Source organism: Bufo gargarizans, chromosome 6 (assembly GCF_014858855.1).
Source record: "Bufo gargarizans isolate SCDJY-AF-19 chromosome 6, ASM1485885v1, whole genome shotgun sequence".
Classification (NCBI taxonomy): Eukaryota; Metazoa; Chordata; class Amphibia; order Anura; family Bufonidae; genus Bufo; species Bufo gargarizans.
The window spans coordinates 62,959,843-63,071,772 of record NC_058085.1 but is presented as its reverse complement, the minus strand read 5'-3'; the positions used below and the strand labels follow the sequence as shown (position 1 = coordinate 63,071,772).

Sequence of the window (111,930 nt, the reverse complement as noted above, 5' to 3'; positions counted from 1 at the left end):
AATTAGGCAAAAAAATGAAATTCTCAAATTTCATCCCCATTTGCCAATAACTCTTGTGCAACACCTAAAGGGTTAACGACGTATGTAAATCAGTTTTGAATACCTTGAGGGGTGTAGTTTATAGAATGGGGTCATTTTTGGGCGGTTTCTATTATGTAAGCCTCGCAAAGTGACTTCAGACCTGTAGTGGTCCCTAAAAATTGGGTTTTTGTAAATTTCTGAAAAATTTCAAGATTTGCTTCTAAACTTCTAAGCCTTGTAACATCCCCCAAAAAATAAAAGATCATTCCCAAAATGCTACAAACATGAAGTAGACATATGGGGAATGTAAAGTCATCACAATTTTTGGGGGTATTACTATGTATTACAGAAGTAGAGAAACTGAAACTTTGAAATTTGCAAATTTTTCAAAATTTTTGGTAAATATGGTATTTTTTTATGCAAAAAAAAATTACTTTTTTGACCCAATTTTAGCAGTGTCATGAAGTACAATATGTGATGAAAAAACAATCTCAGAACGGCCTGGGTAAGTCAAAGCGTTTTAAAGTTATCAGCACACTGGTCAGATTTGCAAAAAATGGCCAAGTCCTTAAGGTGAAATAGGGCTGAGTCCTTAAGGGGTTAAACCCAGCAACACACTGAGGCAACAACTGGTTCACCCCAAAGACCCTACGCCTAAACACAAGATGGACAACATTGTGTATGCAGTCCAGAGGAATGCTCAGAACTGTATATCTGCGAAACAAAACAACAACTACATCAGCGTATGGCTCAGCATAGAAGAGCCAAAACCTCTGGTCAAGATTCAGCCGTGTACTTACATCTAAAAGGAACAGGTCACACCTTTGAAGACAGTCAAGTACGTGTTTTGGATAAGGAGGCAGATTAGTACAAACGAGGCGTGAAGGAGGCCATCTACGTAAAAATGGAGAAGCCAAGCTTGAATAGAGGTGTGAAATGAGGTCTGCCACATACAATGCTGTCTTGACACCTTTTTCTGGGAAGTCTTTATCACCTACTGACTCCAATTAGGATAATGGAATCAACACCTTTGACCCAATGCTGGGTATAATTACCAGATGTTGATTCGGTTACATATTTATTCCCAGAATTTTTGTACAGTCACTCAGAATTGAGAAAGCTTGTTGGAAGAACGAGTGAAACGTTTTCAAGAAATCTACAGTACGTCAAGTTGCCTTGATTTATTCTTTACAAATAAACCATGACCTGGATAAATGATAACCTTCACAGACAGATCAAAAGAATAGTCCAGAAGATCTTTTAAATTTAGTTTCCTTTGTGTGTATAATTTTTTTCCTCTCTAGAGCATTCACAGCATTGTCCAGTATTTTCCTCTTTCTCTTTGGTAATAGAGATTCTTGTATTGCCTTAATTCATGCACGTGTGGTTTCCAACAAAGTGTCTTCCTGTTCCACAATCATTGCCATAAGTGTCAATGAACATTCTGATAAAGCAGTATTTCCAATGATGCATGAATTCTGGCGAGTATGTATATTTTGGATATTTCTTCAATCGTAAGCCTCTAGGAATCATAGATTTTTCCAAATAGGACTTCAACGTTTTTGCATCCCACCAGATTCTCATCTCCTTTGATAAAAAGGATTCAAGATCCTGCATTTGCAGTTTCACATCAGGTGAACCACTAGGAGTCTGAACAGTGTCTTGTAAATCAACAATAGTAGCTGCCGTGTTCAGCCTCACACTGTAGTCCAAACTATCTTTCAGGCACATTTCCCCTGTGGGTTCACCCGACAAATCAGAATCGGCCATGGTCCACAGCAACTATTACAGTGCAAGATTGAGAAAAAACGGGGAGCCCGGAAAAAATATATCCAAGACAATCTATAGTAAAATATTTCCAGCTCACCTGCTCCACTCCATAGGTGCGTTGATTCATTTTTCCTTTTTTAGAAGCTTGTTTTTGCAAGTAGTTTTGTATTTTATGATGTTACCCAGATGCACCCCTGATTCCAATTTGGTGATTATTCACACATGGTAATGGAGGAGTGTCTGAGGAGAGTGAAGGGCTTTTTAAACCAGAAAATTTGGCTACACAGTATGGTCATGAATAAGGCTACATGCACACGAACGTTAGGCCTCTGTGCCCGGCACAGACCGCGGGGCAGCCACATGTGGACCCTTTCACTTGAATGGGGTCCGCAATCCGCATCCGACTGTCCGCACCGCTTAAAAGTAGTGCATGTTCTACTTTTTTTGTGGTGCGGAAGCACGGCCAGAAACACCACAGAAGCACTCCGTAGTGCTTCCGTGGGGTTCCGATCCGTGCCTCCGTTCCGCATCTCTGTGAATGGGTCTGCGATGCGGAATGCACACGGTTGGTGCCCGTGTATTGTGGGCACGCTGTATGCAGGCCGCAATACGGGCACACGTTCGTGTGCATGTATCCGAAGACAGATTGTCGAAACTCGTAGACCATAAAGCTTTCCGATCAGCTCATGGAATTTTTAAGGATCATAAAAGAGATTGGATTTTATCTGTAGTGCATGTGCTGGATTTTTCAAGAAAGTGTTCCCTGATCCGAGGTCCCTTGCATGCTTATGGAGTGGAGCAGGTGAGCTGGAATTATTTTGCTATATGATATATACGCTGGCCCATTGTATGCCAAAAGGACTCTCTTGACAAATGGTACGCTGGGTGCATGGGGACCTGTGGAAATGTTCAATGTGTAGTAAAACTATGAACAGCTTCTGAATAAAGTAACTCGCGTTTCATATAAAATAGTTCACTGATGCCCTTTAATTTGTATGACATCAGAAAGGTTTCTCCGACTGTGAACAACATGGGATTTTTCAGCTGTTGCAGATCAGTCAGAGTTGTCATACCAGACACAGCCCATGGACAAAGGAGGCTCTGTTTTTGGCAAAAGATACTCCTTTTTTCCCTTTTAAGGTGAAAACAGAATTTTAGAAACATAGAATGTGTCGGCAGATAAGAACCATTTGGCCCATCTAGTCTGCCCAATATACTAAATACTATGGATAGCCCCTGACCCTATCTTATATGAAGGATGGCCTTATGCCTATCCCATGCATGCTTAAACTCCTCCACTGTATTTGCAGCTACCACTTCTGCAGGAAGGCTATTCCATGCATCCACTACTCTCAGTAAAGTAATACTTCCTGATGTTACTTTTAAACCTTTGCTCCTCTAATTTAAAACTATGTCCTCTTGTAGCAGTTTTAAATATTCTCTCCTCTTTTACCTTGTTGATTCCCTTAATGTATTTAAAAGTTTCTATCATATCCCCTCTGTCTCGTCTTTCTTCCAAGCTATACATGTTAAGGTCCTTTTAACCCCTTAAGGACTCAGCCCTATTTCACCTTAACCCCTTAAGGACACAGCCCTATTTCACCTTAAGGACCAGGCCATTTTTTGCAAATCTGACCACTGTCACTTTAAGTGCTGATAACTTTAAAACGCTTTGACTTACCCAGGCCGTTCTGAGATTGTTTTTTCGTCGCATATTGTACTTCATGACACTGCTAAAATTGGGTCAAAAAAGTTAATTTTTTTGCATAAAAAAATACCATATTTACCAAAAATTTTGAAAAATTTGCAAATTTCAAAGTTTCAGTTTCTCTACTTCTGTAATACATAGTAATACCCCCAAAAATTGTGATGACTTTACATTCCCCATATGTCTACTTCATGTTTGTAGCATTTTGGGAATGATATTTTATTTTTTGGGGATGTTACAAGGCTTAGAAGTTTAGAAGCAAATTTTGAAATTTTCGGAAATCTTCAAAATCCCACTTTTTATGGACCAGTTCAGGTTTGAAGTCACTTTGTGAGGCTTACATAATAGAAACCACCCAAAAATGACCCCATTCTAGAAACTACACCCCTCAAGGTATTCAAAACTGTTTTTACAAACTTTGTTAACCCTTTAGGTCTTCCACAACACTTCATGGCAAATGGACATACATTTTTAGAATTTAGATTTTTTGGAAGATTTTCCAATATAATCAATTTTTTCCTGGAAAAAAACAAGGGTTAACTGCCAAACAAAACTCAAAATGGGTTGCCCTGATTCTGTAGTTTGCAGAAACACCCCATATGTGGTCGTAAACTACTGTTTGGCCGAACGGGAGGACATAGAAGGAGGGGAACACCATATGGGTTTTGGAAGGCAGATTTGGCAGGACTGGTTTTGTTTATACCATGTCCCATTTGAAGCCCCCTGTTGCACCCCTAGAATAGAAATTTCAAAAAAGTGACTCCATCTAAGAAAGTACACCCCTCAAGGTATTCAAAACTGGGTTTACAAACTTTGTTAACCCTTTAGGTGTTCCACAAGAGTTATTGGCAGATGGAGAAACAATTTAGAAATTTCTATTTTTTGGAAAATTTTCCAATATAATCAATTTTTTCCAGGAGTAAAACAAGGGTTAACTGCCAAACAAAACTCAAAATGGGTTGCCCTGATTCTGTAGTTTGCAAAAACACCCCATATGTGGTCGTAAACTACTGTTTGGCCGAACGGGAGGACATAGAAGGAGGGGAACACCATATGGGTTTTGGAAGGCAGATTTGGCAGGACTGGTTTTGTTTATACCATGTCCCATTTGAAGCCCCCTGTTGCACCCCTAGAATAGAAATTTCAAAAAAGTGACTCCATCTAAGAAAGTACACCCCTCAAGGTATTCAAAACTGGGTTTACAAACTTTGTTAACCCTTTAGGTGTTCCACAAGAGTTATTGGCAGATGGAGAAACAATTTAGAAATTTCTATTTTTTGGAAAATTTTCCAATATAATCAATTTTTTCCAGGAGTAAAACAAGGGTTAACTGCCAAACAAAACTCAAAATGGGTTGCCCTGATTCTGTAGTTTGCAGAAACACCCCATATGTGGTCGTAAACTACTGTTTGGCCGAACGGGAGGACATAGAAGGAGGGGAACACCATATGGGTTTTGGAAGGCAGATTTTGCAGGACTGGTTTTGTTTATACCATGTCCCATTTGAAGCCCCCTGTTGTACCCCTAGAATAAAAATTTCAAAAAAGTGACTCCATCTAAGAAAGTACACCCCTCAAGGTATTCAAAACTGGGTTTACAAACTTTGTTAACCCTTTAGGTGTTCCACAAGAGTTAATGGCAGATGGAGAAACAATTTAGAAATTTCTATTTTTTGGAAAATTTTCCATTTTAACCCATTTTTTCCAGCAATAAAGTAAGGGTTAACAGCCAAACAAAACTCAATATGGGTTGCCCTGATTCTGTAGTTTGCAAAAACACCCCATATGTGGTCGTAAACTACTGTTTGGCCAAACGGGAGCACGTAGAAAGAGGGGAACGCCATATGGGTTTTGGAAGGCAGATTTTGCAGGACTGGTTTTGTTTATACCATGTCCCATTTGAAGCCCCCTGTTGCACCCCTAGAATAGAAATTTCAAAAAAGTGACTCCATCTAAGAAAGTACACCCCTCAAGGTATTCAAAACTGGGTTTACAAACTTTGTTAACCCTTTAGGTGTTCCACAAGAGTTAATGGCAGATGGAGAAACAATTTAGAAATTTCTATTTTTTGGAAAATTTTCCATTTTAACCCTTACTTTATTACTGAAAAAAATGGGTTAACAGCCAAACAAAACTCAAAATGGGTTGCCCTGATTCTGTAGTTTGCAGAAACACCCCAAATGTGGTCGTAAACTACTATTTGGCTAAACGGCAGGACATAGAAGAAGGGGGAACGCCATACGGTTTTTGGAAGGCAGATTTTGCTGGACTGGTTTATTTACACCATGTACCCTTTCAAGCCCCCTGATGCACCCCTAGAGTAGAAACTCCATAAAAGTGACCCCATCTAGGAAACTACGGGATAAGGTGGTTGTTGATTTGGTACTATTTTAGGGGTAAATATGATTTTTGGTTGCTCTATATTACACTTTTTTGAGGCAAGGTAACAAAAAAATTAAATTCTAAAATTTTTCTACATTTGCTATTTAGTTTTGTGGAACACCTAAAGGGTTAACATAGTTTGTAAAGTAATTTTTGAATACCTTGAGGGGTGTAGTTTCTTAGATGGGGTCACTTTCTTGGAGTTTCTAGTCTAGGCTACATCAGGGGGGGCTTCTAATGGGACATGGTGTCAAAAAAAAAAACTGTCCATCAAAATCTGCCTTCCAGAAACCATATGGAGTTCCCTTCGTTCTATGCCCTGCCGTGCGGCTATATAGCCATTTACGACCACATATGGGGTGTTTCTGCAAACTACAGAATCAGGGCCATAAATATTGAGTTTTTTTTGGCTGTTAACCCTTGCTTTATTACTGGAAAAAAAGGATTCAAATGGAAATTTTGCCCAAAAATGGGTGTTTTGGCACCGTTTTTATTTTATATTTTTAACACCGTTCATCCGAGGGGTTTGGTCAAATGTTATTTTTATAGCGACGACTTTTACGCACGCGACGATGCCCAATATGTATGGCTCTCAGACTTTGGAGACACTAAGCAGGCATCCTAAAACTGCGGCCCTCCAGATGTTGTAAAACTACAATTCCCACCATGCCCTGCTGATGGCTGTAGGTTGTCTGGGCATGCTGGGAGTTATAGTTTTACAACATCTGGAGGGCCGCAGTTTGAGGATGCCTGCACTAAAACTAATATTTTTTTGGGGAAAAAAAATTGTTTCTGTGTCTCCAAAGTCTGAGAGCCATAGTGTTTTATGTTCTCTAGGGGACTGTTGGAGATTATAAAAATTTAGTACTCCATGGAAGTGTGATACTCCCTGAAGCAATCGATAATGCAGAGGCCCGGATGATCGGGGCAAGTGTCACACTGAGTAGTGGTGTCCTTCCGTATCCCCCTCTTGTGACACACTCTGCATCTTTTTTGGGTTCGTCCCTTCTTTCCAGTATGGGGGACCACACCTGGAAAGTGTTGGCCAGGGACGATCCGGGCGCCTCCAGTTCCCGAGGTACTCCGGCCTGCTCTTTCCCGGTCCGAAAAGATCAGGTCTTTGAGGACTGCCTCATAGAATTGGAGGAATGTCCCTGTGCTGCCAGCGCTTCGGGATAGTACAAAAGAGTTGTACATGGCAACCTGCACCATGTAGACCGCAACTTTTTTGTACCATGCCCGGGTTTTGCGCATGGCATTATATGGCTTGAGGACTTGATCAGAGAGATCAACTCCTCCCATATACCGATTGTAGGCGACGATACAATCGGGCTTGAGGACCGTTGCCGTGGTACCTCGCACAGAGACTGGGGTGGTGCTGTTACCGTGGATTGTGGACAGCATAAGGACATCCCTCTTGTCCTTATACCTGACCAGCAACAGGTTTCCACTGGTAAGTGCACGGGTCTCACCCCTGGGGATAGGTACCTGGAGGGGGTGGGCAGGGAGGCCGCGTTGATTTTTCCGCACGGTCCCACAAGCGAACGTGGATCTGGCGGCAAGGGACCTGAACAAGGGAATGCTGGTATAAAAGTTGTCCACGTACAAGTGGTAACCCTTATCCAGCAGTGGGTACATAAGGTCCCACACGAGTTTCCCGGTAACACCCAGAGTGGGGGGACATTCTGGGGGTTGAATCCGGGAATCTCGCCCCTCGTACACACAAAATTTGTAAGTGTACCCTGAGGTACTCTCACAAATTTTGTATAGCTTCACGCCATACCTCGCCCGCTTTGTGGGAATGTATTGGCGGAAACTGAGTCTCCCCTTGAACGCAACGAGAGACTCATCAACCGCGACCTCCCTTCCAGGTACGTAGGCCTGCTGAAATGTGGCCCCAAAGTGATCGATGACCGGCCGTATCTTGTACAGCCGGTCATAGGCAGGATCACTTCGGGGGGGACCTGCTGCATTATCGGAATAATGCAGACATTTCCGGATGGCCTCAAACCGGGAGCGTGTCATGGCCGTACTGTACAGTGGGGTCTGGTATAGGACGTCCCCACTCCAGTACAGCCTGACACTGGGTTTTTGCACTAGACCCATATGCAGCACGAGGCCCCAAAATGTCCTCATCTCGGCTGCACTGACCGGCGTCCAGCCACCGGGTCTAGCCAAAAATGAGCCCGGGTTTTGAGCGACGAACTGTTGGGCGTACAGATTCGTCTGCTCCACCATCAGATTCACCAGTGGGTTACTGAAAAAAAAACTAAAAAAGTCTATTTCAGTAAACCCCACTGTGGGAATCTGGATTCCAGGATTGCCAGCGAAATCCGGAATCTCAGGCTCAAAGTCCACTGGGGGACACCAGCTAAGTTCATCGGCAGGGGGCTCCGGTGAACTTATTTGGTGGGCCGGGAAACCAGTACGAACCCCAGGGCGGCTCGTACTAGGGTGGGCCACAGGATCCCTAGCATGTGTGGCCCCTGGCTCCGCCTGGCGGCGTCTCCGCTGCCTTGGTGGCTCATCGTCATCCGATGATGATGAGGAGGATGCGGATGACAAAAGGAACGTGGGGTCATCCTCATCCTCACTGGGGCTCTCAGAGTCGGAGGCAATCTGGGCATATGCCTCCTCGGCCGAGAACACCCGGCGGGCCATGGGTGTGTGTGTGTGCGTGTGTATGTGCGTGCGTGTAAACCTTTATTCTATGTGCGTGTGTGTGGGGGCACGGGTGTTCACGTACTAAAAGTCCAGGCAAAAAAAATGGGCAAGTGTTAGAAAAAAAAAAAAAAAAAAGTTCAAACTTGCTGATCAGCGGTTCAACGCTGATCAGCGGTCGGTGGGGGGGTGGGGCGGGCGATGCGCTAACAGTGGACGGACGCTAAAAAGTGCCGGCCAGTCAGCGCACGCAGAAAAAAAAGTGGTGGTGGGGGGGTCTGGTGGGGGGGGGGGGGGGGGCTGGTGGTGAGGGGGGGGTCTGGTGGGGGGGGGGGGGGGGGCTGGTGGTGAGGGGGGGGGCTGGTGGTGAGGGGGGGGCTGGTGGTGGGGGGGATGCGGGGGGGGGCAAGTGGCAGGGGGGTCTGGGGTCTGGTAGCTGAAAAAAAAAAGTTTGGAATAAATGTGATTTTTTTATTTTATTTTTTCTAACTTTTCCCTTCTATCCCTGCCTAAAGGTGACTCTCCCTCACTGACCCTAACCTACCTGGGTGGCGATGGGTGCAGGAGGGTGATGGATGGCGATTAGGGGGACACAGGAGCTGGTGCTGGACGATGCTGCCGGGTGCTCGTGCAGAACAGGAAGAGGAGGGGAGAGAGGAGCGCAGGAAGTTTGAATCTCGCGCCTCTCTCCCCTGCACCAATCAGCACCCTGGACAGCGGCGTTCAGCACCAGGGCCAGCTCCGCCTCTGCAAATCCTCGGACTGCGATTGGTGGTGTAAAATTACGCCACCGATCGCAGTCTTTTTCCGGTTCATCGGGTCACAGGACACCCGAATGGACCGGAAACGCAGAAAACCGCAGGTCTGAATTGACCTGCGGTTTTCTGCGATCGTCGATGCGGGGGGGTCAAATGACCCCCCCCTGCATTGTTACAGGATGCCGGCTGAATGATTTCAGCCGGCATCCCGTTCCGATTAACCCCCGCGGCGCCGGCATCGCTATTTAAAGCCATGACGTACCGGTACGTCATGTGTCCTTAAGGACTCGGGAAACATGCCGTACCGGTACGTCATGTGTCCTTAAGGGGTTAAGGACCAGGCCATTTTTTTGCAAATCTGACCAGTGTCACTTTATGTGGTGATAACTTTAAAACGCTTTTACTTATCCAGGCCATTCTGAGATAGTTTTTTCGTCACATATTGTACTTCATAACACTGGTAAAATGGAGTAAAAAAAATTCATTTTTAGTTATAAAAAATACCAAATTTACCAAAATTGTGGAAAAATTTGCAAATTTCCAAGTTTCAATTTCTTTACTTCTATAATACATAGCTATTTTTTGAGGTATTAATGTTAGTTTACATTCCCCATATGTCTACTTCATGTTTGGATCATTTTGGGAATGCCATTTTATTTTTTGGGGACGTTACAAGGCTTAGAAGTTTAGATGCAAATCTTGAAAATTTTCAGACATTTTCAAAAACCCACTTTTTAGGGACCAGTCCAGGTTTGAAGTCACTTTGTGAGGCTTACATAATAGAAACCACCCAAAAGTGACCCCATTCTAGAAACTACACCCCTCAAGGTATTTAAAACTGATTTTGCAAGCATTAGTAACCCTTTAGGTGTTCCCCAAGAGTTGATGGCAAATGGAGTTGAAATTTCTGAATTAAACTTTTTTGCCAAATTTTCCATTTTAATCAATTTTTTCCACTAACAAAGCAAGGGTTAACAGCCAAACAAAACTCTATATTTATTGCCCTGACTCTGCGGTTTACAGAAACACCCAATATGTGGTCGTACACCACTCTACGGCCCCACGTCAGGGCGTAGATGGAAAGGAACGCCGTGTGGTTTTTGGAAGGCAGATTTCGTTGGACTGGTTTATTTACACCATGTCCCATTTGAAGCCCCCCTGATGCACCCCTAGAGTAGAAACTCCAAAAACGTGACCCCATTTTGGAAACTACGGGATAAGGTGGCAGTTTTTTTGGTACTATTTTAGGGTACATATGATTTTTGGTTGCTCTAGATTACACTTTTTGTGATGCAAAGTAACAAAAAAAAGAAATTCTGAAACGTCATCTCCATTTGCCATTGACTCTTGTGGAACACTTAAAGGAAACCTGTCACCGGGATTTTGCACATAGAGCTGGGGACATGGGCTGCTAGATGGCCACTAGCACATCTGCAGTACCCAGGTCCCATAGCTCTCTGCGCTTTTATTGAAAAGAGCCCAGCACCGCCCCGCGTCCTCCGAATCTCCTCCTTGCTGGCTGACGTCACAGAGCTGGAGAGCCGAAATCTCGCGATGTGCGAGCTAGCGCAGGTGCAGTGTCGGCATCATGTTCATTCCCTGTGCTGGCATCCGCACAGGGAACGAACTACGCATGCGCTAGCTCGCACATCGCGAGATTTCAGCGCTCCAGCTCTGTGACGTCAGCCAGCAAGGAGGAGATTCGGAGGACGCGGGGCGGTGCTGGGCTCTTTTCCGCTTGACTCATCTCCGGCTACAGGACTCATATCAGGTAATTTGCATATCAATCAAAACGTTTTTTTAACACAATAAAAGCGCAGAGAGCTATGGGACCTGGGTACTGCAGATGTGCTAGTGGCCATCTAGCAGCCCATGTCCCCAGCTCTATGCGCAAAATCCTGGTGACAGGTTTCCTTTAAAGGGTTAACAAAGTTTGTAAAATCAGTTTTGAATACCTTGAGGGGTGTAGTTTCTTAAATGGGGTCACTTTTTGGAGTTTCTACTCTAGGGGTGCATCAGGGGGGCTTCAAAAGGGACATGGTGTCAAAAAACAAGTTCAGCAAAAACTGCCTTCCAAAATCCATATGGCATTCCTTTCCTTCTGCGCCCTGCCGTGTGCCCGTACAGAGGTTTACGACCACATATGAGGTGTTTCTGTAAACTAAAGAATCAGGGCCATAAATATTGAGTTTTGTTTGGCTGTTAACCCTTGCATTGTTACGGGAAAAAATGGATAAAAATTGAAAATTTGCCAAAAAATACCTGTTTTGGCACAGTTTTTTTATTTTTTATTATTTACAACGTTCATCTGACAGATTAGATCATGTACTATTTTTATAGAGCAGGTTGTTACGGACGCAGGGATACCTAATATGTTTACTTTTTTAAATTTATTTAAAGGGAACCTGTCACCAGGATTTTGGGTATAGAGCTGAGGACATGGGTTGCTAGATCACCACTAGCACATCCGCAATACCCAGTCCCCATAGCTCTGTGTGCTTTTATTGTGGAAAAAAAAAACTATTTGATACATATGCAAATTAACCCGAGATGAGTCCTGTCCCTGACTCATCTCACGTACAGGATTCATGTCGGGTTAATTTGCATATGTATCAAATAGTTTTTTTTCCACAATAAAAGCACACAGAGCTATGGGGACTGGGTATTGCGGATGTGCTAGCGGCCATCTAGCAGCCCATGTCCTCAGCTCTATGCACAAAATCCCGGTGACAGGTTCCCTTTAAGTTTTACACAATATCATTTTTGAAACAAAAAAAATCATTTTAGTGTCTTCATAGTCTGAGAGCCATAGTTTTTTTTTATTTTTTGGGCGATCGTCTTAGTTAGGGTCTCATTTTTTGCAGGATGAGATGTTTTAATGGTATGATTTTGGGGTGCATATATCTTTTTGATCGCTTGCGATTACACTTTTTGTGATGTAAGGTGACAAAATTATGGCTTTTTTTACACCATTTTTATTTTTTTGTTGTTTATCTGAGGGGTTAGATCATGTGATATTTTTATAGAGCATGTTTTTACGTACACGGCAATACCTAATATGTGTACCTTTTTCTATTTATTAAGGTTTTACACAATAATATAATTTTTTTAACCCAAAAAACTTGTTTTAGTGTCTCCATAGTCTGAGAGCCACCATAGTTTTTTTATTTTTTTGGGCCATTGTCTCATGTAGGGGCTAATTTTTTGCGGGATGAGACGACGGTTTAAATGGTACTATTTTGGCGTACATACGACTTTTTTGATCACTTTTATTACCTCGTTTTGGAAGTAAGGTGAGCAAAATTTCCATTTCATCATAGTTTTTATTTTTTATGGCATTCACCGTGCGGGGAATGTAACATGACCGTTTTATAGATCGGGTCGTTACGGACGCGGTGATATAAAACATGTGTAGGGAATTTTATATTTTTAATCGGATAAATGTGTTTTTTTTTTACCCAGACCCACTTGGTTCTTGAAGATCCATGTCTGTATAATACAGTACAGTACTCTATATAGTGTACTGCACTGTATTTCGCTCACACTTTGTCTGCACAGATGTCTGCCATTTGAATCGGAGTGTCAGCAATGAGCTTACACTCTGATTTAAACGCTCGGCCATCCTGAAAATAAACGGGGGGCGGTCTGAAGATCGCGCACCCGCCCCTCACACTGCTGCACGCATCCTGCCCCGCTCGCAATCCCCCCCCCCCCGATGCGCCCGCAGGCACAAAAACACAGAGGGCTGCAGGGGGGGAGGTTTAACTTTCAAAAATATGGGCACTTTGAGGTTTCTGATCCCTGTGGTCACAGACCGCAGGGATCAGAAACTTGCATAAGCGCTAAAAACCACAGGTCTGAATTGACCTGCGGTTTGTAGCGATCGGCAATGCCGCACGGCCGATCACTGCAGGCCGTGCGGCAGTGATCAAAACTACACAGGACGTACCGGTACGCCCTGGGTCCTTAAGGGGTTAATCTTTCCTGGTAAGTTTTATCCTGCAATCCATGTACCAGTTTAGTAGCTCTTCTCTGAACTCTCTCCAAAGTATCAATATCCTTCTGGAGATATGGTCTCCAGAACTGAGCACAATACTCCAAATGAGGTCTCACTAGTGCTCTGTAGAGCGGTATGAGCACCTCCCTCTTTCTACTGGTAATTCCTCTCCCTATACACCCAAGCATTCTGCTAGTATTTCCTGCTGCTCTGTGACATTGTCTGCCTACCTTTAAGTCTTCTGAAATAATGACCCCTAAATCCCTTTCCTCAGATACTGAGGTTAGGACTATATCACAGATTTTATATTCTGCTCTTGGGTTTTTATGCCCCAGGTGCATTATCTTGCACTTATCAACATTAAATTTTAGTTGCCAGATTTTTGACCATTCCTCTAGTTTTCCTAAGTCCTTTTCCATTTGGTGTATTCCTCCAGGAACATCAACCCTGTTACAAATCTTTGTGTCATCAGCAAAAAGACACACCTTACCATCGAGGCCTTCTGCAATTTCGCTGATGAAGATATTAAACAATATGGGTCCCAGAACAGATCCCTGACGTACCCCACTGGTAACAAGACCATGGTCTGAATATACTCCATTGACTACAACCTTCTGTTGTCTGTCACTCAGCCACTGCCTAATCCATTTAACAATATGGAAGTCTACGCCCAAAGGCCTCATGCACACGACAGTATTTTTTCACGGTCCGCAAAAACGGGGTCGTTTTGGTGTCCGCCTGGCCGTGCGGAGCCAAACGGATCCGTCCTGAATTACAATGCAAGTCAATGGGGACGGATCCGTTTGACGTTGACACAATATGGTGCCATTTCAAACGTATCCGTCCCCATTGACTTTCGATGTAAAGTCTGGAGTTCTTTTATACCATCGGATTGGAGTTTTCTCCAATCCGATGGTATATTTTAACTTGAAGCGTCCCCATCACCATGGGAACGCCTCTATGTTAGAATATACTGTCGGATATGAGCTACATCGTGAAACTCAGATCCGACAGTATATTCTAACACAGAGGCGTTCCCATGGTGATGGGGACGCTTCAGGTTAGAATATACTGAAAAACTGTGTACATGACTGCCCCCTGCTGCCTGGCAGGTGCTGCAGACCCCCCGCCCCCCCCTGTTTTTAACTCATTGGTGGCCAGTGCGGCCGCCCCCCCCTCCCTCCCCTGTAGTTAACTCATTGGTGGCCAGTGCGGCCGCCCCCCTCCCTCCCCTGTAGTTAACTCATTGGTGTCCAGTGGGCCCCCCCCTCCCTCCCCTGTAGTTAACTCATTGGTGTCCAGTGGGCCCCCCCTCCCTCCCCTGTAGTTAACTCATTGATGTCCAGTGGGCCCCCCTCCCCTGTAGTTAACTCATTGGTGTCCAGTGGACCCCCCCTCCCTCCCCTGTAGTTAACTCATTGGTGTCCAGTGGTGCCCCCCTCCCTCCCCTGTAGTTAACTCATTGGTGTCCAGTGGGGCCCCCCTCCCTCCCCTGTAGTTAACTCATTGGTGTCCAGTGGTGCCCCCCTCCCTCCCCTGTAGTTAACTCATTGGTGTCCAGTGGGCCCCCCCTCCCTCCCCTGTAGTTAACTCATTGATGTCCAGTGGGCCCCCCTCCCCTGTAGTTAACTCATTGGTGTCCAGTGGACCCCCCCCCTCCCTCCCCTGTAGTTAACTCATTGGTGTCCAGTGGGCCCCCCCTCCCTCCCCTGTAGTTAACTCATTGATGTCCAGTGGGCCCCCCTCCCCTGTAGTTAACTCATTGGTGTCCAGTGGACCCCCCTCCCTCCCCTGTAGTTAACTCATTGGTGTCCAGTGGTGCCCCCCTCCCTCCCCTGTAGTTAACTCATTGGTGTCCAGTGGGGCCCCCCTCCCTCCCCTGTAGTTAACTCATTGGTGTCCAGTGGGGCCCCCCTCCCTCCCCTGTAGTTAACTCGTTGGTGGCCAGTGGGCCCTCTCCCCTCCCTCCCCCTCCTAATTAAAATCGCCCCCCCCCCCTATCATTGGTGGCAGTGGAGAGTACCGATCGGAGTCCCAGTGTAATCGCTGGGGCTCCGATCGGTAACCATGGCAACCGGGACGCTACTGCCGGGAGCTCCTCCTACTGGTAAGTGAAAGGTCTGTGCGGCGCATTGCCTATAGCACAGACCTGTCACTTACCAGTAGGAGGAGCTCCCGGCCGGTCACAGACATCGCTGCTCGCAGGTAAGTATGAAGCTTCTACAAATTGCTAAGTAACCATGGCAACCGGGACTGCAGTAGCGTCCCGGTTGCCATGGTTACCGATCGGAGCCCCAGCGATTACACTGGGACTCCGATCGGTACTCTCCACTGCCACCAATGATAGGGGGGGGGCGATTTTAATTAGGAGGGGGAGGGAGGGGAGAGGGCCCACTGGCCACCAACGAGTTAACTACAGGGGAGGGAGGGGGGGCCCACTGGACACCAATGAGTTAACTACAGGGGAGGGAGGGGGGAGCGGCCGCACTGGCCACCAATGAGTTAACTACAGGGGAGGGAGGGGGGAGCGGCCGCACTGGCCACCAATGAGTTAACTACAGGGGAGGGAGGGGGGGGCCGCACTGGCCACCAATGAGTTAACTACAGGGGAGGGAGGGGGGGGGGGCGGCCGCACTGGCCACCAATGAGTTAACTACAGGGGAGGGAGGGAGGGGGGGCGGCCGCACTGGCCACCAATGAGTTAAAAACAGGGGGGGGGGGTCTGCCCCCTGCTGCCTGGCAGCACCTGCCAGGCAGCAGGGGGCAGTCATGTACACAGTTTTTCAGTATATTCTAACCTGAAGCCTCTGTGGGAACCATGGGAACGCCTCTGTGTTAGAATATACTGTCGGATCTGAGTTTTCACGAAGTGAAAACTCACCTCTGAAAAAGCTTTTATGCACACGGATCTTCGGATCCGTCTGTATGAAAGTAACCTACGGCCACGGATGCCAATCTTGTGTGCATCCGTGTTCTTTCACGGACCCATTGACTTGAATGGGTCCGTGAACCGTTGTCCGTCAAAAAAATAGGACAGGTCATATTTTTTTGACGGACAGGAAACACGGATCACGGTCTCGGCTGCAAAACGGTGCATTTTCCGATTTTTTTTTTTCCACGGACCCATTGAAAGTCAATGGGTCCGTGAAAAAAAAAAGGAAAACGGCACAACGGCCACGGATGCACACAACGGTCGTGTGCATGAGGCCAAAGACTGCAATTTATTGATAACCCTTCTATGTGGGACAGATTCAAAAGCCTTGCTAAAGTCTAGATAAGCGATGTCTACTGCACCTCCGCCATCTATTATTTTAGTCACCCAATCAAAAAAATCTATAAAAAGAAACACTAAAATTTCACATGGGCTTAAGGCTACATTCGCACAACCGTATGAATAAGTCTGCATCCGTTCCGCAATTTTGCAGAACGGGTACAGACCCATTCATTTCAATTGGCCCATAAAAGATACGGACAGCGCACAGTGTGCTGTCCGCATCCGTAGTATCGTTCCACGGCCCCGCAAAAAAATAAATAGAACATGTCCTATTCTTGGCTGCAATTGTGGACAAGAATAGACATTTTCTATGATAGCGGTGGCATGTGCGGGCTGCAAATTGTGGAACGCACATGGACCGGTATCCGTGTTTTGCATATCCAAAACACCACGGTCGCGTGAATATAGCCTACGTGTTCTCAGACCCTTTGCTATGACACTTGAAATTTAGCTCTGGGGCCTGATGTGTGGATACTTCTCTGGTTGGCAGAGGTTTTCAGGTATTAGAAACCCACTGTAAGGGCGCACTGGCATTAGGGTATTCCGTTATAACGGGATTCGTAAGACAGAATTCAAAATAAAAACCTTTAGAGCAGGGTTTCTCAACTCTGGACCCACCTACCGGTCAGGATTCTAGAATATCCCACAGAATGAATACCTGTGGTAAGTCCTGATGCATGGACACTAATTAGATCACCTGCTCAATACTAAGGAAATCCTGGGGACATGACCGGCAGGTGGACCCTGAGGACTGGTGTTGAGGAGCCCTGCTAGAGGCATTCCGTTTTGATCCCTCCTCATAGAAGTCTATAGGCAAGCAGAACGGATCCGTCTGGTTTCCGTTATGCAGGACGGAAAAGAAACTCTGTTATAATGGAACCTGTAAAGGAGTACCCTAACACCAGTGCGAACCCACCCGAAGTGTGACCATGAATTGTATTAACCCTTTCAGCCCCTGGTGTGTTTTATTAGTCTCTACCTTCTCAGAGCCATAACTTTATTTTTTCCGTTCATATATCCATATGAGGGCTTGTTTTTTTTGTGGGACAAGACTGTACTTTATATTGGCACCATTTAATATTGCGTTTGTAGTGCAGGGATCAGCAACCTCTGGCACTCCAGCTGTTGTGAAACTACAAATCCCAGCATGCTCCTTTCACTTCTGTGGGAGTTCAGAGAACAGCGAAGCAAGTGTGCATGATGGGAGATGTCGTTTCACAACACCTGGAGTGCTTGAGGTTGCTGATCCCTGATGTAGTGGGAAGCTGGAAGGTATTCCAAATGCAGTGGACCTGGGAAAAAAAAAATAGAACGCCATGTTATATCTGTTGCTGATGAAAACGTACCCCTTTTCAGGGAAAACCAAACCAAATGCCAGTAGTCAGGATCCGTATATGCTGTTCCTTTTCTATGACAGCACAGACATCTTAAATATTTTTTTTTGTGAAAACAGGATTCCCTGCATTTGGGTGAAAATGAGAACATCCGTCAACAGCAGTTTTTTGCCTCTATTAACTGAGCAGAACTTGAGGATGGAAGAACAGAGTCCTCAGTAATATCTCCTGTGGATAATCCAAGTTACTTTCTGAGACCAGAAATTTCTGTGCCTAAGGCCTCATGCACACGACCGTTGTTTATTTTTGGAGGAGCACCAGACATAAAGGAATGTAAAAAAAAAGTCTAAGACAGGTTTGCCATGTAAATGATAGGAATAAAATGGACGGTTATGACAATCTTGTGTGCCTCCGCGTTTTTTAGCGGTCCCATGGACTTGAATGGGTCCGCAAACCGTTTTCCGCGGAAATAATAGGACAGGTTATATTTTTTTGACGGAATGAAACCATGGATGCGGATTGCAAATGGTGCACTATCCGCATTTTTAACGGCTCCATAGAAATGAATGGGTCCGCACCTGAAACGCTAAAATCGGCGGAACTGACGCGGAAGCAAACGGTCGTGTGCATGAGCCATAACAGTGACGTCTCTAAAACTGACGAACAAACAGAGCAAGTGCCCTTTAAGAACATTTGTTTTATGGGTCCCTGAAAACTATACACAAACATCACCAGCCACTCAGATCTGTTACCACCACATGTAGCCCAGTATAGCAAGTCTGATACAACTGGCTAGTCATATTTTAGAAACGCCCTCATGTAGAGGTGCACCACCCAGTCATACAGTATGTTCCATCCTGCTGCTGTCCGCCATCCTACAATATCTTCCACCATCTTGCCAGGTGTTCCACTGTGTAGAGGTCCATCATCCTGGATTCTATTCTATTGGGTAGTGGTCCATCATCTAGCATTTTGTTCCAACATGTAGTGGTCCATCATACTGCAATATATTCCATCATGCAGAAGACCACTAACATTTTTATCATTTCTGTTATTTGTGAACTCATTAATAAAATCTTTTCTGGGGTTTTTCAGTTCTTTGGTTTCTTTTTTACTTATGCAGCTATAATACAAGTTAAGGCCTCATGCACACGACCGTTGTTTCATTCCGTGTCCGTTGTTCAGTTTATCGTGATTTTCTGCGGACCCATTGACTTTCAATGGGTCCGTTGAAAACTCTGCTAATGCACCGTTTGTCATCCGCGTCCGTGATTTTCAGTCCATCCAAAAAATATAACCTGTCCTATTTTTTTCACAGAAAACGGTTCGCGGACCCATTTAAGTCAATGGGTCCGTGAAAAAACACGGAGGCACACATGATTGTCATCCGCGTCCGGGCGTCTGTTTTTTTCCTATCATTTGCATGGCAAACTTTTTTTACTTTCCTTCATGTCTGGTGATCCTCCAAAAATAAAGGAAGACGCACGGAACCAAAAATGGAAACGGAACCCCATTTTGCGGAACGGAACACAACAACGGTCGTGTGCATGAGGCCTAGAGCATATGTGAAAGAGTGGTACAAGGAGACCCCATGCACAAGTACAACCACACCCCAATAACAGCCATAGTGCCTCCATTAAGACACACAGGACCAACACCAAGTGTAATGGTGTGGAGTATACGTTACTGTACCATTTCCTCTGAAGGATATGCAGCAGATCCCCTGGTCAGCTCGATCTCAGAGAGAAAGTCTAGGACTGGATGGGGCAATGAGTCTCTCATGCACAACAGCCAACAACCACCTTGGCTGAACTATGGGTCCAAGGAATGATGACAGGAGGATATCCAGCATTGCATCTGTATGACCATTACCATGTCATAGTGGTAGCTTGTATCACAGCAAGGGGAGATAGGGTCACATTAATACTGGGTGCTACCTCACCATATACCCTGCTAAAGAAACCAAAATAAAAGGGCCACCACCTTGGTTGTGTGATCGTGGACCAAGCACTACCAGCCGTTTATACTTTGTCAGTCTCCGCTCAATCGCAGTAGGCTTTTCAGGTCTTTTTTGATTTCCCTGTAGTATAGAATATCTACAATCAGAAAATATCAGATTAGAGTGGGGAAGAACATTTTAATAATTGTTTTTTTTTTTTTGTAAAATGTACAGGTGACATTACTGCTCTCCAGGGCACAGTCACAGAGCTGCTTATTCCTACGTAGTACAGAGAATGGACTGCAGCTGCTTTCTACATACTGTGAATGTTAAAAGACAGAAACATGCAATGCGACAACTCACTGCAATATAGAGTACAAAATTGCATAATAATAACAAGTGCTACACTATAAGTGCGAGATACTTGGCAAATAGTTTTGTACAAAATTATTTGAGCCCGTCTGCCGAGCGTCAAGGCGATCTCTGTTAGACGGGTTCCTACGCTAAATTCTACCTGTTAGGTGCCATCACGGCTACTATACACTTCAGGGAGTGTAGGTTCCACGTTCCTGCAATGAATTCTACCTGTTAGGTGCCATGACGGCTACCATACACTTCAGGGAGTGCAGGTTACACAGCAGGCCCACTCCACAACACCACCAAACGGCTACCAAGGAGTTCATACTGTGAATGTTGTATTGGGATTTATTTAGCAATAGCTCATATGATTCGTTTTCCATGGTTTCAATCAGTGAGGGGCGCGGTGTCTTTTCTGTTTCAATGTTATACAAGTTACAAAACAAGAGTTAAAATGGCGCACATAGTTGCAGTATTTTAGTAAGGAGTTTTGCCACTTTTGTTAAATTTCGTTTGATAAATGTGCTTCAATATATTAAAGGGGTTGTCGGACATAGCTGAACCCGGACATACCTCCATTTTCACCCATGCAGCCCCCCTGATGTTAGCATTGGAGCATCTCATGCTCTGATGTGCTACCTTGCCCTGCGCTACATTGCACAGGGCAAGGGCTCTTTTGTTTACAATAACACACTGCCGGGCGGAAGCTTCCGCCAGGCTGTGTGTTCGGTGACAGCACCGGCTCTAATGGGCGTGCTTTAGCGCTGCCCTAGCCGTTTTACAGGCTAGGGCAGAGCTAAAGCTCGCCCATCAGTGCCGGTGACGTCACCGGGCTTCCATGCAGCCCCATGGAGAGCCTGGTACGCCACCGGAACTCCGCGATTTAGCACAGGGCAAAGGAGAGCATCGGAGCATGAACTGCTCCGATGCTCAAGTCAGGGGGGACTTTCTGGGTGAAAATGGGGATATGTCCGGGTTCAGCTCTGAACCTGGACAATCCCTTTGATGGAGTATTCCCATCTGCTAAAGTTATGCAGATCCAAAAAGTCACTCACATCCATCGATGTTGACGCATACTGGTATACAGGTGTGACTACTATTGAAGGGGTATTCCCAACCTATAAAGTGATAGCAAGGACAAAGTGGTCCTAGTGTACATCAGTGGCAATCAGTTTGGTCATGATCGGTTAATAATTATTTTTTCATATTATTGAGGTTAATGTATGATAAATTGCAAACATATGTCAATTTGCCATCAGTTGTTCAACTGCAATGAAGCAATCATCCACTAGAGGGAGATGTTAACATGTACAAAGTAAGAACGATAGAGGTTGTCTGCAATGTCTTATCTCTTACAGGAGCCAGAAAAATCTTGACGCCTTGTGGCACCGACTCCATCCAACTTGGCAAATGTAGAAAATCATAAAAACACGCCAATATTGATCATGGACATTTTATTAATAGCAGGATATATAACTATTAGGAAATGGTGTCATTAGCCGCTAAGAGAGTACCAAGACACCTGGTGGTGAAGTCCAAACTTCTGCTGAGAACAGGCGTAGAAACTGATAAATGAGACGCTCCTGATGGCCCATCCTCTTTCCAGTTTTAGACCCTGTGTGAGCGGAGAGAAGTCGTTGCGCTGCCATCTGCACCTGAAATGTGCCTAATTTAGGCGTATTTCAGATTAGTAAATGCACGGGTACACCTAGCCTTTCTGCTGCCTGAGGTGAAAACTGAAACCCCCCCCGCTTACCAATTTTTTAACTTAACCCCTTACCTTCAGCCCATGGCCCTTCTGCTGCCCCACTCTTGCCCCTACCTGGTGTTGGCCGAGGTCTCATTGGTGGTGCACCCCTGAGTAAATGACCCCCTATATGTCCTCTTTAGGTCTAATACAGAGAGAGATCCCGCTGCAGCTCACATCTCCTCCCTGTTCACTTACTTATTCATGTAGCTGTAACTATATTGACAGCTATAGTCAGAGTTTATAGCATGAAGCCTACAACTAAAGGCTGTATTACAATTCACATATGATTGTCAGGACGGAAGCGTTCATTCCTGACAATTAGCTGCTCGTTAGTTGAGGAGACCACTGCATTTATATGCAATGATCTCCTCCGCAGTATAGGAATGAGCGATTACTATGCCATTACTTGTCCCCGTACAGAATCATTATTTGCCGGCAGCAGATTGTGATTAGACAGCACTGTGCATCTGTGGCCGGCAAAACCTGCTATATGATTGCTATTGCCTGATGCTCGTTCATCGGGTGATCAGTGGCACTATCACACAGATCGCTAACGAGCAATGATCTGCCTGACTATTGCTAGGTCTAATGCAGCCCTTAGCTTTGTTGTTGCATTATATCTTCTAGGCGTTACCGACGTCTGGCCGTGTCTACCATGAATTGTTTTCAAGAACATCTTGTGGCCTTGTACTTTTGTGTCTAGACAGTTTATCACTTTATTTACGAGCAGGATCCCTCCCATCCCTGATTGCTGCGCAAGGTCTTATGGTCCAAAGCTACACAGATATATTACTATAATCAATTTTGGACAGGATAGCCTCTTCCTGCTCATTCCAAATAACTACAAAATTCACAAAAATGTAAAATTTTTGTTCTGCTGCAAGTCATAAAACTGTATCGGTGGTTGGGTCTGGTGAGGATCCATGATGTGCCAAACCAGTCGTGGCTGAGTCCTCATGTTGAGAAGGTCCTGATCCGTATTTTTGGTGGAGATGTGGTTTGGATGTTTTATGGCAACATGGTGGTCTGTGCCCCAGCAGAGAGGTGGTTGCACATGTGCAGTGACTGTTGTACCGTGAGGTACAAGTACTTACAGATTTCTGTAATCCTCCTTGATTGCAAGGCAAAGGAACAAAGGGCCACCTCACCGAAAACTACAAAGGTGAGATAAGTCCCCTGTAAACAGTGAAAGGAAATGGTCACAGATGTAAGTTTACATCATCTTCATAAATTCTTCCATTTACAAGGTTTCTTTATCGAGGTGTCCATTCCTTCTCCTATGAACAAGCTTTATAAGGCAGCATCCAGACTGTTCTGACTATGAATAGGTTTAGCAACACAACTGCACCTCCATCTATTCATTTTCCTAACAGCAGGGGCCACATCATGTGAACCGACTTATTACCCAAATGTATTCGATAGCTTATTGTACATTCCTACTGAGGGAAACAAGGTGCTTTTAACCTTGCCTGGTGCCTTTACGTATCTTCAGGCAGATACCCCGTATTCTCGGAATGGTGCTTTCGCACAATAGCAGCCCTTCTGCCCCGCAGGCTGTGCCCCTAAAATCAAATGAATATAATTTTACTGCTGCATCATTCTCAAGTATATTATGTCTCAAGTATAACATATCCAAGAAAGAAAGACCCTCGGAAAATGGACAATACATTATGTATTAACAGAGTATATGAGATATTTTTGGCTTGTTAACTCTGTATCACACATGTACATGACATGTCACAGCTGAACAAGCCATACACCTGTGTGTTCGTCACAAGGACCGGGACAGAGGAAGAAAAATGAAGGTCCCATACAGTGACTAAGCCGAGATCTAGAAAACCACAACAAATTGAAACCCAAAGTATAATCGGTGGTTTATACACTGAAGCAGGAATACCCCTTTAACCACCTGTGGACTGCCAAATGATTTAATCCATTGGGCTGGTCCCCATATAACTCTCCTAAACACCTCTGCATAGTGTGTAGCTTCATGGAAATCATTTAGCTGCGGGAAGTAGGCTGTCCGAGAAATCTGGACTCCCTATAGAGAAGGCAGAGACATTCATTACTGCTCCTGCCTTCCTGAGATCTACACATATGGCGCTCAGTCAGCGTTCAGGATGCGACAATGCCACTTACTACTGCAGTCCCCAAGGTCATGCGATCTCTGGGTACCAGGTAACTGCACGGTCTATAACTGGGACAAATACAGGCAAAATAAGCAATAAAATGGTTTATTTTAAAACTGGTTCCTTAAAGGGGGTTTAGGCCTTTTATATACTCATCGAGGCATGTGTACAAATATACAATATAAAAAAGATATGCAAATCAAATATTAAAAACTACAGTTACAGTCCTGCATCCGAGGACCCACACCTGCAACTGTGACATTCCAAGCATACAGGTCACCCATGCAGCCAATCACTGGCCTCAGCAGTATAAGTAGTCACTGTTGAGGTTAGCGACGGACTGTACCAGTGACGTGGTGTGCATGAAACGTCACTGCTGCAGCCAGGAAAACAAACTGAGGACAGACTGGGAGGGCCGAAGCTCAGCGCAGGAATTGGCAAGGGGAGAAGAGTGGTAAATATTACTTTATTTGTTATTTTATCATATTTACCTTGATGGCGACGTATTGGACAACCCCTTTAAATATGTATATTAAAAAATATATATTTTCCCATCATAGCACCAAATACAGTTGCAAGAAAAAGTATGTTTACATGGTGTGTTCAATAACAACATGGTAACATTTAATTCTTTGTGTGTTATTAGTTTAAGCAGACTGTGATTGTCTATTGTTGTGACTTAGATGAAGATCAGATCACATTTTATGACCAATTTGTGCAGAAATCCATATCATTCCAAAGGGTTCACATACTTTTTCTTGCAACTGTAAATACTAATATAGAAATGGTATAAAATAAAGACACAAAAATAATTTAACCAATCAAAGAAGTATGATTTTCAAACCCTTATGTACTAATGGGAAAACAGCCTGGAACTGAACCTGTTAAATGTATACGTAATAATATATTATAGCGGAAAGCAAATATTTGACTAAAAACCTGTTGATGCTCTGACGCAAGAAGAAGCTTGGAAGGAGATCAGTTTTGCCGTTGATACTAGAAGCCGGACCTCCACACTTAGGTAACTACATTGTCTGACTGGCTGGCAGTGTACACTGGCTGGCACTCACCTAATCATGGACATTCACTTCTCGGTTCTGTATAATTTCCCTATAAGATTCCACGGTTACATGAACGGAATCCAGGAGCCATTGCCTTTCTGTCTCTGTCACCTCCCAGAGCAGGGTCATCTCCTGAAATACTGAGCTATAGGACACCTGATAACAGAGAGCAGAATATATGGAATGACTGCAGCTCATACAGATACACATATGACTGGCCACAGAGAAACACCCACCTCCTGGAAGTGCAATCTATTAAATAACCGCACACTTGTTACGTTCTCCTGTCCGATTTTAGCCTGAAACGTAGAGATCCCCAGAGTCGTAGCACCTAGGACAAAAGTGAGACTTCAGCTCCACTATGTTCAGCTCGTGGCAAAATAGTAATAACCGCAGTACTCACCATAGTACAACATGAGGCGCGCAGACTCTTCACCAAACCCTCTGCCACGGAACGTGGGCTCTAGGATGCCAGAGAAAAGAAATCGGGGATGAGACCAGATCTAGTGCAATCATCACTACGAGTACTGGACTCCCACCAAGTAATATGGAGACCCATCCATTCCTTGTTCTGGACTGCTGCCCTCGTAGTCCCCTTCCCCCAACAGTCCATACATCCAAAAGGAACTAGGACTATCTAATCTGTAATAAAACGAGATGTCTCTAGTAAAAATGCAGGCAGAGCAACCTCATATGATTGTATATCTGTAAAGAATATATCAAGGCAACTGGACGTACTGTAGATTTCTTGAAAACGTTTCACTCGATCTTCCAACGAGCTTTCTCAATTCTGAGTGACTGTACAAAAATTCTGGGAATAAATATGTAACTGAATCCACATCTGGTAATTATACCCAGCATTGGGTCAAAGGTGTTGATTCCATTATCCTAATTGGAGTCAGTAGGTGATAAAGACTTCCCAAACACAAGATGGACAACATTGTGTACGCAGTCCAGTGCAATGAGGAATGCTCAGAACTGTATATCGGCGAAACAAAACAACAACTACATCAGCGTATGGCTCAGCATAGAAGAGCCAAAACCTCTGGTCAAGATTCAGCCGTGTACTTACATCTAAAAGGAACAGGTCACACCTTTGAAGACAGTCAAGTACGTGTTTTGGATAAGGAGGCCGATTGGTACAAACGAGGTGTGAAGGAGGCCATCTACGTAAAAATGGAGAAGCCAAGCTTGAATAGAGGGGGGGGGGGGTTAGACATCTATTGTCTGCCACATACAATGCTGTCTTGACACCTTTTTCTGGGAAGTCTTTATCACCTACTAACTCCAATTAGGATAATGGAATCAACACCTTTGGGTATAATTACCAGATGTGGATTCAGTTACATATTTATTCCCAGAGAATTCTTGTACAGTCACTCAGAATTGAGAAAGCTCGTTGGAAGAACGAGTGAAACGTTTTCAAGAAATCTACAGTACGTCCAGTTGCCTTGATTTATTCTTTACAGATATATACCATGACCTGGATTAATTGAGAACCTTCACAGACTCATATGATTGTGCCACATAATAATGGAGACAGTATTAACAATTATCTTTATAGCACAGCTTTTCTGCAGGGTTTTGGTGCACATTATCCTTAGTGTGTTTTAATAATATTTCCTGCATTGCACGTGCCTGTACCTGCTGGTACTATAGCACGGTGTACCAATGTTGTAGCTAATTGCTACTTCGGTACAGTTTTTATGTATTCTGCTGATCTGACCTTTTTGCACTTGCATTTTATTTAATAGTCCACCAACCACGCACCACCAGCCCTTTTGGTTTTTAATCATGTTTTTATTTATTGTGGTATGTCAATCATTTGTATTATGCCGCTTATGATAAAATTATGTATTTATTCATTATACTTTGTGGTTGTTTATTTTGTTGACATGGTGAGGATCCATGTATTCCTGTAGGAGTTTCTACCAAGCATATAGCCTGGTAGGGTTGATCCAGGTGAGTAAAAACGATACCTTTCTTATGTCAGTTAGTACTATGGTTCCAGAGAAGTATGAACTTTTAGAATTATGCAAATGAGCCATTCGAGCACCAGGAGGCGGGCTTATGCAGTTTGAGCACTGCTCCAGCGATGCCCCTGGTGCTCTGCTATGACGCCCTCCTTTCCATTAGGTTGACAGTGCTACACCTCTCTGGTCTAGCACTGTATCCCACACCTGCGCTCTCCCTTTGTAGAACGATGTGTTCGCACATCATCTTGACGAGCGAAGATGTACGGTGCGCACGCGCCATCACTACTTCAGAGCTGCCCGCGCAGCCACTTTCGGGTGCAGTGATTTGATGACATGTTGTTCTACAAAAGAAGTGTGCAGGCGCAGGATAAAAAGCAGAGGGGCGTCATAGTTGAGCACCAGGGGCCTCGCTGGAGCAGTGCTCGAACCTCATAAGCCCACCTCCTGGTGCTCAAATGGCTAAATTGCATAATTTTAAAAGTTCATATTTCTCATGAACCGTAGTACCGACAGACATGAGAAAGCTATCATTTAACTCAGCTGGATCAACTCTACCAGGCTATATACCTGATAGGGTTGATACAGGTGACAAAGCCTCTTCCCGTTTGCAGCGGTCTTGTGTGCGCTCCGGTTTGTTCAGTTTTGTCCCGCTGTGAACGAATGGGGACAAAACTGAAGCGTTTTCCTCCGGTTTTGAGAGCCTGTGTGACGGATCTCAAAACCTGAAAGGAAAACACATATGTGAAAGTGGCCTAAGATATGAACACTGGTGCGGACTAGGTTGCAGTAGTGCCCTTATGGTAAGGTTAAACAAAGCAAGTATTGTTGTCACGGGGCAGAAAAAGAAAGCTGCAAGATTCTGCCCTGTAACATCCAAATAAGAGAATTGTGGCATTAAAAGTCTTTTTTGACATAACTCATGTACACTCACGGTCCTTTTAGCTGACTTCTGCTAGTTCTGCACATAAAGTGCCTGATCATGTAGGTTACACCACATAAAAGGAACCTGAAATAGATAAATATCAGCAGCCGCTGATGATGATGTGTCCTATTTGGCGTTCTGTTCGCACATTGTCAAACTATTTTTTCTAGAGATGGACGAGGCAGGCAGAAGAGCCTGGCAGTGACATTTATTAAGGCTGCTGCTGCGCACGGTCAGGTGAAGGAAAAGCCAATTAGGAAGGATTGGAGAGGAGACATGACGAGCCTGCGGATTGATGTGGTGTGTGTCTTGTGTGATAAATGACAAGGTTCAAGACGAGTCTACAGCACACAACGAGGAACTCTCTACTGCTACGGTTATCTGGCCTTAGGTGTATTCGGAAGACTATATGGTAAAAGCAAAAGCAGCTACCTGAGAAAATCCAGATTCTTGTCCATGTCCTGCGAGGTGCACGGCAATGAGGCATCTGTTCGATCTACAAGGAAGAAGATCTGTATGGACTGATAAAATCTTGCAGCTAGATTTCTTACAGACTACAGGCAAAACGATGTAGTTCTACTTGCACGTTTCGAACCAAAATTATTAATAATTTTCCACAACTTGACATATGTTGGATAATGCAAGCTTTAAGGGGACTTTAAAGGGTCCTGCTGCTTATATTGATGTCCCATCCTCAGGATAGGTCATCCATATCAGATTGGCGAGGTCTGACACCTGAGACCCCTGCAGATCAGCTGTTTGAAGAGGAGGCGGCGCGCTCAATGCAAGTGCCGCTTCCTAGTCATTGCACTATGAGTCGTCTCCTCTGCAGCATCAACGTAGTGTAATTACAAGGACTTGCTCTACTCAGGTGAAAGGAGCCGGTACTTCGTCTCGGAAGTGCAGTGTAATGAACAGGAAGTGGCTCTCACATGGAGCGCCACCTCCTCTTCAAACAGCTGATCGGCGGGGGTCCAGAGTGTTGGACTTCCGCTGATCTGATAGTGATGACCTCTTCTGATGCGACGATAGGTCATAAATATTAACAGGTAGACAACCCTTTTAACCACTTCATAACTGGGCAATGTTCCGTTTTTGAATTCTCGCTTTTTACTCCCAGCCTTCCTGGAGTTACAACTTTTTTATTCTTCTGTTCAGATAGCTGTACGAGGGCTTGTTTTTTGCGGGACAAGTTGTACTTTTTAATGGCGCCATTTAATATTACATACATTGTGGTGGAAAGCTGGAAAACAAAAAATCTAAATGGGGTGGGATTGGAAAAAAAAAATACAAAAACGCAATTCTTTTTACAGCATTCCCTATGCGGTAAAACTAAACCGTTACCTTCATTCTACGGGTCAGTACAATAATATAAATACCAAATTTTAATGCTTAAAAAAGTAAAAACTTTGGAAAAAATATTATTTTTTATTTTGCATCGTCATATTCTGACCCCCATAACGTTTATATAGTCACGTCTGAGGAGCTGTGTCAGAGCTCATTTTTGTGGGATAAACTGTAGTTTCTATGATACCATTTTCGAATGTGTATGACTTTTTGATCACTTCTTATTCAATTTTTTTGTGAGGTGAAGTATCAAAAAATGCTGAATTGGCTATCTTTATGTTTGCCCCCCTGTTACGCCATTGACGGTACAGGATAAATATTTTTGTATTTTAATAGTATGGGCGTTTTGGTACACGGGATGCCTATGATCGTTATTTTTAAAAGGTGGAAAAGGGGGCGATTTGAAAATGTATTTAATAAAAAAAACATTTTCTTTACTTTTTCTTCCCTTTTTTTTTTTAAGTCTCCCTAGGGGACTTGAACATGTGAACTTCAGATCCCTTCTCCTATAGACTGCAATGAATTACCACTGCAGTCTACGGCAGAATCTCGATGTTCCTATGGAGCCCTGTCACTTCTATCGGGGTCGTGGAAACAGCACAGATGGGATGACATCAGAGATAGGTGCGGGTCCTGTAGAAGGGGTTAATGACAGTATCATGCTACGATTAAGAATTTCAGTTTAAAATGTGGAAGCTGCACAAGACGGTTTTATCTACTGTCCATAAGAAATAAAGTTGCAAGATTTTATCAGTCCAGATAAAGTGAAGTCTCTCTTCCTGTGTCAATGTCAGTGCCATAAAAGTGAAATCAGTGGGCACCTGACAAGATGGATAGCACCCACGGATCGAGAGAAATTCGTGGCACTCTGGCCACCCCTCCACTGTATTTTCTCTAGAATTCCCTTGGTTGTGTCATCTGCCCCCCTCCAGTCTTCCCGAACTCAGTGATGGCTAACCTCCGGCACTCCAGCTGTGGTGAAACTACGACTCCCAGCATGCTCAATTCATTTCTATGGAGGTCTGAGAACCACCAAGCAAGTGTGCATCTAAGGAGTTGTAGTTTTACCACAGCTGGAGTGCCGGAGGTGTTGTGCTTTTTCATAAGTGTAAACAGTTATATCTACTTATTTTAGTTATAATGGGTATTCATTGCCTTTAAGAGCAATGTTGATTTATATTCACTGTTTTGTATGGATTTTCATGTAGGCCGAAGTAAGTCCATGAGAAGATTACTGTGCTGTTCAAAAGCTAGTGTTATTGTAACAATATATTATACATTTAGAAAGTTAGAAGATACACCGCACCTGCAGATTCTGAGGCTTCATTGTTTTTCCTGAACATCTGAACATGAATTCCACAGTGTGAGAATGGTCTAGATGTTCCTTTAAAGTATATATTCATGTATCAAAGTTTGTCCCTCAGCCCTGAGACAAGGCCTTCAGATGTCAGAGGTGTGAAGTGTTGAAAATATCAGGCATGTGTGAGTTAACCCTTAATGGTATGATACTTATTGCTTATACAACAGTGCCACCTATATATAGGCAATTAATACTACATCAGTAGCAAAAGTGCATTTTGGGTAGTATTATGACGTCATGCTCCTTATCAATGCACACACCCATCCAACAATGATTGGAAAGTTCCAAACTCGGAGGGCGTGTTCATCTGATAAGTTTTGGGTTAAGAAACCAGTTACCAGAAAAAAGGGGAGGAAGGAGAAAAGGAAAAAAAAGAGAAACAAACATTTGGATTATAGATCTCTGGAGAATCATTTGGATTATCGGGAAAAACTCTTGAGAGCTGGCTGCCCCAAGACTCTGCACATCACTTGACCCTTGGGTAATGTATATTTTGTTTTTATGTAGTATTGATCTAAATTAATTGGCTTGATACTTGGCCAGATAGCCGCTCATTTGCGGACGTGTAACGTTAGTTGCTACATCAGTATTTTCTCTGATTTCAGTTACGATGCATATAACTGAATAAAGGGGACAATACTGGAGAAACTCTTTGTTGGGAATCTTTGTATTCCCTAGTTTGATATCAAGCCAATAATTTATAAGTTTTGTTGCAATACTACCATTATCTGAAGATTGGTCATCATTTTTGGGTGGAGCAAGGGCTCGTATCTGTCATCTTCTTGATTGAGTTTTCCGCATAATCCATTGATTGTATATCTCTCACAGATTTAAAGCTGTATTGCATAATATTCTTGTGTTGGTTGAGTAGTGTTTTGCTGGTATCATATAGTGGTGAATTCTGGGTACTGCATATCATTGTATATTACTGAAATTTATGTTGATTAATTTTTGATTGTATTTTAAACTATTGTATAATAAACCATTTATATTTTTAATAGAGGCTTGTACCCTGTTTTACTGATTGCACAAAATAATCAGGTTCTCGATTGAACTCTTTGAGATGTTTATGTCCATCTCACGGGTCAATATAGTTTGCATAATTTTTCTTTTGACCCAATATTTTTTTTTTTATATTTATATAAAGCATTTGCTTTATATACCCGACAGAGGTTAGCCATCACAGACCTAGAGCATTGTATTGTCATTACATATTTTGGTCCAGGTATTACTTTTTTTCTTTCCTGGCATAAATTTCAAGCTTTCTTCCTTGCTGTTGGATCATTTAGGGTCGCAGAACAACGCAGAGCACTGACGCAGCTCTCAATGCTACATGGCTGCATCCTCTGGACATCTTTTCCAACCAGAGTGCTTCTTTAAGCTGTCAGTGCTTAGAGTTACAGCCCTTGAGTTCCTCATTGGGACTAAGGAACACAGCTCCAGAACAATATTCCTTTTCCACCCTATATGGCTGGCACTTTGCATTCTGGCAGGAGCCATTTCCCAGGAGCCTGTCCAAACCAGATTAGTCTGTGGCACTGCCCAAGGTTGGAGTGCCACTCATCACCCAAGAGAACATGTCTCCAGCACTTGGCATTGGTGATCTGAGGCTCTTGAGCCGCTGCTCTGCCAGGGAAACACAACCCACGAAGCTCATCACAAACAGTGCTGACATTAGCAATCTAGCCCATCCATCGGGTCATACAATGTACTCTACACAATTACCTGCAATCATGATCTCCATCTCTGCCAATGAGGGGTTTTCAGGATCGACCATGAAGAGGTTGACATCTCCCACCATACACTGATCTTCTGGACTGCCTTGATCCCACCGTTCTCTATCCAGTATGATGAAGGTGCACTCTAAAAAGGGAAACTGGATTAGGTTACAAGAACCCACTTCAGTGAAAAGGTGCACATACACATTAAATTGAGTTGGCAGAACTGACCGACCATCAAATATGTCTGGGGATGTCCCTACCCTTCACAGAAAGCAGATACGGGGAGAAGAAAGGATCAGCAGAGGTGACTGGGAGGTTTATTACCCTCTCCCCAATGAGAACACATGCACCCTCTAAAGAGCACAACATGCATCTATATAGCGGGAAGGAAGTCATAAGTCAGAAGGTATTCTTTGCGGTTCATATGTGGACCCTTTCATTTCAATGGGGGCCACAAAAAATGTGGACCGCATACATATGTCCTTTCCGTCGTCCCGCAAAATATATAGAACATGTCCTATTCTTGTCCGTTTTGCGGACAAGGATAGGGCATTTCTACAGGAGTTTGAAAAAAATAAAATGGTGGCATGCACACGGCCAGGATCCTGCAATTTGCAGACTGTAAAATGGATACGGTCAGGCATATAAGGCCTAACTGTTGGCAGAACTGCTGACAGCTATCTGAGGTGTATGACTGCCTGCTACGTGTGTATTGCTAACAAATCAGGTAACTTGCTAAAAAATACACCATTTTAGGTTCAGATACTCTCTAAAGAGAGACTACACCACTTTAAGAATAGTACAATAAAGAAGTAAGTTAATTAAGGGAATAGGGATAAAAGTGTGTGGGGGGGGGGGGGGGGAGATGGCAGTGCCTCTTATAAAGCGAATGCTGCCATTTTTACTCTGGTGACGTTGATACATCACCAGATGTCACTCACTCCGTCACGCACCTGCTCCTCCCACTTTATGAATGAAGCAGGCGTGTGAGGGAGTGAGTGACATTACGCTGCCGGCCTGCCTGCCTGCTACGGTAGTTTGATAGTGAGTACTACAGAGGATTGCGCTACTGCAGAGGATTGCAATACTTTAACAAAGCTCCCATGACTACACTTTACATATAAAGACTGCTGTGAGCGTGGCCCAATGTAATAGAGTACAGTGACTGCACCGGGCCCCGCCGCGATTCCAACAGCAGTTGCCGGCCTCTACCCCCTGTATTGGGGGTCACTATTTACACAGGGACACTGTTATCGGGGGGATCTGTAGATGACACATGTGTCATCCACAGATCCCCCACATAACAGTGTCATCCACAGATTCCCCCACATAACAGTGTCATCCACAGACCACCATTAGTTCAAAACCCACCAAAAGCACATCTTTTGGTTCAATTTTTTTTTTCTTATTTTCCTCCCCAAAAATCTAGGTGCGCCTTATCATCAGGTGCGTCTTATAAAGCGAAAAATACGGTATGTCCTTTTTAGCAAAATTAGGTAAATACATCAACACCAAATAGAAAACAATGGGTTAGGGTACTTTCACACTAGCGTTATTCTTTTCCGCTACTGAAATCCGGTAAAGGGGCTCAATACCGGTAAAAACGCATCCGTTTTGTCCCAATGCATTCTGAATGGAAAGCAATCCATTCAGTATGAATCAGGATATCCGTCTTCCGTTCCGTCCCTTGTATGGTATTTGACCGGACAAAATACTGCATTTGCCGAATCCTGTATTAATTTTCATAGAGATGTATTAATGTTAGATCTGGTACCATGTGTTCCGGAAATTGCTGCATCGCCGGATCCGGTTTTCCGGTCTGCACATGCACCGGGACATAGGAGGAGCTATTTTTGCTTTTGATCTTTGGAAAAATTTAAATACCGGATTTGTTATTCCGGATGAGACGGATCCGGTATTTCACAGGATCTGTCTAACGGATCCGGAAAAAAAAGCTTTCCGTTTGTATACAGCTTGCCGGATTCTAACAATGCTAGTGTGAAAGTACCCTTAGACAAAAGATGACACAACTACTAATTACATACTTACAACCGCGAGTGCTCCGTACAGTATTAGAATTTATTGGCTCCGATGAGCCGATGTTTTTACTTCACAAAATCTCTCAAGACTTCACGTAATTACTTCATAAATTGATTTATACTGTAAAAAACATTTCCCGAACTACCACTAGGAACTGAACCCAAATTCGGGAAATGTCCCCCCCCCCACCTATGACAGCACCCATGGAGAGACCACCTCCTACTCCTCAGGAGAGGAAACAGGAACCAGAAACCGCTTTAAAAGAGGGACCACCTTCTCCACCTCCAGTTATGTTTCCTGTCCTAAGAGGAGGGAGTTCGGAAACCGACAGGATAGATGGAGCTGTGGGTGCCCCGGCTGTTTAATAGCGTATATGGAGGGCTTACCCGTGCGGTGTAAGAAAACTTTAGAGCCGCTGCTAAGTCTGGGTCTCTTTCTCCCTCCTCCCCGCTCCGCTCCTTTTCAGCGCAGGGGAGCGGTGTGCCCACGGACGCCGCAGCCTGGGCAGTGAAGTACTTCCGGTGCGACAGTGGAGGGAAGCTGTTGCTGTGAGCCGGAAGTGGGGGGAGCCGAGCTGGTGCGCGCACCCGGGTGAGAAAAGCCTAACCAGCTCACTGCCTTGCTGGCTGAAGAGGCGGGCCGTTCATCCATTAGGAAGATCCAGTGTCTGAACATCGAGCAGTCTCAGCACGCAGAAGCCACTGAAACCACCAATAATATGCCGGTACCCCTTTAATGGAGGAGGTAGCTCCGTCCCTGATGGGCAGCATCAAGCAGATGATCTGGGAGGAGGTTAAGGAGTTGGTTAGCGGTCTTGCTAAAAAGCCGTCCTAGTACCTCTGCAGCTGCATCAAATCCCCCCTCTAGCGACAGTGATGTGCTTTCTGGATTGGAGGAAGAGGGAGAATGTCTTTCATCAAATGACTCCTCTGATGACGAAGCCGCTGGAAAGCTGCTTTTTTATTACAGAGAACATTAATTCCTTAGTAAAAGTAGTAAGGGCTACTATGGGCTTAGATGACCAAAAGCCGCCGCAGTCTGTTCAGGACTCTATGTTTGAAGGTCTGGGCCCTAAGAAAAGAAAAGTCTTTGATGTGCATAAAAATATTCATAATACCATCAATGGCCTTTAGCTCAAGGGGTACACTCTTCAAAATAGATAAATTACACAAAGAAAGGAGTGCGACCACATCCAATTTTTTAAGGATTAAAAAATACCATTTTATTTATATCACAATAAAAAGACATGTATTATAGTACATAAATATGTGTACACAGGGGAAATTCACAGATGTAAATCACCCCTTCAGCAGACCCATAGCACTAAATTTGCGCCAAAATACACCTCCTTATATAATACTCTCTGGGAGCTCCCATGCAGATCACATGGAGGGGATATGAAATAGGGCTAATAGTTAAACTGTGCACATGCTATCGGTATGGATAATGTGCCTCACTACTGCGGCCTTAATCTACAGATTTGAACAGAGCCGAGAGGTGCACAGCATGGCTGTTATTACATACCGGGATGCAGGGGCTGCTGAACGGGTGAAAATGGCTCCTCAACGCGCGTTTCGCGTATAGTTGCTTCCTCAGGAGGAGTTCTGGAAAGCTGCTTTTTTATTACAGAGAACATTAATTCCTTAGTAAAAGTAGTAAGGGCTACTATGGGCTTAGATGACCAAAAGCCGCCGCAGTCTGTTCAGGACTCTATGTTTGAAGGTCTGGGCCCTAAGAAAAGAAAAGTCTTTGATGTGCATAAAAATATTCAGGCTGTTATCGCTAAAGAATGGAAAAAGCCTGATAGGAAGTTAGTTATCCCCTCCTCGGTTACGTGTAAATACCCCTTTGAGGAGGAGGTGAACTGCCTCTTGGGATACAGCCCCAAAGCTAGATGCCCCAGTTGCCAAAATAGCTAAAAAAAAAGCTGCGCTTCCGTTTGAGGATATGGGTTCTTTAAAGGACCCAAATGATAGAAGGGCAGACATTTATTTAAAGAAAAATTGGGAAGCCTCGGCGGCGGCCTTTAGACCAGCTATTGCCGCTACTTCAGTAGCTAGATCCCTTAAGGCATGGATGAAGGAGTTGGAGGATCACATTAAAGGGGGTACCCCTAGGGAGCAATTGTTATCCTCTTTTCCTACTTTTTATAATGCCCTAGATCAGTGTTCCCCAACTCCAGTCCTCAGGCCCCACCTACGTGTCATGATTTGAGAATATCCCACAGAATGAATACCTGTGGTAAATGCTGATGCACTGACACTAATTATATCACCTCCTCAATACTAAGGAAATCCTGAAAACATGATCGGCAGGTGGGCCCTGAGGACTGGAGTTGAGGAACCCTGCCCTAGATTTTATGGCTGATGCTTCGGCGGACTCTCTAAGATTATTGGCAAGGGCTTCCGCTTTATCCAATTCTGCCTGTAGAGCTATCTGGTTGAAAAGCTGGAGCGGGGATGCTAGCTCTAAAGCTAAACTTTGTTGCATTTCACGTCAGGGGGAATTCTTATTTGGCTCGTTCTTCGACGATCTTCTAGAGAAGGACTCTGATAAGAAAAAGGGCTTTCCTTCCACCAGTCAGTCCCCTAAAAAATCTTTCCGCCCCATGTTTAACAGGGAAGTTTTCAGGGAAAGAGAAAGGTCTAGATAATATGCAGGAGCAGCAAAAAAGTCAAAGGGGTTTCTTTTTTCCAGGGCAGAGGCCTCAAAGAAACAGCCCTATTGACACCAGGCCTCCAGTGGGCGGTAGACTGTCTCACTTGTCAAGTCAGTGGCAAAAAATCTCCAACAGCCCATGGATAAATGAAATTATAAAAGAGGGCTTGCTTGGAAGTACAGATTACCTGGTTGAGAGAGGTTCTGGACAAACTACAATGGAAAAGTCCAGTTTGCAACTGAGTCAAAGGTGCAGTTTTTTTGGGATGATCCCAGAGGTGTCTTTTGCCCTTACACAAAGCTCTGTTGATCTCATCAAAGATTCAGAACCTTATTACTCGGCAGGTAGTTTCCCTAAGGGAAGCCATGTCGGTGCTGGGGCTCGTGACTGCAGCGATTCCGGGAGTGGAATGGGCCCAGTACCACTCAAGGCCCCTGCAGCTTCAGATCCTGGAAGTGTGGGACAAGCATACTCTCTCTCTGGATCTGGAGTTTCAGCTATCATCCCAGACGTTGCTTTCTCTGGAATGGTGGATACATTTTCAAAATCTTCAGAGGGCTGTTCCCTGGCACAGAGATGCAGTCCTCTCTTTGACCACGGATGCCAGCCCCTTCAATTGAGGAGCCCATTTAGAGTCTCTGCTACTGCATGGGACATGGTCCTTCGGGTCTCGTGCCCAGTTTCAAAATTTCAGAAAGCTGAAAGCTATCAGATTAGCCTTGACTCAGAGTCTTCCGATGATCAGTGTCAGGAATGTCAGGATCTATTCAGATAATATGACAAGCAGGGCGGTACCAGAGCTCCAAGTCTGATGGCCCTAAGCCACCAGATTTTCAGACTAGCAGAGGATTTTCTCTTATCTCTTTCTGCAGTACATCTAAAAGAGGTAGACAATGTCTCAGCAGTCATCATGTATGCCAGAGCGAATGGTCCCTAGATCAGGGGGTTTTCAACAGAATTTCGGCCTTATGGGGCGTCCCGGAGATAGACCTATTTGCCACCAGATAAAACAGAAATGTTGGGGGGTTCTTTCTCTGTCACCGAAGGATCAGTCGAAGTCTGTAGACGCGTTAGCTCAGTCCTGGGGAAGGGGTCTTCTTTTTTGCCTTCCCTCCTCTGAAGCTGTTGCCAAGAGTCCTCAAAAAGATCAAGGAAGATTGTATTACGGTTATAGTGATAGCCCCCTTTTGGCCAAGGAGGGGGTGGTTTTCAGAGCTCTGAAAAATGTTGATCGCCACCCTCTGGGTTCTTCCAGTTTTCCGGGGTCTTTTAGCTCAGGGACCAATCCTTCACCCAGAAGTGGAGAGTCTTCATCTGACTGCCTCACTTCTGAGATTTATTTGAGTTTGGAGGGCTTTCTGCAGATTTGCCAATAGAGCAGTGGATGTTCTGGAGGCTCCATATATTCCTCTTGATTTAGATTTCCTGCAGGAAGGTTGGAGGAAAAAACGCAGGCCTAGCACTTTAAAGGTGCAGATCTCAGCCTTAAGCGCCTTATTTGAATTTAAATAAGCATGTCATCCCTGGGTGAAGAGATTCATCACTGCAGTTTCTAAGTTATCCACAGTTTGCAAAAATAGGATCCCTCCTTGGGATTTAAACTTAGTTCTTTCAGCCCTGACGTCAGATCCTTTTGAGGCGATAGACAGCATTTCCCCTAAGATGCTCTCCCAAATCTCCCTTTCTCCTAGCTATTACCTCTGCTAGAAAGGTTAGTGAGATGGCTGCTCTTTCCATTGACCAGCCCTACTTAAAGATCTTGGAGAATCGTGTGGTTATTTCTCCTGATCCTTCTTTTTTGCCGAAGGTGTCTTCCTCTTTTCACCATTCCCAAGAGATAGTTCTTCCCTCCTCCTGTGCTTCTCCAAAAAATGAAAAAGAATTGGAGTTGCATTGTTTGGACGTGAGGAGATGTTTAATTCACTATCTGCAGGACACGCAGCCCTGGGGGTCCTCCTCCTGACTGTTGCTTTGCTTTCAGGGTAGAAAGAAGGGCTCCACTGCATCTTCCCACACTATCGCTAGATGGATTAGGCAGGCTATTAACTTAGCATACACGTCCAAGGGAGCTGTTCCACCATCGGGGTTCGGGGCTCACTCTACTAGATCAGTCTCTACCTCTTGGGCAGAGAGGGCCTCCGCTTCTATAGAGCAGATTAAAAAACAGAATTAAATAAAAAATTAAAAACAGAAAAAAAAATCCAATATGGCGAATGGCGTAACGGAAAAAAGGGTAAAAATGGCCGATTTGCCATTTTTTCATCGCTTCTCTTACCCAAAAAAATTCAATAAAATGTGATCAAAAAGTCACGCACGCTCCAAAATGGTATCAATAAAAACTACACATTGTTCCGCAAAAAAGGAGCCCCTGGACAGCTCAGTAGAGATAAGTATATAAAAGTTATGGGGGTCAGAAGATGGTGATGTAAAAATATATATTTTTAATCAAAGTTAACATTTATTTTTGCACTATTTAGACATAAATAACCTAAATATATGGGCTATCGTTGTAATTGTACTTACCCAGAGAGTGAAGGGCATGGGTCAGTTTTGCCGTAGACGAAAAGCCGTGGGAACAAAACCCGTACAACAGTGGAGGAATTGCATTTTTACCACTTCCTACATTTTATGCCATAATTAATGGTGGCATTAGAAAGTACAACCTCTCCCGCAAAAAATAAGTCCTCATACAGCTATGTGACCAGAAAAATATAAAAAAGTTATGGCTCAAGGTAAATAGGGAAGAAAAATGAAAACGGAAAAACGAAAAAAAACACCGGTATCCTAAGGGTTAAGAAACAAGGACACATTGTTAAACAGTTTTCAATTCATTCAGCGGGAACAAAAATTTTATCAGACCCAATGGATTCCAAATGATCAGAGACATATTCATGTTTGCACTTCAACGTGTGGCCACCAGAGCTGCACCACTTACTGTCATTATCCTCCCTCCAGCTGCGCTGCATGTCATATTCCTGCTCCAGGGTCAGCGGCTCGGAGGCAGTCAGTTTCTGCAGCTCTTCTGACTTCATCCATTCATGATACCTGAGCGCAAAAGATGTCAAATTAAAGTCTTACACAAAAATTTCGGCATGACGATGCAAAAGGAGACAATCTGCAGACGTGGGGATTACAGATTACAGGGAACTGAACCCGAGTTCGGGAAATGTTTTTTTTTACAGTAGAAATCAATTTTTGAAGTTATTACCCAAAGTTTTGCGAGACTTCGCGAAGCAATAACTTCGGCCCATCGGAGCCAATACATTCTAATACTGTATGGAGCGCTCAATCCGTACAGTATTGAGACATAGGTTTATGCGAATGAACTTGGGATGTTTCATCCAAAGTCGAATCGCTCATCCCTAAGGCTTTGTGGAGCATTGCGTTTGGTGAGCTTTACGTGTTATTATTACATTAGAACCGGCTAATTATCCACTTTCACACTGAAACAATCGGATCTTGCTGACAGATTCCGGCTTGTGGCATGAGCAGATCCCCACTTAACAGCGTGATATCACTATGTGGTTTCTAGAGAGAGTGGAGAGCTGCATGTGCCCCCTAGAGGATATGGCAGGAGTTGTCATGTAAAGGATAGATCATATACAGTTGCAAGAAAAAGTATGTGAACCCTTTGTAACTATATGGATTTCTGCACAAATCCTGTGAATGTTTACATGGTGTGAATGTTTACACGGTGTGTTCAATAAAAACATGGTAACATTTAATTCTGTGTGTTATTAGGTTAAGCAGACTGTGATTGTCTATTGTTGTGACTTAGATGAAGATCGGATCACATTTTATGACCAATTTGTGCAGAAATCCATATCATTCCAAATGGTTCACATACTTTTTCTTGCAACTGTATGGCAGGTCCTAAGTATTAGACCTCTATCACAAAAGTGAGTTTTCTGTGCGGATGCGATACGTGTATTAAACGCACAGCATCCGGACTAAATCCTGACCCATTCATTTCTAGGGGTCTGTGTACGCGAGCGTCGCTTATCACTAATCATCTCTGGGTTCAGGAAAAAGTCGCAGCATCTTCTATATTGTCCACACAATGAGGTAGGGCGCGGCACAGTCATACGAGCAATGAGTCAGCGTGAAGCAGTCAGTGCGGATCACAAGGCTGGCGAGGGTGCATACACTCAGCGGTGCACAGCTGGAAACAGTGAGTAGAGTACAACTAATACTGATGCGAAGAAAGTGAACAGCGGCACTCACCCATATGCGATCAAAAGCGGCAGCTTTATTCAAAGTGAAGTAAGGCAGGGGGCGGACAATTCAAGAGCACGCATCAAACAGCGGCGGCCGTTTCGCGCTACATGCGCTTCATCAGGCTGTGCGGCAATGCGTGCTTGCACCAGCATTCCTTTTAAACTCTGGTGCGGGCTGTCATCATGGAAATGGACAAATCAGACCGCACCGGTGCCATTGGAGGTGTGCGCAACATATAAAAACAATGAACAAGCAACTGATTAGGGACAAGTACAAATACAAAAAACACATAAATAAACATGATACTAAGAATCTATTCACAGGAACGGGCTGAGGTCATTTCTGTCATTTAATCCCAGTTCCCCCAGGGCTTGTGTACGTATAATCCACCTAGCTTCCCTCTGCAGGAGGAGGCGATGTCTATCCCCCCCCCTGCAGAGGAGCAGGTACGGTCTCTAAACCGGAGAATGAAATACAGCTAATGTCGCCACCATGAGCCTCTCTGACATGCTGAATAAACCTCGGACACCCCTTCCCTGTTTTGACCGAGTTCAAGTGTTCCCTAAATCTTTCAAAGAGATACCTTATGGTCTTACCAATATAAAATCGTCCGCAGGGGCACAGTAGTAAATACACCACATATGTGCTCCTGCAGTTGATAAAGGTGTTGACCCTGTGCTGGATCCCTGCAAATTCAATGCATTTTTTAAGGCAGTTATGGTGGCAAAATGAGCAACTACCACATCTTAAATTTCCTTTGGGTAGATTACTTTTAAGCCAGTTTTTACTCCTGCTGGGCCGAAACCTACTTCTGACAAGTCTGTCTTTTACGGTGTGGGCCCTCCTGAAGGAGATAAGTGGTTTCTGCTTGGTGAGCTCATTCAGGGTCGCATCTCTCCTCAATACATCCCAATTCTTAAAAATAACGGAGCGAATACGCTCTGCCATGGGACTGTATTTGAATGAGAATGCAAACCTGGTAGATTTAACGTCTGGGTGACCCTGTTTATTCCTACCGCTCCCACTCCTAAGTAAAGTCTCCTGGGAGAAATCCTCTTCTACTCTCCTCATGTCTTCACTCAAAAGGTCCCTCGGGGTACCCCCTCTCCATTAGGCGCTTTTTTTTAGATCTTGGGCCTGGCTTCGATAGCTGCTATTTTTACTATTAATACGCCTCAATCTAATGAATTGTCCATGGGGTACTGCTCTTTTGACACTATGTGGGTGAAAGCTGTCGTGGTGGAGCAAGGAGTTGGTCACCGTGGGCTTGCGGACGCCCTCCGTGACCAACCCGTCGCTATCCACAACGACATCCACATCCAGAAACTCCAATCTAGAGCCTCCAAAGTTAAGGGTGAACGTCATACCCATGTCATTTTGATTAAGGAATTTCACGAACTCGCTACATTCACTCTCAGTACCCTCCCAGACTATAAACACATCGTCCACAAAACGTAAGTACGTTTTCAACTTGGATATGTAAGGGTTCATAGTGGAATAAATGTATTTGTCCTCAAATCTGGCGAGGTACATGTTGGCGAATGTACAGGAGACGGGGGTCCCCATGGCCGTACCCAGTCTTTGCTTGTACCAATCATCCCCAAACTGAAACACATTGTTGGTTAAAATGAACTCCAGTGCTTCACCAATGAAATTACAGTACATCTGACTCTTTCCCATATTGGCCACGATGTCAAGGACCGCCTCCACACCCGCATCGTATGGGATACGGGTGTAGAGGCTTTCCACATCGAGGGATACCAATTGGTAGCCATCCTGCCAATGTAACTCCTTAAGGGCTAACAGAAAATCATTGGTGTCCTTGAGATAGGCTGGAGCACTGGTAAGGATAGGTCTCAGGAGCCAGTCCACATACTTGGACAAGGGCTCTGTCACTGAGCCAATCCCCACGACGATAGGACGTCCCGGGGCATGTCAGAGAGGCTCATGGTGGCGACATCAGTTGTATTTCATTCTCCGGTTTAGAGACCGTACCTGCTCCTCTGCAGGGGGGGGGGGGGGGGGGGGGGGGGTAGACATCGCCTCCTCCTGCAGAGGAAAGCTAGGTGGATTATACGTACAAAAGCCCTGGGGGAACTGGGATTAAATGACAGAAATGACCTCAGTCCGTTCCTGTGAATAGATTCTTAGTATCATGTTTATTTATGTGTGTTTTTTGTATTTGTACTTGTCCCTAATCAGTTGCTTGTTCATTGTTTTTATATGTTGAGCACACCTCCTTTGGCACGGGTGCGGTCTGATTTGTCCATTTCCATGATGACAGCCCGCACCAGAGTTTAAAAGGAATGCTGGTGCAAGCACGCATTGCCGCACAGCCTGATGAAGCGCATGTAGCGCAAAACGGCCGCCGCTGTTTGATGCGTGCTCTTGAATTGTCCGCCCCCTGCCTTACTTCACTTTGAATAAAGCTGCCGCTTTTGATCGCATATGGGTGAGTGCCGCTGTTCACTTTCTTCGCATCAGTATTAGTTATCTTCTATATTGTGGTTTTCACGCAGCTCTGGCTCCACAGAAGTGAATGGGGCTTGTGTAAAAAACGGATGTAATGTGTTCGTCACATTGAGAATGTTAGAGAATGTTGAGTGTTATTCTTCACACGCGTGGAAAACGCATCCAATGCGGACGGAAAAAAAATTAATGTCAGGCACAATTGCAAAAAAAAAAAAAGCTTGTGTGCAAAACCATCGGGTCCTGACACAATCCTTATAGTTTGTGTGTAAGAGGCCTAAAGGGACACTGACAGGCCGAATAAGCATAATTAGCTGTACATATCCATGCACAGGTCTTCTAATGTGTATTAAAAACATATAAGTCTAACCCCTGTCCACCTTATGAAGACTGTAAAATGATGTTTTATAACCTGATAGAATTGCTCGTCTTTCTGCCCAAGGGGCGGCGTTTCAGCTTTACTTCTGCCCAGGCAGCCTCCCCCAACCGCCGTTCTGAAGCGCCGCCCAGCTCATCAATATTTACTTCGCTGGGCGGCTTCGCTGTCCCCGACGTTCCGAGATCCGGCGCATGCTCAATACAAAGCTATGGGCATCAGACTCCATTTGAGCATTAGCGCATGCGCCCGGCACCCTCACTGGCCGGGATCACATCGCGCCTGCGTCCCCTCTGCTTCTTTGAGGCCGCTTCAGCCTCTGCGGTCTGTGCCTGCGCCGGACAATTTTCTGAGCAGCGCAGAAGCCGCCCAGCGAAGTGAATATTGATGAGCTGGGCGGCGCTTCAGAACGGCGGTTGGGGGGAGGCTGCCTGGGCAGAAGTAAAGCTGAAACGCCGCCCCTTGGGCACAGAGACAAGCAATTCTATCAGGTTATAAACATCATTTTACAGTCTTCATAAGGTGGACAGGGGTTAGTGTAGGCAACGTAGTTGCCGTATTTGTGGGAGGGGAGGCTCCCGCACAGACTACTTAAGGCACCTCTGCGCCCTTCCCCCTGTCAGCTACCTTTGCGATTCCCGGCACAGCAGCGTGTGCCGCATCACTTCCGGGTCACGTGGAGGATCAGCGTCCGGCGGCCGCCGTCCTGCGGGCTGCAAGCGCTTCTTCAGCGAGTTCCTACATAGCCGCTCCCGTCCAGCAGGTATCCCGGTTCAGGTAAGAGCGAGCGTGCCCCTGGCTTTCATGCCCCACGTTCAGGTAGCGGAGGGTCTGGCAGCCAGCGGCACACTCCTCCCCCGCTAGGCGACCATGAAAGCCGGACGCACGTGCAGCGTTCTACAAGCAGCGAAATTCATGAACCCCGCACGTCCCGCCTCTGCTTTGGAGCACGCATGTCTTCACTATATTCATGCACCACGTCAGTCACCGCAAGTTTACCCAGTCACATGTCACCTGCAATGTACAGTCTCTGCTGCACCGGAGCTGAATTATTCACTAATCGCGCGGCTTTCTCCCGGTACACAATTCTAAAGGGGCACAGGCGCTGTCTAAGACGCAATCATAGCCAGTTACGCCGCTCGTTTGCCGTTGATTTAGCTCTGTAGCAGCACGGAGTCATCTAGATTTGCGTTCCACATTTCTGACAAGATGTCCAGTGATTAATGTTCCACAGGTCTGTTCACCACCTACTACTGTATCTATTTCTGCGTGTTAGCAGCAAACTTTTTTCGCAGGTAACTCCACCGCACGCACCTGCTTCATTTATCACCATTAATTTCATGTCGTACATGTCCGCCGGTTGCACATGATGTTGCAATGTCTAGGTGTACTGTTCATATGTTCACTACTTTATCCCCTTCTGCTAAACTCTGTGGTGTAAGTGCATTTGGTAGATGGTACCGTCAAGGTCATTGCTGTCTTTCATCCCAAAACAGGCGTCTACCCGGGCTTCAGGGGTTCAGACGGTCATACTATCAAACTCTTACAAATCTTTGCGCAGTCACAGTAACCACGAACAATCATCCGTCAGGATCCGGTAAAAAAAAAAAAAAAGGTTGTTCGCGCCTGGCCAATGGCAGAAGGTGCCAGGCGAGGGCTGGCATTCACGGTAGGATCAGACGTGGGTCCACGGTCCGTGACTTATAGCGCTCCGGGGTCAAGGGGGTTGGGCACTTATGGTCGAATGATGGTGGTTAGGATTGTTACCTTCAAAGCACGTCCGTTGTCTGCATTTACATTTTTGTCCCTTGCGCCTTTCACTGCTGAGCTGCGTTCATGCGTCCGCGGTTGCATTCCATCAATACTCTGCTCACTTCAGATTGCATTCATACGGCTGCTTTATACCATGCTCTTCACGCTCATACTCAGAGTTGTGCCCATACCATGTTTTACTCACATCCAGTGCGGCATTTCACCCACTTGTTCTTACATCATGCGTTTTATTCTGCTTCCACTAAAGCTGCATTTCTTTTCATTTCTAGGCCTATAAGAGTGTGTTCCTACTATGTTCACAAGTTGGTCATTCGTTTGTCACGACAAGGGTCTTCTCTTAGCGAGCTGCAATGCCTCTGGCTCTTGTTTTCTCCCATCAGTTCAATTTCACGGTTCGCGGTTGATTAATGTTTCGGTTGTGCACGTGGTTCAGATCACTACTGTCCCTGCATTTTTTCCATCAGGTCTGGCTCATGTTTAACTACTTATCATCACCGTGAGGTCATCCCGTTCAGTCCCTTGGCTTCGGGGGCCCGCTGACCGTTCTTCGTGTTGTCCATTAGGGGTACTATACGGTTGTAGGCTGGTTAGTGTCTCAAGTTCATTGTCGGAGATGGTCATGGTTATGCGAGTCCTATTGGTGCCACATAAGTGGTAAAATAAATAAATAAATAAATAAATAAAAATAAATATCTGCCATTAGTCGCCCACGCATGGCTTCTCCGTTTTAGTTTTACACACAGAACGCCGCCATTGGTCTCCCACGCGTGGCTTCTCTGTTTCAGTTGTATACATATGACTCCGCTATTTGAGTCTCTTACGCATGGCTCCGCCATTAGAGTCTCTCACGCATGGCTTTCTCCATTTTTAGTGTTTCACATATAACTCCGCCATTAGAGTCCCTCACGCATCACTTCGCTGTTTTAGTTTTACACAATAACTCCGCCATTAGAGTCTCTTACGCTTTACTTCACCGTTTTAGTTTTACACACATAACTCCGCCATTAGCGTTTCTCACGCATTACTTCGCCGTTTTAGTTTTACACATATGACTCCGCCATTAGTCTCACGCATGGCTTCTCCGTTTAGTTTTACACATATGACTTCGCCATTAGTCTCACGCATGGCTTCTCCGTTTAGTTTTACACATATGACTTCGCCATTAGTCTCACGCATGGCTTCTCCGTTTAGTTTTACACATATGACTTCGCCATTAGAGCCTCTCACGCATGGCTTCTCCGTTCTAGTTTTACACATATGACTCCGCCATTAGAGCCTCTCACGCATGGCTCCGCCATTAGAGCCTCTCACGCATGGCTTCTCCGTTTTAGTGTTACACATATAACTCCACCATTAGAGTCTCTCACGCATTACTTTGCCGTTTTAGTTTTACACATATGACTCCGCCTTTAGTCTCACGCATGGCTTCTCCGTTTAGTGTCACACATATGACTTCGCCAGTAGAGTCTCTCACGCACGGCCCTGCCATTAGAGCCTCTCACTCATGGCTTCTCCGTTCTAATTTTACACATATGACTCCGCCATTAGAGCCTCTCACGCATGGCTCCGCCATTAGAGCCTCTCACGCATGGCTTCTCCGGGTTAATTTTACACATATGACTCCGCCATTAGAGCCTCTCACGCATGGCTCCGCCATTAGAGCCTCTCACGCATGGCTCCGCCATTAGAGCCTCTCACGCATGGCTTCTCCGGGTTAATTTTACACATATGACTCCGCCATTAGAGCCTCTCACGCATGGCTCCGCCATTAGAGCCTCTCACGCATGGCTTCTCCGGGTTAATTTTACACATACGGCTCCGCCATTAGAGTCTCTCACGCATGGCTTCTCCGGGTTAATTTTACACATACAGTCATGTGAAAAAATTAGGACACCCTTTGAAAGCATGTGGTTTTTTGTAACATTTTTAATAAAAGGTTATTTCATCTCCGTTTCAACAATACAGAGAGATTAAAGTAATCCAACTAAACAAAGAAAACTGAAGAAAAGTCTTTTCAAGATCTTCTGTAAATGTCATTCTACAAAAATGCCTATTCTAACTGAGGAAAAAGATAGGACACCCTCACATGTATTCCCTCTTAAATTGGCTCAGATCTCACACAGGTATATCACACCAGGTGCACATAATTAGTAGATCGTTACTCTGCATGTTGAATGAGGCTTGCCCTATTTAAACCTCAGACATTTAGTTTGGTGTGCTCCTGACTGTTGAAGTGAGAGTGAGCACCATGGTGAGAGCAAAAGAGCTGTCAGAGGACTTCAGAAAAAAGATTGTAGCAGCCTATGAGTCTGGGAAGGGATTTAAAAAGATCTCAAAAGATTTTGAAATCAGCCATTCCACTGTCCGGAAGATAGTCTACAAGTGGAGGGCTTTCAAAACAACTGCCAACATGCCCAGGACTGGTCGCCCCAGCAAGTTCACCCCAAGAGCAGACCGCAAGATGCTAAAAGAGGTCTCCAAAAACCCTAAAGTGTCATCTCGAGAACTACAGCAGGCTCTGGCTACTGTTGATGTAGAAGTACATGCCTCTACAATCAGAAAGAGACTGTACAAGTTTAACTTGCATGGGAGGTGTGCAAGGAGGAAACCTTTGCTTTCCAAGAGAAACATCGAGGCCAGACTGACATTTGCCAGAGATAAAGTTGACAAAGACCAGGACTTCTGGAATAATGTTCTTTGGACAGATGAGTCCAAAATTGAATTATTTGGACACAACAGCAGAGGACATGTTTGGCGTAAACCAAACACAGCATTCCAAGAAAAGAACCTCATACCAACTGTGAAGCATGGAGGTGGAAGTGTCATGGTTTGGGGCTGCTTTGCTGCAGCAGGACCTGGTCAGCTCACCATCATAGAATCCACGATGAATTCTACTGTGTATCAGAAGGTGCTTGAAGAACGTGTGAGACCATCAGTTAGAAAATTAAAGCTGAAGCGGAACTGGACCATGCAACATGACAATGACCCAAAACATACTAGAAAATCAACCAAAGATTGGCTGAAAAAGAAGAAATGGAGAGTCCTGGAATGGCCAAGTCAAAGTCCAGATTTGAATCCCATTGAGATGCTGTGGGGTGACTTGAAAAGGGCTGTACGTGCAAGAAACCCCTCAAACATCTCACAGCTGAAAAAGTTCTGCATTGAGGAGTGGGGTAAAATTTCCTCAGACCGATGTCGAAGACTGGTAGATGGCTACAAGAACCGTCTCACTGCAGTTATTTCAGCCAAAGGAGGTAACACTCGCTATTAGGGGCAAGGGTGTCCTATCTTTTTCCTCAGTTAGAATAGGCATTTTTGTAGAATGACATTTACAGAAGATCTTGAAAAGACTTTTCTTCAGTTTTCTTTGTTTAGTTGGATTACTTTAATCTCTCTGTATTGTTGAAACGGAGATGAAATAACCTTTTATTAAAAATGTTACAAAAAACCACATGCTTTCAAAGGGTGTCCTAATTTTTTCACATGACTGTATGACTCCGCCATTAGAGCCTCTCACGCATGGCTCCGCCATTAGAGCCTCTCACGCATGGCTTCTCCGGGTTAATTTTACACATACGGCTCCGCCATTAGAGTCTCTCACGCATGGCTTCTCCGGGTTAATTTTACACATATGACTCCGCCATTAGAGCCTCTCACGCATGGCTCCGCCATTAGAGCCTCTCACGCATGGCTTCTCCGGGTTAATTTTACACATACGGCTCCGCCATTAGAGCCTCTCACGCATGGCTCCGCCATTAGAGCCTCTCACGCATGGCTTCTCCGGGTTAATTTTACACATATAACTCCTCCATTAGAGTCTCTCACGCATGGCTTCTCCGTTTTAGTGTTTCACATATAACTCCGCCATTAGAGTCCCTCACGCATCACTTCGCTGTTTTAGTTTTACACAATAACTCCGCCATTAGAGTCTCTTACGCTTTACTTCACCGTTTTAGTTTTACACACATAACTCCGCCATTAGCGTTTCTCACGCATTACTTCGCCGTTTTAGTTTTACACATATGACTCCGCCATTAGTCTCACGCATGGCTTCTCCGTTTAGTTTTACACATATGACTTCGCCATTAGAGCCTCTCACGCATGGCTTCTCCGTTCTAGTTTTACACATATGACTCCGCCATTAGAGCCTCTCACGCATGGCTCCGCCATTAGAGCCTCTCACGCATGGCTTCTCCGTTTTAGTGTTACACATATAACTCCACCATTAGAGTCTCTCACGCATTACTTTGCCGTTTTAGTTTTACACATATGACTCCGCCTTTAGTCTCACGCATGGCTTCTCCGTTTAGTGTCACACATATGACTTCGCCAGTAGAGTCTCTCACGCACGGCCCTGCCATTAGAGCCTCTCACTCATGGCTTCTCCGTTCTAGTTTTACACATATGACTCCGCCATTAGAGCCTCTCACGCATGGCTTCTCCGTGTTAATTTTACACATATGGCTCCGCCATTAGAGTCTCACACACATGGCTCAGCCATTAGAGTCTCTCACGCATGGCTTCTCCGTGTTAATTTTACACATATGGCTCCGCCATTAGAATCTCTCACGTATCGATTCCCCATTTAAATTTTACACACATAACTCCGCCAGTCGAGGCCGGCTGCGTGGTCCCACAACCAGTAGGTTCCATGTCTTTGCTGCCTTCAGACCTGCTCGCATGGCTTGGTCATCTGTGGCTCGCAATACAATTGTCTCGTGGTGACTCGCACGCGTGGCTTGCGCCATTAAGAGTCTCTCTCACGTTATCGTTTTCTCTGACTTATTTTCTAGGTTGTCGGGTCTTCATTGTTTTCCCTATAAGCAGTCATCCCAAGCCTGCCTTGGCAGACATCTTCTTCTCCCAGGCATGCTTATTTCATCTACAGATTTGGGCTGAGGGTGTTGGTGTCCAGCCAAAGTCCTGGGTATCGGTCCATCTTCCCGTAGGAGGTACAGTAATTAGGCAGAAGTCATTATCCAAGAATACGGCAAGTAATTACGAGACGGCTTGGTCCCGTTTTCCAAGTTTCAACAGTCTTGTTCGCAACAGGGTTGGATCACATCACATACCTACTAACATTTATCGCATTTTGCTACTCAGATCTTAAATATTCCCACGGAACGATCAAGTCATATTTAGCCAGGATACAACACTACTGGCATTTTTCCTATCCAGTCAGGTCATCTTCATTCTTAGCACACCCTATTAGGGCAATCCTGAAAGGAACACTTAACGCGTCATCCGTGAGTAAGATTTCCAGGAAACCATTCTCAGGTGAAATGTTAATATCCATGTTGATTATGTTAAGTGCAAACCCCTTTGGTTAAAGACTTGCGCTTTGATCAAAACAGCCCTGTATTTATGTTTCATGGGGTTCCTGCGACCTGGGAAATTCACGTGCCCCATCACTAGCAGTACCTCCGTGCTAAAACAACAACTAAATTCCTAGGTTCCTCCATCTCCTACACTTGATCATACAAAACCACACGACCAGGCGAAACCGTCAAGTTGTAGTTCTTCCCTACGGGTAACAAGTGGTGTCCAGGGCAGTCTTTAACGCACGGTCGGAATTCATCAAACGCGCTCCACCTATTAGCATACAACTCCGGCCCCTAAGGCCTAGTTCACACTTCAGTGTTTGGTCAGTGATTTCCATCAGTGATTTGTGAGCCAAAACCAGAAGTGGAGCCTCCACAGACATGAGGTAGAAGGGAAAGATCTGCTCCTGTTCTGTGTTTAGAGTTGCACCTGGTTTTGGCTCACAAATCACTGATGGAAATCACTGACCAAACACTGAAGTGTGAACGAGGCCTTAAGCATTCATATATCCCTAAAGCACATACGTGTCTTAGTGCCTTAATTAGATATCGATCCGTTAAGAATAACCGGCCACTCATCCAGAATAGGAGCCGCCTCAGGTACAATGGACCTTTTCACATTATTAAGAACCAGGTCGTTGGAAATCGCCATGGTACACTCGTTACATACCCTATCCTAAACGAGACATGTCTTTGGCTTTCAGAATTTGCTGTCATGATGTTATTGTGATACAGTTCCCTGTTTTCTCTACTACTGAGTCTTGTATTTTTGGCCCCTTTTACAGCCATCGTGTATAAAGCACTGCTGTGCCCTCCCCCTGTCAGCTACGTTCGCATCACGTTCACGTTCTAAAAACAATGTACCGGGTCACATCATAAAGAGACTGGGGCGTTGGAAATCACAGTGTTACACTCGATACATCCCCAACCCTAAACGAGAGATGTCATTAGCTTTCCAGAACTTGCTGCTGTGATATGTGTCAATACAGTTCTTTGTTTCACACTACTGTGTCTTGTATTTTTGGCCCCCTTTAGGCTACCCTTTACAGCAGTTCCGCCACAACTCTACTGCTATGCTAGGTTACGGTCATTCTGATAGTCGATCCGAGCACAAGACTTATATGTCTTAATACACAATAGAAGACCTGTGCATACATATATACAGCTAATTATGCTTATTCGGCCTGTCAGTGTCCCTCAAGGTCCATGATGACATCTGTGACAAGATGGTCAGTGGTTCATCCATGAAGAGGTCTGTGAAGGATCCGTGTTGTTCCATATGTCCGTTTTTTGTCCTCTGTATTCCACAGACACTGAAAATTAATTTCCAGAGCAATGAGCTGTGTAAACAATGGACCAAAGGCCTCATGCACACAACAGTTTTTTTTCACGGTCCGCAAAAACGGGGTCCGTGATCCGTGACCGTTTTTTCGTCCGTGGGTCTTCCTTGATTTTTGGAGGATCCACGGACATGAAAAAAAAGTCGTTTTGGTGTCCGCCTGGTCGTGCGGAGCCAAACGGATCCGTCCTGAATTACAATGCAAGTCAATGGGGACGGATCCGTTTGACGTTGACACAATATGGTGCCATTTCAAACGGATCCGTCCCCATTGACTTTCAATGAAAAGTCAGGAGTCCCTTTACTTTCACACTTGCGTTCATATAATGCAGACGGTGGCTCCGTTCAGAGCGGATCCGTCTGAATTATATTGTTAAAACATTTCTAAGTGTGAAAGTAGCCTCAGACGGATCCGTCCAGACTTTACATTGAAAGTCAATGGGGGACGGATCCGTTTGAAAATTGAGCCATAGTGTGTGATCTTCAAACGGATCCGTCCCCATTGACTTACATTGTAAGTCTGGACGGATCCGCTTGCCTCCGCACGGCCAGGCGGACACCCGAACATAACTTGAAGCGTCCCCATCACCATGGGAACGCCTCTATGTTAGAATATACTGTCGGATATGAGCTACATCGTGAAACTCATTTCCGACAGTATATTCTAACACAGAGGCGTTCCCATGGTGATAGGGACGCTTCTAGTTAGAATATACTACAAACTGTGTACATGACTGCCCCCTGCTGCCTGGCAGCACCCGATCTCTTACAGGGGGCCGTGATCAGCACAATTAACTCCTCAGGTGCCGCACCTGAAGGGGTTAATTGTACTATCATATCCCCCTGTAAGAGATCAGGGCTGCCAGGCAGCAGGGGGCAGACCCCCCCCCCCCCCCCCCCGTTTGAATATCATTGGTGGCCAGTGCGGCCCCCCCCTCCCTCCCTCTATTGTAATAAATCATTGGTGGCACAGTGTGCGCCCACCATCGCCCCCCCCTCCCTCTATAGCAGTAACAACATTGGTGGCAGTGTGCGGCCTCCCATCTCCCCCCCCCCGATCATTGGTGGCAGCGTGGTTCCAATCGGAGTCCCAGTTTAATCGCTGGGGCTCCGATCGGTAACCATGGCAACCTACTGCAGCCCTGGTTGCCATGGTTACTTAGCAATAGTACAATAGTAGAAGATTCATACTTACCTGCTGGCTGCTGAGATGTCTGTGACCGGCCGGGAGCTCCTCCTACTGGTAAGTGACAGTTCTTTAGCAATGCGCCGCACAGACCTGTCACTTACCAGTAGGTGGAGCTCCTGGCCGGACATGAACATCGCAGCAGCAAGCAGGTAACTATGATTCTTCTACTATTGTACTATTGCTAAGTAACCATGGCAACCAGGACTGCAGTAGCGTCCTGGTTGCCATGGTTACCGATCGGAGCCCCAGCGATTAAACTGGGACTCCGATCGGAACTACGCTGCCACCAATGATCGGGGGGGGGGGGGGGGGGGGAGAGATGGGAGGCCGCACACTGCCACCAATGTTGTTACTGCTATAGAGGGAGGGGGGGGGCGATGGTGGGCGCACACTGTGCCTCCTACGATTTATTACAATAGAGGGAGGGGGGGCGATGGTGGGCGCACACTGTGCCACCAACGATTTATTACAATAGAGGGAGGGAGGGGGGGGGCGATGGTGGGCGCACACTGTGCCACCAACGATTTATTACAATAGAGGGAGGGGGGGGGGGACGATGGTGGGCGCACACTGTGCCACCAACGATTTATAACAATAGAGGGAGGAAGGGGGGGCCCGATGGGGGGCGCACACTGTGCCACCAACGATATTCAAACTGGGGAGGGGGGGGGTGTCTGCCCCCTGCTGCCTGGCAGCCCTGATCTCTTACAGGGGGATATGATAGTACAATTAACCCCTTCAGGTGCCGCACCTGAAGGGGTTAATTGTGCTATCATATCCCCCTGTAAGAGATCGGGTGCTGCCAGGCAGCAGTGGGCAGTTTTGTACAAAGTTTGTAGTGTATTCTAACTAGAAGCGTCCCCATCACCATGGGAACGCTTCTGTGTTAGGATATACTGTCGGATATGAGTTTTCACGAAGTGAAAACTTAGATCTGAAAAAGCTTTTATGCAGACGGATCTTCGGATCCGTCTGTATGAAAGCAACCTACGGCCACGGATCACGGACACGGGTGCCAATCTTGTGTGCATCAGTGTTCTTTCACGGACCCATTGACTTGAATGGGTCCGTGAACCGTTGTCCGTCAAAAAAATAGGACAGGTCATATTTTTTTGACGGACAGGATACACGGATCACGGCCTCGGCTGCAAAACGGTGCATTTTCCGATTTTTCCACGGACCCATTGAAAGTCAATGGGTCCGCGAAAAAAAACGGAAAACGGCACAACGGCCACGGATGCACACAACGGTCGTGTGCATGAGGCCAAAGTCAATGGAGACCGCAGACTGCACACATCCGTGATTCACTGACGTGTAAGTGGCCTTAGTAATGGTGTCCGAGTTATTACAATGGGAATATCAGTTTTCCAAGTTCTCCCTTACGGGTGCTGTCACTCAGTTTTGTGCAGGTATTTTTGTTTGCTTGTTTTTTAAGTGTTTTTGTCCATATGACATGTTTTAGCATCTGGCACAAAAAAAACCATGCAAAAATGCAATAAAAAATGCAACACACACTGGCATTCACATGTTTCAAGCAGGGCAAAACAATAAATGAAGGTCTATGGCAGGGACCAGCAACCTCCAGCTGTTCTGAAACTACAACTCCCAGAGTGCTTCATTCACTGCTAAAATGAAGAAAAAAAAAAAAAAGCCAGGGCATACTGTGATGTCAAAAAGACACTACTGACCCCCCCCCCCCCCCAAAATTCCCTTCAAGAGTCAAAAAAGAGGGCTACAAAAAAATTACTATTACTGGGGGGGCACTACTATTACTGGGGGGCACTAATGGGGGCATTACTATTACTAGGGGGCACTACTATTACTGCGGGGCACTAATGGGGGCATTACTATTACTGGGGGCATTACTATTACTGGGGGGCACTAACGGGGGCATTACTATTACCGGGGGCACTACCATTACTGGGGATACTATTGGGGGCATTACTATTACTGGGGGCACTATAGGGGGCATTACTATTACTGGGGGGCACTTCCTGCCGGATCCGTCTGACAAATGCATTGAAATTCCGGATCCTTCTCTCCTTGCATATTTAAAAGGTCTGCACATGCGCAGACCGGTAAACCAGATCCGTTTTACCGGAATACTAGGTACCGGATCCGGCATTAATACATTTTAATGGAAATGAATGCCGGATCCGGCGTTCCGTCAAGTGTTCCAGAATTTTGGAAAGAGAAAATACCGCAGCTACCGTAAGAGGGACTGAACTGATGCATCCTGAACTGAACGCTCTCCATTCAGAATGCATTGGGAAAAAACTAAAGCGCTTTTTTCCCGGTATCGAGCCCCCTAGGACGGAACTCAATACCGGAAAAGAATAACGCTAGTGTGAAAGTCCCCTTACAGCTAACATCTGGCTGCTGCAATAAAATAAAATAAAAATTTAATAAAAAAATTACATAAAGAAATTTAGCAAAGACCTAAGAGAGGGATTTATCAAAATTAGTGTAAAGAAATACTGGCTAAATTAGTGCCCATAGCAACCAATCAGATTCCACCTTTCATTTTTCACAGATCCTTTGGACAATGTAAGGTGGAATCTGATTGGTTGCTATTAAGGATGAGCGAATCGACTTCGGATGAAACATCCGAAGTCCATTCGCATAAACCTTCGTTTCAATACTGTACGGAGCAGGAGCTTGGAACCGAACCCGAGTTCAGGAAATGTTTTTTTACAGTAGAAATTAATTTATGAAATTACGCGAAGTCTCGCAAGACTTTATGAAGCAATAACTTCGGCTCATCGTAGCCAATACATTCTAAGACTGCACGGCTCCTGCTCCGTACAGTAGTGGAGCGAGGTTTTATGCGAATCAACTTTCATCCGAAGTCTATTCGCTCATCCCTGGTCGCTATGGGCAACTAAGCCAGTTCTACTTTACACCAGTTTTGATAACTCCTCCCCCCAGCATTAAAAAAAAAAAACGCTAAGTGAGAACCCAACCTAAGGCCTATGGTACTAAATGCCATTTTTTTCACCCTTCATTGCTCCACAGTCACCCCCTGGTACCTGGGCACATGGTGAGGCTCGTACGGCACCAGCAGCACCCTGTGCCCCCTCAGCGCCGTGTCCTCGTTCACACGCATGGCTCCTGCAGGGCACAAGAACGACGTCACTGCGACACGGTGGTGACGTCAGCGAAACACAGCGCAAAACACCTCAAGTTTCTCCCCACCTCCTTCCCATCAAACCCCGCCCCTACCGGCTAACCACCCCGGAGGCGACTGTAGGGATGACGTAGGCATTCTGATTGGCTGATTCCTCACGTGATCTGCTGGCAAAGCCACGCATGTGATCCACACACCCGGAACACAGCAGGAGCACCGGTAACCAGGGGCAACGGGGCGCTGGGGGAAAAGGGGGTGATGGGTGTGATGGTGGTGGGTGTGAAGTGGGTGCTTGTTTTTCGGGTGTCGCCTCTCTGAGCTGTGATAGGGTATTGTGGTGACACGTAGTAGTGCTCTGTGGGGCTGGGGCAGTGGTTGTGCCGCTGAATATTACATGGCTGCCATTAGCTGGCAGGGTATGCTGGGATATGTAGTTCTCCGAGAGGTGAAAAGACTGTCTCTATCATTAGATCATCCTCTGTATTGTTCCATATAATCTTGGGAGATATGTCTATTTAAAGGGGTACCCCAGGTGATGGCAGAGGTCCAGCACGAGAGGCAGTGATTGGCCGCAGAGATCACATGGGGTGTACGGCTACGTCACTTTGTCAGCCATGTAAACACATCGGTGGAGTATAGGATCTCTTATCAGCTACCATAAGGGAAGCCTTTCATGATTTCGGAGAACCCCTTTAATATGAGCAGAACCGACTGCTGAGCAGGAATATTGACTTTTCTGACCTCCATCGGATGGCGCTGATTGTTATCGTCGTAGGAGCAGCAGTTTTGGGGGAGAATAGCTCCATACAGATGGCAAGGACGCAGCGATTTTTGTTTTGTTTGTCTTTTCTTAATTTTCCCGACGCCATAACTTTTTTATTTTTCTGTTCACCTAGCCTTATGAGGGCTTGGTTTTTTGAGAGACAAGTTGTGCTTTCTAATGGCACCATTTAATATGTAGTGGAGAGCTGGCAAAAAAATTCTAACTGGGTTGAAATTGGAAAAAAACAAAAAAACTCCACCACAGTTTTATTGGTTATGGTTTTAAGGCGTCCCCTTTGCGGAAGAGCTGACCTGTTACCTTCTTTCTGCAGGTCACTGCGATCACAACGATACCACTTTTATATCGTTTTTATTGTGTCTTCATGCTTTGAAAAAAATAGAAACTTAAAAAAAAAAAGTTTTATTTGCAGCGCTATACTCTGACTATATATATATACGGTATATATTGCTGTCTATGGCCTTGTGTGTCGGCTTATTTTATGTCAGGTAATCTGCAGATTTTATTGATACCATTTCGGAGTGTGTGTGACTTTTCATGGTTTGTTTTTGGGCTCGTTCACACGAACGTGTGAAGCCCGTGCTGTGGACCGCAAATTGTGGCTCCGCAATGCACAGGCTCCGTCCGTGGGGCAGGCGCATTGGGGGATCGCAGACCCGTTCACTTGAATGGGTCCGCGACCCGTCCGTTCTGCAAAAAGATAGAGCAAGTTCCATCTTTTTGCGGTGAGGAAGCACGGAACGGAACCCCAGGAAGCACGCCGTAGTGTTCCATCAAGCATCTCCGGATTTGCGGACCCGTTGAAATGAATGGGTCCACATCTCCGTGATGCGGAATGGCCACTGAACGGTGCCCGTGTATCACGGATCCCCAAATGTGGCCCGCAATATGGCAACGGGCATCACACGTTCGTGTGAACGAGCCCTTTGGGAGGTGAAGTGACAAAAAAGAGGCGAAACGGCCATTTAGATATTTTATATTTTAATAGGTATTTTGGGGCATGGCGATGCCCATGATGTTTAATTTATTTATTTATTTTTAATATGGGTGAAAGGGGTGTGATCTGCGTTTTTATAGCTTTTTATTTATTTAAAAACTTTTTCTTTTGGTCTTGGCGCATGGGAGCCATTTGGTCTCGGGGAGTGCGGTGCTTCTGGTAAAAGATTTCTCGGATGGCGTGACCGCAATTGGTCGTTACATCTGAGAGGTTAAAAGTCTGTGATCAGCACAAAATCCCCAAATCTGCCTCTGAGCGTGTCCTGTGTAAAACCTCAGGCGCCCGGCAGCTACGGCTCCTGAGCGGGCGCCTTCTTTAAAGCCCCGACGCGTTCACAAGGGGTTAACAGAGCTGTAATACAGGGAAATATGGGCTAGTCCTTGCCTGTCTTATGTCAGGAGGTGAAGGCACTAGGATGGGGGGGTCGGGGGGCGCTAAACTGGGCCACCTGCTACTTAACCTGCAGAGACCAGATGCCAGCCGCGTGGAATCAAGTGTCACCGCTGGGACCTGCACCTATATCAAGAACGGAGGCCCGAAAGTGGCGGTGAGAGCAGCCTCTGTCCATGCATTCTCCATGGGGCCGCCGAAAATAGCTCAGCGCTGGCTTGGCTATTTCTGACGAGCCCGTAGAAATGAATGTGAGCGTGGTCGGTCATGCGCTGTGCGCTCCCATTCACTTTTATGGGGAGTGCGCTTGGCCGGACTGGAGCCCTCCAGCCACCACCTTGCAGGGGCTCCTTTCCCGATATACGTGTGGGACCCAAACCTATAAGACACTGGGGGTATATCCTAGCGACATGAGACAACCCCTTTTAAGGTTGGGTTCACATCTGCGGTTTCTGTCTCGGCGGAAGAACAGACTGCCGGAGTTTACCGTATCCTACACAGCTGGATACTACCGTGCACCACAGGATCCCTATTCACTATAATGGGGATCCTGCATATAGGCCGGCTTTTGGCCAGGCAAAATATGCGTGTAGTCTTATTTATTTTTTTTGGGCCGTCCGAAAGCCGCCATGTACGGCGGATACGGTGAATGGCACCTGTCTGTTCCTATGACGGGACGCACTGCTGTAGATAATGCGCAGGTGTGAACCCAGCCTAAGTAGTAATGTTCGGAGCCAAAGCACTTGCCTAAGAGCCGGGCAGCAGACATGCAGGTTTAGGGGCACAGCGGTGACAGTAGTTACACAGTGACCAGGGAAGGACGTCTCATCCTCTGACCAGATCTGACATGTTGTCTTCCTCCTTATCAGGCTTGTCTAGACTTTGCATTCATAAGGTATGTTCTGTCACAGGGCGGGGGCACACCCAGGTCATTAAAGTTTAATTTTTTTGCACTTTTGCGGTAAAAAAACACCAGCTCCAGATGTTATGTCTATGGGAAATATCAATATCGCATGGGTGCATAAGAGTTTTTTTTGTTTTGTTTTTTTGCTCCTGGCGTTTTTGTTCCTTAGGCGAGCTCTTGGTGTTTTTTTAAGGCATTTTCACAAAACCTTCTCTATTGGGGAAAATCACCATGAAGAAAACGCTAGTGGACAGGCACACTGCTGGCAAAGAAATACCGGCAGCAAAATAATACCGCATGAGCTTATTCTATCATTTTTATGCACACAAAAAAAAAACTGTATTCTCGTCGTTCTTATCCCCCTCCATTCCAGCACCTATCCTGCCCACCAGTGATTGGCCGCAGCAGTCATGCGTCGCATACGTGCTCACTATGGCCGCAGCAGTCATGCGTCGCATACGTGCTCACTATGGCTGCAGCAGTCATGTGTCGTATACGTGCTCACTATGGCTGCAGCAGTCATGTGTCGTATACGTGCTCACTATGGCTGCAGCAGTCATGTGTCGTATACGTGCTCACTATGGCTGCAGCAGTCATGTGTCGTATACGTGCTCACTATGGCTGCAGCAGTCATGTTTCGCATACGTGCTCACTATGTGGCTGCAGCAGTCATGTGTCGCATACGTGCTCACTATGGCTGCAGCAGTCATGTGTCGCATACGTGCTCACTATGGCTGCAGCAGTCATGTTTCACATATGTGCTCACTTTGGCTGCAGCAGTCATGTGTCGCATGCGTGCTCATCGTGGCTGCAGCAGTCATGTGTCGCATACGTGCTCACTATGGCTGCAGCAGTCATGTTTCGCATATGTGCTCACTTTGGCTGCAGCAGTCATGTGTCGCATACGTGCTCACTATGGCTGCAGCAGTCATGTTTCGCATACATGCTCACTATGTGGCTGCAGCAGTCATGTTTCGCATATGTGCTCACTATGGCTGCAGCAGTCATGTGTCGTATACGTGCTCACTATGGCTGCAGCAGTCATGTGTCGTATACGTGCTCACTATGGCTGCAGCAGTCATGTGTCGTATACGTGCTCACTATGGCTGCAGCAGTCATGTGTCGTATACGTGCTCACTATGGCTGCAGCAGTCATGTGTCGTATACGTGCTCACTATGGCTGCAGCAGTCATGTGTCGTATACGTGCTCAATTTGGCTGCAGCAGTCATGTTTCGCATACGTGCTCACTATGTGGCTGCAGCAGTCATGTGTCGCATACGTGCTCACTATGGCTGCAGCAGTCATGTTTCACATATGTGCTCACTTTGGCTGCAGCAGTCATGTGTCGCATGCGTGCTCATCGTGGCTGCAGCAGTCATGTGTCGCATACGTGCTCACTATGGCTGCAGCAGTCATGTTTCGCATACGTGCTCACTGTGGCTGCAGCAGTCATGTGTCGCATACGTGCTCACTGTGGCTGCAGCAGTCATGTGTCGCATACGTGCTCACTGTGGCTGCAGCAGTCATGTGTCGCATACGTGCTCACTGTGGCTGCAGCAGTCATGTGTCGCATACGTGCTCACTGTGGCTGCAGCAGTCATGTGTCGCATACGTGCTCACTGTGGCTGCAGCAGTCATGTGTCGCATACGTGCTCACTGTGGCTGCAGCAGTCATGTGTCGCATACGTGCTCACTGTGGCTGCAGCAGTCATGTGTCGCATACGTGCTCACTGTGGCTGCAGCAGTCATGTGTCGCATACGTGCTCACTGTGGCTGCAGCAGTCATGTGTCGCATACGTGCTCACTGTGGCTGCAGCAGTCATGTGTCGCATACGTGCTCACTGTGGCTGCAGCAGTCATGTGTCGCATACGTGCTCATCTTGGCTGCAGCAGTCATGTGTCAGACCAGAGACTGTTTGACATGGTGAAGCCTAGTAGAGCGGAAGTCTGGTAGCCTGTGATCCCAGAAATTTGCTGGAGAGGGAACAACTGCTGTGACTACTGGTGGAAGAGGGAGGGCGCCACTCTTATGATTACAAGGGGGGGGGGGCAAAGGGACAGATGGGACTATTCGTGGGCACTACATTGGCTACTGACAGAAAGGGACTGCTATTGGGAGGATTACCACTGTGAAGTAGGGGCACTGTTGAGTTGGGGGCTACTGGTGGCCTGGGACTTCTGTAATGGGAAGGGGCGTATTCTGTATGTAATGTGCAGGACTGGTTTCACCAGTTACTATAGTCTCAGACCTGGGACCACCTAGAAAGAGGTAATTCATATGGTAAATAGGGACAATCCATACGAATGGAGTGAGGGCAGCTTGTGTGCTTGGGGCAGTGCTACCCCTAAAAGGGCTAGGATTCCATCCGGCTCCTGGGATCGTGTCTCTGCCATACGTAAATGCTTGGGATTGTATGTAGCCGCTCTCGTGGTGTGTCCTCAGACATAGCTTCAGGTGATGAATAAGGCCAGAACTATGCGTCCTAATGGAGGGCAATTATAAAGCAGTCATGCTTTTGTTATGATAACACTGCAGTGAACGGAATGCGAGTACAAATAATAGACCGCAAGGAAGATAACAACGTTGACATTCACAACGCTGACAGCAACGAAGCAAAGTTAGGATAAACCTGAATGAATACAAGGGCGTGCCCTCCAACCTAACCGTAACCCTTAGGTCTGATTCCGGCCACGTGTTATGGCTCGAGCCGTGAATGTGTCATCAGAAAATGTCACATTTTTATGTTTAGATTTTTAAAGAATTTGTGATTATTTAGAATTTTCCTTGTCAATACCTATGTAAAAAATATGAATCCTGCAGTTTTCGCACAGACCACTATATGGCGCCACCGTACAGATCGCTTTACTGCAGTTATCTGCTTATCATTACAGACAGGGCTACAACGACAGATATCACCTCTATATAGATAATCTACATTGTAGGGTCCCGGCCTGAAAGTGGCCTAACTTTGCTCTTGCAAGTAGCCTGTTTAATGAAGGTGTGTGGTCTTGTAGGATATTGCACTGATCCATAGTATCCTCATCCCATCTACAGTCCTGTCTCCATGTCTAATTCACTACGGCTATTTCCATTTCTTTTTTTAGGCTCCACTGCCCCTTCTCCCCTCCTTCATCCCTACCCCACCCCAGCCATGGCAGGAGAAATCACAGATACGGGGGAGCTCTATTCTCCATTTGTAAGTATTATCCTTATTGGAGTCACCTATGCACTATACGATCATGAGAATGGGGGGGGGTTATGAATGGAGCAGTGGTGTGCATGTGTGACCGCCATTCCAGTCATCTCTATGGGACTGTAACGCTCAGCCTGTGCATGGGGGATAAGTCAACCCCCTTACAGGGCATCTGTCAGCCGTTTTGTGCCTATGACACTGGCTGACCCTTTGGCAACTGAAGGCATCTGTGTTGGCCCCATGTTTATACACTCGCCTAAAGAATTATTAGGAACACCTGTTCTATTTCTCATTAATGCGATTATCTAGTCAACCAATCACATGGCAGTTGCTTCAATGCATGTAGGGTTGTGGTCCTGGTCAAGACAATCTCCTGAACTCCAAACTGAATGTCAGAATGGGAAAGAAAGGTGGGCTACAACAGCAGAAGACCCCACCGGGTACCACTCATCTCCACTACAAATAGGAAAAAGAGGCTACAATTTGCACGAGCTCACCAAAATTGGACTGTTGAAGACTGGAAAAATGTTGCCTGGTCTGATGAGTCTCGATTTCTGTTGAGACATTCAAATGGTAGAGTCCGAATTTGGCGTAAACAGAATGAGAACATGTATCCATCATGCCTTGTTACCACTGTGCAGGCTGGTGGTGGTGGTGATGGTGTGGGGGATGTTTTCTGGGCACACTTTAGGCCCCTTAGTGCCAATTGGCCATCGTTTAAATGCCACGGGCTACCTGAGCATTGTTTCTGACCATGTCCATCCCTTCATGACCACCATGTACCCATCCTCTGATGGCTACCTCCAGCAGGATAATGTACCATGTCACAAAGCTCGAATCATTTCAAATTGGTTTCTTGAACATGACAATGAGTTCACTGCACTAAAATGGCCCCCACAGTCACCAGATCTCAACCCAATAGAGCATCTTTGGGATGTGGTGGAACAGGAGCTTCATGCCCTGGATGTGCATCCCTCAAATCTCCATCAACTGCAAGATGCTCTCCTATCAATATGGGCCAACATTTCTAAAGAATGCTATCAGCACCTTGTTGAATCAATGCCACGTAGAATTAGGGCAGTTCTGAAGGCAAAAGGGGGTCCAACACCGTATTAGTATGGTGTTCCTAATAATTCTTTAGGTGAGTGTATGTGCCCGCATTGGTGAGAAAAATTATGATTTATTATATGCAAATTAGCCTCTAGGAGCAACGGGGGCGTTGCCATTGCACCTCTTTTTGCAACTGCTGCACCCTCTCCACTTTGACCGGGCCAGACCTGATCACCTTTACACTGCCTGGCCCTGTCAATCAAAGTGGAGAGGGCGCAGCAGTTGCAGAAAGAGGTGTAATGGTAACGCCCCCGTTGCTCCTAGAGCCTAATTTGCATATAATAAAGCATAATTTTTCTCACCAATGCGGGCACATAAGAACATGGGACCAACACAGATGTCTTCAGCTGCCAACGGATAAGCCGGTGTCATAGGTACAAAACTGCTGACAGATGCCATTTAAGAGAGTTGTCTGAATACCAGTCACAAGAGTTTAAAAAAAAGAATATGTCTTCCGACAGGACGTACGTGTCACTCAGGCTTGCGGGTTTTACAGATCATCTTCTTATCTGTAGGGACACAATTTTATGTCCACTTCCTCAATTAAGCAGCTGTTTTCCAGACATCTGCCACCTCAGCTCCTCGGCTGAGAAAGGCGGCTGACGGAGGCAGTCCTACATCCGTAAGCTTGCTGACATCAACAGTCGTGTAGTGAAACCACGGTAGAAGTGACAGATGTAGAATCCTAATGTCTTGTCACTATTAACCCATGATGTGCCGCCACTTCCTATACCAGACCTCGTCTTCTCATCTGAATACCACTGCAGCCCTTAAAGTGGCCGCTCTGCTAATAGATGCGTGGATATGTGGCGAACGGGGGATGTGACCACCACATCCAGGCAGAGAATGAACGGGGACGTGGCCCCTCCGCTTCCATTACTCCCATAGAAGTGAATGGTGACCGATCTACACGTGCACGGTCACCATTCTCCACCATGCGGGTCGAGGGCGCCCATTCAGATAGGTGGAACTAACATCTATCAGACGGATTTACCATAAATATCCTAGATGGGAATATCCCTTTAAGGAACTGCATGAAGAGCTATTTCCAATATTGCTCCTCTTACAAATGGGAGCAGATGGTGAGCGCCCAATTTTCCTCTGGTTGCCCTGCCACCCTATTTTATGAGAGCCCACATTTTATTACCGTATATTAAGGGAGGTGAAAGAGCGCTATAATCATTGTACAGTAAATCTAATATGCACGATGGGAGAAAGTGGCGAGATTAAAGGGGGTTTGCAGTTCTTTTAAACTGATGATCTATCCTATAGATCAGCATCTGATCGGCGGGGGTCCGACACCCGGGATCCCTGCCGATCAGCTGTATGAGAAAGCAGCAGTGCTCCATTAGTGCCGCAGCCTTCTCGCTGTTTACCGCAGGCCCAGTGACATCACGACTAGTACCAGTGGCCTGGGTGCGGCTAAGCTTCATTCAAGTGAACAGGGCATAGCCGCACCCAGGCAGTGACGCTTGTCATGACGCCACTGGGCCTGTGGTAAACAGAGAGAAGGCTGCGCCGATACTGGGTGTCGGACCCCCGCCGATCACAGGATAGAACATCAGAATTAAAGAACTGCAGAACCCCTTTAATTGCTCAGAGGGAACTGGACCATCCATAGACACAAAGACCGTGCTGGCCCTACTTGACACTGTGCGGTAATATGTTGTTTGCTTCTACAGATTGCATTTCTAAAATGTGTTTTCCGTGCAGGTCGGACTGATCTACATGTTTAACTTGATTGTTGGTACCGGCGCCCTCACTATGCCTAAGGCCTTTGCCCATGCAGGCTGGTTGGTGAGTCTTATTCTCATCATCTTCTTGGCATTTATGAGGTGAGTAAACAGTGGCCAACGCCATACTGCATCATTAAGTTCTCTCGTGCATCCCCATGCTGGAATTTATAAGGCGTTCATAGAGTACAGTCTCACATTGTACCAGAACTGTAAAGGGAAGACTACTAAGGCTACTTTCACACTAGCGTTTTTCTTTTCCGGTGTTGAGTTCCGTCACAGGGGCGCAATACCAGAAAAAAATGGATCAGTTTTATCCTAATGCATTCTGAATGGAGAGCAATCCGTTCAGGATGCAGCAGTTCAGTCCCTCTTATGTTCTTTGGATGGATAAAATACCGCCGCATGCTGCAGTTTTCTCTCCGGCCAAAAATACTGATCACATGCTGATCAGCATTAATTTACATTAAAGTGTATTAGTGACGGGTTCCGGCATTAAGTGTTCTGCCGCAGACCTTTTAAAAATGCCCCAAAAATTTATACCGCATCCATTTTTCCGGAATCCACAAATGCGTCCGGATTGCCGTATCCGGCAGGCAGTTCCGGTGACTGAACTGCCTGCCGGAACCTTCTGCCGCAAGTGTGAAAGTACCCTTACCTGCTTCCCAGTGCTGGCTCTCTGCACCGTCTCCTCCATGCCTGGGCTGTTCCCTCGATTTTGAAGTCTTGGCAATGGCGGTGACCGGATCTCCTTACGTCATGAAAAATGGTCACATGATGTAAGTGGATCTGGTCTCTGCCGCAGCCAGGGTTTATCTGTGCCGACTTTTTCAATGAGGGAGCCCAACGGAGCAGCCCAGGCCAGGAGGAGTGGGGAGCCAGCACCGGTAAGAGCTTCTTTCACACTAGCATTAGGCTTGTCCAGCAGGGGAACAGCCTGCCGGATCCATACTAACGCTTGTACGTGTGTGCTGCCTGAAGTCCTGCCCCATTCACAATAACGGGGACAGGCGGGAGATGCGTCCGCAACACGGCAAAACATGTTGAGAGGCGGCCTCCTCTCCCACCCAACCCCATTATAGTGAATTGGGCCAGGCCGGACCTCCGGCAGTACACGTGTGCAAGCGTTAGTACGGATCCAGCAGGCTGTTCCTCTGCCGGACAAACCTAACACTAGTGTAAAAAGAAGCCATTCTTGGACAACCCCTCCAAAGTCTATGACCACTGGTCGACACCATTTATTTGGGAGTCTAAAACTGGACCTTTGTGAAGGTTGCAGCTTATTTTCTGTACTACACAGCCCCTGCTTTTATTTACACAGTCGGGTGCCTGCAGCCACCACTAGAGGGAGCTTACTGCATACAGACTTATTATGGAGCTCAGTTGAAACTGTATGTATCTGAATGCAGTGAGGCTGGGTCCACATGCTGCGACTGCCACGTACGGCTACAATTTTTCTACCCCCCCCCCCCTCCCCAGCAGGCAGTGGCTGCATGATTTTGCGATAAAACTGCCCTCATGCGTGGGCATGGGTTTTGACCAATGCATCAACTGTAGATTTCCTCCAAATATTTGCGAAATGGTAGATTTGGATGCAACTTAATAGATGTGCTACTCTCTTACTTCTACCACCTCTTGGTTGACTTAATTTAGAACAGTATTTTGCACCAAACTTTTCGCGCACATCATTAATAAATTTGAAGTTTTCATCTTAACTCGTCTTAACCCCGCACCCTTTTCAGAATATTCTAGTAAGCTGTCACGTACCGTTCTTGTCGATGTGACCGCTGAGGCCTGTGATTGGCAGCAGCGGTCATGGCACCAAGCAGCTTCATGGTCCTGCAGGGAACCATGGACTGATTAGTGGGGTTAGGACCCAAGGGCAGGCTGGACAACCCCTTTAAGCTTAATTAGTTCCCCCCCCAATGGCTTCCCTGCCTGTGACACAGTTACACATTTATCGGAGCCCTAACCTGGTGCTGCTCCTCTCTTCTAGCTACATGACCACAACCTTTGTCGTTGAAGCGATGGCTGCTGCCAATGCCCAGCTGCGCTGGAAGAGATGGGAGAAAGAGGTGGTGAGTTCAGTCTCTGGGAAATAATGTCCTGTTTCTAATCTCATTGTATATTACATTTCTTTTTATTCTACGTTGTGCTAACCCTTTCCCACTGCGGAACGTATGGGGGGCACTGAGCTTGTGCAGCGGCTGTAGGCTTGTCCTAGTGGGACACTAATGAGAACTAGTATAAGGCTGGGTTCACACCTGAGCGTTTTACAGCGCGTTCCTACGCGCTGTAAAACGCTCAACAAGGAGAAACCAATGATTCCCTATGGGAATGGTTCACACTTGGGCGTTTTACAGCGCGTACGATCGCGCTGTAAAACGCCCGACGCTCCAAAAAGTACATGAGCGACTTTTGGGGCGTTTGTGGCCATAGGACACTGTAGTGAATCACACAAACGCGCGTCAAACGCGCGTTTACTATTACAAAAACGCGCATAAAAATGCGCGTCTAAAACGCGCGTTTGCGCAACGCTCAAGTGTGAACCCAGCCTAAGTCCAGAAGCTATGTCCACCATCGGAACCGTTTTCTCTTTATCCCAATGCGTCTAAAATGAAAAGATTGTCTGGGATTTGAATATTGATGGCCTGTCCTCAAGAGAGGCCATTGCTATCAGATCGGCGAGGGTCCGACACCCCACATCACCACCGATCAGTTGTTACCTGTTGCTTCTGGCGCCAGAAGTACACCGTTCTGTCCGTTGTACAATTAACCAGCTCTGACCACAGCACAATGGACAGACCATGTACTTCCAGTGTCAGCTATCGGTGGCGGTGTGGGGTGGCGGATCCCCACCTATCCTGAGCATAGGCCATCAGTATCCACATCCTGTACAACCCCTTTAAAACAGGAAAGCACTATACAAATGGTCTAAAATATTCTCCTGTTTTGTGCATACAGCTTCTCTGCAGTCTTGAGGCTCATGCACACGACTGTTTGTATTTTGGGGCCCGCAAAAAGAACGGGTGGCGTCCATGTTACGTTTTTACGTTCTAGTAATGAACATCATTTAAAGGGGTTGTCCGGGTTCAGAGCTGAACTTGGACATATCCCCATTTTCACCCAGGCAGCCCCCCTGACTTCAGCATTGGAGCAGTTCATGCCCCGATGCTCTCCTTTGCCCTGCGCTGAATCGCGCAGGGCAAAGGCATTTTCTGGCGTTCCGATGACTAAATGGGCTCTCTGTAGGGCTGCCAGACGGAGGCTTCCCGGTGACATCATTGGCACTGATGGGCAGGCTTTAGCGCCGCCCTAGCCTATAAACCGGCTAGGGCAGCGCTAAAGCCCGCCCATCAGAGCCGGTGATGTCACCGTACACACTGCTGCGTGGAAGCTTCTGCCCGGTAGTGTGTTATTGTAAATAAAAGAGCCCTTGCCCTGCGCGATCCTGCGCAGGGCAAGTGAGAGCATCGGAGCATGAACATCAGGGGGGGCTGCCTAGGTGAAAATATGGGTATGTTCGGGTTTAGCACTGAACCCGGACAACCCCTTTAAGTAGTATTACGAGTAATCTACTTATTATACGCTGCATTTCAGTCCTCCCACATGACCGGCACTCAGACCCAATTCACACATGCGGGAAATAGACTGGAAGTCACTTTCTCTACTCATTTCTATCAGACGCACATGTACTATTTGTATCGTGTTGCTCACTAGCAAGCCAGAGGATAAAAACTTGGTGGGGTGCTTCTTTAAACCTGTTACCTTTAGTCAATTAACACTTTACTGACTTATCTAAATTTGGTTGTCACTCTTATTAAAAAAAGAAAAAAGGGGGACAAGAATATAAATTTTGTGGCCAGTTCTAAAATGTGCACGCCTATATAATAATATCTGATATTTAAAGTATTATTTTATTATTTTTTGTTTCATTTCTTCCAGAGTCCCCAGACGTTCAGTTTGGAACACGTGCGGTTACTTCATTTGGGTTTTCTTTATACTTGCGGGTTCCGGCAACATCCTAGGAATCACAAGAGAATCAGGATGTGGATATGTCTGACAGAGGGGGCAGTTCTCCGGGCTCTCCTATATTGATGACCTATCCTCAGGATAGGTTATCAATATCGGGTCGGCGGAAGTCCGACACTCGGCAGCCCCGCCAATCAGCTGTAGGAGGAGACGGTGCACGTACTATCTCCCTTCTCTCTTCCTGCTCGCTGCCGATTTGATATTGATGACCTATTCTGAGGAGCAGCCCGGAGAACCCCTTTAAGGGTTAATGATATTGTAATATATAAGGAGCCATATATCATATATTTATTTAATGCACACGATGCTTACAATAGGATTGTACTTGTCCAGGAACACCAAGGTATGACATACACATTTGCATGTAACCCAGATCTGTCTTGTCTGTGACAAATTGATAGGAAGCAGATTCCTCTGAAAACTCCGATAATGAATCTCTGTCCCCTGACGGGTATGAAAATTCGGAAGTCCAGCCTATCCTTTCAGTGCGTGAGTATCTGCCTGGCGAGCGGGCGGGCGGTCTCCCTTGTTGGGTGGGATGTACAATAGAAATGTTTTTATTATTTCTACTTGTTTTTCAGAGCATCGGGGTTTGTCCAACCCATTTGAAATCGTGGAGCGAGTGGAAATGGGGCAGATGGCGTCAATGTTCTTTAATAAAGGTACGAATTCGAGATGGGAAAACTGAGCCGCATTTGTTATCGCGCCGATATAACAATTTTCTAAATTACTTCAGCACAATATATTCTGCCATAAATTATTTAGTGGCAATTTATCCGCTGTCATTCTTGTTGGCGCCAAAAGGTGGCGCTACTCTTCTGTGAATGGAGAAAGAGGTGTTTGCGTTGGTCAATGAATTACTGAGCGGTGAAATTAGATTTTATCCTTTTTTTTATTTTATCTGGATTACGCTTGTAGTTGAAACCAGATTTCTGACCTCCCTCTTACGGAGGCTGACGGCAGTGTGACCATTACCTGGTGGACGTATTCACACCGGTGGAGTAACGTGCACCGACACATAGGAGTAAAATCAGCTGAACCTGCCGATTTTGGCAGGACCGGCCAACTGCCTTATGCGTATAGAGGACTCCCAACACCCCCTGACAGCGTTTGAGTTTGATTTCAGCTCCTAATCCTTTTGTTTGCAGGGGAGATAAGTGTCTGGCAGCAGCTTAGTGCCCACTGAGAATACATGCATGCTGGGGTGAGCTGAGTGTGCGTGTGGATGGGTAGGGGGAAGAATAGCGGTCAGCAAAGCAAGCATTCAGCTGACATCTGTTGAAAGGAGTATAGGCAGCTCTAGTTGCTTGTAGTCTGTGATATACAGTCCTTGCTCTAATGGAAATTCACTCTATGTGTATTGCTGACCTTGTGCTTATACATCAAAGGCAAAGATGAAGTATAAAGCATGGCGGAAGGACTGGCCAGAAGCCTGTCTTCTGTTGAGACATATGGCTGATTTTAGGTTACCTCATACTCATTGCAAGTCCTTTTTTGGTTAGGCCTCTTTCACACGTCAGTGGATCACATACGTGTACTGTCTATGATCTCCATGGACCACTCACGTTTCCATTGGCTTTAATGGGTGTATTCACACGTCAGTGGCTTTCCATGGAAGCATTCCCTATTTGTGTCCGTGATTATGGATTCCTGGATTTGGTCTGTGGTTTTCACGGATCGTTGATAGAAGAAAGTTCTTGAAACGTATTATCAGCCTAGCAGTGTCCGTGAGACACGGATGACACGTGGACTGAAAATCACAGAACCCAGGAATGGATCACTGACCACGGCATCTGAGCGCGTGAACTACCGGAAGCATGCGCTTCCGGGTTTGCTCTGCCCCCCCCCAACTGACGATCGGAGGAGCCAGAGCTTGTGTGCAGCAGCCCCTGTCATAGTGAATGACAGGAGCCTGCTGCACAGTAAAAAAATAAAATAAAAAACAAAAAAAGTGTCAAAATGGCTGATTCGATGTTTTTTGGTTGCTTCTCCTCCCACAAAAATTTGAAATAAACAGTGATTAAAAAGTTGTACACCACAGAATGGTATCAATGAAAACTACAGTAAAAAATGAGCCCTCACAGCCCTGCACACATACAGTAACAAAAAAAAAAGTTATAGGGGTAAGAAAATGATGGAATATTATTTTTTTTTTTTTATTCAAGTTAAAAAAAAAATAATAATTCAGTATCAAAACGCAAGAAAAACTATACATATGTGGTACAGCCGGATTCGTACTGACCTGGAGAATGAAGAGCACAAGTCAGTTTTACCGCATAGTGAACTCCGTAAATAATAATAGGAAATTTTAAAAAACATAAAACTGTGGCAGAATAGTTTTTTTTTTTTTTTTCAATTCCACCCCATTTGGATTTTTTTTCCCCACTACAAGTACAACTTGTCCCGCACAAAACAAGCCCTCATATAGCTATGTGAACGGAAAAATAAAAAAGTTATGGCTCTGGAAAGACAGGGAGCGAAAAACGGAAAATTGCCTTGTCAGGAAAGGGTTACTGGAAGTTGGGTTGGGAAGGGGTTGTTTGCAGCTGAGCCAACCAAGAGGTGGCATAAGGAAGAAAAACGTGGCTAATGGGTCTAACGAGATGCACTCGGCTTGTCTTGCGGCATTCTTGCAGGCTTCATTTTCTCTCTCTCTTTCTTGCAGTCGGCGTAAACCTGTTTTATTTGTGCATCATTATATATCTGTATGGAGACCTGGCTATATATGCAACGGCCGTACCTCTGTCCCTCGTTCAGGTCACGTGGTAAGTAACAATGGAGAGGACTTTGCTTTATAGCGAAGGTATGAGTATGAGACTGACGTGTAGGAACACAAGGGGAATATTAGTTTAGGGTGGAAAGGGATTCTCCAGCTTTTAATTTTATTTGTTTCCACCCCATGCTCCAGTACCTGTGGGACAAATCCATACTCACATGCTCCCCGCTGCTTCGTTACAGTTTCCTGGCTCTCTTCGCTGATCTACTGAGCCCCGTCTGTAAGCTTCTGGATGGATAAGGTCATGTGCATCGCTGCCGTCAATGACTGGCCTCAGCGGTGTCCCCAAGAAGCATGTGGCCCTGCAGCGATGTTCCAATGGAGGACACGTCACCGCTGAGGCCAGTCATGGGCCACAGTGGTCCACGTGACCCCCGTCCATCTGGACGTTTACAGACAGTGACGAGAAGATGAGTGAAGGGGCATTCCTATCTTTTTAAGTCCTTGCATATCACTTTATGATCAGCGGGAATCTGATCTCTGGGATCTTCACTGATCCTGAGTATGAAGGGGGCATCGCGCTGGTCTAGTGCTGCATCCTCTCCACAATTTTTTTCCTGGTACACAGGGCACCTGTAGCACAGATCCATTCCAAGTAATGGGGCCGACTGCAGTCTCCTCCACAGCTGGGTGGCCAGGAGCTCTGCCGTGTAGGAAAAATTTAGAAGGGAGCACAGCACCTTCTCAAGATTGCTGGGATCCTACAGGCAGGGGTGTACTGGGAACTTAAAGTGGCCCTGGGGGAAAAAAGAAACCTAAAAGTGGCCCCATTTTGTCGGCAGGTCCAAATTAACAGAAAGCGGGGCAACACAAGTCGGTGGGGTCAACAATACCATAGTGCAAAATACTATCCCAGCAGAACCAAATAATACCATGTAGCACAATATACTGCCCAATAAGCTGCCCCTCTGTGGTGGCCATCAATAGCTGCCATCTTCTGTCCTCCTCATTCGTCTGTGATTAAGATATGAAGCAGGGGGCTTGGGAGGTGAGGTGCGGGCCACAGCAGTTGAATTCAGGGGGGCATGTGCTCAGAGTTCATTATGTACCCGGTCAGTGGCAGGGAGGAGGAGTTGGAAGGGGGGGGGGGGGCCCTGGGGCATCTTCCCACTGGGAAATTACCCTGTGCGGTCTATGCCCAATCCACCCCTCCCCACAGGTCAGTGCACCTCTAATCCTAAAGTGATGGCATATCCAAGCGATACGCCATTACTTTATATGACAACCCCTTTTAGGATGTGTTCTCACATCACCGGCAGGTTTTCTAGAGAACCTGCTGCGGATTTCACCCTTGCGAAGGATGAAATCTGGAGTGAAAATCCGCAACATAACGTGTCATGGTGTGGATTTAAAATCGGTACTGCGGGTCCATTTCCGTATGGACTCCATGCAGATTTTTTTTCTGCAGCATGTGAATGAAATCTGCAAAACTCTCATCCACTTTGCAGGTACTGAAATACTCTGCAAAAAACGCAATGTACCTTTCCCATGTAAACCTACCCTGAGTGTTACCATATATCAGTGACTTTAGAGTTTGCATTGTGCGGCGCTCGGACAGTCCACACTTCTGACGAATAGTAGATCCTTAAAGTGTTTTATTCCCGTGTATTTTCTCTTGAACGTTCGCCCTTTGCTGCTAGGAGTAAATGTCCACACAAATCCTCTTAGCAGCTGGTAATCCCTCTATAAACTTCCATCCGCAAAGCATTTAGGGTTATTTTCAACAGAGAATAGATGAAATTGAGGGAATTCCCATGTGCGCTCTCCTGAACTGATGATGTCCCGATTCCATTACCTCTGCTCCATATATTAGAGCCAGCGCTGTAGAGTTCATGGCCATGCGCAGCGCCGCGCCATCTGTCATTATGTTCACACCAGCATTAAGGCCTGTGATAGAAGCTGGCGTAACTGATGCCCTGTGCTCAATATAGAATCTATCGTACATAGGTTTTTGTCGCCTCGTGGTCCATAAAATTGTGTTATTTTTCTGTCTTTATTCAGTTTTACTGGGAATGAATCGTGTGGAACTCAGGCTGGAGAGAAAAATGATACAGACACCTGTTGGGGAAACATCAGACGGATTGACGCCTACAGGATCTATCTGGCAAGTGCTTGTTCCAACTATATTAACCACAGGCGACCAATGATAGACTCTCCGGGGACACTCAGTGGGGTTCCTTAGTTGACCTTCCTGTGCTAAGTCCCAGGTTCTCCAAAAAAATGATGTAATGATGTGTGAATAGGCCTGGTCCAGGAACGCCACATTGTAGGGCCAGGTCCCCACAACCTGGTTGAGGAGTGACCAGGAATGTATGGACCTGGCCTTACACATCACTTTCCGGAGCCGCGGACCAGAAGATCGGCGGCGCGCTCCAGAAATGCAGACGCGGACAGCACACTGTGCGCTGTCCGCATCCATTCTGTCCCCATAGAGAATGAATGGGTCCGCACCCGTTTCCGCAATTTGCGGAACGGATGCGGATCCATTATTACGGATGTGTGAATGGAGCCTTAAAGGGGCACTGACCACCTTTTAGTTCTGGCATTCAGGTATGATGAGGGAGCCCTATAGGAATGCCCCTTTAAGGTTTTGCCCACCAGTGCTCAGTTTGTTAGTCACCACTGTTCCTCCCCTAACCACAACAGTTCCCCCATACTCTTCTTTTCACTTCCCCAGTAGACACAGCAGGCCGCCCCTCATTCCTGGACCCGTAACGTGTGATTCTAATGAAACCCAGTATCCAGGGCCTCATTTTTACTAGTCCTAGTGACAGTTTGTTCAGTGGTGAGACCGATTGGATCCAGACTGGCTTCAGAGCAGGCAGGTTGTCGTCCTAGCTGCTGCTGCAGACCAGCCTCCTTTGAAACTTAAAATGATCTTGAGAATGAAGGGGACACGGTGCAAATTTAGTCCCCTTCACTGTTTGTTTTTCCTCTTCATACTGGTGCCCCCGGCTAGCAGACCTGCAGCTCAGATCATTGCAGTTAGCCTGGGTTCACATCACGTTTTCCCATGCGTTACAAAAAGACGTATACGTTAACGGAGGCCTCAGACTGATGCCATACAGTGGCATCCGTTTATCGTAAAATCATTTACCATAGTAAATAAAATAAATCAAATTACCATAGTAAAAAAAAAAAAAAGATACATTATTTTTTTTTTTTTTTTATTTATTTTTTTTTTTACTGGACTTTGCAGGACACAAGAATGTGGCGTGCTGTGTTTTTGCGTCCATTTTTTCTTTTCTAATGTATACGCCAAATGGAGGCATAAAACGTGATGTGAACCCACCCTTAACGGGGCCGCCTGCAGTTCCCCACATAGCTGGGTGACCTGGCGTTCCGTGGTCAGCCGGAGTTCAAATGAATGGGCGGAAAGTAAGAGCTGTTGCCATCAGAGCAAGTCCCAATAGTCAGAGAACATCCCCTGTTTTTACGACGGGTCCTTTCGACACATCCCAAAGAATTTATATAGGGGAACACCTATTGAAAGTGAAGTTTTTCTTTTTACAAATGGGAGTTTTCTGATAAATATATGACAGATTACAGGCTGCTGTAAGTTTTCGTGAGCGTCGTGAGCATCTACGGCCTGACCGTTTCCATGTCTTGCAGAATGGTGCTACGACCAGACATTTGGCAGGCAGGTCTCATTTCTGAACTGGCTTTTATGTAGTGAATTCTGCATTAACAGTTGATTAAGTACAAGTTTGTGCCTGCCAGACATATAAAGTCCGTCTGCACGTTACACCGTGGTCAAGACTGGCAGAGCTGATGAAAAGCAGACATGTGGCTGGTTCACTGCCCATGAGATAGAGGTCTGCAAAGCCAAAAATGAAAGGCCTTGTCAGAGGGTGGAAATAGCAAAAAAATAAAAAAAGGCATTACTCACCTGGTAATTGGGTTTTCCAGGATCAGCATATTGATGGCCTATTAGTATGAGCCATTGGTATCAGATCGGTGAGGGTCCAACTCTTGGCACCCCTGCCGGTCGTTTGTTTTAGAGGGCCGTGGTGTTCATATGAGCACCGCAGCCTCTTCATTTTTTACATTGTTCTGCCTGCACGCCACCTGCTTAGTAGCCACAGAGCAGGCGATTACAGCTTCATCCCATTCCTTGAACGGGACGAAGCTGCAATATCATACAGCACCATGGCTGACAAGTGATGGCATGCCGGAAAAGAGAACGATGTAAGCAATGAAGAGGTCACATTACTGACACCAGAATTGTGGCTCCTTCACCCAGCTGGGGTGTCGAGAGTGGCCTCCACCCGTCTGATGGATAGGCCATCAGTATTCTTATTCCTGTAAGACCCCTTGCCACTCCAGCACCAATTGCTCCAGTCTTGCTCCAATCGCTGACCTCAGCGGTCACGTGCCACAAATACTAGTATCACTGCTGAGGCCAGTCATTGGCTGCATGTGGCATGCATTGAAATGAATGACCATCCTCGGACAGCCAGGGTCTGGGCTCCTGAATGGGGGGGACCATTGCTGTGAGGTTCACGTGCCCTAACAGGGTAATAAGACATCCCCTTTTTAAAAGGACCTGTCCCCTCTCTTGACATGTCTGTTTTAGTAAGTACTTGCACCCCCATGTAATAATTCTGGAGCATCTATTGCAGGGATCAGCAACCTTCGGCACTCCAACTGTTCTGAAACGACAGCTCCCAGAGTCCTCCTTTTCACTTTTATCGGAGTTACAAGGGCGGCCAAGCAATTGTGCATGCTGGGAGTTGTAGTTGGACAGCAGCTGGAGTGCCTAAGGTTGCTGATCCCTGATCTGTTCTTATAACGGTGTTGTGCCTTTCCTTAATTATTCCTGCTAGCACTCTGCAATAAAGCTAGGGCTACACGACATTTGTTGCACGACTATTTCTCGCAATAATTTCGTGCAACATTTTTTGTAATGTTAGTCTGAGGTGTTGCACTGCGACATGCTGTCGTGTCGCAGTCACTGCCACAGTGCCACACTATGGAGTATCATTACAAAAAATGTTGCTCGACACGTGTCCCATGTAGTTGTACACTTTTGTTGCACTACAAATGTCGCCATGTAGCCGTACCCTAAAAGTCCAGCTGCACAGTCTGACATTGTGCAGTCAGTGCTGTCAGTGTCCGACTGTGCAGGGACTCCCCCCCCCCCCCCCCCCCCCCCCGCCACTCAATTGGTAACACCCATCTGGACCTTCAGGGGTAAACTGCTAGCAATTCATTCATAACTTCTAACAGAAATAATAAAAGAATGGCACAATATAGTCATGAGAGTAGATGCTCCAGAATTATTACATGGGGATGCAAGTAATTAATAAACTGGACCTGTCAGGAGAGGGGACAGGTCCCCTTTAAGTAAGTCTGAAAGCATAACAAAGAAGTGCATTGCTGCTATCTTATTTTTATAAAAAAAATATTTTTTTTTTCCTTTAGGCCGTATTCACTCTGTTCCTCGGGCCTTTTACTTTCTTTAATGTACAGAAGACCAAATATCTCCAGATTCTGACATCACTCATGAGATGGATAGGTAAGTGGCGGAAAGCGTTACACAGGGCTTGTGACCTTATTATATTCTCATTTAAGCAATAGAAATAAATCTTGTTTGCAGCAACAAAATACCAGCCGTCGTTTGTGGCATTTGTTTGCATCACCGCCGCCATCCATTAACAAGCTGTTGTAGTGAATGCTGAGCTTTTAGTGGTGAAATTAAGTGAGGACTATAGAAGTATGCTGTGTGATGGCTCATGGCGCTGCTGAGCGGCCTGTCGGGCACAGCTCGTGAGATAAATAGGCACCTGTTTACTGGGCAGTTGTACCAACTAGCTTATGGCATCTTACTCATGATACACCCATCCAATCTGGGCACAATCATATCCAGGTGCTAACCCAAAACTACAAACTTCGATACAGTATAAAAACATATAAGCCTGTAATTACAGGTAGTATAAAAAGAGAATACTACCAGCCCCCAAAAAGTGATAAAAAAAAAGTAATGCAGACCTAAAGTATGACAGTCCCACGTGTTTCATGTTGCTTCCTCAGTTTAGCGGTGTATGGGACGTTACGTTCCTTAAAATCCACCAGGACGCAATCACAATTCATAGACACAAATGTTAAGAATTGCCACATTGTTTGGACCATAAGACGTACCTAGGATATAGAGGAGTAAAAAAAAAAAAATTATATTTTTCATCAGACCCCCATCAGACCTCTGTAACAGACCCCCTATTTCTCCTCAGACGTCAGATCAGACCCCCCCCCCCCCCCCCCACCAAGCTCCATCAGACCACAGATTAAGGCTACTTTCACACTAGCGTTCAGAGCGGCTCCGTTCTGAACGGATCCGCTCATATAATGCAGACGGAGGCTCCGTTCAGAACGGATCCGTCTGCATTATATTGTATAATATAATGCAGTAGCCTCAGACGGATCCGTCCAGACCTTTACATTGAAAGTCAATGGGGGACGGATCCGTTTGAAGATTGAGCCACAGTGTGTCATCTTCAAACGGATCCGTCCCCATTGACTTACATTGTAAGTCTGGACGGATCCGCATGGCCAGGCGGACACCCGAATGCTGCAAGCAGCGTTCAGGTGTCCGCCTGCTGAGCGGAGCGGAGGCTGAACGCCGCCAGACTGATGCATTCTGAGTGGATCCGCGTCCACTCAGAATGCATTAGGGCTGGACGGAAGCGTTCGGGTCCACTTGTGAGCCCCTTCAAACGGAACTCACAAGCGGACAGCCGAACACTAGTGTGAAAGTAGCCTAAACCCCTATCAGACCTCTGTATCAGATCCTCATTCTTCCTCAGATCAGACCCCCACAGGCCTCTGTAGTGGCTACCCATTCCTCCTCAGATCAGACCCCCAAGCTCGATCAGACAAAAAATTAAAAATAAACTTGCCTCTCCTGGGCTGGACGGTGCACTCTTCCTGCACTCGCCGCTCCCAGGTCTTCTTCCGGACCTGACATCGCACAGCATAAGGTCATAGTGCGTACAGTACAGCCGATTTAATTAATTAAAAATAAATGAATATATATGTAATATACTGTAGAACCATACACTGGAGATATTCTCTTTCCCCGCTCAGAACACTGGTGTTAGTAAATCGCTTCCAGTAGAAACCTCATCTAGTGCCCACAATATTAGACTTGCTGTAAGTGACCCCTGCAAAATCTTAATTTGCTGTAGGACCTACTCTGCTGTCACTTGACTAATTTGCCCTGGATGGAAGCTGTAGCTTTTTTCTGAGACTTTAATACTGATGACCTATCCTCTAGTTCAGGGCTGGCCAACCTGTGGCTCTCCAGCTGTTGTAAAACAACAACTCCCACCATGCTTTGCAGTAGGCTGATACCTGTAGGCAGTCTGGGCATGCTGGGAGTTGTAGTTTTGCAACAGCTGGAGAGCCTCAGGTTGGCCATCCCTGCTCTAGTTAGATCATCAGTATCTCATTGGTGGGGGTGCGACTCCCAGGACCCCCGCCGATCAGCTGTTTGAAAAGGTAGCAGCGTTCGCAGCACCACGGCCTTCTCTCGGCTTTTCCTAGGCCGTGTGACGTCATGTTCATGGGTCACATAGCCTAGGCACAGTTCGGACCCATTCAAGTGAATAGGGCTGAGCGCTATACCAAGCACAACCGCTATACAATGTACAGAGCTGTGCTTGGTAGGCACGGAGAAGGCCGCGGCACTCACAGGATCGTCGGGGGGCCTTCTCAAACAGCTAATCGGCGGGGGTCCCGGGTGTCGGACCGCAACTGTTTAGATACTGATGACCTCTCCAGAGGAGAGGTCATCAGTATTAAAGTATTAAAGCCTCGATAACCCTTTTAAGTATGAGGAACCCATGTAGCAGTCATTTTTTATTTATATTTTTTCAAAGCAAATCCTAGGCTGTGTGCACACTGCGTTAGAAGTTTCCATCCAAGTTATGTGTCGGGGAAATTTCCCAAGGTCTAACCCCTTGTATAGACCACACATCAGCAGCTTTCAATACTCCAGCTGTTGTGAAACTACAACTCCCAGTATGCTCCACTCATTGTTTCATTGGGACATCTGAAAACACCCAAGCATTGTGGCTGAACCGCAATACATGATGTGGCCCATAAACCAGAGTGGCACTGTTTCTTAAAACAACTTCTACTCCTATGTCAGAAAAATTTAGCTTTTTCTGATCTCATTTCCATTACATTCGAAAATGTTGAATTGGATTGATTGATGAAGGAAGTTATTGATGGATTTCTGAATTGAGTCGCCCAAGCTAAAAAAAAAAGCGTTGATTGATGAGCAGTCCCTGGTCCCTTATCTAAGATTGGCAAAGAAATCTGGTGAGACCCCCTTTCCAATCCCTCTCATACACTATGAAAATCCATTTACTTGTAACCTCTCTGCTGGGAGCGCCCGCAGGCGAAAGGAGATTAAAATCCTCAAGCAAATCCATAAACCAGATCACGTTTAAATGTCACACAGCGCATTCCACGTAGAACACGGATGCCTATGGAAAACACGCACGTCACTCCGGCTCGTAACCCTTTATGGTTCACGCTTGTTGTGGGGGTGGGGGGAGGGGGGTCTGTGTCCTTGCAGCACCATGGGGAGGAGAGGTGGTAGCGTCAGGGGCCTCCTTCTTTCCAGTGATTTATGGAGCGGGTAATGAGTTTTCACAGCTTTACTGCCACTTTGTTCTCATCTGAGTCAGTCTCATAAATTGTGGAGACAACAGTTTAACCCTTCCCTGTCCAGTCGCAGGCATTAACATTGAGAAGGAGCGCAAGAATCTTAAAGGCAAGAGCTGGAGATCCTTTTTGTGTAATTTAACCCCTTTTTGTTTTCTGTTTCACCGCAGCTTTCATCGCCATGATTGTGATAGCACTCATCCGTATCGGCGAAGGCAAAGGCGAAGGAAAGCCTCCTATGGCAGACGCCTCGGGAATCCGGAATCTTTTCGGGGTGTGCGTGTATTCTTTCATGTGCCAGCATTCTCTGCCTTCGCTGGTTACGCCCATCTCCAGAAAGAAACACCTGACCGGGCTGGTCCTCGTGGACTACGTCCTGGTCCTGTCTTTCTACAGCCTCCTGTGCTTCACCGCTATATTCTGCTTCTCCTCTGGGAGCCTGATGGACATGTACACTCTTAACTTCAGCGGGTGTAGCCCTTTTGTGCCTGCAGTGATCGGCTACTTCCTCGGGTTGTTCCCCGTGTTCACCATTAGCACCAATTTCCCAATCATTGCTGTCACGCTACGAAACAACTGGAAGACCCTTTTCCATCGGGACGGAGGCACCTATCCCTGGTTTGTGGACCGCGTTGTGTTTCCCCTCATCACCCTGGTGCCCCCAATCCTGGTAGCATTTTGTACCAACCACCTGGAAATCCTAGTAAGCGTCACTGGTGCCTATGCTGGAAACGGCATCCAGTATGTTATACCAGCGTTCTTGGTGTTCTGCAGTCGCAAGGACTCTGCCCTAGTATACGGACCCGACAGTAGGAATAAGCACCTGTCTCCTTTTAAGCAAGTGGGCTGGGTGTGGTTTGTTCTTCTCTGGGCATTGTCCTGCTTTATATATGTCACTGCCAACATAATCCTGACCGATGTTAACCTGTAGCTATCACAAGCCGTGATCATCATGGCCGAAGTTGGACGGCTTTGTGCGGGACACGTGAGCTGCCAAAAGTTCGTCGGGGCTGGCCCCGTTCTCACTGGACAGATCCTAAACTATCATGAATACTATGTTCAGAATCTATATGAAGAAATCATAATCGTGCCTTGTCTTCTTTCTGGCAAATAAAGGGTTCGATGTCGGGTGGGCATCGCCTGGCCACGGCATGTAGAAGAGCCAACTCTTGCCTTTTAAAAGGAACGCAGGCACATCTTGTGCCTTGGACCAGTTCTATAGGATTCCTGTATATGGATGGTCTGATGCGCTCTGAACTATATACTCCAGCACAAGCTTAAAGCGGTCTTCCAAGATATTTTTACTGATGACCTATACTCCGGATAGGTCATCGGTATCTGATCGGTGGGGGCTTCGCCAACCGGCTGTTTGAGAAGTCGCCAGCGCTCGCAGTAGCACAGCGGCCTTCTCAGCTTTTCCTAGGCCGAGTGACGTCACATTTGTCGGTCGCATGGCCTAAGCACAGCTCAGCGCCGTTGAAGGGAATGGGGCTGAGCTGCTATACCACGCACAGCCTCCTTGGTGAGCTGAGAGAAGGCCGCCACGCAACTGTGAAGCCGGTGCCTTCTCATACAGATCCCGGGTGTCGGACCCCGAACGATCAGATACTGATGACTTATCCAATCAGAAAAAATATCTTGGAAAACACTTTTAAAGGGGGATAGCCCATGATCAACGTAGCAAATTAAAATATGACGTCCTATAGTACATGACAATCTCTCTTTCTAACAAAGCTAGAACCAGCCCTGTACCTCACATGGATCCAGAGATCTTCACCTTCATTGCTCCAATTGATCCTGGATTTATTTCAAGCTGGCGTCTCAGTGGGCGTGTCCTTTTTCTGATTTGTAGCAGTTGAGGAACGGAACTGAAAATGGGCATCCACCTCACTAAGGCGGACAGAGAAATTAGAAAAAGAACAAACAACAGATGGCGCTCTACAGATGGATTTCATTGAATAACTCAATAGCTAAAGAAAATTCTTAATTACATGCAATTACAAAAGTATTCAGATCCAGGCGCTGGTTTGAAAAAAAGTAGAATATTTTTCCTGGGATAACCCCTTTAAGACCGGCATTACGGACTTTGCTGCACTGTGCACAGTGGTTGGCTAACTGTTTGTAACCTAAATAAAATTAAATCATTGGAGACTCAATTTATGTTTTTATTGAAGGACTTCCTTTAAAGTGCTCCGCTCGCACAGCACGTGCCCAGGGCATACTGATTACGAATGCTTCTGGCGCTGATTAGATTCCTCGCCACCCCACCCCACCCCCTTCTCATCTCTCTCCAAGAGCAGAGGTGATTTATGAGTACATTACTCCTGGCCCTGATGAAATCTGTATGTGGAACGGCTTTGCTTGTTTTGTACAGAGTGTATACTGTGTGGTAGGTTGATGTCTATGGGTTGTTTTGTTGACTTGTGGCGAACAGTAGGAGGTGCACAATGACATTCATTGGGGCAGTCCTATTAAAGCATGAAGCATTTTTATTCCATGAGATGCTGGGTTTTTCTATGGTTTCATTTTTCTATTATAGCTTTTATTCCGCTTTTGTAGCATGAAGTCACAAGTTACGGTGCACGCCATCATTTGTGACTTTTTCGCTTTTCAACGCAGGTTTGACCTTCTGGCACACAGAGGGCTAGAGATGCACTTCATTTATTTAGTATGCCCCTTGAAGGAGTTGTGCCAAGTATCAAAGGGGATAACTAACCGACTGCTGGAACCCCCACCAATTCCAAGAATGGAGATCCCATGTTCTAGTCTAGATGGAGGCCAAGCATGCGCTATGGCGCTCCATTCATTTTCTACAGGACTGGCGGAAAAAGCCAAGTGCTGTCCTTGTCTATCTCTAGCAATCCCATATATGGATCAGGACAGGTACATGGCACCCAGCAGATCTCCACTGACCAGTTCGGTATACCCTATCCCGTTCATGGGGGGTAACTTTCGTACTTTGTCACAACCCCTTTAATAAGTTCGGCTACTTTCACTCTAGCTCTAAACTGCTAAACAGCCTGATGGAGTTCATAGTGTCCGGCATAGGTGGATACTACCTGTCCCCATTTTAATTTTATTTATTTATTTTACTTATATAGCGCTACTATATTCTGCAGCTCTTTACAGACATTAGCATCCAACTGTCCCCAAAAGGCTCACAATCTAAGTTCTCTATCAGTATGTCTTTGGAGTGTGGGAGGAAACCGGAGAACCCGGAGGAAACCCACGCAAACACGGGGAGAACATACAAACTCCATGCAGATGTTGTCCTTGGTCGGATTCTAACCTAGGACCCCAGTGCTGCAAGGCACCAGTGCTAACCACTGAGCCACCGTCCTGCCCCATTTATAATAATAAGATCCAGCCTAAGTGTTTGGACAAAAACCGGCCCAAACTGGGCACTTATGCTGGAAACAGGCTCGGTCCTCGGCTTTTTTCTGTTGCACACCAGAGAACATGCCCACAATTAGGTTTTCTGTGGGAGCCATTTACACCATACAGCTAATGACCACACTGGCTTGGGGTGTGAAGGACACTAGCAAATATACCTTTATTGTATTTATACACAATGGTCTAATTCAGCATAAATCAACGTTTTAATATGCAAATGAGGTTGCAAGTCTCCATGGCGGTAAGTGCTCGGGCTCTCAACCATAATCCTTGCCCATGTTCTGTTTTGATTGACCTTTGCTGTCCATCACTGATTCGGGTGCTGAAATCTTGCACATGTGCCATGCAATTGTGGAATGACGTATGCGCAGTGGTCTTCAAGATGTTTGCATTGATTTCAGTGCTACAATCCGTGACGACGGCCAGAAACTTAGCACAGTGACGTATACGCTCCACCCGCATCAGGAAACAGCAGACGATTTGAGCTGGTTACCTATGTAAAGGAAATGAGGATTCCTACTTTTTGAAGGTCACTTTTGGATCTAAATAAGCGGCTTGAAACACTTAGGGGAATTGCAGACCTGGAGAGAGGCTTAGACCTCACTGTGCAGGCACTGACTGGGGTCCGTGAAATGGAGGTGGGAGGAAGAGGGCAAGATCAGGAATATCAGGTCAGCAGTTGGGTTAATGTAGGAAGAAGGGGTAGAGGGAAAAGTGCCAGGGAGGCTAGTCCTGAGCTGGAACGCCCTAGTAAATATGCCTGTTTGGCTGATATTAGGGATGAAAGCCCAGGGCCAGCCATATTGCAGCAGGGCGTTTCTCCTAGCACCCAGGAGGATGACCACTGCAGGAAGGATGGGAAAAGGAGTGCAGCGAAGGTCAGATAGATGCTGGTGGTAGGGGACTCTATTATTAGGCGGACAGACAGGGTCATCTGTCGCCGAGACTGTAAATGCTGAACAGTGTGTTGTCTGCCGGGTGCTCGGATTCAGCATGTTGCGGCTCGGATTGACAGATTGCTGGGTGGGACTGGGGAAGACCCGGCGGTCATGGTACACATTGGTACCAATGACAAAATCAGGGGGAGATGGAAGGTCCTTAAAAATGATTTTAGGGAGCTAGGTGAGAAGCTCAAGTCCAGGACCTCCAAGGTAGTGTTTTCAGAAATACTACCAGTGCCACGAGCGTCACTAGAGAGACGATGGGAGCTTAGGGAGTTAAATAAGCGGCTCAGAAGCTGGTGCAGGAAGGAAGAGTTTGGGTTCATGGAGAACCGGGCCGACTTCTCTGTCGGTTACAGGCTCTACAGTAGGGACGGGCTGCACCTCAATGGGAAGGGTGCAACTGCTCTGGGGGAAAAATGGTTAGATGGCTGGAGGAGCTTTTAAACTAGGATCTGGGGGGGGGGGGGAGGTGTCATACTAATAAGGGGGTAGATAGTGTACATAGAGAGTGGGATATAGAAGGGGACAGTGGGGGCTGGGTTTAGCGAGGAAAATAGGGAGAAGACTGGGCATAACTATACATTTATGAAAAATAGAACTGCTGGTAACAAGAACCTGTTACATACAAACACCAACCAAGGTAACCAAAAGGTCTCAGATATTCACTTTACAGGTAATAGTAATTTAAAATTTATTTTCACAAATGCCAGAAGTCTAGCTAGCAAAATGGGGGAGCTGGAGGCTATAGTACTAGAAGAACACATAGATGTAGTTGGTGTGGCTGACATGGTTGGACTCTTCGCATGACTGGGCTGTTAATATTGAGGGTTTTACACTATTTAGGAAAGACGGGGTCAATTGAAAAGAAGGTGGTGTGTGCCGGTATGTGAGGAGTGATCTGAAGACAAGTGTGAAAGAGGCAATTGTGGGTGAGGATGTGGAAACCATAAGGGTGGAATTTCAAAGAGATACTAACACTGAAAAAATACTTGGTGTAATCTATAGACCCCCTAACATCGCAGAGAAGATAGAAACGCAACTGTATAACCAAATAGAGCGGGCGGTACAGTGGTCATAATGGGAGATTTTAACTTCCCTGACATTGACTGGGGTCATGGTTCGGCCTCAACCCCAAAGGGAAGAAGATTCCTCAACTTGCTGCAGGACTACTTTATGGGCCAGTTTGTAGAAGCTCCCACTAGGGGCGATGCTCTGTTGGATCTGATAATTTCTAATGATGCAGAGCTTGTTGGTAATGGTACTGTTCGAGAAACACTAGGTAATAGTGATCACAATATAATTCTATTCCCCCTACACTATAAGAAGCAAACTCTGGCAGGCTGAGCAAAGACACTGAATTTCAAAAAAGCTAATTTCCCTTGGTTGAGGGCAGCATTTCAGGGCATAGACTGGGAGCAGCTACTGTCACATAATAATACGGAGGATAAATGGGAGAGCTTCAAATCCACATTGAGTAATTGCACAATTTTTTTTTATCCCTTTAGGTAACAAGTATAAACAGCTAAAGTTAAACCCCCCATGGCTTACAGCTACTGTGGAAAGGGCAATAAAAGACAAAAAAAGGGTATTTAAAAAAAAAATACAAATCTGAGGGGTCAGCTGTAGCGTTTGAAGATTACAAAGGGCTTAATAAAATCTGCAAAAAGGAGATAAAATTAGAAAAGATACAAAACGAACAGCAGGTGGCAAAAGAAAGCAAAACAAATCCCAAAAGGTTTTTTAAATATATAAATGCTAACAAACCTGGTCTGAGCAGGTAGAATTCCCTAAATAATGGTAATGGGGTGGGGGGGGGGGGGGGGTTAGTCACTAAGGAAAAGGCAGAGTTCCTAAATAGTTTTTTTTATATACAAAAGAAGAGAAAGGAGCTGATATCTGTGGTGCTGGGGCTGTTAGTACATCCAGTGATATACTCAATTGGCTAACTGTAGATATGGTCCAAGACAAGTTAAATAGGGTAAATGTGAACAAAACTCCGGGTCTAGATGGATTACACCCAAGAGTTCTTAAAGAGCTCAGTTCAGTCATTGCTGTGCCCCTGTTTATAATTTTTAAGGATTCTCTAGGGACTGGTACAGTGCCAACTGATTGGCGCAAGGCAAACATGGTGTCCATATTCAAAAAGGGATCAAGGTCCTCCACAGGTAATTATAGACCAGTTAGTTTAACTTCTGTTGTGGAAAAAATGTTTGAAGGACTCTCAGGGACTTTATACATGAGTATGTGACTATAAATAATATTATAAGTGATAACCAGCATGGGTTTACCAAGGACAGAAGTTGTCAGACTAACCTGATTTGTTTTTATGAGTAGGTGAGTAGTAGCCTGGACAGAGGGGGCTGTGGATGTAGTGTTTCTGGATTTTGCAAAGGCTTTTGCTACTGTCCCTCATAGACGTTTAATAGGTAAAGTAAGGTCTATAGGCTTGGAAAGTATAGTCTGTAATTGGATTGCAAACTGGCTGAAGGACCATGTCCAGAGAGTTGTGGTCCATGATTCCTATTCAGAATGGTCCCAGGTTATAAGTGGTGTACCCCAAGGTTCAGTGCTGGGCCCTTTATTATTTAATGTATTTATTAATAATATTTAGAATGGGATTAATAGCACCATATCTATTTTTGCAGATGACACTAAGCTGTGTAGAACTGTACAGTCTATGAAAGATGTCCACACACTACAAGCTGACTTGAACACTCTGAGTTATTGGGCATCAACTTGGCAAATGAGGTTCAATGTGGACAAAGTTAAAGTTATGCATCTTGGTAGTAATAATCTCTGTGCCTCATATGTCCTAGGTGATGTAACACTGGGAAAGTCACTTATAGAGAAGGATTTGGGTGTCCTTGTGGATGGTAGATTAAATTACAGCATACAATGTCAATCAGCTGCTTCTAAAGCCACCAGGGTATTGTCATGCATTAAACAATTTGCCTTTTTTCTCCATTGTTTAATAGATGTAATTCAATAAAGGGAATATACTTTTGATAATTCGGGCCCACTATTTTTTGGTGTTTATGACATTATGCATTAAACGAGGCATGGACTCGCGGGGCAGGGATGTAATATTTCCACTTTACAAAGCATTGGTGCTGCCTCATCTGGAATATGCAGTTCAGTTCTGGGCACCAGTCTATAGAAAGGATGCACTGCAGCTGGAAAAAGTACAGAGGAGAGCGACTAAACTGTTAAGGGGCATGGAGGGTCATTAAGGGGCATTGAATTTATTTAGTCTTGAGAAGAGACATCTAAGGGGGGGGACATGATTAACCTGTACAAGTATATAAATGGGCCATACAAAAAATACGGCGAAAAGCTGTTCCATGTAAAATGTGCGTAAAAGACAAGGACGCACTGCCCCCGACAGAAAAATAAAAAGTTCAGTCTCCAGAAGCGTCAAAGCTTCTTTACTGTGAGAACTGTGAATCTGTGGAATAGACTTCCTCAGGACGTGGTCATAGCAGGAACAGTGGACAGTTTCAAAAAGGGTTTAGATGAATTCTTAAAAGTAAAAAACATTAATGCTTATGAAAACGTGTAGAAATCTGAGTCTCACTTCCTTCTGGGATTCGCTTCCGCACCTATCCCTTGGTTGAACTTGATGGACGTATGTCTTTTTTCAACCGTATTAACTATGTAACGTAGAGGAGTAAAGGGGCTGTATTGATGAGCTGTATTTGGACTGGGAGAGCGAAAGTCAGAAGATTGAGGGGAGCTTTGTTGCAAGAACCCCAGGATGATCCTATCGATCACTGAGGAGAGCCTGCAGGAGAAAGATCTACATTACTTGAAAGGGGTCTTAACAGTTCAGGGTCACCAGTGACTGTTGTGGAAGGGCCTGGTGACTGGAAGGGCTCTGTGGTCATAGGAGATTCTGCGTGGTCCACTGTTGAGGTACAAGGTCCTGTTGGAGTATTCAGGCCTACCTTATGTGCCAGGAGGACAGTCACAAGAAAGGCAGCAAGGGTCAGCGGAGACCCAGTCATTGGAGTATCAGTGGTCATGAGGGTAAGAGCGTTGGGCTGTGGTGCAGGCACGGAAAAAGAAGCCAGATGGCGAGGGACATCGACTGGCGATTAAAATATTGCTAGATTATTTTTATTTTTTTTGTTGTTGTTTTTTTTTTTGTTTTCCCCATGACGAAGAGGTGGATGCATGTAGATTTACAGGCGGACATAGGGGAGCTCACATGAAACACAACCTCACGTAACATGGAGGCAAAGTCCACCAAATAGTCTGGATTTTGATGTGGATTTGCTGCTACAGATTTTTTCCTGTGGATTCTGAAATGTAAGAAACAAAATTGGTGGGTTTGAATTCCGCAACACAATACCTTTCATTGCGCAAATTTCAGTAACACATCTGCCCTGTGTGAATACACCCAACATCTGTTAGAGATAGTCATATGAGTAGGATTATAGCATATTCCCTCTGCCAGAGTTTTTCCGTGTTAAATTTTCTAACCGTCTTCGGTTTCCAGCAGGAACACAGATGCCAGGAAGCCTATTTATGGGCGAAGGATGTTGCCGTAAATGGACAATATTTTTTAACAGATGAGACGTGCAATAAAAGTGGCATGCCAGGTAATAAAATCCTAGAGACCACACCGGATTTGTAAAAGCTAATATCTGTGTTCAGCAAATTCACAGTAACAGGAAAAAGCTGACTGTGAATGTCATCTAAAAGGTTCTATTAATTGGGTAAAGTTTACCTAAAAAACAAAACAAAAACAAATGTGCATTCGGAAGGCCAAGATAGTTTGGCAGATGCTCCATGTGATTAAATGGGAGTTTATATATTCACAGCAATGAATCACCATGCATTTTTTAGCCCTAGCACTAAATGGACACCGGCTCTTCTCAAATAACCACTAATGCCAGGATTCCTTTCGGAATGGATTGGAGCTTTGTGTAATACTTAAAAGGGTTAGCCACTTTTCTAACATTTTGTGTCCTTACTGTATGTTTTTTCAATGTTGCGATTGTTTAACCACTAGTCGACGAGCGCCATACATGTACGGCAGGAGGCGTCACTTTAAATATGACACCCGCTCGCAAGCTGTGCTGTGGAGGTCACATTTTAAAGGATAACTGTCACATATATATATATATATATATATATATATATTATTATTTTTTTTTTCAATATTGGATTTTGGTGATTTAATATCACCTTGTTTGCCATGTTTTATCTTTTGGCTCTTTAGTAAATAACTCCTAAAAACCACATTTATGTCCCCAGTATATGCTATTCTTACCTAAGATTAAAATCAGGTTGCTATGACTAATCCGTCTTCCAATTGCGCTCAGATGGAAGACGAAGTACGCACAAGGAGGCAGTCCTCTTGCGTGCGTGCGCGTTCAAGTGGCGGTGCGATAGGGCCTACCCCTCCCCCCACCTCATTGGTGGCAGCGGCAGTTTCGGCAGTGGGGCTCCGATCGGTTACCATGGCAGCCAGGACGCTACTGAAGTCCTGTCTGCCATGGCCAGTTGCTCTGCAGCATACTTACATGCACTGTGGCCGCCGGGCGCTCCTTCTTCTTGTAACTCACAGGTCTGTGCGGCGCATTGCTTATGCTTATAGCAATGCGCCGCACAGACCTGTGACGAGTTACAAGAAGGAGGAGCGCCCGGCGGCCACAGAGCATGTAAGTATGCTGCAGAGCAACTGGCCATGGCAGACAGGACTTCAGTAGCGTCCTGGCTGCCATGGTAACCGATCGGAGCCCCAGTATTACACTGCTGGGACTCTGATCGGAACTGCCGCTGCCACCAATGAGGTGGGGGGAGGGGGAGGCCCTATCGCACCGCCACTTGAATGCGCACGCACGCAGGAGGATGGCCTCCTTGTCCGTCCTTCGTCTTCCATCTGAGCACAATTGAAAGACGGATAAGTCATAGCAACCTGATTTTAATCTTAGGTAAGAATAGCATATACTGGGGACATAAATGTGGCTTTTAGGAGTTATTTACTAAAGAGCCAAAAGTTAAAACATGGCAAACAAGGTGATATCAATCACCAGAATCCAATATAGAAAAAAAAATTGACAGTTAGCCTTTAAGGGGGTTGGGCACTAAGAAGGTCACGGTTAAGGGGCGGGGCATTGAAGAGGTCACTGTTAAGGGGTGGGGCATTGAAGAGGTCACGGTTAAGGGGTGGGGCATTGAAGAGGTCACTGTTAAGGGTGGGGGTACTGTGGAGATCACTGTTAAGGGGGTGGGGCACTGAGGAGGTCACTGTTAAGGGGCAGGAAATTGAGGTCACTGTTAAGGGTGGGGGTACTGTGGAGATCACTGTTAAGGGGGCAGGGTACTGTGGAGATCACTGTCACGGGGGAAACTGTGGAGATCTTTTAACCATACACACAAACATTAAATGAAATAGTCGAAATATACCCGTGCGAAGTCAAGTCATTCTGCTAAAATATATATATAATGTGTGTGTGTGTGTGTGTATTGAGCCACATAATTCATGATGTGACTTTTGATGGAGGATCCTGTAGACATCACTGGGGATCTGACAAATCTGCAGGTAATGTCAGTTATGCGGTATAATTCATATATCGCTACTGTGAGTGGGATGTACTCTGTTCTTGTAGGCATTGTGGAGTCCTTTTGTGGCAGTGCACCTGTGTACAGTCAATATTAGTTATTGTCTATATTATATTTTCTTTTTTGATTCGGTGGGCTCGGCATTAAACGCACAGATGGCCAGGACCGCTGATGTAGTAAGAGGAGATTAAGCTTGGCGCAGAGTCTCCTCACCTGGTATTGACCTGGCACACAGAGTTGTCCCTTTGCCAGTGTTGAGTGACAGGGCGACTGCTGCTAAAACCGTGTGACATCACGCAGACCTGCTGTCGCCCTCTCAGAGTTGGAAAACAGATCTAAAATGTGTTAAATGAATCCTTATTACCCTTGCTAAGAGACGGTTTTCTGGATTGCCAGAATTTTATGTCAAACTTATCAAACTGTATTTACTAAACGTGCCGTTTGGCCACCTCCAGTACATCGGTGTGGCATTAGTCAGTTATTATACCATACATTTGTTGTGATTTATTTTTTTTATGATGATTTTTCTTTCTTTTAAATTTTCAAAAAAATTCAAACGGACTGAAAATCGGATTGAAAATTGATGGCACGCCCAAGTACGGTAAACATTGGGTGACTACCAAGGTCAGACCAGGAGTAAGAGTAGCCTTGGCACACTGCCATTTAGTGCCATACATTGTCCAGTGTCATATAGTACTCACATAAGGCGAAAAATTACCAACATAATGTCATACTGTGACCACATAGAGCCATATAGTTCATATATCTACAAACATTGTAGCACTGGAATATTTTGAAAAAATTATTAATAATTATTAATATATAATAATTTAATTATATAAATACAGTGGATATAAAAAAAGTCTACACACCCCTGTTAAAATGTCAGGTTTCTGTGCTGTAAAATTTTTTGGACAAAGATAAATAATTTCAGAACTTTTCCCACCTTTAATGTGACCTATAAGCTGTACAACTCTATTGAAAAACAAACTGAAATCTTTTTGGTGGAGGGAAGAAAAAAAACAAACTAAAATAATGTGGTTGCATAAGTGTGCACACCCTCTTATAACTGGGGATGTAGCTGTGTTCAGATCTAAGCAATCACATTCAAAATCCTGTTAAATAGGAGTCAGCATACATCTGCCATCATTTAAAGTGCCTCTGATAAACCCCAAATAAAGTTCAGCTGCTCTAGTTGGTCTTTCCTGAAATTTTTCTTAGTCGCACCCCACAGAAAAAGCCATGGTCCATCGAGAGCTTCCAAAGCATCAGAGGGATCTCATTGTTAAAAGGTATCAGTCAGGAGAAGGGTACAAAAGAATTTCCAAGGCATTAGATATACCATGGAACACAGTGAAGACAGTCATCATCAAGCGGAGACAATGTGGCACAACAGTGACATTACCAAGAACTGGACGTCCCCCCAAAATTGATGGAAAAAAGAGAAGAAAACTGGTCTGGGAGGCTATCAAGAGGCCTACAGCAACATTAAAGGAGCTGCAGGAATATCTGGCAAGTACTGGCTGTGTGGTACATGTGACAACAATCGCCCGTATTCTTCATATGTCTGGGCTATGGGGTACAGTGGAAAGACGAAAGCCTTTTCTTACGAAGAAAAACATCCAAGCCAGGCTACATTTTGCAAAAACACATCTAAAGTCTCCCAAAAGCATGTGGGAAAAGGTGTTATGGTCTGATGAAACCAAGGTTGAACTTTTTGGCCATAATTCCAAAAGATATGTTTGGCCCAAAAACAACACTGCACATCACCAAAAGAACACCATACCCACAGTGAAGCATGGTGGTGGCAGCATCATGCTTTGGGGCTGTTTTTCTTCAGCTGGAACTGGGGCCTTAGTTAAGCTATAGGGAATTATGAACAGTTCCATATCCCAGTCAATATTGGCACAAAACCTTCAGGCTTCTGCTAGAAAGATGATCTTTCAGCATGCCAACGACCCAAAGCATACATCCAAATCAACAAAGGAATGGCTTCACCAGAAGAAGATTAAAGTTTTGGAATGGCCCAGCCAGAGCCCAGACCTGAATCCGATTGAAAATCTGTGGGGTGATCTGAAGAGGGCTGTGCACAGGAGATGCCCTCGCAATCTGACAGATTTGGAGTGTTTTTGCAAAGAAGAGTGGGCAAATCTTGCCAAGTCAAAATGTGCCATGCTGATAGACTCATACCCAAAAAGACTGAGTGCTGTAATAAAATGAAAAGGTGCTTCAACAAAGTATTAGTTGCACACTTATGCAACCATATTATTATTATTATTATATTTTTTTTTTCTTCCCTCCACCTAAAAGATTTCATTTTTTTTTTTTTCAATTGAGTGTTGGTACAGTTTATAGGTCACATTAACCACCTCAGCCCCCCTAGCCTAAACCCCCTTAATGACCAGACCACTTTTTACACTTCTGCACTACACTACTTTCACCGTTTATTGAGAACACACAGAGAGAATGCACCAAACAGATATAACACTGACTATGCTGGCAAGACATAAGTAAAGGTATTAAAAGCTGAGACTTTCGCCAATATGTTCCAGTCATGGAGATATCGGAGCCCACATGCACCACGTCACGGTCTCTCAGCATGGCAAGGGGTCCTAACCACTGCTCTGACTATGGTGTGAACACGGTCCGGGGATGATACAATTCAGCCCACAGCCAAGCTCCCCACAATTGCCCAGCATAAATGCTGTGGTTGTACAATGTGGATGAAGCCAGGCCGTGAGCCACACCCACACCAGACCATGTGAGGGAGGTTACCAGGTGCAAAAAAGTGCCAGAGTGCCAAGTAAAGGCAAACACACTCAAATCTAACAAGACAGAAAATGAAAAATGAAAAAATTAGTGGCAATTCTGGAGGAGCTGCTCAGCCCATGACACTGTAGCGTGTCTTTAGTTAGGGGAGCAGCCCGACCGCATGTGGACCGCAGTAATCGACTAACCCCAGCAAAATATGCATACAATGGAGGATATCGACGCGGTCCACATGCACCACAAGAGCAAACTACACAGAATGTAGCAATCATAGAGAACACACAGAGAGAATGCACCAAACAGATATAACACTGACTATGCTGGCAAGACATAAGTAAAGGTATTAAAAGCTGAGACTTTCGCCAATATGTTCCAGTCATGGAGATATCGGAGCCCACATGCACCACGTCACGGTTCTCAGCATGGCAAGGGGTCCTAACCACTGCTCTGACTATGGTGTGAACACGGTCCGGGGATGATACAATTCAGCCCACAGCCAAGCTCCCCACAATTGCCCAGCATAAATGCTGTGGTTGTACAATGTGGATGAGGCCAGGCCGTGAGCCACACCCACACCAGACCATGTGAGGGAGGTTACCAGGTGCAAAAAAGTGCCAGAGTGCCAAGTAAAGGCAAACACACTCAAATCTATCAAGACAGAAAATGAAAAACAAAAAAATTAGTGGCAATTCTGGAGGAGCTGCTCAGCCCATGTCAGTGTTATATCTGTTTGGTGCATTCTCTCTGTGTGTTCTCTATGATTGCTACATTTTGTGTAGTTTGCTCTTGTGGTGCATGTGGACCGCGTCGATATCCTCCATTGTATGCATATTTTGCTGGGGTTAGTCGATTACTGCGGTCCACATGCGGTCGGGCTGCTCCCCTAACTAAAGACACGCTACAGTGTCATGGGCTGAGCAGCTCCTCCAGAATTGCCACTAATTTTTTTGTTTTTCATTTTCTGTCTTGTTAGATTTGAGTGTGTTTGCCTTTACTTGGCACTCTGGCACTTTTTTGCACCTGGTAACCTCCCTCACATGGTCTGGTGTGGGTGTGGCTCACGGCCTGGCTTCATCCACATTGTACAACCACAGCATTTATGCTGGGCAATTGTGGGGAGCTTGGCTGTGGGCTGAATTGTATCATCCCCGGACCGTGTTCACACCATAGTCAGAGCAGTGGTTAGGACCCCTTGCCATGCTGAGAGACCGTGACGTGGTGCATGTGGGCTCCGATATCTCCATGACTGGAACATATTGGCGAAAGTCTCAGCTTTTAATACCTTTACTTATGTCTTGCCAGCATAGTCAGTGTTATATCTGTTTGGTGCATTCTCTCTGTGTGTTCTCTATGATTGCTACATTCTGTGTAGTTTGCTCTTGTGGTGCATGTGGACCGCGTCGATATCCTCCATTGTATGCATATTTTGCTGGGGTTAGTCGATTACTGCGGTCCACATGCGGTCGGGCTGCTCCCCTAACTAAAGACACGCTACAGTGTCATGGGCTGAGCAGCTCCTCCAGAATTGCCACTAATTTTTTTGTTTTTCATTTTCTTTCTTTCACCGTTTATTGCTCGGTCATACAACTTACCACCCAAATGAATTTTACCTCCTTTTCTTCTCACTAATAGAGCTTTCATTTGGTAGTATTTCATTGCTGCTGACATTTTTACTTTTTTTTTTTTATTAATCGACATATTTACAGATTTTTTTGCAAAAAAATGACATTTTTCACTTTCAGTTGTAAAATTTTTCCAAGAAAACGACATCTATATATATTTTTTTTCTCTAAATTTATTGTTCTACCTATCTTTGATTAAAAAAAAATTTGGGTAAAAAAAATGGTTTGGGTAAAAGTTATAGCGTTTACAAACTATGGTACAAAAATTTGAATTTCCGCTTTTTTAAGCAGCTCTGACTTTCTGAGCACCTTTCATGTTTCCTGAGGTTCTACAATGCCCAGACAGTAGAAAAACCCCACAAATGACCCCATTTTGGAAAGTAGACACCCTAAGGTATTCGCTGATGGGCATAGTGAGTTCATGGAAGTTTTTATTTTTTGTCACAAGTTAGCAGAAAATGATGATTTTATTTTATTTTTTTTCCTTACAAAGTCTCATATTCCACTAACTTGTGACAAAAAATAAAAACTTCCATTAACTCACTATGCCCATCACGAAATACCTTGGGGTGTCTTCTTTCCAAAATGGGGTCACTTGTGGGATATTTATACTGCCCTGGCATTTTAGGGGCCCTAATGTGTGAGAAGTAGTTTGAAATCAAAATGTGTAAAAAATGCCCTATGAAATCCGAAAGGTGCTCTTTGGAATGTGGGCCCCTCTGCCCACCTAGGCTGCAAAAAAGTGTCACACATGTGGTATCGCCGTACTTAGGAGAAGTTGGGCAATGTGTTTTGGGGTGTCATTTTACATATACCCATGCTGGGTGGGAGAAATATCTCGGTAAAAGACAACTTTTGCCATTTTTTTTATACAAAGTTGGCATTTGACCGAGATATTTATCTCACCCAGCATGGGTATATGTAAAATGACACCCCAAAACACATTGCCCAACTTCTCCTGAGCACATGTGTGACACTTTTTTGCAGCCTAGGTGGGCCATCGGGCCCACATTCCAAAGAGCACCTTTAGGATTTCACAGGGCATTTTTTACACATTTTGATTTCAAACTACTTCTCACGCATTAGGGCCCCTAAAATGCCAAGGCAGTATAACTACCCCACAAGTGACCCCATTTTGGAAAGAAGACACCCCAAGGTATTTCGTGAGGGGCATGGCGAGTTCCTAGAATTTTATATTTTTTGGTTGTCACAAGTTAGTGGAATATGAGACTCTGTAAGAAAAAAAAAAAATCATCATTTTCTGCTAACTTGTGACAAAAAATAAAAAAGTCTAGGAACTCGCCATGCCCCTCACGGAATAGCTTGGGGTGTCTTCTTTCCAAAATGGGGTCACATTAGACGGAAGCACATCCAGGTTCCTCGTTTGAAAACAGTAGAATATTTTTCTTTAAGGCTACATGCATATGACAGTTGTTTTTTGCAGTCCACAAATAGCGGATCCTTGTTCCAGTTTTTTTTTTTACATCCACATCCGTTCCGTTTGTCCGCAAATTTTGTAGGTTGTGTTTCCGTGTGTCTTCAGTTTTTTTTTTTTTTTGCAGTCCGCAAAAAAAATCCTGAAGGCTGTAATTCTTGAAATTTTATATATACAGGTTTCCCAGCAACCATCCGCAGAAAAAAAACGGATACGCATGACATACGGATGGCTTCCGTTGGTCATCCACATTTTTTTGCGGACCCATTGACTTCAATGGGTCTGCCAAATGTTTATTGCAGACAAGAATAGGACATGCAATACTTTTTTTGCGGACGGTAAACACGGACAGCGGACGCGGAAAAGAAATGGTTGACTACACCACAATTTTAACGGCTATGTAGAAGCTGACATTGTTGAAGCAAAGCGCTCATCTCCATAGTGATCTGACTGTTTATATCGCCGTCCTCAGGACAGCGATACAAACAGAACGCTGCGGAGGAGCAGGGCAGGGAGGTGTGTCCCTTTCCTGTTCCTCTGATAGGCTGCCGGCACTACTAGGCCGGCAGCCTATCGGAGGCCGGCGTAGGTGGCGCAATGACGTCATCGCACCGTCTGAGCCGTACAGTGCTGGAGTCGGGACACAGCCCGGAGGAGGCCTGCATCGCATCGCTCCAAAGAGGTAAGTATAAGTGTTAATTATTATTTTTTAACTATATACAATACTTTTTTTTTTTTTTACTGCCGCATAATGGGAGGGGGGCTGGTTATTACTGGCACATAATGGGGGGGGGGGGCTGGTTATTACTGGCACATAATGGGGGGGGCCTGGTTATTACTGGCACATAATGGGGGGGGGGCTGGTTATTACTGGCACATAATGGGGGGGGCTGGTTATTACTGGCACATAATGGGGGGGTGGCCTGGTTATTACTGGCACATAATGGGGGGCTGGTTATTACTGGCACATAATGGGGGGGGGCTGTTATTACTGGCACATAATGGGGGGGGCTGGTTATTACTGGCACATAATGGGGGGGCTGGTTATTACTGGCACATAATGGGGGGGGGGCTGGTTATTACTGGCACATAATGGGGGGGTGGCCTGGTTATTACTGGCACATAATTGGGGGCTGGTTATTACTGGCACATAATGGGGGGGCTGTTATTACTGGCACATAATGGGGGGCTGTTATTACTGGCACATAATGGGGGGGCAGGTTATTACTGGCACATAATGAGGGGGGGGCCAGGTTATTACTGGCACATAATGGGGGGGGGGCAGGTTATTACTGGCACATAATGGGGGGGCGGTTATTACTGGCACATAATGGGGGGTGGTTATTACTGGCACATAATGGGGGGGGCCCGGTTATTACTTGCATATAATGGGGGGGGGGGGTGGTTATTACTGGCACATAATGAGGGGGCTGGTTATTACTGGCACATAATGGGGGGGGGGGGCTGGTTATTACTGGCACATAATGGGGGGGGCCTGGTTATTACTGGCACATAATGGGGGGGGCCTGGTTATTACTGGCACATAATGGGGGGCCGGTTATTACTGGCACATAATGGGGGGGGCCCGGTTATTACTTGCATATAATGGGGGGGCTGGTTATTACTGGCACATAATGGGGGGGCTGGTTATTACTGGCACATAATGGGGGGGCCCGGTTATTACTTGCATATAATGGGGGGGCCTGGTTATTAATGGCACATAATGGGGGGGCCTGGTTATTACTGGCACATAATGGGGGGGCCCTGTTATTACTGGCACATAATGGGGGGGCCCGGTTATTACTGGCACATAATGGGGGGGGCGGTTATTATTGGCACATAATGGGGGGGGGCCCAGTTATTACTGGCACATAATGGGGGGGGGCCTGTTATTACTGGCTGATGAGAGGCACTGGGGGACTGATGAGAAGCCCTTGGGGGGCTGCTGGAGAGGCAGAGGCACTGGGGGCTGCTGGAGAGGCACTGGGGGCTGCTATGAGGCATGGGGCTCTTATCTGAGGTCTGATTGGGGGTCATTCATATTGGGGTCTGAGCTGAGGTGTGATCTGAGGTCTTATTAACATTGGGGATCTTATTGGGGCTGTATATTTTTTTCCTATTGTGCCCACTTCCAGCCCGGAGCCCAGCTGCCCAGAGCACTGATCAGGAGCAGCTTGGAGAAAAAGGCCTCACAGTCAGAATTTTCACACACACACACACACACACACACACTTAAAATTTAACGTTATAAACAACTCGCAGTTTACTAAATCAGAATATACCCGGCGAGCAAAAATGCTGTCTCCCCCCCCCCCCAGATTTTGGGGGGTTCCTACACCCATGGAGCAGACATATGGGTAGCATGCAATCCGATAATGGTTTTATAGTTTAGTTATCTTGAACTAGTCCGAGGAAGGTGACGGCATCGGGGTCGGATGTGTCCTCTTCACTACTATCTTGCAGTATCTTTGGATTACTTATAGTCTAGATGTCCTAATTGTTATTGATGCAGTGCCGTCCTGAACTCTGTCTAATTTTGTTGTGACGCTTGGTCCTTAAGATGCCAGTCTGCCTCTTATTTGTGCCCACACACACATGGAAGCAGTGGGCGAGGCTCAGCAGGGCGCTGATAACATCCCAAGGAAGCCGGATTACACCAGGCCCATTTCTCTTCATATGTGTCTCCGTGACAGGGAGTCACAGACAGGTTCCTGCTGCTTTCTGAGTCCCCCATTCAATCTCTGTCACACGCCGTCTCAAAACTATTTTCATCCCTCGCTCCGTCTTTGTCACCATCTGTCCTGCTTCACCTTCCCCTTGGTTTATTCCTGTGTGCCTGCCTGGTGGAGCGTGGAATACAGCTAGCCGGAGATCGCACACTTCTACACCAAGAGCCCACGAAATCCCTAAAAACACACACTCTCCCGAGGAGGCCCGCAGCCTCGTTCACGATGCAGCACCCCCGCGGCAGTGGGTTTTAATTACTTTGTAATTGTTATCATCTGATTAACGCATCCTGGTTGAGATCTGAAGTCTCAATTACAAATGGCACGATATCTCCATAGTAATTCCAGTGCTGAGCATAGGACCTGTCTCCTCTCCTGACAAGTCAGTTTTAGCGGCTACTTGCACCCCCCACGTAATAACAATTCTGGAGCATCTATTCTTATGACTCTGTGTTGTGCCGTTCCTTTATTATTCCTGCTAGAAGTTTATGAATGAATAACTAAACGTTACCAGTTGGTGGTGTGTCCCCTGCACAGTCCGATACTATTCAATGAGCGTTCCCATACCCCAGTCATGATCCCTCTCTGCTGGAGTGCAATGCGCCTAGTTTATTGAGAGATAGATGCCTCTTATTAAATTAGGCACATCTCTGGCAGTCTGTGCACCAGAAACTGGCGCACACTTTAGCTCTAACTGATGCCAGTTACTGGCGTAAGTTATAGTAAATCTGGAGGGCAGCACTGAGGATAGGTCATCAATATTGGGCTCCCAGAAAATGCTGTCCTAAGCCTCAGTCCGTGCTCAAATCCGTGAAAAGGTGGTCAGTGATGCATCTGTGAAGCTGCCCGTGAGGGATCCATGTGTGGGCCGCGTGTCATCCGTGTTTCACTGATAGAGTTCGCGGCGAACTTTGCGTGTTCGCAATTCGCAGAACATGAGAACATTTGGAGATATTCGCGCCCGTCATGTTCTTTTACATTGTGAAGAACTTTGACCCATGACACATCCATCAGGTGGTACAGGACAGCCAATTGAGAAGTTTCAGCACATGGACATACCCCCTACCTTATAAATAAACCTGATCTGGCCGCCATTTTACATTCAGTGTTTTTCCAGTGTAGGGAGAGGTTGCTTTGTGGAGCAGAGACAGACTGTTAGGCCTCTTTCACACGGGCGTGAGTTTTTTTGCCCGGATAAGAGGCGGGTGCGTTGCGGGAAAATGCGCAAGTGAAAAACATTGTCATGCGTTGCACTCGCGTGAGAAAAATCGCGCATGTTTGGTACCCAAACCCGAACTTCTTCATAGAAGTTCGGGCTTGGGATTGATGTTCTGAAGATTGTATTATTTTCCCTTATAACATGGTTATAAGGGAAAATAATAGCATTCTGAATACAGAATGCATAGTAAACCAGCGCTAGAGGGGTTAAAAAAAATAAAATAAATGTAACTCACCTTAGTCCACTTGCTCGCGAAGCTGGCATCTCCTTGTGTCTCCGCTGCTGATGAACAGGACCTGGGGTGAGCTGCTCCATTAAATACAGGTTAAGGACCTTCGATGACGTCACTCCGGTCATCACATGGTACGTCACATGATCTTTTACCATGGTGATTCACCATGGTAAAAGATCATGTGATGACCGGAGTGACGTCATCGAAGGTCCTTAAGCTCTATTTAATGGAGTAGCTCACCCCAGGTCCTGTTCATCAGCAGCGGAGACACAAGGAGATGCCAGCTTCGCGAGCAAGTGGACTAAGGTGAGTTAAATTTTTTTTATTTTTTTTTAACCCCTCTAGCGCTGGTTTACTATGCATTCTGTATTCAGAATGCTATTATTTTCCCTTATAACCATGTTATAAGGGAAAATAATAATGATCGGGTCTCCATCCCGATGGTCTCCTAGCAACCATGCGTGCAAATCGCACGGCATCCGTACTTGCTTGCGGATGCCATCCGATTTTCACACACCCCATTCACTTCTATGGGGCCTGCGTCACGTCAAAATCGGAAAATATAGAGCATGCTGCAATTTCAACTGAACGCACAAGTGATGCGTTAAAAACATCGCTCATGTGCACAGCCCCATAGAAATGAATGGGTCAGGATTTAGTGCGGGTGCCATACGTTCGCCGCACGGATCGCACCCGCACGGAAAACTCGCCCGTGTGAAAGGGGCCTTAGGGACACCAAACGCTAACTAATAGGGCCACAAAAGTCCTTTTAAGGACTGGTATAGGTGTGTTATCTATATGTGTGATACACAGAGGGGTGTGATATACTTATAATATACTTTTATAATGAGTCAAAAACACATATATCTACAGGGAGTGCAGAATTATTAGGCAAATGAGTATTTTGACCACATCATCCTCTTTATGCATGTTGTCTTACTCCAAGCTGTATAGGCTCGAAAGCCTACTACCAATTAAGCATATTAGGTGATGTGCATCTCTGTAATGAGAAGGGGTGTGGTCTAATGACATCAACACCCTATATCAGGTGTGCATAATTATTAGGCAACTTCCTTTCCTTTGGCAAAATGGGTCAAAAGAAGGACTTGACAGGCTCAGAAAAGTCAAAAATAGTGAGATATCTTGCAGAGGGATGCAGCACTCTTAAAATTGCAAAGCTTCTGAAGCGCGATCATCGAACAATCAAGCGTTTCATTCAAAATAGTCAACAGGGTCGCAAGAAGCGTGTGGAAAAACCAAGGCGCAAAATAACTGCCCATGAACTGAGAAAAGTCAAGCGTGCAGCTGCCAAGATGCCACTTGCCACCAGTTTGGCCATATTTCAGAGCTGCAACATCACTGGAGTGCCCAAAAGCACAAGGTGTGCAATACTCAGAGACATGGCCAAGGTAAGAAAGGCTGAAAGACGACCACCACTGAAGAAGACACACAAGCTGAAACGTCAAGACTGGGCCAAGAAATATCTCAAGACTGATTTTTCTAAGGTTTTATGGACTGATGAAATGAGAGTGAGTCTTGATGGGCCCATGGCTGGATTGGTAAAGGGCAGAGAGCTCCAGTCCGACTCAGACGCCAGCAAGGTGGAGGTGGAGTACTGGTTTGTGCTGGTATCATCAAAGATGAGCTTGTGGGGCCTTTTCGGGTTGAGGATGGAGTCAAGCTCAACTCCCAGTCCTACTGCCAGTTTCTGGAAGACACCTTCTTCAAGCAGTGGTACAGGAAGAAGTCTGCATCCTTCAAGAAAAACATGATTTTCATGCAGGACAATGCTCCATCACACGCGTCCAAGTACTCCACAGCGTAGGCTGGCAAGAAAGGGTATAAAAGAAGAAAATCTAATGACATGGCCTCCTTGTTCACCTGATCTGAACCCCATTGAGAACCTGTGGTCCATCATTAAATGTGAGATTTACAAGGAGGGAAAACAGTACACGTCTCTGAACAGTGTCTGGGAGGCTGTGGTTGCTGCTGCACGCAATGTTGATGGTGAACAGATCAAAACACTGACAGAATCCATGGATGGCAGGCTTTTGAGTGTCCTTGCAAAGAAAGGTGGCTATATTGGTCACTGATTTGTTTTAGTTTTGTTTTTGAATGTCAGAAATGTATATTTGTGAATGTTGAGATGTTATATTGGTTTCACTGGTAAAAATAAATAATTGAAATGGGTATATATTTGTTTTTTGTTAAGTTGCCTAATAATTATGCACAGTAATAGTCACCTGCACACACAGATATCCCCCTAAAATAGCTAAAACTAAAAACAAACTAAAAACTACTTCCAAAAATATTCAGCTTTGATATTAATGAGTTTTTTAGGTTCACTTGAGAACATGGTTGTTGTTCAATAATAAAATTAATCCTCAAAAATACAACTTGCCTAATAATTCTGCACTCCCTGTATATAGTGATCACCTGGAAGTCAGGGGCCTAGGGGATAGGGGCTTACTACGGCCATTTTTATATAGGGTAAGGTTTCGGACGGGGTCGCTCTTATCAGGGCGGGTGGTCTGTGGTTAGGCTATCAGGGCCAGAATAGCACCCCCCTGTAGGGGCAATATCAGGGACAGTTCTTTGCCCACCCTGTCCTTCAATACCACATCATCATCTAGCCCAGGAATGGATGGTTTTTGCTTTCCCTCCGGGATTCATGGATGTGCACCGGATTGTGGTAGGACATATGGTTTCTGATTTAGTGCCGCCGAGCACTTGTTATTGCCTACCACATCTATGCTCTTTGCTTAACTTTAATCGATTCACACGTCCGCATCCGTTCCGCAATTTTACAGAACGGGTGCAGACCCATTCATTTTCAATGGGGCCGGAATGTGCTGTCCGCATCCACATTTGCGGATCCATGCCTCCGTTTCCGCAAAAAAATAGAACATGTCCTATTCTTGTCCACAATTGCAGACAAGATTAGGCATTTTCTATTAAAGTGCCGGCGATGTGCGGTCCTCAAATTGCGGAATGCACGTTGCCGGTGTCCGTGTTTTGGGGATCCGCAAAACACTTACGGACGTGTGAATGGACCCTCATAGTAACATTATTAAAGGTTACGTTTTATCTTTATGTATATTCTAATGGATTGCTATGTTAGAAAGTATATTATAGTGCATTTGTATTGTGCAGCAGTTGTGTGCGGTTCTGCTGCGATACTGCAGGTATATAGAGGAACAAATAATTTCTACTGGTGTGATATACCAGTCGCCCCCCAAAAAACTGATTGAAGCGGGGTGTTATATACCAATATACTTTTTTTATAGTGCATTTGGGTACTGTATAGTGCATTTGCGCATGCGAGTACGCAAAAATTATATTCCTGATATTTCACATTAGAAAAAATTATTTATGGAGATCGCAAATTAGAATAATACATCTGGTATGTCCCTGTCCATGTTGTGGGACTATTTGTGCACTTCTAGTAATTATTTCTTGGCTGCAAATATCGGCTAAAGGCTTTTCAGGTTCGCCTGCCATTAAAATGAATTGGACAAGCCGCAAACTTGCGGTTCGCAAACATTTGATCGTGTTCGCGCGATCGCAAACTGTCCAGGAAGATGTTTGTCCATCACTATTCACTGACACAGCTGAGAAATTATTTTTAAAGCATCGTCTCCTAATGATCCATGAAACACAGATGAAACACGGAAGGCATCCGTGTTGCATCTGCGGTTTTCACGGACCCATAGACTATAAGGCTACTTTCACACCTGCTTCCACTTCCGTTACTGATAATACAACCATCTGCATCCGTTACGAACGGATCCAGTTGTATTATCTTTAACATAGCCAAGACGGATCCGTCATGAACTCCATTGAAAGTCCATGGGGGACGGATCCGTTTTCTATTGGGTCAGAGATGCTCCGCATCCCAGGACGTAAAGAAAACCGCAGCATGCTGTGTTTTGCTCTCCGATATGAGAACGGAACGGAATGCATTTTGGAGCACTCCGTTCTGTTCAGTTACGTTTTGTCCCCATTGACAATGAATGGGGACAAAACGGAAGCGTTTTTTTCCGGTATTGAGACGCTATGACGGAACTCAATACCGGAAAATATTAACGCTAGTGTGAACGTAGCCTTAGACGTATCCAACTGATCTTGTAAAGAACAAGGCGTCAAATAGTAAAGCCACTTTCACATTAGCGGCAGCCTTCTCCAGCAGGCTGTTCCGGCGGGTGAACAGCCTGCCGGATCCGTGCTGCCGCAAGTCCGCTCCGGTGCCATTCACTATAATGGGGGCTGGTCAGAGGTCCGGCCGCAGCACGGCAAACATGCCAAGAGGCGGCCGGAATAAAACTACGACATGTCGTAGCCTTACACAGCCCTAAAAATAAAGTTGATGGTTGACCGAATGTATACAAAAAACAATTTCTTGGCCTTCAAAGCCAAAATTGACCTGGGTTGTCCCACAAAGGACATCAACCACCTAAATATTAGATGGAGTAGTACGGCACATGTGTGATTGCCGCTCTATTTAAACTCCTCTTCACTTGGGACCCCCATGTTAGTAAAGGGTCCCAGTGGTGGAGCCCCAGCGATTTGACATGTCCTAGGGATATGTGATGAATGTCCTTTGTAGGCCAACTCCTTTAAGCGGTAAAATTCCCATCCAAAAAGTCAATTACACCACTGCTATTTAAAATTTGCTGCATCGCCATAATAAGCAAGCATATGACATTGCACGGCACCTGGTATATAACTGTAATGTACCTTATTATGCAGACCAATGTATAGAGCAAGCGGGATCTCCAGAGCAGAGTCCATCTGTGATAAGCAGGAGCACTTCAGAGGATCGATACTACACAATACAGTATTGATCCGATGAAGAGCACCTGCGTATTAAAGTAGGAGTCTATAATGGGGATCCAGGCTTGCTGTATTACATTGTTCTCCGATTATTCTAGATTTTGCTGTTATGTCATAGACCGCTTTATTGCTCATCTGTTCCTCATGTTTTCAGGCAGAAATAGATTTCTAATGCTGAATCAACGATTTATGGCTAAATACATGCATTGTGTGGAGAGGAGTCCTGGGACTCACCTATAAATCATTGAGTTAAGGTGTTTCATTCAGTCCCATCGCCACAGGTGTATAAAATCCACCCTTAGCCATGCAGTCGCCTTTTTTTTTTTTTTTTTTTACAAACATTTGTGAAAGAATGGCTTGTTCTAAAAAAGCTCACTAAATTCCAGTTCTTCCCTCCTAGATATTCCACCATCAGCAGTGAATGGTATTACTGCAAAGTGGAAGGAACCACAGGAATTCATGTGAGGTTACAGAGAAAGTGTAATACCCCAGAGTGGTATTACCATTCCTACACCCTGCTACTGTCTCTAATGGGCTAACCATAATGTCATCTGTGTATTTATTCCAGGTCTTCTTACACTATGCATTAATTGTGCTGCTATTATTTGTTGTATTATATGCCATATGCCTAGTTTACCAGTAGGTGGCAGCATATATGGCAGAGAGATCTTTAGATAGAATGAAACTTACCATTCCATTCTCCTCCTTTTGAGCCGAAGTGGGCTAGTCCAGTTTCCTACCAAGGGAGGGGCTGCAGGAAGTGTCTGGCCAGTCTTAGTCTAGTCTAGAGTTGGAAGGAGAGGAGAATCACCTTGACATTTTACAGATTAATAGACAATAGTATTGCAAGGTAGTCAACACCCAAAGGCACCCCACTCCAAAGGTACCAGAACAGTCCTAAAGTCCAGCGACCAGACTAAAGCTGAGTGTAGCACAACAGGGAGAGAAAGCAGAATATTCAAGTTTGCCTGCCAGTTTACCATAAAACCTGCTGGAACCAAGAGAAAGCCTGAATATTGTCTCGATGAATTAGGGCTGCAGCTAACGATTATTTGAATAATCGATTAGTTGCCGATTAATTTCTACGATTAATCGATTAATCGGGAAAAACGACAAAATTACAAAACAGAGAGGTTTATATGATCTTACTTGAAAAATTATGTTCAAAGGCCATATTAAAACAAATTGTGGACGACACTATTATGGGGGATCTGTGGACGACACTATTATGGGGGATCTGTGGACGACACTATTATGGGGGATCTGTGGACGACACTATTATGGGGGATCTGTGGACGACACTATTATGGGGGATCTGTGGACGACACTATTATGGGGGATCTGTGGACGACACTATTATGGGGGATCTGTGGACGACACTATTATGGGGGATCTGTGGACGACACTATTATGGGGGATCTGTGGACGACACTATTATGGGGGATCTGTGGACGACACTATTATGGGGGATCTGTGGACGACACTATTATGGGGGATCTGTGGACGACACTATTATGTGGGATCTGTGGACGACACTATTATGGGGGATCTGTGGACGACACTTATGGGGGATCTGTGGACGACACTATTATGGGGGATCTGTGGACGACACTATTATGGGGGATCTGTGGACGACACTATTATGGGGGATCTGTGGACGGCGCAGTTATGGAGAGGGGGATCTGTGGACGGCGCAGTTATGGAGAGGGGGATCTGTGGGTGGCGCAGTTATGGAGAGGGGGATATGTGCACTGTTATGGGCATAACAGTGCACAGATCCCTTTCCTCATAACAGTGCACAGATCCCCCTTCCCATAGCAGTGCCATACACAGACCCCCCCTCCTCCCCATAGCAGTGCTATACACAGACCCCCCCTCCCCATAGCAGTGCCATAGACAGATCCTCCCCCCTCCCCATAGCAGTGCTATACACAGACCCCCCTTCCCATAGCAGTGCCATAGACAGATCCCCCCTCCCCCTTCCCCCTAACAGCCCCGGCCCCGATGCTTGCATCTTTATTTTACCTTTTTACAATGACGCTCCCGCTCCTGTAACAGCCAGGCAGAGCGGACAGCGGCGTAACGTCACTCAATCACGTGACGCGCCTGCTCCGCCCACTTCATGAATGAAGGAGGCGGAGCAGGCGTGTCACGTGAGTGAGTGACGTTACGCCGCCGTCCGCTCTGCCTGGCTGTTACAGGAGCGGGAGCGTCATTGTAAAAAGGTAAAATAAAGATGCAGCGACCGCCCGCCCGCCCGAATAGCAACGAATCGGCGATTATTCGATAACTGGATTCGTCGACAACGAATCCAGTTATCGAATATAATCGATTACATCGATTAATCGTTGCAGCCCTACGATGAATAAAGTAAAGCTGTTGAACTTTATAAAAGTTTGGACTCGACTATTTCTCCACCTCCACCATTACTCTCCCCTTTATTGCTTCGGAGCCTAACCCTGGGGAGCGACGGTATCCATGTAGGAGCACCGTGACACACACAGAAAACAGTTGGGTCCACACCACACGCATTCCTATAAACCTGGGACGGGATCGGTCCTGGGGGGCGGCACATGCATATACAGTACACAGTGTACATATATATCTATATTTACGCAGTACTGTGCAGAAGTGTGGGAAAATGCTGCCAAGTCAGAATACTTTCAAAAATAGAAGTGTAAATAGTTTATATTTATCAATTAACAGTGAATGAACAAAAGAGAAATCTAAATTCATTCAATATTTGGTGTGTTCACCCTTTGCCTTCAGAACAGCATCAGTTCTTCTAGGTACACATGCATACACTACCGAGGGAGGTTGTTCAAAACATCTTTGAGAACTAGTCACAGATCTGTGGGTGTAGGCTTGCTCAAATCCTTCTGTCTCTTCATGTAATCCCAGACACACTGGATGATGTTGAGATCAGGGCTCTGTAGGGGTTATATCATCACTTCCAAGACCTCTTGTTCTTCTTTACACAGAAGATAGTTCTTAATGACATTGGATGTTTGTTTGGGGTTGTTGTCCTGCTGCAGAATAAATTTGCCAATAGCCAATCAGACGCGTCCTTGATGGTATTACATGATGGATAAGTATTCTGCCTGCCTGCTTTGGTCCCCTGCTGCCACTGCAGTGCTTGAATCTCCTGCTATCATCATCTGGTTTAACACTGCTACAGTCAATGACCGGCTTCAGCAGTGACCTATCCCCATTGCGCCACATCAGTTGGTCACATGGTGTTCAACCGGATGTTGGCAGCAGGGGAGCGCTGCAGTAGCAGCTGGGGAGCAAAGGAGCCAGAACCCAGCAGCAGGGAGCAGGTAAGGATGCCTCTCTCTGCAGGTCCAGCTATGAGGGTGGTCTGCCGAAAGACCCCTAAAAGATTAACAACTCCTTTTAAAGGGTTAACTATTAGCTTTGGCAAAGGTATCTTGAGGAAGTAAACAGTGTGGTTCTACATTTTATACTGATGAGGTCTGACAGGTTTCAAACAGCTCTATGTAAATTGGAACAAGCGCTTGTAGTTTTAGGCTGTATGTGGTGCAGTTTTTGGCTGTATATGGGAGTTGTAAAACTACAACTCCCACCATGCCCTGCTGGAGGCTTATAGCTGTAGGCAGTCTGGGCATGCTAGGAGTTGTAGTTTTGCAACAGCTGGAGAGCCTCGGGTTGGCCATTCCGGGTATATGGTGTAGTTTTAGGCTGTATGTAAAGCAGTTTTTTGGGCTGTATATGGTGCAGTTCTTTGCTGTATATGGTGCAGTTTTAAGCCTTATATAGTATAGTTTTAGGCTGTATATGGTATCGTTTTAGGCTGTATAGGGTATCGTTTTAGGCTGTATATGGTGAACGTTTTTGGCTGTATATGTTGTAGTTTTAGGCTGTACAGTTGTGTTCAAAATAATAGCAGTCAGACATCACTAACCTGATCAATCACTGTTTTTGGTTGACTCCATGCAACACAGATGTACAGCAGTTCTCAGAAACAGCGATTATACAACTAAATATTAGTGAAGTGATTCAAAGGAAAGCAAAATCTTCAAAAAAAATTTCAGTTTATATAGTGAATGTTGTAAAGAAGAATACAAACACTGCTATTTTTTTTAACAGTCTAATATTCACTTTTCCTCAATTTTTTGGGAGGAACACAAATTTGATATATTTTTCTTCATGTTTTGATTTGGAATAGAATGTGTAGTGTTCCCAATGCATTTGTGTTTGGAAATAAAAGCTATTAGGAGGATTTTGAGCTTAATTCACTTTTTTAAACACACTGCTATTATTTTGAAAACAACTGTATGTGGTCCAGTTTTAGTCTGTATATGGTGTAGTTTTAGGCTGTATATGGTGTAGTTTTAGGCTGTATATGGTGCAGTTATTGGCTGTATATGGTGAATTTTAAGGTTGTATATGATGTAGTTTTAGGCTGTATATGATGTAGTTTTAGGCTGTATATGGTGTAGTTTTAGGCTGTATATGGTGTAGTTTTAGGCTGTATATAGTTTAGTTTTAGGCTGTATATGGTGTAGTTTTAGCTTGCATATGGTGTCGTTTTAGGCTGTATATGGTGTCGTTTTAGGCTGTATATGGTGCAGTTATTGGCTGTATATGGTGTAATTTTA

General features: G+C 45.5%; 2 protein-coding genes across 3 annotated transcripts; one reads left to right on the top strand and one right to left on the bottom strand.

The window, feature by feature from the left end:
* Nucleotides 1–21,637: 21,637 nt before the first annotated feature.
* Nucleotides 21,638–57,047, bottom strand: NAT9 (N-acetyltransferase 9 (putative)). Of its 2 annotated transcripts, XM_044300223.1 has the most exons (7): nt 56,880–57,047; nt 40,101–40,210; nt 32,471–32,608; nt 25,544–25,603; nt 25,377–25,471; nt 25,150–25,296; nt 21,638–23,512 (listed from the first exon to the last, which is right to left on the bottom strand). In XM_044300223.1, exons 1-6 carry the CDS (start codon nt 56,954–56,956, stop codon nt 25,150–25,152), a joined length of 627 nt encoding a protein of 208 aa, XP_044156158.1. In that variant the 5' UTR covers nt 56,957–57,047; the 3' UTR covers nt 21,638–23,512. The 2 variants fall into 2 exon arrangements, with proteins under 2 accessions (XP_044156158.1, XP_044156159.1); XM_044300224.1 differs by lacking the exons at nt 21,638–23,512; nt 25,150–25,296; nt 25,377–25,471; nt 25,544–25,603 and adding exons at nt 25,626–25,782; nt 28,471–28,534.
* Nucleotides 57,048–57,073: 26 nt separating this feature from the next.
* TMEM104 (transmembrane protein 104) lies at nt 57,074–83,721 on the top strand. Its single transcript, XM_044300222.1, has 10 exons — nt 57,074–57,196; nt 63,156–63,247; nt 66,068–66,189; nt 68,084–68,162; nt 70,521–70,608; nt 70,701–70,781; nt 72,785–72,884; nt 74,897–74,999; nt 78,320–78,413; nt 81,736–83,721. The coding sequence occupies exons 2-10, from the start codon at nt 63,203–63,205 to the stop codon at nt 82,494–82,496; spliced, it is 1,473 nt and encodes a 490-aa protein (XP_044156157.1). The 5' UTR covers nt 57,074–57,196; nt 63,156–63,202; the 3' UTR covers nt 82,497–83,721.
* Nucleotides 83,722–111,930: the final 28,209 nt, after the last annotated feature.

What these genes read in the sequence shown, in the direction of transcription:
- NAT9 (XM_044300223.1), bottom strand. Translation starts at nt 56,956, where the DNA reads ATGCGTGTGAACGAGGACACGGCGCTGAGGGGGCACAGGGTGCTGCTG. An exon ending in GAGCCTCACCATGTGCCCAG is followed by an intron (nt 40,211 to 56,879) that starts GTACCAGGGGGT and finishes TTTTGCGCTCAG; the next exon opens with GTATCATGAATGGATGAAGT. An exon ending in GATGGAGATCATGATTGCAG is followed by an intron (nt 25,604 to 32,470) that starts GTAATTGTGTAG and finishes CTGGCATCCTAG; the next exon opens with AGCCCACGTTCCGTGGCAGA.
- TMEM104 (XM_044300222.1), top strand. Translation starts at nt 63,203, where the DNA reads ATGGCAGGAGAAATCACAGATACGGGGGAGCTCTATTCTCCATTT. An exon ending in ATCTTCTTGGCATTTATGAG is followed by an intron (nt 66,190 to 68,083) that starts GTGAGTAAACAG and finishes CCTCTCTTCTAG; the next exon opens with CTACATGACCACAACCTTTG. An exon ending in TCCCTCGTTCAGGTCACGTG is followed by an intron (nt 72,885 to 74,896) that starts GTAAGTAACAAT and finishes GTCTTTATTCAG; the next exon opens with TTTTACTGGGAATGAATCGT.